This window comes from Oryx dammah, unplaced genomic scaffold (assembly GCF_014754425.2).
Source record: "Oryx dammah isolate SB20612 unplaced genomic scaffold, SCBI_Odam_1.1 HiC_scaffold_26, whole genome shotgun sequence".
Lineage (NCBI taxonomy): Eukaryota > Metazoa > Chordata > Mammalia > Artiodactyla > Bovidae > Oryx > Oryx dammah.
Genome location: NW_024070210.1, coordinates 96,560,711 through 96,704,889, shown reverse-complemented (window position 1 = coordinate 96,704,889; position 144,179 = coordinate 96,560,711). Strand labels below are relative to the sequence as shown.

The 144,179-nt window shown below is 40.2% G+C and overlaps 2 protein-coding genes, 1 long non-coding RNA gene and 1 pseudogene across 3 annotated transcripts; 1 reads left to right on the top strand and 3 right to left on the bottom strand.

Annotated features, from left to right (window-relative positions):
• LOC120852642 overlaps positions 1–4,073 on the bottom strand; it is a 9,048-nt pseudogene extending 4,975 nt beyond the window's left edge.
• Positions 4,074–39,709: 35,636 nt separating this feature from the next.
• LOC120852640 (geranylgeranyl transferase type-1 subunit beta) lies at positions 39,710–92,807 on the bottom strand. Its single transcript, XM_040225977.1, has 9 exons — positions 92,648–92,807; positions 81,702–81,820; positions 68,789–68,856; positions 64,719–64,870; positions 63,226–63,358; positions 54,579–54,624; positions 48,981–49,165; positions 43,692–43,800; positions 39,710–40,955 (listed from the first exon to the last, which is right to left on the bottom strand). Exons 1-9 carry the CDS (start codon positions 92,785–92,787, stop codon positions 40,774–40,776), a joined length of 1,134 nt encoding a protein of 377 aa, XP_040081911.1. The 5' UTR covers positions 92,788–92,807; the 3' UTR covers positions 39,710–40,773.
• A 2,501-nt stretch (positions 92,808–95,308) lies between these two features.
• On the bottom strand, positions 95,309–127,173 carry LOC120852638 (coiled-coil domain-containing protein 112). Its single transcript, XM_040225976.1, has 10 exons — positions 126,944–127,173; positions 117,434–117,555; positions 113,485–113,606; positions 107,289–107,378; positions 105,039–105,114; positions 104,248–104,638; positions 99,907–100,317; positions 98,378–98,473; positions 97,092–97,210; positions 95,309–96,865 (listed from the first exon to the last, which is right to left on the bottom strand). The coding sequence occupies exons 1-10, from the start codon at positions 127,055–127,057 to the stop codon at positions 96,835–96,837; spliced, it is 1,572 nt and encodes a 523-aa protein (XP_040081910.1). The 5' UTR covers positions 127,058–127,173; the 3' UTR covers positions 95,309–96,834.
• LOC120852639 lies at positions 97,679–104,354 on the top strand. The gene is made up of 4 exons (XR_005718602.1): positions 97,679–97,809; positions 98,147–98,265; positions 100,834–100,895; positions 104,269–104,354. It is a non-coding gene; the product is annotated as an uncharacterized LOC120852639 (long non-coding RNA).
• Positions 127,174–144,179: the final 17,006 nt, after the last annotated feature.

Here is a 144,179-nt window from a genome sequence, read left to right as displayed (position 1 = left end):
CAATGGAAAACTGTATGGAGGTTCCTTAAAAAACTAAAAATAGACCTACCATATGACCCACTCCTGGGCACATATCCAGAGAAAAACGTGATCTGAGAGGATACCTGCACGCAGCATTGTTTAACAAGAGCCAGGACATGGAAGCAGCCGGAGTGCTCACAGGCTGACAGGGGAATGGCCAAGAAAGGTGTGGGACCTGTCTCAACGGAGTATTACCCAGTCGTTAAAAAGAATAAAATAATGCCATTTGCAGCAACATGAATGGACCTAGAGACTGTCACACTGAGTGGAGTAAGTCAGACAGAGAAGGAGAAATATCGTATAACAGCCCTTATTTGTGGACTCTAAGAAGATCCCATAGAAGTGAACTTACAAAACAGAAAGAGACTCACAGACTCAGAGAAGGAACTTGTGGCTTCTGGGTGAGGCAGGCCAGCGGGCTGTACAGGGGAAGGATGGGGGGAAGGGATAGTTAAGGAGTTTGGGATGGACATCTACATATTGCTGCTGCTGCTGCTAAGTCGCTTCAGTCGTGTCCAACTCTGTGTGACCCCATAGATGGCAGCCCACCAGGCTCCCCCGTCCCTGGGATTCTCCAGGCAAGAGCACTGGAGTAGGTTGCCATTTCCTGTTCCAATGCATGAAAGTGAAAGGTGAAAGTGAAGTTGCTCAGTTGTGTCCAACTCTTAGCAACCCCATGGACTGCAGCCTACCAGGCTCCTCCATCCATGGGATTTTCCAGGCAAGAGTACTGGAGTGGGGTGCCATCGCCTTCTCCGCATCTACACACGGCTATATTTAAAATGGATAACCAACGAAGTCCTACTGTACAGCACATGGAACTCTGCTCAATGTCATTGGCAGCCTGGAAGGGAAGGGAGTTTGGGGGAGAATAGCTCAAGTGTATGTATGACAGTCCCTATGCTGTTCAGCTGAAACTAACAACATTGTTAATCGGCTAGGCCCCAACACAAAATAGGAAGTTTGGGGGAAAAAAAAAAACAACGCAAACTTCAGAAAGTGGCTTCCAGAAATGGTACAAATTTCTGTGATAGTGAAATATAAGGTGTCCATTTACATTGATTTTTAAACCTCTTGAGAATAATCATAGGTATCACCCTTACTCATAGAGTATTGTTGGATGAACTGAAAGACCACAGTGGTAGAGATCACTGTGTACTTTAAATATTAAAGTAATCGTCACAGTAGAGTCAGTAAGCTGATCAAGCTCATCATGTGGGTTTTATGTTACCCTGAGATGAAAGGCTCACCTCCCACATTCAAAGAACACAGCAGCAGCCTAATTTAATTTGAAGTAGACACGAAGCAAACTGCTGCCACTGGGAAACGCAGTGGCTTGGAGGTGGGAGTGAAGATCCACCTTTGACTTTGTAAAGTTTTTGGTAAAGTTTGAATATTTTGCAATGACCATATATTAAATGTTTTAAAATTTAAAGCCATCAGAGAAAAGTGAAAAAAATTATGATGATGGTCAACCCACTGGTCCCAACTTTGAAGGAAGGGGAGGAAAGGGGAGGGGCAGGGAGACAAGAGCCTCACCTCTTTCGTTTTAAACTTCACAAACCTGGTGTAATTAGATCCATTTCATATTATTCTTTACATTACCAACTTGAGCTACAAGGTGGAACCTAACTTCTCAGAGGAAAAGAAAGCAAGTCAAACCTCAAAGATCTTTTAGTCCATGGCTAATGCTCAGTAAGGTATTCAGTGTTCAAATCCTGTATAATCACATATATGAGGAGGGTAACTGGGAGGAGCAGAGTTATAAGGAAAGAAGGCAAAGAAGAAGCTTGAGTTGTAATGGTTAAGAGGCTACTCCTGACCCCTCACTCCACCAGATAAAAGGCAGAGACCCTACTGTGAGAGCCCACTTTCCCACCCCAGAGATTTCACGGACACACCTGCCCCTCTGACTCTGGAAGTCAGCTGAGCTCACGCCCCCGCTGCAGCTGCAGGCCCATTACTAAAGAGGGTCCACCTAGTGGAGAGTGAGGCAGAGAAATTCAGTGGATAAAGCCAGAAGGTTCTGAGTTGTGTTTTTTCACTACAGTGAGCATACTGTGAAACACAATGCTAATTGCAAGAGGTTAGTTTTCTTCACCTGACTTTATTATAAGACGTTTTAAGGGTTCATTAATGATTCCCATTAGTGTTCATGAGAAGTTCACCTGCCTGGGATGTCAACTTGCAGATCCCTGGATCCTACCTCAAAACTATTCTCTCCTAATATCAAGTGTTGCCTGCTTACTGAAAGACAGTATTAGCCAAGGAATACAATTCCAGCTAACTCTGAAGAATACCTGAGCACCAGGGGCCTAAACTGACCTCTCAGTCATTCTGCTCCTGATCCCATCTAGGGTGGGCCATTGACTTTGTAACCAACAAAAGGCATCCTCCTGCCCCATTTGGTTCCTGGGCAACCAGGGTCCTGCTGTGTGCTTTAGACAGGCCAGGCTCGCCCCCTGGAAGCCAGCCTCCTCGATCAGCACTTCCTTCTGAACTTCTCTCCCCAGGGTCAATCCTCCAGAGGGTGGCGAGGGTTGTGGTAGGCACTCCAGACCGGGGGTGGGGAAGGGAGGTGCTTGTGGCCAAGGGGAAGCTCTTTGGGGCGACAAAGAGCTTGGAGATGCTGGCCAGAATGTCCCTACGCGTGTGCTGGAGGCCCCTCGAAGTGTAGGATGGAGCCTCCGGACACGAAAGTCGAACCGGTGTCCTCCGTTTCTGCTTCTGGTCCGAGGTGTAAATGGCAGGGATGGCCTGAAACACTGACTCTACTAAAGAAAAGTGAATAAGCATTCTGTTTTGGGTGCGTGTATTCCCTGTTTGCACAACAAGAGAGGGAATTCAGGAGGCCCACAGTTAGCCCGGGACCCTTTGGTCGCGGGAGGTGGGGTGGGGGACGTTAACGTGTTCCCCAGCCGTGGGACTGTCTGGCCTGAAGCACCTGCGTTGCTGGGGTTGGTGAGATATGAGACTCATGTTCCAGGGGCTCACAGCACAGCTGCAGATCATGCTTCTTTTCATGATGACCTTGCGCAGGGCATCCTTTTCTCATCTGTGCCATAACCTTTTCTCGAAACTCCAGCTGCAGAAGACCGTTTCTCGCTTTCTAGGCACAGACGAATCCCGGCGGACCGCGGGACTTCCACATTTCCCAGTTCTTCCCGCCTGTAAACCACATAGGAGCCTCTCCAGGCACTTTCTCAGATGTAGCTCGCAAGGCAGACTCCCGCAAGGCTTTCCGCTTCAGCGAGGCGCCACTCCGCCCGGCTGAGGGCGGGGTCACCAGGCGCCACCGACTGCGCCAGCCTGGGTTTCCAAAGGACTCCGAAAGGAACAGGTGCCTGGCTGAAACCCGGCGCCTTCGCATCTCCCGCTCCCCTCCAAAGGAAGGATGCCTGAAATGTTCCGGGCCTGGGACAACGGCCGAGGACCCGAAAACACCAGGGCTGGGCGAACCGGGGTTCTGCCCCTACTTATCCGCCGTGTAAGGTCGGACTGCGTGAACCCGATCCCACCCTCATAGCCTATCCACCTTCTGGTCCTGCGTTCCCTCCGCGCTCTGCGCCTGGACAGACCAGGTCAACCACACGATGTCAACCACGCTTAGGAGCCCTGGGCGCGTCGAGGAGCGCCCCCTGGCCAAGGCCCGGCCCTCCTCCCCATCTTCGCAGGCTGAGCCCTTGCCCCTCTCGGTCCCCAGAGCCCCCGCCGTCACCCAGCTGGCCAAGTCTTTTTTGGCTCATTTCAGAGATGCCGCGCTATTAATGGGGGTGAAGAGGGTGGGAGGTCAGATGTCTGCTTTGCTTTCAGCGGCGGCTGGGCGTCCTGGCTGAGAACACGGACCTGTGACTCCAGTCCCGCCCTCCCCGGGGGCTGCCAGGGCCCGGGACACCTGCAGCCACAGGCCAAGTAGTGCCCGGAGTCGGGGGCTGGGGTGGGGTTGGGGGCGGAACCCAGGCCGCAGCTCCGCGCGCCCCTGCACTTACCTTGCCTCTGGCTAATAATTCCATGATGTAGCCAAATTCACTAATCTCCCCCGACTCAGACATGGTTAAGATCCTTCGCAAACTCTGGAGGAAGGAGGCAGGTGCACCGAATTTGTCCTTTTTCTCTCTTTTCTCTGTTTTTAGCCTGAGTTTTGCCAAGCGCCCCACCAGGATGCTGTTAACGAGGAAAAATGAGAACGCGAGGGGGAAAAGCAAAATGCAGAGTTGGGTGGGAGGAAGGCCATGGAGGGCTCCTGGGCAGCCACGACTCTTAGCTCAGGACAGGGCGATGTAACGGAACAAACGAGGGCGGCGGCGGCGACCGTGAAATCCACACCAGGCGGAGCCCGGCTCGGAGGCCCCGCCTCCTCGGGGGTCGCGGCCCGCGCCTCCCGCCAGGGGGTCAGACGGCCGCGGAGACAAACACCGACACAAAAGCGTGTCTGCTCCCGGCGTGGCGCCGACCCAGCCCCGACACCCACTGGCTGGTTAAAGCTGTCCTTTATCTGATGCCTGAGACGGTGGCCGTCCGGAGCTCTTCCTGCAAGGCCCGGGAAAAATCCCCATCCCACTGTCTGGAGGTGTGAGGGCAGAGAGAATGAATGCAGAGCAGCCACAACAAAGGATCTGGCTGACAGCGCCGGAAAAAAAAGAATAAGTGAGGGCCCAGGAAATGGCAACGCCGCATCTCAAGTCAGCCTTCCTGAAATCCGATAGGTAACAAAGACCAAGCCAGCGCTCCTGAGATGAGAACAAACACCAGGGATTGTATTTTAAACACACAAAGTGTGTAAGGTCGATTATATCTCTATATCCTCTTGATACTCAACTTTCTTTTAATTAAAAAAAAAAAAAAGACGATTCTGGCCATCAAGGTGTGCTTCCTGGATAAAAATTCTCACCCTTTAGCTACTACTAACTCACTTTCCAATTATTTTCATTTCATGGAGTTAAACATTAAGTGCTGTGCTTCTCACATTTTATACTTCTCTTTTAAAATAGCAGCTCCCCTAGCAGGCTGCAGCTGAAACTGGCCTCTTAGGCTTCTCTCTGCTTCACTCAAACCTGACAATCTTTGCTTCTCTTGAGAAGAAAACTTGGCTGAACAAAGTCAGGTCTACTCTATTCCTGCACTATATGCAGACTCTTTATCTTTCTTGAAAAGGAGAAAAGTGATAAGAGCATGAACTTTTCTCTTTAAAAAAAAAAAACACCTTTCTTCTCTGGCCCAGAAATCCAAAAGTATATAATGATTTCTCTTTTCCCTACATACTTCTCCATAAAGCTCTAACAACGTTGCCCCTTTCTTCCACCAGAACGTTGCTCCTTCTTCAGTGAGTTACTTCCCTCTCCGCCTTTTTGTTGGTGGTGTTACTGTCCTCTCTGAGTTGCTGCTGATCCCCTCTTACAGCAAGCAGCAAAAGTTAATGTGCTGGGGGTTCACAGTGAGGGCTCAGTAGAAACTGAGAAACAAGCATATGTCTTGCAGATAAGCTTCTTGTCCTTCTCAGGTTCTGTAGAACCTTGGTATGTCCTTTGCTTCCATAAGAAAAGCTAGGTACAGAATTCAAGTAAGATCTGTAGCATTCATGGAGAAGGCAATGGCACCCCACTCCAGTACTCTTGCCTGGAAAATCCCATGGATGGAGGAGCCTGGTAGGCTGCAGTCCATGGGGTTGCTAAGAGTCGGACATGACTGAGCAACTCCACTTTCACGCATTGGAGAAGGAAATGGCAACCCACTCCAGTGTTCTTGCCTGGAGAATCCCAGGGACGGTGAGCCTGGTGGGCTGCCATCTATGGGACCTCACAGAGTCGGACACGACTGAAGCGACTTAGCAGCAGCAGCAGCAGCAGCAGCTATAGCATTCATGAATGGATTCCTCCAATACTTGATGCTAAGTTGCTTCAGTCATGTCGGACTCTTTGCGACCCTATGGATGGTAGCCTGCCAGGCTCCTCTGTCCATGGGATTTTCCAAACAAGAATACTGGAGTGGGTTGCCATTTCCTTCTACACCGATATTTGACAGATTGCCAGAAAGAGGTATTGCTTTAAAAGAGAAAGTGTTTTCACACCCAGAAATAATAAAAATCACAAACAACTAGTCTTGTGTCTGCATGGCACACAGGAAGGAGGAAGGAAGAGACAAAAAGAAGTCTGACGCCTCCCTTTAGAAAGCTTTCTCCAAAACCCCATCCAAAGACCTCCGCTTACATCTCCCTTGTGAGGACTGGGACATATGTCTTTATCCCTAGCCACAAGGAAGGCTGAGAAGGTGATTCTTTTACTCTGGGAACATTGCCACTCTAAACAAAATCCAGGGTTCATTAGTGAGGAAGAACAGATACTGAGTAGGAAACTGTCAGTTTTGCCTACCCCTGGGGTAAATCCACTCAGTTTCCCGAGTTTCAACTTTCTCTTTTGTAAAATGACTGATGTTGAACTAAACGGTCTCTAACCTACCTCTTCATGGTCTTAGTGCTAATAATATCTCCCATTTAAGGATCCCTTTGCCACCTGGCAGCACTAGCTGCTCCTCTTTTCCCCGAAAAAAACTGCTATTATAAAAGATCTGTCCAGCCAATCACTTGCTACTAGGAAATACTTCAGGCACAATATGCTTAACAGTTGCCTGAATTCCTCCTGCAAGACCAAGATGGGGCTGGGGGCAAGGGTCTTAGAATCAGCTGCTGTAGAGGCAGGGGAGTGAAACTGCCCATGAGAGTCTAGATAGGTGTCCACAAGGTGAACACTGAGCATTTATGTATTCAGAGGCCTGGTGGTATTTACCACTCTTTATTTAGTCAGTGTGTGAACAGCACTATGGAGCATTAAGAACTTTTCAAAGACGTGCTGTGTGCTTAGTCTCTCAGTCGTGTCTGACTCTGTGTGACCCCATGGACTGTAGCCCACCAGGCTCCTCTGTCTTTGGGGATTCTTCAGGCAAGAATACTGGAGTGGGTTGCCATGCCCTCCTCCAGGGGATCTTCCCAACCCAGGGACTGAACCCAGGTCTCCTGCACTGCAGGCGGATTCGTTACCATCTGAGCCACCAGGGAAGCCCTTTCAAAGATGAGGGGCATACAAAATGAAAACAGCATTAACACTTCCCGATGTTCTCTGTACAGACTTCTAAGACACAGGGTCAGGCACCCAACAAAACTTGCTTTATTATTTCTCTTACTTCTAAGAAGACAGTAAGATTAGTATACAAAGTAATACCTAACTTCATTCCCCAGAGAAACCAAAATTAAGAAAAAACAATTCACATTTCTCGAAAATAATAAAGGTAACAAGGCAGGTGCTGCTTCACCTAAAAGGAAGTTATTTAATACAGGGATTACATGATGTGTGAATTTTTCACACTGAGAAGTCTAGCAATATCCAAGAGTCCCTCGCTGTGGGAAATCTAATTGCCAGTTTCCATCTAATGGACGTAACTTTTCACTATAACGGCTTGACTGCCATGTGGATTACTGAAATAACTGTAACCTATAGAGAGCCACGGGCTTCCCAGGTGGCACTAGTAGTAAAGAACCTGCCTGCCAATTCAGGAGACATAAGAGACACCAGTTTCGTCCTTAGGTTGGGAAGATGCCCTGGAGCCGGGCTTGGTAACCCACTCCAGTATTCTTGCCTGGATAACCCTGAAGCAACTTAGCACGTGTAGAGAGCCACAACTTTTAGCTTCGTTTTCACCCAAGACACCCTAGTTTCTCTTCCTTGTAGTACACAACATAATACAATAGTTTTAACAAATACCCATTCCAATTTTTTTATGGCTGTGGACACAAATAAATAATTGTACAAGTTTAGAAGTTGAAATCTATGATGATGAATGTTTAGTAGTTTAAGACTTAGAGACTGGAATTAGGGATATAAAAATACCTTGGCTTTAATAAACTTGCGTATTTACTTCAGCAGTCTTTGAGTACAAACATATTATAAAATATAGCTTTCTGACACAAATGCATCGAGCACCTATACCCAGAAAGGTCATTTAAAAAACAATTTTTAACAGCTTTATGGAGGTATAGTTTACACACCATAAAACCCACCAATTATAAGGGTATAATTTAGTAACTTTTATTAAATTATGGAGTTATTCAGGTATCTCATAATCTATTTCCAAAACATAGGAATAGCTCTCCCATTTATTGAGATTTTCTCTAATTTCTCTAGCTGTGCTCTATAGCTGTTAGTGTTCAGATATATTGCACTGCTTTTGTTAAATGCATTGCAAAGTATCTTATTATTGTGAAAAATTGATTTCTTAATTTCATTTGGGGTTGTTTATTGTTTGTACATAGAAATGCAACTAATAATTGCATGGTAGACTGTATTTTGCAATATTGTAAAATTCATTAATTCATAATTAGAAAAAGTTTTACTTTTTCCTTTCCAATTTTTATACCTTGATTTTTCTTGCCTTATCACTCTAGTTAGAACCTCTATTATAATACTGAATAAAAGTGGCAAGAGTCGACATCCCTGCCAATTCCTAATGGTAGGGGAGAAGCACTCTATCTTAACCATAAATATTGGTTTAGCTACATTCCATAAATTTTAGTACACTGTGGGTTTGTTTTACTCATTTAGAAACAATCTTGGATTTCCCTGGTGGTCAGTGGTTAAGAATTTGCTTGCCAAGGCAGGGGACATGGGTTTCATCCCTGGTCTGGAAGATCCCACATGCCGTGGGGCACTAAGCCTGTGTGCCACAACCGCTGAAGCCCCCTCGCCCTAGAGCCCTGCTCCCCAAGAAGAGGGAGCACCCCGCTGAGAGGCCTGGGCACCGCAGCAAAGGGTCGCCCGTCACCAAGACTAGAGAAAGCCTGTGCACAGCAAAGAACACCCAGCACAAGCAAAAGTAAAAATATATACATGTTTTTAGAGAAATGTTTTTTAATTTCCCCATTTCACAGGCTATTTAGAAATATATTGCTTAATTTCCAAATTATTCCAAATTTCTAAATAATTTAGATTTCTCATTATTTCTTTGTTGATTTCTCATCTAATTTGAACAAAAATCATTTTAAAAAATGATTTCAGTGTTTCTTTAAATACAGTAAGGCTGTGGAGAAATTGGAAACCTCGTTCATAGCTGGTGGAAGTACAAAATGATGCAGTAAGAAACAGTTCAGTGGTCCCTCGAAAAGTTAAACATAAAATTACCAGCAATTCCACCTCTCAGAAGAACTGAAAGCAGGACTCAGGAGATACTTGCTTGCACACAAGTATTCACTGCTGCATTTTTCACAGTAACCAAAAGATATAAACAAGCCAAATGTTGATCAACATATGACTGGATAAACCAAATATAGTATAATAGATACATATAATGGAACCTAACAGAAGCAGAAGATATTAAGAAGAGGTGGCAAGAATACACAGAAGAACTGTACAAAAAAGATCTTCACGACCCAGATAATCACGATTATGTTATCACTCATCTAGAGCCAGACATCCTGGAATGTGAAGTCAAGTGGGCCTTAGAAAGCATCACTATGAACAAAGCTAGTGGAGGTGATGGAATTCCAGTAGAGCTATTTCAAATCCTGAAACATGATGCTGTGAAAGTGCTGCACTCAATATGCCAGCAAATTGGGAAAACTCAGCAGTGGCCACAGGACTGGAAAAGGTCAGTTTTCATTCCAATCCCAAAGAAAGGCAATGCCAAAGAATGCTCAAACTACTGCACAATTGCACTCATCTCACACGCTAGTAAAGTAATGCTCAGAATTCTCCAAGCCAGGCTTCAGTAATACGTGAACCGTGAACTCACTGATGTTCAAGCTGGTTTTAGAAAAGGCAGAGGAACCAGAGATCAAATTGCCAACATCTGCTGGATCATAGAAAAAGCAAGAGAGTTCCAGAAAAACATCTATTTCTGCTTTATTGACTATGCCAAAGCCTTTGACTATGTGGATCACAACAAACTGTGGAAAATTCTGAAAGAGATGGGAATACCAGACCACCTGATCTGCCTCTTGAGAAATCTGTATGCAGGCCAGGAAGCAACAGTTAGAACTGGACATGGAACAACAGACTTATTCCAAATAGGAAAAGGACTACGTCAAGGCTGTATATTGTCACCCTGCTTATTTAATGTATATGCAGAGTACATCATGAGAAACGCTGGGCTGGAAGAAACACAAGCTGGAATCAAGATTGCTGGGAGAAATATCAATAACCTCAGATATGCAGATGACACCACCCTTATGGCAGAAAGTGAAGAGGAACTAAAAAGCCTCTTGATGAAAGTGAAAGAGGAGAGTGAAAAGTTGGCTTAAAGCTCAACATTCAGAAAACGAAGATCATGGCCTCTGGTCCCATCACTTCATGGGAAATAGATGGGGAAACAGTGGAAACAGTGTCAGACTTTATTTTTTTGGCTCCAAAATCACTGCAGATGGTGACTGCAGCCATGAAATTAAAAGACGCTTACTCCTTGGAAGAAAAGTTATGACCAACCTAGATAGCATATTCAAAAGCAGAGACATTACTTTGCTAAGGTCCATCTAGTCAAGGCCATGGCTTTTCCTGAGGTCATGTATGGATGTGAGAGTTGGACTGTGAAGAAGGCTGAGTGCCGAAGAATTGATGCTTTTGAACTGTGGTGTTGGAGAAGACTCTTGAGAGTCCCTTGGACTGCAAGGAGATCCAACCAGTCCATTCTGAAGGAGATCAGCCCTGGGATTTCTTTGGAAGGAATGATGCTAAAGCTGAAGCTCCAGTACTTTGGCCACCTCATGCGAAGAGTTGACTCATTGGAAAAGACTCTGATGCTGGAAGGGATTGGGGGCAGGAGGAGAAGGGGATGACCGAGGATGAGATGGCTGGATGGCATCATGGACTCGATGGACACGAATCTGAGTGAACTCCGGGAGACGGTGATGGACAGGGAGGCCTGGCGTGCTGCGATTCATGGGGTCACAAAGAGTCGGACACGACTGAGCGACTGAACTGAACTGAAGTGATAACATGGAAGGAACTTCTGATATATGTTTACAATATGGATGGACCTTAAAGACATTAGGCTAAGTGAAATAAGCTCGACACAGAAGGACAAATACTGTGTAATTTCAGTTATATAAAATGTCTACAATAAACAAATTCATAGGAACAGAAAGTAGATTACATGGGCTGGAGGGCATGGGGAATGGAGAATTATCATTTAATGGGTCCAGAGACTATGCTGGGGATGGTGAAAATTGGGGTACAGATAATGGTGATGGTTGTACAACAGTATGAATACAAATAATGCCAATGAATTACACACTTAGAATAGTTTTGAAAAATTAGGCACTTGGCCCTTGGGTTGCAGTTTACTGTTTCCTAAAATATTATGTTTGGGGAAATAGTCCATGTATGCTTAAAAGGCAAGTGCATTCTGCTGTTGGGTAGAGAATTCCATGTCTCAGATCTTTGTTCTTCCTCTGTTCCTCCTTTACTGTATTCTTTTGTGTTTAATATTTTTTTAATAAACCTATTTCATTCTTCTGTTGATTTTTAACAATTCCTACTTCTTAACAGTTACTTTGAGAGTTATGATATAAACATTACCTGTCACAATCTACTTTAGGTTAATAGTGACTTAATACCAGTAAAATATAGCAGCTTAAGAAGGTAGTTCCCATTCTCCCCCCTCAATTGCCATATATATTATGTATGTGTAACACCTATGTATGTTATAAACCCAAGAATATATTCTTATAATTAGCAACTTTACACAATCTAACATTGCAGTCTAAGACTGCAAAAGAAATTGAGTTTAAAAACATATGCACACAGTTTATTTACTCACGATTTATCATTTCTGGTACTCATCATTTTCTGCTATATGTAGTCATTTCCTTTCATTCTGTAAAACTCCTTTAGTATATGTGCAAGACAGTGTGATAGCAATGAATTTCTTCAATCATTTAATCTGTAAATCCAAAATAATCACAATAAAAGTACTCTCAGGATTTTCCAGGAATTTGCCAAGTTAATTATAAAATTAATTCAAAAGAGAAACACACAAGATTTTAGTCAAGACAATTTATAAAAGAGCAATGCTGTAGCAAATACAAAAATGAAGCCACAATAATTAGAACAACTGGTATAAGAATAGTAAGTAGATCAATAAGACAGAATAGATTAAAACTTGATTAAATCTAGATTAAAACTTGTGATTAGATTTTACATGATTTATATTTATTTTCTAAGTAATGCAGGTGATACTTCAAATCAGTGATGAAAGGGTGGAGAGCAAGGTGATGGAATAGGAGGATGCAGAACTCACCTGCCCCTGTGGACACATCAAAAATACAATTACATGTGGAACAATTCACACTGAAACTAACTGGAGACTGGCAAGAAGACCGCCATACAACCAAGGCGGTACGAAAGATACATGCAACAGAAACAGGTGGGAAAGGGAGGGAAACAGTCAGGTTGGGACCTGCGGTCCTGGGAGAGTGTCAGAGGCAAACAGGGATTGCATGGGTGAAGATTCACCCTGGAAGTGAGTCATTCAGGCAGAAACCGGCACCCTAGCCCTGCGGTCCAACATGGGGAGGACAAGCCCCCGTGCTGGTGGGGCTAACAGGAGGCCTGCAGAAAGCCGGGACTCCACTCATGAGGAGGACATGCCACCAGCCTGCTCCCAAAGCAAGGCAGAGACGGTGGATCGAGACGGCACACCGCTGCCCCCAGCCTGCCCCAGCCTGAGACAGGTGAGAGCTTCAGCGGCTTGCATCACAACCAGCTCTACACCGGGCTGGGGGCTGCCAAGGCTCAAGGAGAAGGCTCAGCAGAGAGACCACATGTGACTCAGGCCTGATGTGACATCCGAGCAGGGCAGGGGCAGCCGTCACTGGTTCTTCCATAGGAGGCATGTCGGAAAGCAGCCTGGGTCTCTGACCCCAGCCAGACTGCTACAGGCCATGCCCCAACTCACGCCAAGGGCCCACACCAGCCCTCCTTGTCCAGCACTGCCTCCCCATAGGGTGAGCGGAATGGTGCCGGGATGGGCGGGAGAACACACTAACGGGGATGGAACCAGCTCAGCCCTAATCCTCAAGGCTTCCGCTCCAGTAACCTGGGACCCAAGCCGGCCCCTGACTGGGTGATGATGGCCACGGGAAAGACAGGAAGACCTAGGTCACACCGGGCTCCAGCCCGAGCCCCTCCAACTCAAGCGCACCTCCTACCAAGCCGATAGCTGCCAGCACACCCTGGGGGAGACGTGACTCAGGACCACAGCAGATTCAGCTCTCTTGCCAAAGCCACTGGTCACTCACTGAATGAGGATGTTCCACATAAGGACACTTCTTCAAGACCACAATGGGTAAGTGTCTCACATAATTTCAGAGAGACAAAGTCAAACAGAATGAGAAGACAGAGGAATCTGTCCCAATTGAAAGAGAAAAAGGAAATGAAATGAACAATTTACCAGGCAAAGAATTCAAAGAATTAGTAATATCAATGTTAACTGAGGTACATTTTTCGTGAAAGAAAAATATCTCTTTAGTAGAAGCCATTGATCTCATTCTAGAGGGCTCCATTCTTATGACCCAATCACCTCCCAAGGAGATCAGTCCTGGGTGTTCATTGGAGGGACCGATGTTGAAGCTGAAACTCCAATACTTTGGCCATCTGATGCAAAGAGCTGACTCATTTGAAAAGACCCTGATGCTGGGAAAGATTGAAGGCGGGAGGAGAAGGGGACCACAGAAGATGAGATGGTTGGATGGCATCACCGACTCAATGGACATGGGTTTGGGTGGACTCCGGGAGTTGGTGATGGACAGGGAGGCCTGGCGTGCTGCGGTTCGTGGGGTCGCGAAGAGTTGGACACGACTGAGCGACTGAACTGAACTGAATCACCTCCCAAATATCTTACCTTCTAATACCATCACAATAGAGGTTGGGATTTCCACACAAATGCTCTGGAGGGAACACTCACATTCGGTCTAAGGCTGAAGGCTGTCTGTCTGTCTTGTTTCTGGTCACACTGTTGAGCTCTGTTATTATTTCTAATAGTTTGCTAGTTGGGTCTCCTGGAATTAAAAAAAAAAAAAAACACTATATTATCTGAATACACATAGCTCACTTTTCCTATTCTTTGCCAATAGAGAATTTTTTACCCATTTTGTTACACTTTTCATTATAATGTTGGCTAGCATAAATGATAAGTCATTCTGGACTTATTTCCGATTTTAATGGAAACCTTCCAAATAGTCTATCTTTGTAGTTGAGGATTTGGGGGGTTAAGGATTTGAGGTTAATAATATCCTTTATTGGGGTAAGAAAGTTTTTTCTATTCCTACTATGCTAAAAAGAATTTTTTATTAGATATACATGTTGAAATTAATCAAATTCTTTCATGAGGCATCTGTTTACATGACTGTAGGATTTCCATTTTTAATCTAGTAATAGAGTGAATTATGTTAATTTTTTTCCAGTATTGAATCTCTTCTGGGATAAGTCCTGCTTGGTTATGATATATAAATCTATTAATACATTACTGAGGTACCAACATGTTCTTCAGCATTTTTGCTTCAATGTCCATATTTGTCTCATTTGATCACTTTCTGGGGGCCTAGGATTCTTCCTGTTCCTTGTATGCGCCCTGAGTCAGTAGCACATTTGAAGTCATTTCCATTTTTAGCTTAGTAGCTTTTCTCTGTTAACATTATTCCATCTGCTTTGCATATGCTTCAGGATTCCTTATAATAATTTCTGGCCTGCCCAGTGTATCAATTCCTGTTTCCTAGGACTGCTATGATTTTTTTAAAAAGCAAAACAGATCTGTCGTTTCCAGGAACCTGAAATGGAAGGAATAGAGGTCTTTGCATGGCTCTATTTTCCATCTTCCTCAAAATCCAAGGTTGATGCCATTTTAGCCAATCTTGCTGGAATCTAATAATTTCTAGTGTTCTCTGATCAGTTTAACTATCACCAGAAGCTAAACACATCTACCTACTAACATTTTCTTCTCTTTCAAATGTGGTTTTTGGTTAAATTCCATAAAATGTTAGCTGTTAGGAATAAAGGTAGTCATACATTAGCCAAAGTTGTCTGTTACAGAGGTAAGTCACAATTTGCCTTCCCTAGATGACTTTTCAACGCTCAGCTGGGACAAATTCTTAGACTTCCTTAGAATGAACCAGCTTGATCAGCTACCAATCTTTTTTCCCTTCTGCATCAGAATAAGGATTTTTTTTTTTTCCCAAATGAAATGCTAGTTACCTCAGCAACATTAAGAAGAGCTTTCTTTTTAAGTCCCCTTTCCCTTGAGGTGAAAAGGATATTGTATTTTCTACCAGTTTCTTTTCTTCAGAAGTCTATCACAGATAATCTTTGGCCCAAATTGGGTAGCAAACTGCTTTGGGGTTGTTTGTTGAAGGACAGAGGATCAATTCTTGTCTCAGACTTTCCCAGACTACAAAGTTGGAACTGTGTGCACATATCCTAAATTCATCCTCAGTCTCGGAGGACACAGTTGTTTCTCAAGCAAGTAAGACTGGGCCCAGAAGGAAGCCTGGAATGGTCAGTTCCAGCTATCTTAGGAGCCTGAGGTCCCATCAGGCAAGCTGCTGAGCATAGAGACTTGAATGCCTGCATTCCATGTCCATTCACTGAGTCCCAATAAGTATACCAACAACATTCATTCATTCATTCATTCATCAAATATGACTGACCACCTACTGTGTGACCAGCAGTGTTCTGGTAGTGCAGATTCAGCAGTGAACAAGATAAGCAAGACTCTTAAAATATAAATGCCCTTTCAATACCATGCTGTGCTTTAAAAACTTCAATTTTGTATTAGACTTTTTGATGCTGAAGGTAATATGATCTGGCAGGGAGGGCAGAACTTTTTTTTCCTGCAAGGTACACTGTGAAATGATACACCATTTCTTTCCTAGGAAATGGGATATGCAAAGAGATCACTGGTTTGTTTGTCATTAGATATGGTAGAACTATATTAGATAACCAAGCTTCTTGCAACTAAGGTCCTGAAAACTAACCCCACATCCTGTCCTCAACCCGTTCACACTGGGACATAATTCTTTGGGGGATGGATGACACCTTCTATAAGTATGGGGGAGGTAGGGTTAAGAGAGGAAGCTGCCTCTGATCAATACAGCTGCGGCATCATCATAAATAATTTAACCACATACTCCGTTTTTGGTTTCTTTGCCCTTCTCCTCTCATCATGCCTGCTTGTGTTACTGCCACATAAGTTTGTTCTTTGCGAGGCTGAAGAATCTTCCCACAGGACCTCAGTCATTCTCTGGGGGCAAAGGTCCACTTTGTATTATTTCTTCTGCCTCACAGGTTAGCATCAGTGTTTTTAACCATCCTGAAGAATCTTGAGTCCATTGATGCTTTGAGATGTTACAAGCCAGGGATAAAGGAAATTACTTAGTGCTGTAATAAATGGGCTGGCTCTAGACATTCTCCTCTAATTCCTTGTTTATTGTAGAGGGTTGTTGCTTTTGTGAGAATCGTGGGAGGGAAGACAGGGGAGGAAGAAGAAGGGGTTATTTTCAGGATTCAGATCTGGTATCGGTTTTAGCAGCAGTGAGTGAGGAGATGGGGTTGTATTCAGAGGAAGAAATTAGTGTAAGATTATCACGGAGCAGAGTTCATTGGCTTTGGTAAAAGCGATACGTGCGTCTATTGTTTTCTTTTGCGACAAAACATATTTTTATTTTTTTTATTTTTCTTTCTTTCTTTCTTTTATTTTATTTTTTAATTTATTTTTTATTTTACTTTACAATTCTGTATTGGTTTTGCCATACATTGACATGAATCCACCACGGGTGTACATGCGTTCCCAATGTTTTTTTCTTCTTGTGCCCCTGTAACATATTTTAAAAATCTTCTTGTGCCACTGTTCCTCAACAAAGAACACAGACCATATCTCCATTAATTTGAAGTTAAAAATGTCAACATCAATGTCGGCCACCAATTTACTGGTTAATCCCAGTACTGATATTTGATAGGGCTTCAAGTAGTGGTGTTCTATTATAGAGGGGAGAAATACCTGGGGAGAGATTTACAGAGTAGAAAAACATGGTACGAAAGAGACTCTAAACATCACACTATAAAAACAACATTGAGCAGTAGGAAGGACAAGCTTTTGGTCAAGAAGCAGGCACATTTTCACTTACAATTAGCCAGCCAAGGCAGAGGTGAGCTATGGAGTATGTTCAAAATTTTAAAAATAGCACCTTTGTCTGAATAAGATTAAGGGCACACGGGAAAACGCATGAAACTTCTATTTATTAACCTACTTGCTGCTCTTTGGTAACTCCCGCATTTACTCCCTTCTCAGGGAGCACTCGGAGAAGGAGATGGCAACCCACTCCAGTGTTCTTGCCTGGAGAATCCCAGGGACGGGGGAGCCTGGTGGGCTGCCGTCTATGGGGTCACACAGAGTCAGACACGACTCAAGTGACCTTGCAGCAGAGAACACTCTCCTTCCGAGTTTGGCTATCCTCGCCGCCTCACCTCTCCTCACTGACTCTACTTCATCTGCTTCTTAATCTGAATCCAGAATTGAAATGCAGGGACCTGTGTCTTCTGTGATGTGAAATAGATACGCTCTCTTTTAAGGACTCAAGTAACTTTTGCGTCCCCTCTCCTAACGCTCGCAGGTCGTCGGCCGCTCGCGAAGCTCCCAGGAGCGCCAAGGTTCCTCCCTGATCGCTGCCGCCTCCTGTACTCTGGCAGAGAAAAGTGAGGACGTCCAGTTTGGCTGGTTTGGCCAGTGTCAGAAGGTAATTACAATTAGTAACAAACTGAGAGTAAACCACAGTACCCCAACCTCAGGCTCTGACTCCGAACTCTCTCTTCATTTACCGAGCCGTGCACAATTTTGAATTCTATCAGGGGAAACATTATTATGACATTTCCCGTTACAAAGGGTTCTACTATGATCTTCTTTATAACATATTTCTGGAACACAGTGACACTAAAAGTATTTCCTTAGAGACGCAGCAATACAGCTACATTAATATAAATTTTAAAATATATACATGTGCTGCAAATGTTATCCATTTCAGAGTTCCCCCAGCTTGCTAGAGGGAAGTGTTGTATTTCACAAAGCTATTTCATATCATATTTACTGTTAAATAGGAAAATTGTTAATATTTACCTTCTAGTACTTATCTAGTACAATATTTATCTTCTTTGCCATACAGCAAAACATGTATTGTGAATCATTACATACAAGGGTACTAGAAGATAAATATTAACAATTTTCCTATTTAAGAGTGAACAATATAATATGCAATGGCTTTGTGAAATACAACACTTCCCCTGGCAAGCTGAGGGAACTCTAAAAAAATAGATAACATTTGCAGCATATCAGTTAGAACTGGACATGGAAAAACAGACTGGTTCCAAATAGGAAAAGGAGTACGTCAAGGCTGTATATTGTCACCCTGCTTATTTAACTTATATGCAAAGTACATCATGAGAAACACTGGGCTGGAGGAAGCACAAGCTGGAATCAAGATTGCAGGGAGAAATATCAATAACCTCAGATATGCAGATGACACCACCCTTATGGCAGAAAGTGAAGAGGAGCTAAAAAGCCTCTTGATGAAAGTGAAAGAGGAGAGTGAAAAAGTTGGCTTAAAGCTCAACATTCAGAAAATGAAGATCATAGCATCCGGTCCCATCACTTCATGGGAAATAGATGGGGAAACAGTAGAAATAGTGTCAGACTTTATTTTCTTGGGCTCCAAAATCACTGCAGATGGTGACTGCAGCCATGCAATTAAAAGACACTTACTCCTTAGAAGGAAAGTTATGACCAACCTAGATAGCATATTCAAAAGCAGGGACATTACTTTGCCAACAAGGTCTGTCTAGTCAGGCTATGGTTTTTCCAGTGGTCATGTATAGATGTGAGAGTTAGACTGTGAAGAAAGCTGAGCGCCGAAGAATTGATGCAATTGAACTGTGCTGTTGGAGAAGACTCTTGAGAGTCCCTTGGACTGCAAGGAGATCCAACCAGTCCATTCTAAAGGAGATCAGCCCTGAGTGTTCATTGGAAGGACTGATGCTAAAGCTAAAACTCCAATACTTTGGCCACCTCCTGCGAAGAGTTGACTCATTGGAAAAGACTCTGATGCTGGGAGGGATTGGGGGCAGGAGGAGAAGGGGATGACAGAGGATGAGATGGCTGGATGGCATCATGGACTCAATGGACATGAGTCTGAGTGAACTCGGGAGATGGTGATGGACAGGGAGGCCTGGCGTGCTGCGATTCATGGGGTCGCAAAGAGTCGGACACGACTGAGTAACTGAACTGAACTGAATGTGTACCTAGTTGAAATATTTGCATCTCATTCCAGAAGGAGTTTTGTTTCTTTTTTCAATATATCAAATTTGGTTTACTTGTATGAAAAGAAATTTAACTGTAAAAGTACTGATTGAGTAACAAACTCCATAATTAATAATTACCCCATTATTTTGTTAACACTGAGATAGAAATGACTATCATATATAAAGTATCCAACACCTAATAAGCCCACAAGTATATATTCAATGAATGAATATCTACTTTATCTCTGGAGAAACTGAGGTCAAAAGAAAGGTTTTTAGCTATAATTATGTATAACTCAGGAAATTCTCTGAAAATATGATTCAAATATTCTTTTCCTATATTTCCTTAAAAGATAAAGAAAGTTCTAATAATGGACATTTCCTCTTTGAAAGGGAAATCTGGGAGTAATGTTTTGCAGATAAAAAGCCTCAGATTAAAATTTCGGAATAAAAATAAGAAAATTATTTGATCTAACATACCACTTCTGTGTTTCTTTTAATTATAAAAGTCTGAAAAAATAGTTTAAATACTATGAATTTACAGAGTCTCATCAATTATAACTTGAAATCATTGATAAGAAAAAGCTGGAAATCTTAGTAAAGTTATAAGTTTTTAAAAAATTGCATACACCATCTTGTTCGTATTTTCCAAATGACTGTTGCAAGTGGGAAATAAAACCAGAGATATAGCCATATATTTACCTGCTATCAGCCCCACAGTTCTAATCTGAAAAGCTGTATTTTATGGCTGTTTTGCTGTTTAGTTGCTGAGTCATGTCTGACTCTTCTGCGATCCCATGGACTGTAGCCCGCCAGGCTCCTCTTCCATGGGATTTTCCAGGCAAGAATACTGGAGTGGGCTGCTGTTCTCCAGGGGATCTTCCCAACCCAGGAATGGCACCTGCGTCTGCTGCTTGGCAGACTTACCACTGTGCCACCTGCGAAGCCCGCATTTTGGGGCACTTAAGTCTCAAATTTATTTTTTCCTCCTTCTTTGTTATAGAACCTTGATCAATATGCCCAGCATAGAGAAATAAAAACAAAACCCCAGTGGTCTTTGCAGCTAGAGGTAGTCAATGAGATGTCACCGGAAGTTGTTAGGTGCGGCTTCCAGGGAAGCCCTCTGCCCTCTCCTTTCTTCTCTCCTAACTGAAACACAGTTCTGATGCCTGGCACTCCAACCTCCACCTCGGACTCCCAAGGACACCCTGAGGATAGAAGTCATGTATTAGGACGACTAGAGAAGAAAAACAGATGAGTCCAGTTCACTAGGAATCTTGGGGCTTCTGTTCTAGCCTTAGACAACCTACCCCACCACCCCCACCCCCGTTTTCTTTTACTGAAGAGAAAATTAAACTCTAACTTGTTTAAACTATGTTTTTTGGAGGAAGAAATGGCAACCCACCTCAGTACTCTTGCCTGGAAAATTCCATGGACGGAGGAGCCTGGTGGGTTACAGTCCATGGGGTCACAAAGAGTCAGACAGGACTGAGCAACTTCACTTTCTTTCTTTTCTTTTTGAGTTTTCTGTTACATGCAACAAAATATAGTCCCAATTGATAGAACCACATTATAGCTATTTGGCCTTTAGTTGTTCATTTAACTTTTCTGTATCTCAGTTTACTCATCTGTAAAAATGGGCACAATAACAGTACTGGCTCAGAGAATTGTTATAAGGATTAAATGAACTAATACATGTACAGTGATTAGAAGTGTGACCAGAGCAGGCTGGATGCTCAGTGAATCCCGTCTGTCACTATTCTGCACTTGTACCATCCATAATAGCATACTTGGAGTTGAAATGTGAAAGGAGTGTGTGAAGGGCAAACTCACGAATTTGTTTCTTGCTGCATCCTTCGGAGTCAGAGACCTGTGCAAAGGGCCTAACAGAACCCTGATAATACAATGATGCATGCTTCTCAATTAAAATCACTTTAGAGATTCGCAAACACCTTCAGAGAACCACGTTCCTCTAGGCCTTACCAGAGCGCTGAGATGAAGGTGAATGCTGAGGCTCGTTTGTGTTGGCAGGTTGCGAGCTGACGGGCCCAGTGGCTGGAGCCCAAGTTCGCCGTTCCAGTGAGAGCCAGCTGGCTGGTTCCATTCCATGGCCTTAGACTGTGCAGTGTACTTAACCCTGGCTAATTGCCCTCTGAACAGGATTCCAAGCTTCAGTCGTGTGGGAGAAGACACGTGGGCGTGTGACTCAGCCATGCTGGAGAAACTGTCTGCCTTCTCCACCTGCAAGCAGGTGCACGTGGGTTGTAACAGGCTTGGTTTTAAGTGATTTCTGGAATCTTTTTCAGAAATCTGACTTTTTTCCCATCTGGCTTATTTAGAAGGCTTCTGAGCCTTAAGGTTTTAACTTTAGAGTGCCTCTCAGATTAGCTTCACTCCAATTTTAATATAAAAATGATGACAGTTGATATGTACTGAGGCACTCACTCTGAGTCAGCACCATTCCAAGTGCTCACTCATATCATTGCATTTGATCCCCACAAAACTCTGCAAGGCAGTCATTACCATATCAGCCACAAACAGTGGGGTGACTTGGCCAGCATCCCTGGGAGAAGCAGCGGCAGAGCGAGGAGAGAGCCCACGCTCTTAGCCTGCACATAGTATCTGTCTTTGTCATGAACTCTCTATGTCTGCCTCGACTCTTCAAGCCTCAGGTGGGCGGAGGTGTGATTCTTTGACCTAGTGCCTTTAATTGTAGTTGTATTTTTATGACTTGTTATTCCACTCTTCCTTTACTCACAAAGGATGATAAAATCTTTCAGGCAAGGTCAAATACCAGGACCGTACTGTTTTTTGTGCTGGGGGCTTGTTGTCTTTGGTTGGTCCTTTATCTGAGTTCACTATCAAAAGCTCACAGGAACTTCTGGTCTGTGGCTCCAAGGCCACTTCTCTGGGGACACTTTTTCTGAAGAGTCCATTCCTGCTAGTGCTATCCAATTGAGGAGAATGATGTCTTGTAACACGTGCAAGAATATGGCCTATTTCCTTGATACTAACTGGCATTATCAATGTATTAACAGCGTTCTGGCAGAGGCAGGGGGAGATAGAAGTAAAAGCTTTTAAAAAGCAGAAAGCTATACAAATGTATTTTACTTCTGTGATCTTCCTCCTCAAACCCATTGTTGTTGTTGTTTAGTCGCTGAGTCGTGTCCGACTCTTTTGCGACCCCACAGACTGTACCCCACCGGGCTCCTCTGTCCATGGGGATTCTCCAGGCAAGAATACTGGAGTGGGTTGCCATTTCCTTCTCCAAAGGATCCTCCCAACCTGAGGATTAAACTCGTGTCTCCTGCACTGGCAGGAAGATTGTTAACCACTGAGCCACCAGAGAAGCTCCCCCAAACCCATAACCCCATCTAACAATAAGAAAAACATCAGACAAATCCCAACTGAATACATTGTACAAAATACTTGACCAGTACTCAGAACTGTCCAGGTTATGAAGAAAAGTCTGAAAAACTGTTACAGTCAAGAGAAGACATGATAACTAAATGTAATGTGGTATCTTGAATGGGATCCTGAGACAACAAAAGAATACCAAGCAAAACCTAAGGAAAATCCGAATAGAGTTAATAATAGAAAGAACGCATTAATATACCCTGCTAATGTAAGGTGTTAATAATATGGAAAACTGCGTGAGGAGTGTTTGGGGACTCTCTGGATCATCTTTGCATTTTTCTGTAAATCTAAAACGTCTAAAAATGAAAAGCTTTGTTAACTTGGAGCAAACATGGGCAATATCGTCAAGTCCTAGCACACATGTGAGAATCTGCTGAGCTGGCTGACATACTGTTCTTTCATTTACAGAACTCAACACCTCTGTGGTCTGAAGAGCTGTGGGCAATTTATAAAGAGAGACACCTTAGCTTTCATTATTTGGAGCTATCCGTGAAGCACAGTTTATGAACCCCGTGTTATGCAATCATGAGATCTTGCACAGGCATGGCTTGCTAAAGGTCACCGGGATGGGAGCCGATCTGGGTGTGGAGCCCTGACTGCTAACCTCTCCTGGTACCCCTGCAGGCTAGGCGGGGAGATTGACGTCAACTAGCACCCACCAGTACTGGCCTTAAGCTGAATGAGGTGCTCCCTGCTCAAAGGCTGCATGGTGCAGGTGGGGAAAGAGAAATATATCAACAGTTATTTTCAACACAAGAGCTAAGTGCCAAGGCAGAGAAGCGAAGACCATGGAGGGAGTTGAGAGGAAAGGCTCCCCCAGGAAGGAGGTGGGTATTTAGTCCTAGAGAACAAAATCTCAGCCTGAAGTGCAGGTGAGGCCTGCCTGAGGAAAATGTGTTTCTCGGTTCGTTAGGGGTCCTGCTGTGTCTGGCCTCTCAGCCCTCTTCAGGCTTCCTCTTAGGGTCACATGGAGGCAGGGGTGGGACTGCAGCACTGAAGCCCGCTTTCTGGAAAGGCAGTGACCTTACAGTCAGTGACCCAGACCCCCTGAGAGCATGGAAGGGCTCCGACAGACACGAATAGCAAAACAGCAAAAGAAGCTACTGTCCAATTTGCTTGGCCTCCTCCTGTGTCTCTGAAGTATAAATGGAAAAGGGAAGTCGTGCAGGATTTTCTGGACTGTGAGGTATGTTGGCCCTCCTAGGAGAGTGTCGACAGCCTGAATTTTCTGTTTGCGCCTTTAGTGATTAGCTAGTCAGGACCACATAGACTAATGCAATTTTCTTACACCCTTTGCCAGCAGGGCACAGGCCTTCGTAGGCTGTGAACCTCTCCTTGGGCCGTTTCCTCCCTGTGGGAGATGCAAAGAGTCGTGGTAACTCTGTGCTCCTCTTGGCCATGGTCTGAGGTACTGTACAAAGCCCATTTTTGCAAATACGAGAGATATTTGTCTTTGTAATGTGAGTTCTGAATTAAAGAAGCAGTTCCCTAAATGGGAGGTCTCAAATCAGTTGTCTCTGCTAGTTTTATTCTATGTATTTTTGAAATTATTTGCTCCTTTTCCTCGTTCTCTGAACATGGCAAGCAGCCAGCAAGTGGGCCCTCTTCCATCCCTCCTTGGAGCCTTCTGCCACCACCAGCCCCTCTTGCGTGTCCTAGAAGTTCCTGCTCTCAAAGACAATGCCGCATCTTACCCCGAGAGAGTTAACACCCTTCCCTTTATGCTCATTTCCCTAAACCCAGAAGAGGAAAGAGACTATTTGCTGGCGTTGGCGCTGGCGCTGGCGCTGGCGCTGGTGTGGTCTCACGGGCTGTACTTCTTCAGTAGATTACCCCAATAATTGTTCAGCCTTTGGGGGAAATTGGTCTTTTATAACATCTTCCTTTTATGAGTCTTCCTAACAGTAAAATTTCTTTCACACCTAGAGCTGGATTTTAAAAATGGTGCATTTAAAAGGCTGGTTAAGGATGTATATGGGGATACATACATAAGTTTACAATACCCAGGGGGAAAAAAGGATACAATCTGAGAATGTGATTTTTAAAGTGAGTGAAGACCAGCTAGGAATCAGGATTTTTTTTTAGCATCTTTAAAGAAAAGATAGTAATCAGTATTTAGAGTTACACTGTTGAAAAATAAGCACTGAATGGTGGTTTACTAAACAGTAGTCATATCAGAAGTTGTGTTCATCTATAACTTATTTGATATGATTTAATTTCTCTTGTAACAACTTTGTTACAGTTAAAATATATTAAATCATAAAAAGAGCATAATTGTACATCTGGCTTGAAGGATAAGAAATGGGGTACGTGCTAGCCTGCATTTCATGAAAACCAGCCACAAATCAGAGGAATACAAACAGAATTATATTGAAATGACTTATAAATATTATATACATTACTGTTTTAGGGAAATAGCTTTCTTGTAAAAATGGCCAACAAGATTCACCGATTGATTTATCCAGTGAGCATGACTGTCACACCTACCACTATCCAAGGATGAATAAACAAAGCTGCTGACACACTGAGCATTCACAGTCTGCTTGAATAAACAGGTAATTACTGTCCAACCTGGGAAGTTCTTCAGCAGAGGCACATAATCAGAACTAGGGAGCAACAGGGCAGAAGCAAAAGTCTGAAACAGGCCAGTATCTTGCTCTACCCAATTTAGCTGGGCGGGTGAAACCTGACTTTTAAGTTGACGGTTGAAGAGAGAGGAAGAGTTCAGAAGGGCAGATAAAGGGCGTTCTAGGCTGAGAGGCAGTCTATGCAAAGGAAAGAACAGAGAGAGCAGAGTGCCCTCTGGTATGAGGGGAGAGAAAGGAAGGACCAAAGGCAGTACTGCAAAGCGAGGCAGGGCTTAGCTCACCAGGGCCTTATCCCGCTTGCTAAGGAGGTACATGGTTACCCCAGGGACTCCACCCCTTAGACTTTAATGTTCACAAGACTTACTGGGGAGCTCGCTGAAACACACGCTGATTGGATGGGTCTGAGTGTCAGCTTTTCCAACAAGCACCAGGTGATGCTGCCGCTGCAGTATTTCTCAGGCCTCACTTGGGTAGCAAATAATCACCAATTCCAGTAGCTGGAATGGATTCCCTGTGTGCTAAGATATGCTACTGTTAATCCTTTGAGAACAAGGATCTAGGGTAGGACGTGGGCCAACAGCCTGGTGGGTTACAGTCCACAGGGTTGAAGAGAGTCGCACACGACTGAGCAACCAGCACACGGCAATAGAGCCTCTAGGATGTTGGATGCCACCCAAAAGCTGCCTCCTGGGCTGACTGAGTGCCTTACAAACAAAATCTCTTATGTGTTCTATTCTGTGAGGAAGGTGGAGAAACCCAGCCGGCACAAACAAGCAGGTCTCGCTGTAAGAACCGCAATCTGGTTTTCTACTGAGAAACCACAGTGTTGCAACAAATAACCCGTTACCCTCAGCGGCTGATACTGGTTGCTGGCATGGCCCCAGGGCCTTCTCTCCTCAAGCATTAAGTGTCAGGAGATTGAAATTTTGCTTCCAGTTCACCTCTGCAGCAGACAGGTCATCCAGCCTGTGGTGGTGTCTGCAACAGCCCCACTTTACTGAGCTCAAAGTTGCCGCTATGCAGAGGAGGCAAAGGAGCCGAGGAAATGAAAAATTCAAGATCTTGTTCTACGACCTCCCAGTTACTATTGTTTAATTATTTTTATAAGTGATTTTAAGTCATCCCTTAGTCCTTTCTAAAAATATAACATAGATGATAAAACTGACCATTTTTTCTTACAAAATATCAATATTTCAATATAGTAAACATCGAGCCAGCCACCACTTCCTCAATATTCTCAGGAATGAAATAGAAATATGGAAAATGAATATACCAGGCTCTGTCAAATAAAAGAAAACTCGGGTTTCTGCTGAGTAGATTGGTCTTGAGGTCACCATCGTATATAAGCATGTGGGTATAAACATTCACATGGATGTGGCTGTATCTGCAGGTCCATTTCTAGCAGTTGGACACGTGTTGCCTCTGCAGACGGTTGCTGCAGGATGGGGGTCAGCGTGTCACCGTGGTCTTGCTTAAAATCTTTTTGATATGATCGCTTACCTTTGAAAAAAGAGTAGAGAAGACAGAGGTCACCATGGTTGAAAAGCATGATGACATTTGCCACACCCTTTAGTCTGCTGGTTTGGGCAGTAACAATCATCTTGTCTTAAAGCTCTTCTTGTTCTATGTGTTTCAGGGGCAAAAAATGAAAGTCGTCAGGTCTCCTGAAGCTAAGTTACCCAGGCCTGAGTAATTTATTAAGGAAATAAATCTTTGAAATAAATTCCCTGTTAAGTCAGAATTTTTTCCAACTGTGTCCTTGGTTGACAGCTTCTGCCTTCTCTTCAGACAACAGTGAAACAAAATCAAAATGAGACGTAAGGTTGCAAAATAAAAATGAACTGGAAGGAAAGGCATGTTTTCTTTTTTAAACACAGGCTAACTTCATCATTAATGCCCTTCCTACCACTTGTCTCCCCCACATATACTATCACAAAACTCTGGGGCAAAGCACATTCCAGGCAGATGCTACACTGTTAAAATTTAATGGATAATTTCCATTATGGTATTATCTATTTATAAGCAGAGAAGAAGCTACTTCCATAGACACTATGAGTATTAAACATGCAACAGTTATAACAACCCAGTTTGCAATCTCTGACTTAAATGATATCTCCTTTTAGTGAATTGGAGTGAGCTCTCTGAAGCCATTTAGACACTAAAGTAAAGTTGGTACATGCCTGCTGTAGAAATAAAAGCTGGGATAATTCAGTCTGGAGCACTAAGTTCTGTAATCTGTGTTTCCTCTCCTTATAGGAGGTAGCACAACGTTTGAAAAAAAGTTAGCCGGGCAGTACTTCCTAAAACTCATTTGTCTACTTACATATTAATAGGTCCTCCACTTAGAAATTCTTCCTGCATTTTTTGGTTTCATCTGTGAGTGACTGAGCGAAAGTATTTTAATATAATAGCTAACACTGAGCCAAACCTCACTTCCTCAGTCTTTTCGATAAAATATCTTCCATCTCCAGTGTTAGACATTAGCCTCTTACAGCTAGGTCTGACATAGAAAATCAAGAGCTACGAGTATCCTTTACCTGTATTTTCCCCTCTTCCAAGTCCTCTGGCTTCTCAATACTGATGAACTTTCGGGTATGGGTGTGTGGGGCGGGGCAGCAGAGGTACACACACGCATTCTGACTGCCTCCTAAAGACCCCTGCTTGGAGCTTTTAAGATACATACATTTATCAGTCTGAAGTCACCTTAACATCATCTACAATCCAGGTTAAAATGACCTTTGAATCAGTTAATATAAACTCCTAAACTTGGTTTCTCATCAGAATTATCTGTGGTATTTAAACATTCCTGTCTACCATAACCTTCTGAATGAAAAAGCTTTGGAGGTGAGCCTCACTCTGGTTCTTTAAAAGTGCAGCTCTGAATTTATCAATCCAAATTCTCAGTGAATCTCTAAAATATGAGAAAAAAATTTTGTAGAACATAAACCATATCACCATGAACAAAATTAATAACTTTAGTATCACTAAATACCTAGTTCATATCAAATTTTCCTAGTCCTCTTAAAAATGTCTTTTGAAAAGTTTGTTCAAATCAGGACCCAAACTCTAGGCACATGTGTTGTCTCTCATTTCTTTTAATGGTCCACCTTATCACTTCCCCTCCATTTCTTCATGCCACTGGCTTCCTGAAGAACCCAGATTCGTCTTTAGGATGTGGTACCTCTGACACGGCTGCCTGCTTCCTCATGGTGCCATTTTACTTTCCCCATTTCACTGGTGAGATCTAGGTGTCAGATCTAGCAGACTGAGTAGATCCAGCCTCGTCTTTGGCAAGGATGCTTTACTGCTAGTACAGAGTACCTCACAGGGCATCAGTCAGGAGGCTCTACTGTCTGGACCTATGTCCAAGGTCATAGTGGTGGCTGTGCAGCACTGGATCTGCAAGTGGCTGAGAGGAGCTACCCCTCGTCCAAGGTAAGGTGCAGCGGCTGCACTTTGCTGGAGCAGCCGTGAACAGATATCCCACGTCCAAGGTAAGAGAAACCCCAGTAAGGCAGTAGGCGCTGAGAGAGGGCATCAGAGGGCAGACAGACTGAAACCACAATCACAGAAAACTAGTCAATCTAATCACACTAGGACCACAGCCTTGTCTAACTCAATGAAACTAAGCCATGCTATGTGGGGCTACGCAAGACAGATGGGTGATAGTGGAGAGTTCTGACAGAATGTGGTCCACTGGAGAAGGGAATGACAAACCACTTCAGTATTCTTGCCTTGAGAACCCCATGAACAGTATGAAAAGGCAAAAAGATAGGACACTGAAAGATGAACTCCCCAGGTCAGTAGGTGCCCAATATGCTACTGGAGACCAGTGGAGAAATAACTCCAGAAAGAATGAAGAGATGGAGCCGAAGCAAAAACAATACCCAGCTGTGGATGTGACTGGTGACAGAAGCAAGATCCGATGCTGTAAAGAGCAATATTGCATAGGAACCTGGAATGTCAGGTCCATGAATCAAGGCAAATTGGAAGTGGTCAAACAGGAGATGGCAAAAGTGAATGTCGACATTCTAGGAATCAGCAAACTAAAATGGACTAGAATGGGTGAATTTAACTCAGATGATCATCATATCTACTACTGTGGGCAAGACTCCCTTAGAAGAAATGGAGTAGCTATCATGGTCAACAAGAATCTGAAATGCAGTACTTGGATGCAATCGCAAAAACGAGAATGATCTCTGTTCGTTTCCAAGGCAAACCATTGAATATCACAGTAATCCAAGTCTATCCCCCAACCAGTAAGGCTGAAGAAGCTGAAGTTGAACCACTCTATGAAGACCTACAAGACCTTCTAGAACTAACACCCAAAAAAGATGTCCTTGTCATCATAGGGGCTAAGCTAAGTCGCTTCAGTCATGTCTGACTGTGTGTGACTCCATAGACAGCAGGCCACTAGGCTCCTCTGTCCCTGGGATTCTCCAAACAAGAATACTGGAGTGGGTTGCCATTTCCTTCTCCAATTATAGGGGACTGGAATGCAAAAGTAGGAAGTCAAGAAACACCTGGAGTAACAGGCAAATTTGGCCTTGGAGTACAGAAAGAAGCAGAGCAAAGGCTAATAGAGTTTTGCCAAGAGAAGGCACTGGTCATAGCAAACACCCTCTTCCAACAACAAAAGAGAAGACTCTACACATGGACATCACCAGATGGTCAACACCAAAATCAGATTGATTACGTTCTTTGCAGCCAAAGATGGAGAAGCTCTATACAGTCAGCAAAAACAAGACTGGGAGCTGACTGTGGCTCAGACCATGAACTCCTTATTGCCAAATTCAGACTTAAATTGAAGAAAGTAGGGAAAACCACCAGACCATTCAGGTATGACCTAAATCAAATCGCTTACAATTATACAGTGGAAGTGACAAATAGATTTATGGGACTAGATCTGATAGAGTGCTTGATGAACTATGGATGGAGGTTCATGACACTGTACAGGAGACAGGGATCAAGATCATCGCCAAGGAAAAAAAATGCAAAAAAGCAAAATGGTTGTCAGAGGAGGCCTTACAAATAGCTGTGAAAAGAAGAGAAGTGAAAACAAAGGAGAAAAGGAAAGATATAAGCATCTGAATGCAGAGTTCCAAAGAATAGCAAGGAGAGATAAGAAAGCCTTCCTCAGTGATCAATGCAAAGAAATAGAGGAAAACAACAGAATGGGAAAGACTAGAGATCTCTTCAAGAAAATTAGAGATACCAAGAGAACATTTCATGCAAAGATGGGCTTGATAAAGGACAGAAATGGTATGGACCTAATAGAAGCAGACGATATTAAGAAGAGGTAGCAAGAATACACAGAACTATACAAAAAAGATCTTCACGACCCAGATAATCATGATGGTGTGATCACTCACCTAGAGCCACACATCCTGGAATGTGAAGTCAAGTGGGCCTTAGGAAGCATCACTATGAACAAAGCTAGTAGAGGTGATGGAATTCCAATGGAGCTATTTCAAATCCTGAAAGATGATGCTGTGAAAGTGCTGCCCTCAATATGCCAGCAAATTTGGAAAACTCAGCAGTGGCCACAGGACTGGAAAAGGTCAGTTTTCATCCCAATCCCAAAGAAAGGCAATGCCAAAGAATGCTCAAACTACCGCACAATTGCACTCATCTCACAAGCCTGGCTCCAAGCCAGGCTTCAGCAATATGTGAACCGTGAACTTGCAGATGTTCAAGCTGGTTTTAGAAAAGGCAGAGGAACCAGAGATCAAATTGCCAACGTCTGCTGGATCATGGAAAAAGCAAGAGAGTTCCAGAAAAACATCTATTTCTGATTTACTGACTATGCCAAAACCTTTACTGTGTGGATCACAATAAACTGTGGAAAATTCTGAAAGAGATGGGAATACCAGACCACCTGACCTGCCTCTTGAGAAATCTGTATGAAAGTCAGGAAGCAACAGTTACAACTGGACATGGAACAACAGAGTGGTTCCAAATCAACAAAGGAGTACGTCAAGGCTGTATATTGTCACCCTGCTTATTTAACGTATATACAGAGTACATCATGTGAAATGCTGGGCTGGATGAAGCACAAGCTGGAATCAAGACTGCTGGGAGAAATATCAATAACCTCAGATATGCAGATGACACCACCCTTATGGCAGAAAGTGAAGAGGAACTAAAGAGCCTCTTGATGAAAGTGAAAGAGGAGAATGAGAAAGTTGGCTTAAAGCTCAACATTCAGAAAATGAAAATCATGGCATCTGGTCCCATCACTTCATGGCGAATAGATGGAGAAACAACGGAAACAGTGGCTGACTTTATTTTGGGGGGCTCCAAAATCACTGCAGATGTTGACTGCAAGCCATGAAATTAAGAAAGTTATTGCTTGGAAGAAAAGTTATGACCAACCTAAACAGCATATTAAAAAGCAGAGACATTACTTTGCCAACAAAGGTCCATCTAGTCAAGGCTATGGTTTTTCCAGTGGTCATGTATGGATGTGGGAGTTGGACTATAAAGAAAGCTGAGCGCTGAAGAATTGATGCTTTTGAACTGTGGTGTTGGAGAAGACTAGTGAGAGTCCCTTGGACTGCAAGAAGATCCAACCAGTCCATCCTAGAGGAGATCAGTCCTGGGCGTTCATTGGAAGGACTGATGTTGAAACTGAAACTCCAATACTTTGGCCACCTGATGTGAAGAGCTGACTCATTTGAAAAGACCCTGATGCTGGGAAAGATTGAAGGCAGGAGGAGAAGGGGATGACAGAGGATGAGATGAGTTTGAGTAAACTCCAGGAGTTGGTGATGGACAGAGAGGCCTGGTGTGCTGTGGTCCATGGGGTCGTGAAGAGTTGGACACGACTGAGCAACTGACCTGAACTGTCTGATTATCCTTTTAGAGATGGTGGGACTGACCAGTGGACTCAAGTGCGGGAAGTCTGAGCCTTCCATTTTATAGTTTCCCATCAATTTATCTCCTAATGGCTTCAGTATCCACTGATGATTTTTGCCTAGAATCCATGAGAATTTGTAAAATAGTTCTTTTCGACCACCACCCCCCCCTTCTCCCATCATTCCTTTTAAATTGAGACTTTTTCTGAAAAGAGGAACTTTCCCATATCAATTAGGATTTGTTTACTCTGAAAATGCAGTTTGTTCAAGAACAGGCAATAGGAATGCTGACTTTAGAAATGGAGTCATGCTCTAAAATCATAGTATTTGTTTTCCTCTTTGACATTTTGCTGTCCAAACTGACCGTAATCTAAAAGCAAGTTTAGCCCCGCACGGCCAGCCTGTGGTCCTCTGATCAGTTCCTGCCTTTCAGCTGAGCTCATCCCTCTGGGATGGGGAGCTGACTGGTTCCATTCCAGCTTCATGCAGCTCTGACGTTGCAAAGTTCTTTATCTTTCTCATGTAGTGACTCCTTTATCAATTCCATTATTCAGAAAATTTTGTTTTACATGTTTAAAGATTTGAGTGGTGCAGTTCCTGGTGGAGCCAGACTGTGACAAACGAGGGGTATACACAAGGATTAACCCCCAATCCCCGCCTGCTCTCTGAAGCCAGCTCAAATAAACAAAGTATTCGGTAACACGCAAATCAGCTTCAAGGAAGTCCTCTAGGCCTCACCTTCTTCCTGATGGCCACTCCCTAAGCCCCCACCAAACTCATTCTGGAGTCGGCAATGAATCTAAACCTTTTTCTGCAGAATGGCTCTGAAGTATTTGAATGTGATATGCACGGCCCATTTCTTCTTGTCCCCTGGAAAGCATAATCTTCTCACTTGTAACCATTTGGCTGTGTGGTCCTGTGAAACTCACAGAACAGAGCGTGGTGGCGTCATCACCTCCTTACTTTCAGCAGCCCTGCTTCTACCGAAGGGATGCTTCAGTAGGCAGGGGCTAACTGAGCAACCTGGTGGTGTTTCGGCCTTTGCATTTCCTGTTCCACCAGAGACACTCATTTACCTTGAGAGGTTTAGCATATCACAGCAAGGAGAAAGGGAAGCAATAAGCCACCTTAGAGTCTGCAGCAAAATAAAAATCATAAAGCCAGCCTCTGTCACTTGAGAATTTTCTAAATCAAACTCCAGTTAACATATCAAGGCGACGGTAGAGAGAAGTTGGGAAACAAGTCCCTGCTACACACACAGATGAGAAATTGTGTCACTCTCAGCCCTGGGGAAGTGCAGAGGATGAGAGAGATGGAGTGAAGGCGTGTGGACGGCCTACTAGCAAGGTCTAGACAGGGGGGCAGGAAGATAACAGAGGCTGGCGCTCTGTCAGTGCTGCCCTTAGATCTGGGCAAGGAGGCCCCATTGCAGCACTCCCTGTAGGAGACTGACGGGCCCCTTCTGGAGCATTCCATCAGGTACCAGGGATCATGGAACTCCAACGGGAGCCCACTTCCAGGACCTGCACATGGCGCTCGCGGGACTGTGCGGCTAGTGTGTGTGCACCCTGGGGCCCAAGGTGTGATGACGGAGCAGCTGCCTGGAGAAGCTGGAGGCAATAGCAATTTTGTCACAAGCCTAAGGGAGCCAGCCCTTCAAGGTGTGGGAGGGCGCTTATGTTGGGGAGAGGGCTGGCCATGGGCTGTGATCCCTGAGGAGGCCAGGATTTCTAGATTTCAGCCTGTTTCCTTTGAGATGCTTGATAGGGTGGCATTGGTGGGTAAGGAGTCTGGACAGACGACGTAGGCAAAGATGACCTGGCTCAGACTGTGTTGAGAAACCTTGTGCTGGGATGGAAGAGGTGCAGGGGGACAGAGAAAGACCAAGTTTGGGGATGTGTGTGTATGCAAGAGTCACCCCTACACTCCCTCCAAGAACAAAAGAAAGTGGATGCGTATTCTGCTGATATTTCTAACCATGGAAGGGAGCCAGGGCTGGCAAGCCAGGGGATGCCTTTTCCCTTTGTCTGTTCTGCTTCAAACGAGCAACAGTCATTGCCAAATCATGGCCTGGAGTGGAAAGTGAAATTAATCATGCACTTAAGCTATTCACAATTATTCTGCACCACTTGCTGTCCAACCCCTAACCTGTCATTATGATGCATTTGTTAGTTTGAAAACTGAAAGTTGCTCAGTTGTGTCCGACTCTTTGTGACTCCATGGACTGTCCCATGGAATTCTCCAGGCCAGAATATTGGACTGCATAGCCTTTCCCTTCTCCAGAGGATCTTCCCAACCCAAGGATCAAACCGAGGTCTCCCACATTGCAGGCAGATTCTTTACCAGCTGAGCCACAATGGAATGTAATTCCCTAGCATGAATTCCAACTCTTAAAATATGTACACATATAGTTTATGTGCTGGGCCTGTGACCTGAAGTCCCAGGAGAAAGTTTTTGCTTACCTCTACATCCAGGGTGGCTCAGGAACCCTGACGTGGGAGGGGAGGTTACTAGATATATGAAATGAAGACCATGTTTCAGGAATAAAGACCCAGGAGTTTCTGCATAGGCCAGAGATGGGATGGTGTGTGTAGGGGACTTGTGGGTACAGAGAAGAGTCTCATTAAAATCAGCGAGACTGGTGGTGGCCTGGGATTAGGGCAAAGAGGCCACAGCCCTGGGACTGTGTAATCAGAAGCAAAGGGCACAAACCCACCCAGAAAGGCCATACTAGGCCAGGGGCAGACACCCAGTAGGCACCACATCAGGGCAGCAACCTGCAAGAGTCCCCCCCATTCCCCCGACGAACTGCCAGGGAGCACATACACAGAGACAACAAGGAGCAGAAGGGAACAAAACAAAACAAAACAAAACACTGATATCAGAGGAGTGAGATCTCTTGGCTGACAAATTTAAATGCTCCTGCTCCTTAACCTCCTCTACCCTTTCATAGCCAAAGACGTGCGCAAATGAAGCCTGGGTCCATTTGAGAAAATTTGCATCTTCTTAGCACCGCTGAGCCTTCATTACATTTCAACCCTACTACCACAGACTAAGATCATACTAACCTTTTTAGGGTGGGAGCAAAGATCACATTGTTGAATCACACTCGTTACCTAAAACTTTTTACAATTCAAATTTGCAAATAATTATGGGGTTCTTACCTTTTCCTCCTCCCAAGGTACTTTTTCTAAATCAGTGATTGGTTCTCAAATTTTGATGTGCACCAGAGCCACCTGGAGGGCTTTTAAGAGTTTTACAATTTTCTCCATACAGGTTTTGGACATTTTAAGTATAGATAGGTGGTTTCTGTTCGTTTCTTTTGCAATCATTAAGAGGAATCTTCTCTTTAAGCACACCTTCTAACTAGTTTAGGTTTATATGTAAAGCTTTTTTATTCTTTTTAGTAGACATTTTTATTGAACTATAATTACAATACAGAAAAGTGTGCAAATCTTGAGTGTCCAGCTTGATATTCATAAAGTGAACGCACCTGTGTAACCAGCACCCAGATCATAAAGCAGAACATCACCAGCACCACAGGCTCTGCCCTGTGCTCTTCCAGGCCCTGTGGGGCAACAGAAACCAGAGGGAAACTAATGTGTCAATTATGACTCCACTCAGAGAGAGCTCAAAAACTGATGGTGATTTAAGTCATGACAGTGCTTACATTTGAGAAGTGAGGCAGTGACTAAACAAGGGCACTGATTCCTGTCACCGTTCATGATTAATTCTGCCCATTTTGAGCTTCATCTAAATGGCATCAGAGCATGTACTCCTCTATGCCTGTTGAAAGCTACTGATATTTACGTATTAGTTGTGTGCAACTGCTACTTTACTAAGTTCTCATAGCTTTTCAACAAATCCCTTTAGGTTTTCCAAATATAAAATCAAATTTGCAAATAGTTTCCCTCTACCTTTTCAGTTCACATTTCTTTCATCTAATATCATAGCCTAAAACCCCCAACACAAAATTAAGTAGTAGAGGAGGAAGTAGGCCTTGTTCCTGACTTTAGTTGGAAAGCCTTTCATATCAACATTAACATGCTGGCTTCTGGGGAGAAGTACAACGTAAAATGAATTACTCAACAGTTTCTGCTTATTGAGTATACTTAACATAAATGAATGCTCAATTTTGTCAAATATCTTTTCTGCAAAGATGGAATTATCATTATTTTTCTCCTTAACTCTTTAACATAATATACTAATATTATTCTTGCATTCCTATAATAAATCCAAATTAATCATGACTTAATAGTGCTTTTGAATTATTTGCTAATGTATCAGTGCAATACATGCACTGATATGTTCCTGTAAGAGCGGTTGATAATTTTCTCTTTGGTATAATCTTTGTTAGGTTTAAAAAAACAACTCCATCATGTTCACTTTACAAAATGAATTTAGAAGTCTTTTTTGGTTTGTATTTTCTTACCCTTTGGGGTTCAAGAGTCTCTTAATAGCCCCTGGAATTGTTTAAACAATATTAGGATTATTTCATGACAGTCTGGTAGAAATACCCTTGAAACGATCTGGGCCTGATATTGTTTTGGTAAAAAGCCCATTTGTTTTCAAATTTCTGTATCAAGTAGGGTAATCTCGGCAATTGGCATTTTTCTAAGAAGATATTATTTTCTAATTTATCACATAAAATTGCATAGTCTTTTAATTTTGAAAAATTTCCTGGTCTATGGTTATTTCTCTTGCTACTGACACTTTTCCTTCTTTTGTTAGAAAGTCTGGCTGTTTGTCTTATAGTGTCTTCTTCCTTCCCTGTTTCTATTAATCCCTTCCTTCTACTTCCTTTGGGTTTGCTCTTTCCTCCAGTTTTTAAGACCTGAGTAGGTAATTTTAGCTTTTCCCATCTTTACTGGTCTTGTTCTGAAACTATACATTTCCTGCTGTAATGGGTTCCAGTCTCGTGGTCATGTGCTGGTGTGCTTCCTCTGTCTGAGGGGACGCTGGACTCTCCTTCTCCTGTTCCTTGAGACAGCTTTGAATAGGACTTGACGGTAATCCTTCTCAGGTTTTGTTTTTGGCAAAGTGAGTTTTCCTGTACTTTCACGGGGAAGCGGTGCCCTAGGATGCCTTTTCTTTGTTCTCTGGCCCTGTAAGTTCCCGTTTCACTTTCACAGTGATCATCTATGTCCATGTATCGGGTCTATGTATGCTGACCTTTCTTCCTATATACCTGGCCTCTCTGTTTGTCCTGTGGTACCTATCCAGTCCACTTTGGAGTCTAACTCGAGCGGGGCTTTGTCTCATCAGGTTTAAGATGCAAACAGGACAGGGCCCAGGCTGCTCCTGCACAACGATCAGACCACACTATACTGATCTAACACTTACGTGCGTGTGGGGACCTGTACGACCCCTTCCAGTTCCAGCTTTTGCTCTAAGACTGGCCCACTGCACTTTCTAGTGAGAAAACTGTGGGCAGTGTTATAGCTCTGTTCTCAAGGCTGACAGAAACCAGCTGCCTGCCTTTCACTTCCTCCCACACAGATGCTGAAACTACGCTGGTCAGTGGGTTGTCCAACACTGCATTTTGAAGTTCATGGGGACGCCCTGTCATCTGGCTTTGTAGGATGGGGTCTGTGGTGATCCTAGTTACTCGGGTCGAATGGGAAGACTCAGAAACTACCCTGTTGCCATCATCTTCCTAGAGTTTAAATTCCGTGGGATCTCTATTGTAGAAAAGAGAGGTTTTAAAAATAATTTGAAGGTGGTTATAACAGAAATTATAACTAGGAGTTTACTGTATTCAGGTGGTATGCTAAATACTTAATATGTATTATCTCATCTGACCTTCTGGAGAAGGAAATGGCAACCCACTCCAGTATTCTTGCCTAGAGCATCCCCTGGACAGAGGAGGCTGGCGGGCTACAGTGCATGAGGGTCACAGAGTCGGACACGACCGAAGCGACTCAGAAACCCTTGTCAGATCCTCTCACCTCCCTTTATCACAAGGGAGGTTAGGGTCCAGTATGACACTGGTGAGCTGGCAGGTGTGGGACTTAAACCCCACTCATGCGACTCCAGAGCGCCTCTTTTCAAGAACGCGCTCAAATACCATCAGACCCAACAAGCCACAGTTCCAAATCATGTACCCCTGTTGGAAAAAAGTTCTATTTAGTTTAAATATTTATAAATGATTATTTAAAGATCTAATTAAAATGTACACATATTATAGGTCAAGTCTAAAAGCACCTGTAGATGATAAATAGGTTGAATTGTGTTGTAACGACCTGATCAACCTTGTTTTCATGCATATGTCCAAAACAAGGGTTCTCCTACCACAGTTTAAAAAGTACCACACTGGAGGTGAGGAAAGAGCATAGGGAAGAGATTGACCGAGACTTCATAATCCCCCTTCTCGTTCTATTACCGCTGCTAAAGATCAAGTATGCATATGAAACAGTGCTTATAATTTATTTTATTCATACCTTTCTGTAAGTAACTATTTAGAAAAAGTTCGGAATAGCTTCTCCACAATTCACAATGGCCTGGTGGTTTTTTTGGTCAATATGCTGCTGTGGAATTCAACATTCACTGGCCAATAGTTTCTTAAGAATGCCTCTCAAAAGCATGCTGTTTAGAATCACGCGGAAACATATAATGTTATGTTATTAAATTACACAAGGAGTTAGAAAATATTTAGCAGTTTATGAAATACTTTGACCTTGGAATTCTATGTCATACAAATACAGATAATAACTTTTTTAATGCTTCCAACCACTAATGGCAATTCAGGGGGAAAAAAAATTGGGGCTTTTTATATAGTTCTAAAGCCATTACATATATGTCATTTTAACTCCTGATGTCTAAGAAATGTCTTAGTTTGAGATGCAGGTGTCTAAATTTGTCAGGATTTAAACCAGTGCAAACTGGAATAATTCTTGGAAGGATGACATCTATTGTTAGGTTTATTTTTTTCCCCACCATCAGTTCTCTGATTTTATTTCTATTAAAAAAAAAAAGAGTTGACTTTGGCAAACTGAGGTTTATTATTATTTTTTTTTTCAAACTGAGGTTTAAACTAAGCATGTGAATAATAAATGAGTCACTCTGTCATGTATATACTAGGTTTACCCTAAGGGTACTTTTTTTTTCAACACTAAAAAATAAAAATTTAGATATTACAATATCTAAACAGTGATACTAGTAATTTAATTTTTATCCTGATACTTTACTTGTAAACCTAAAAAATCCAACATTTATTTTCACCAAGATTTTAACTTAAACCTTGTCCCTCTGGTGAAGTGATTTCCTTCTCCATTTCAGAACTACTCTCGTAACTTTGCCACTGAGCGAACGGTAATGGGTGTGATTCACTGATAAACTGATTACTAATAAAGGTTAAGTTTTTATACCACTCCTTTACAATTCAGGTAGGTCACAGAATGAAGAAAACAGCACAATGAAAAGCAAACCCCAGTCCTTAACCTCTAAGGCATACATTACCTTCCCACTTACCTGAAAATATTACAAAAATATGAATGACTGTGTATGGAGCTATACCATTAAATTTAATTGAGAGGTGCTATTTATTTTCACTTAAATGTTTACTTATTTAACTTCAAAAGATAAGAAAATTATCAGTTTGAAATCAGAAAAGCTAAAACACTGGAAGCAACAACAACAAAAAAACCCAAATGGCTAAAAATAACTCAGTTATAAAAATACAGTTTAAAATTTATCTCAGAAAAAGAAACAAAACCACTAAATGTTTTTCCCTCTAGGTAAGACAGCTTTCCCTGGAGAAAGGAGGAAAAAAAAAAAAAAAACGACTAATGATTCGAGATTAAAATCAAACATAACTGTTATTTACCCCAGCAACATCTAAAATAGATGACCCACACAGCACAAAACTTTCCCATTCACAATCACATACAGTTAAATTACTTTCTCCTCAGTTACATAATAGTCTTTTTATAACAATCTCCCTTTAGGAAATTACTGTATTAGTTAAGCCTATTCATTCTTGCTATGAAGTTAATTTCATTTGTATAGGCCACAAAAGTTTAATTGGCACATTTTACGTAAGAATAAGACAAAATAAGTCACTCTTCTTTTAAAAATTATGGGATCATCTGTTTTCAAAGAATAACCCCAGATACTTAATTCATTAAAGCAATGTTCCACCATAAGCAGTCAAGCTTTTTAAATGATCACTAAGTGCTCACCCGAAGATTACCAATGCTATGTGAACTGTAAACTTCTTTTGAAGATTTGTGTCCATTTTATAATATGATACAATTATGTACTGAAGTTTTTTTTTCTTTAAGATAACCTACATACATACAGTTAATTTGCCTCAAAGAACTTAGAAATACAGTATAAACATTTAAGAACCACGATGAAGTCCACTGTGGTTCAAACTTCAACAAAGATTTTCTTGAAACCTAGTACAAAGGTTACTGGCTCAAGAGCATATCCCAAAGTGACATCAGCACAAGATTTGATTGTAAGACTACCTCTTAAAAAAAGAGCACACTTGGTTATCCATGGCTTTAAACCTTGAGCTACAGTTAGGCTACAAACCCTCCCCACCGCCCCCCAGTCTAAAGTTAGTCACGTGGAGATGTGTACATTCTCTGAGCACTGTTTAGAGTCCTTGGTTTTCCAACTCTGATGGAGATCTCGAAGGCGCTCAGAAGTCCGTGTGCTTACGTTCAGGGCAGGATGAACCTTACAAATGCCACTTTCCTCCATTAGTGACAGGCCACAAATTCCAAAATATGCATGCAAAGCGTCTGAAAATAAGACATTTTTTTTTTATCACAACAGGCATTATTATTTGTACAAAATATTCAGCTACTTATCAGCCCATTACTACATTAAAAATAAATTTAGAAAAATACTATAGTTTTGAAATATTTGCTTTCTCAAAGTCTCAAACCTCAAATTTTTAAAAACTAGATGATCAAAAGCAGATGATATTCAAGAAAATATCACTAACAAGGAAAACAGTTCCTAGCTTAAGAAGTGAGTCCACCAACATCTTCTGTGACTGAAGAATAAACAGGAAGAGTACTAGCAAAGACTCCTCACTCTAATGGGTTTTCTCTTTTGCTGACAACAGAATATGGAAACAAAGATGTTTCTATCTTAAAAGGAACTTTTCTTCTTAAAAATGAAAATAAACAAACCTCAGAATCTAAGTAGCACAGCATTCCTTGCTAAGTTTTACCTCTGACAACTCCTAAACCACACAATGCCAACTCTGTGTTAAATGAAAGAAGACTTGAGCAAAATAACTCATTCTGGAATGCTGTACTATATTTAATTTTCCTATTTCAAGTAATGTCAGTCACTCTAAAAATATCCGACCTGATAATAAAAACAAACTCAGACATTCTGTTTGGTTGTAATACTGCTACTGTTCACACCAGAACGATTCTGCACTGACCTCACTACAGTTTCCCATCTTCCGGGGCAGTAACTTTCTTCCATTAAATGACCACTGAAATCACATGGCTGTTGCCTGCATGACAGCCTTATATGGGGCCCTAAAAGTACTCAGAGTGCCGCTGTTATGGGAACACTTACAAAAAATAGATTTTGTACTGGTCAAAATTTTTTTCTATTTTTGAGTTGGTCATTATTTATAGCTTCATGGGCTATTAAGGTTCAAAACAAGTCAAAGTGTATCAAAAGAATTAAAGAGAAAGGTTGACTTACATAAATATCATTTAGTTTTCATAAAAGGAATGACAGATAGTTGTACTTATTCAGTGTTATTTGTGAAAAAGTTATTTCACCAGTTAGGCCCAAGTTAATCTCTTTTTATATTTTTTTCAGAGAATGCTTAAGACTTCTTCTAGCTCGCTTTCCTCTAATTTTCACACCCAAAAAAAATTTTTTGATTTTTCCTATTCTATTTTTCTTGCAGTTATGTTAAATTACAAAAGGCACAAAGCAACATTAAATTTTATTGTCTAGAAATGAGAAAACTTTTCTAGGAAAAAAATGCAACAGAAAACACACTCATAATAATGTAAAATAGGATCTTACACATTCCAGGTAATGTAAAATTTTTATTCCTCAAAAGGATTGTTTATACAAGCTAATGAAATAGAAGTTAAACATTTCAAACCTTAAAAATAAATAATAATCTCATCTGTAAGTGATGATGTATTCAAGCGCTTTAAATGTAGAAATATATATTTTCTTCATAGTAAAACTTAATTCCTTTAATAAATTTTTCCTGTTAATGTATATAAAATCTCTTTGTGTCAAATCTGTCAATAGATTGATTTATTAGAACCAATATGTTCACATAAGAAATGCTTTTCAAGAGTGTCATTTCTCTGTTCTCATTATTTGTTAAAATAGTACCATGTACTGGTTGAAAACAATGGAATCGATACCAAAACAACTGTTTTCTTGAGGAACTTTTAAAACAGATTTACAGCTATGGGTTACAGATGCCAAAAATTTCTAAATATTCTCAGGTGGCACTAGTAGTAAAGAATCCACCTGCCAATGCCGGAGATGCAAGAGACATGGGTTTGATCCCTGGAGTAGGGAATGGCAACCCACTCAAGTATTCTTGCCTGGAAAATCCCACGGACAGAGAAGCCTGGTGGGCTACACAGTCCACAGGGTTGCAAAAAGTTGGACGTGACTGAGCAACTAACACTTTCGAACACTTAGAAATAAAAAGCATTGTACCTTTTGTTTAAAAAAAAAAAAGCATATTTTGCATGAAAAAACAAGTAAATATGGATATAAGGAAATATTCCTGCTTTCTTCAGGTACAAAAGTATGATTCCATGAGCCCTTTATTTGTATTTCAATTCAGGTACATATTCTGACCATAACAGTTCTATGACAAGAGATGAGGTAAAGAGGTTCTAGGCTAACAATAAAAACCATGATATTATTGCAATGTTGTAAAAGCAATCATATTTTGAATCTAGTTTCATATATTTATAGCTAATACTTTGTCATTCTGCTTATCAAAAGCATCAGCATTCTGACTTATTTTTAACAAACTCTTGAACTGAGATTTTGGAGGCTGTAAATAGATCATTTTACTGGAGGTGAAACCTAAGAGGGAGGGGGAAGTAGCTTGGAGAATGACTTCTGCAAAGAATAAGAATTAGTTCTCTTTTGGATTTAAGAGTAATTTACTCTACACATAGCTCAAGTGACAGCTAATACTCCTAAAGATTCTGGATGAACCAAATTATTCTATTTTGAATTGGGACCATTCAGACCACCTGTCTTATTGTCTGCAATAAAATAATACATTGCTAAGTGACATATTTAGGAAAAAAGGCAAACTATATCAGTATCTTGATAATCAAACCCTTCCTTTACACCTATTGTAAATTTAAACAATTTACCTTCTTAAAAACCTTACTTAAAGTAAGTTTATAACTGTGGCTATATTTTCTATCATATACCCTTTCTGACAAACGCTTAAAGATCTATTTAATAAATAAAACAAAGGTTGCTCTGGATTTACACAAAAAATAAACTACCTGGATGACTATCTGGCCACTTGGCAAATCCCCCAACGAGGCGATCTTGAGTGGATAAGATGTAATTTCTATTTTTCTCAAAGTTAGTATACTGGAAAATTTTCAGAAGCTGAAATGACAGTAACAAATATAAATTTATTGACATAAAACCTTCATATCAACCTGTGGCTCAATTTTCAGATATATATAATTTAAAAATGCTTTTCTCTAGTTAAGGCTCTCAAAGCAAGCCTAAGGGACTTGAACATTTAAAATTATCAACCACATTAACTTTTTAAAAATCATCTACTCTCATTTTCGTGACCCATTCACTATTTCTTTCTTTTGAAACAGATCCAAATGACTTCTCTGCAACATATTCAAAACACAACTTGCCGATGTGTTCAACTTCACCAGTTATTTTTACAAGGGCAATTTTATTTACCCATATTCTAACTCTTATAATAGATTTCTGAACTGTTAGTTATTAACTATAGTAATGATAAGTAAAAATATTTCAAAAAAAGGACAATAAAAATTATTAACCACATGCTAAAGACATTTTGAGAATAGTAAAAAGTTAAAGCTCTTTAATTAAGACAGACAAAAGGTGAGACAAATACAATTTTAGCATAAAAGATTAAGTAGCTTAAAGATTCAGGACATGTATTGTTCTTTTTCCCAAGATCCTATTAAATAGAAAAAACAAAGGATAAATCAAATTGTGAAGAGAACAGGGTCAGGGGATAGTGAGCACGTAAGAAAGCTCACAAAGTGAGCTAAGTGTCACAAAGCAGCTGAAGGTGTGCTAATAATATTAACCAGAGAGCCACAGAAAGTATTAAAGAGTAACAAAGCAGCATCATGTCTCAAAAAGCAAAATAAAACCAATTAGAAAGTTATGGTACTAATAAGAAGCAAATTTATTCATTCATTTTTATTTAATTAATAGAATATAAGCAGAGGCTCTTTAGACTCCTGATACTAGAAACGCTTTCTAGTATCAAGTGGCACATGGGTCATTACATAGAGAGAAGAAACTATAACTGTACTTGGTTAAACAATAAAGAATATTTACATGATTCTAGTAACTGGTTATTAGTTTTCAAATTTTAAAATCAACCTACAGGCAAAGCATAAAATATCTGATCACTGTTACTGAGCGAAATACGAATGTTACCTAACTTGACATTATACAAAAAAGGTAAACTGACAGATTTAGAAGGAAGAGGAAGAGAAAAGGTTTAGAACTTAAAAAAACCAAAAACCAAAAAACCCAGTAACAATTTGCTGGAAAAAAGGGAGACCAAATCATTTTTCACAGCTGGGAATCAACGATAATGTCTAAATGTGTTAAGTCAAGCAATCAGCATGTTTAAAGTTATTTAAAGATATCTATAAGAATTAAAATTTTTAAAAGTTGCCTCTAGAAAGTTGTCAAAGGCCACCAAAATCATACAAAAAGACTCAAGAACGAACTTGAAGGGGCTCATACTGGTTAGAGATGGGACAATCCGAGCATTAACAAGAACAATGTAATGGACTAAAACAGATAGAACATATTAAAATCTATGAGTTCACAATGGCGCTCAAAGTGTAAAAAAGAAAAAAAGCCTAAAATCAAATTATTTTATTGGAAAACTGTAGAGGATGCTAGAGAACCAATTTAATGGATGGAATGAACGTTATTAAAATTAAAATAAATAATCATCTGTCTTTCTCTGTACAACCACATCTTCAGTTAAAGTGAAGTTCTTTACAAAAGGATACTAGTTAGTAAATTTACAGGGAATGATAGAGTATCTCCAATTAACAACCCCCAATGACATAACGGATCTAAGAAATGATGCTCAATGGCTGCTAAAACCATTCTGTAAGAAGATGAAGCTTTTACACACCAGCAACAAACAATCCAAAAGGAAACTAAGAAAGCAATTCTACTTATAATGGCTTCTAAAAGAAGCCACTAAATACTTGAGAATACATTTATCCAAGGAGGTAAAAACTTTGTATGCAAAATACTATAAAACACTGGTGAATGAGATTAAAGATCTAAATAAATGGAAAAGCATCCCCTCATTATGGATAGGAAGACACTGTTAAGATGTTAACACTACCCAAAGCAATCTGTAGATTCAATGCAATCTCCATACAAATGTGAACAGCCTTTTTCCTAAGAAATGGGAAAGCCAATCCTAAAATTTGTGTGAAATTACAAAAACCACCTTTAAAAAGAAAAATGTTCAGGACTCATACTTCTTGATAACGAAACTTACAATGCTACAGTAATTAAAATAGTAAGGACCAATGCAATAGGATGGAGTGCACAGAAATAAACTCTCACATACAGTATCGGATGACTTTCAACAAAGGTGCCAAGACCACTTAATGGGTAAAGAACTGTCTTTACAATAAACAGTACTAGGAAAGCTGGATATCCACATGTAAAAAGATGAAGCTGAAGTCCTTGATTTACACCATTACAAGAATTAATTCGAAGTGGATCAAAGACCTAAACGTAGGAGTTAATACTAAAACTTGTTGTAATAAAACATTGGGGAAAATCTTCTTAACATTGGATTTGGCAATGATTTCATGGAATAACAACCAAAAGCCCTGGCAACAAAAGAAAAAATAGATAAATCAGACATTTCTCCAAAGATATACAGATGGTCAGTAAGCACATCAAAAGATGCTCGATATCACTCATTATTCAGTTCAGCTCAGTCGCTCAGTCGTGTCTGACTCTTTGCGACCCCATGGACTGCAGCTTGCCAGGCTTCCCTGTCCTTCACCATCTCCCAGAACTTGCTCAAATTCATGTCCATACCCATCAGGATGGCTATTATAAAAAACGGAAGAAACAAGCACTGGTGAAGATGTGGAGAACCGGAGCCCTTATACGTCACCAGGGGGAATGCAACATGGTGCAGCCATTGTGAAAACCTGTTGGCACCTCAAAAGGTCAAACACATAACTACCATATAATCCAACAATTCCACTCCTAGTCAATTACCTGGAAAAAATGAAAGGAGGAGCTTGAACAGATATTTTACACCAATGCTCATAACCACCTTATTCACAATAGCCAAAAGGTGGAACCAATCCAAGTGTCCACCAGCAGACGAACAGATAAATATAATGTGGTATATACCTACAGTGCAATATTACTCAACCATAAAAAGGAATAAAATTGTGATATATATGACAATACTGATGGATCTTGAGAAATATAAGCTAGACACAGGACACATATTACCTAATTCTACTTATATGATGTACCTAGAATAAGCAAATTCATAGAGACAGAAAGCAGAAAAGACGTTACCAGGGGCTGGGGGAATGGAAGAAAGGGGAGCTATTGTTTAATAAGCAGAGTTTATATTTAGGGTGATGAAAATGTTTGGGGTATAGATAATGGTAATGATTACACAACACTGATCTGTACACTTACAAACAGTTAAACTGATAAATATTACATTACATATATTTTACCACCATAAAAAAAAGTGAAGAAAAACAGGTTGATGGGGAACTTTATAATGGATAAATCAGCTCTAACAACTCTGGAGCCCTTAGATCAAAAAGGAGAGACAACCAGAGACTGATTATATTATATTCCTCTTGATGTGATGCAATAGGAAATATACATCATTCTGAATTGATATTTAATGATAATAAGGAGTTATGGCTGAATTTTTAGAAGACAGAATATTACATCTCCATTCTTTGAAAAGCTATCTTTATTTAATGATTGTACTGAAGAATTTCCAGATAAAGTAAAAAAGGGTTACCTAGGAATTGCTTTAAAATAATACAGTGAGGAGGAAAGTGCATAGCTGTATGAATGAATGAAGGCTGGCTTTGAGATGAGAACTGCTGAAATTGGCTACTGTACATATTAAGTGTTCATTATACAACAGATGGTGAAACAGTGGAAACAGTGTCAGACTTTATTTTTTGGGCTACAAAATCACTGCAGATGGTGACTGCAGCCATGAAATTAAAAGACGCTTACTCCTTGGAAGAAAAGTTATGACCAACCTAGATAGTATAGTCAAAAGCAGAGACATTACTTTGCCGATTAAGGTCCATCTAGACAAGGCTATGGTTTTTCCAGTGGTCATGTATGGATGTGAGAGTTGGACTGTGAAGAAGGCTGAGCACCAAAGAATTGCTGCTTTTGAACTGTGGTGTTGGAGAAGACTCTTGAGAGTCTCTTGGACTGCAAGGAGATCCAACCAGTCCATTCTGAAGGAGATCAGCCCTGGGATTTCTTTGGAAGGAATGATGCTAAAGCTGAAACTCCAGTACTTTGGCCACCTCATGAGAAGAGTTGACTCATTGGAAAAGACCCTGATGCTGGGAGGGATTGGGGGCAGGAGGAGAAGGGGACAACAGGATGAGATGGCTGGATGGCATCACGGACTCGATGGACATGAGTCTGAGTGAACTCTGGGAGATGGTGATGGACAGGGAGGCCTGGCGTGCTGTGATTCATGGGGTCGCAAAGAGTCGGACAAGACTGAGCAACTGAACTGAACTGAACTGATACACCATTTTCTCTTTTCACTATGTCTGAAATTTTCCATAATTAAAAAAATTAAAATGGTGTACCAGATAAATGGTACTAGAAGTGAGGAGACTAGAAAAAACATTCTATTTTATTTACTTCAACCACATGTATAAATTTTAAGAGAAAAAAATTAACATGCTATACAGATGATGAATATACTTTTGTTAGATTCCAGAATATCAGGCCTAGGTGATACTTGCAATTTTAGGATATAGAAAACTTGTGGGTACTCAATGGCTAATAATCTTATGGATTTACACGTATCAAAAGACAGCAGAGATGGGGAAAATGTATGATCATATTAATGAATACATTTCAGAAGGCTTATATAAATGAATAAAAAAAAGAAAACTTTAAATGGTTTTTAAAGGAATTACCCATGGTTTGTCTTTTAAGGTATTTTCCCATAAATCCATTACTGGTATGTTCACACGGATCTTCCATCTAGATGGACTACTGGTAAGTTTCAGTTACAAGCTTTTTATAACACTACACCTAGTTTCTTACATAGGCTCTGGACACTAGAATTCTGTAAGAATAAAAAATTTTAAGTAGTAGAACAGTAACTGAATTCTGTGGAAAAACCATACAGAGACCAGCTTTGCCAGAGCAACAGGAAAAACTTTTTGGCTTTAACCTAATAATATTTAATGAACATTAAAAAGACCAAACCCTTTAAGCACAGTTTTTATTAACAAACAGTAAAAGTTTCTCATTTTTATTATTTCTCTTACCTTTAGAGTTGCTCCAACCCAAAAAGAGTAACAGGTATCAACAGGCTTATTAGGCCTTCCATGATAACCGTTCTGTTGTCTCATTATACACCACCTTTTTATCCGGTTCAATTCTTTTTCTGAAAAAACTTCTTCTAGTTTACCCATCAGGCACAGTGATGCAATGCCACAAAAAGTTGATCCTCCTGTTAATTAAAACCACACAGTACTTTAAACTTATTAGATGTCTAGGGAAGTAATATGAAATGATTGAAGAAAAAAAATGGTTAAGTAATTCTAGAAAGCAGTGAAAGAAAGGTAAAATTAAAAGAAATATAATTTTACTTTTATATTACTATTTTATTTACTTATATTTCACTATTTAAAATAACCACTAGGCACTGAGGTCTTCAATATGAACTTGATGAAACAGAAAAAATTTTTAAATAATTTAAAAGTATAAGAATCATTTTTTTAATGAAAAATGTAAGATTTAGAAAGTAGTTCAAAATTTTATGGTTAATGGGAGAGCTGAAACTAAAGTCTAGGACTACTACTTCCTGTCTACCACTCTTAAACACCTGAGTCTGATTTTAATTCCCTTAAAAATGACAGTGTACTGTTTATGAACTAAGGTCCCATCTGCCTAAGCTACAGACTAATTTTTACATATAACATAAACTAGAGGCTTATATGCAGTCAGCTTCAGAAATTTAAGGAAGAAAAAGTCAAAGTGAAAGTTGCTCAGTCATGTTCGATTCTTTGCAACCCCATGGACTATACATACAGTCCATGAAATTCTCCAGGCCAGAATACTGGAGTGGGTAGCCTTTCCCTTCTCCAGGGGATCTTCCCAACCCAGGGATCAAACCCAGGTCTCCCTCATTGCAGGCAGATTCTTTACAGCTGAGCCACAGGGGAAGCCCTTAAACTTTATCTTAAGGGAAGCCTTAAGTTATCTTCAGGAAGAAAAGTTCCTTAAACAAAGGAATAGAAGAGGGAAAGGAAAGAGTGTGTGTGTGTTGGGGGTGGAGAAGAAAACTGTATCTGGAAGTAGAGGTACAACACGTATCCATGCTCACTATGCTAGACTGAAAAGCGGCCCACCCCACCGCACCTTCCACCGCTGCCCAGTGATCGCCAGGTCCTGGTCCCTGGAACACAGGCATGTTTCCTTATATGGCAAAATGCACTATGAAAGCGTGATGGAAGTTAAGGACTGGAGATGGGGAGATTATCCTGGCTGGGAGACACCCTAAATGCAACCACAGTGTCCTTGTAAGACAGGGACAGAGAGAGACTAAACTACAATCAAAAAGGAGGCAACGGAAGCAGAGACTCAAGCGATGTGACGGCAAACCAAAGAACGTGAGCAGTCCCCAGAGGCTGAAAGAGGCAAAGGGACAGACCTCCTGGCACCTCTAGAAAGAACCCGCCCTGCTGACATCTTCATCTGAAGCCCTGTAAGATGCAGTTCAGACTTCTGGCCTCTGGAGCTATGAGAACAAATTTGCATTGTCTTACACCCCTAAGTTTATTAAAATGTTATAGCATCAAAGGAAACACTATAGTCACAAAGGAAACTACTTTTCTCAGGAAATGAAAAGTCAGTATTTCTCCACATAGGAACAAACGAACAAATTCCACCACTTTCCACTGGCACTATCTGATGTCAACTCCAAACAATCTGAAAATACTCCATATTTCCAATTTATTACAACTTCATCTACAGATTTTTATTAATTCTAGCTCTTTAAATAGATTGTTCCTAATATGTGTCATTTTGCAATTCTCTTTTTGGTGCTACAAATCTTGGTTATATTCTCTGGCAAAGGAAAAGTGAGCATTTGCACTAGGAAATATAAGACAGCTATCACACTAAAATGGTCACTGTCAAAAAATAAAAACAAACAAATAAATAAATAAAGGGTCACTGTAAGAACTATTTAGTCTTCAGATTTTTTTCCAATGGAAAAAAAAAGAGCAAATCTATGTTAGCAATAAGTGTATTAAAAGAAAAGTAAAACAAATATATCATAACCTTTTAGATTAATTTCTATTCAGCAACTATCAATCTTATTCCTCTTTCAATGACCTACTAGTTTCAATTTCTCTTTTATGAAGCTGCCCATGACTTCAAGTATTACACATCATTAAATATAAACCCTCTAACAGAAAGTACATAATTTTTAAAACTAACTACACCAAGAAATAAAGAAGTATTTAATTGTTGCTGCTGCTGCTGCTAAGTCGCTTCAGTCGTATCCGACGCTGTGTGACCCCACAGACGGTAGCCCACCAGGCTCCCCCGTCCCTGGGATTCTCCAGGCAAGAACATTGGAGTGGGTTGCCATTTCCTTCTCCAATGCATGAAAGTGAAAAGTGAAAGTGAAGTCGCTTAGTCGTGTCCGACTCCTAGCGACCCCATGGACTGCTGCCCACCAGGCCCCTCCGTCCATGGGATTTTCCAGGCAAGAGTACTGGAGTGGGTTGCCACTGCTTCTCCATTATTGCTACTTTCCAAAATAATTGTTGGAATTTTTTAAAGCAAGCCAGAACAATTCAAAATAAAAATACTCTTTACTTTGCCCAAACAACCAGATTTTGAAAATAACAACTTCTGAAGTAAGTTTGGACTCTGAAGAGCCAAACAGTTATTACAAAGTCTATGCTTTAAGCTAAAACTCACTTATCAACATTTTTTCCTAAGAGGTTCCTATCTAAACAATTCTAAAAAATCAGTTCTAAAAACCCGGATTAAAAGTAGCATGGTAGAAGAGTGTAAGAGGCAGACATGAAAACAGCAAAAGACAGGAAACATTCTGACAGTAAGTATATACTAAAGAGCAGGTTCGAGAACTCAACTATAATATGTTCTTAAGGCTAAATACTAATAGGATTAGGTCAATGATTCCTACAAGCTTCAAAAAATTTCGAGAACATCCCTTCATTATATTAAATTACAATTTAAGAACTGCTTCTCATAATAATGATCGAAATTCTAACCTTTGTTCATTATGCCTGAATGGAAGAAGGTTATGTAAATGAATAACCTTCTTTATCGAAGGCAGTAAGAGAATACTAAGGCACATACAAATAAGAGAAAGATTTCCAGACAGAGACTGGGATACGTATATACGGTTGGTTTCCAATTCTAAAAATGAGCTGTGTTTGTCACTGGTTTGCAATTTTAAATAGGGGGCTTACCCAAAAATATCGTCTGAGCCAATACCTGGAGGATGTGACGTGAAGACTGGGGTGGCAGCAGCAAGCGCGTCACGGTCATCTCTGCTTAGTAAGTGGGATACACTTACGGCTGCACGGGGAGGGGTCTGGCACCTGGGAAACGCCTGAGGAGACGGGGTCTGAGCTCACTCTTGTGAAGGGTGTTAGTGGGCACCCTGGCTGAGGAGATGCTTAGCAGTGCAGGAGACTTGTGGAACAGACACCAGAAAATGAGATTACGTTCTCTGGGATGTGAAGCAGAGAGGGCCGCTCAAATCTGATACTCTCTGATGGAAAGAAAGGAGAACAAACACGACGACTTCACAGAGTGCCCGAACTGCAGTGCTCCTTTTTAGAAAGACGTCTCTCTTGCCAGTGTAGATAGGGATAAGACAAGGAAGGGAGGCTACACCAAAGCCTTCCAGAACAGTACTTCTCAGCCTGTCTAACCTCACAGCACAGAAGAACATTAAAACATCTGATATTTGTAGGACACTCAGTGGTGACCTGAGGAGCTCTAGACACCCAGATCTTGGCTGCCCCAAAAGCTGAGTGAGCAAGGAGCAAGCGAGCAATAGCTCGGCAGGCCTATAACCCTTCTGCAGCGTATCCTGTACCTTGGCACCCTGAGAAGGAAGCCCTCCCCTCCACAGCTTTAGTCCTGAAACCTACCAACCCAAAAAGAGAGGTAAAAGATGTAAGCTTTTAGGCATGAACCACAGTCCATCAATGATGGTCTTGTTGGGTGAGAGCCTACTTGAGTCAAATGGACTCAAAATCACTACTTGTGTGACTCAGCAAGACTTTTTTTTTTCCCATCAGAGAGTATCATGTTTGAGCAGCCCTCTCTGCTTCACATTCCAGAGAACGCAATACCATTTTCTGGTGTCTGTTCCACAAGTCTCCTGCACTGCTAAGTATCTCCTCAGCCAGCGTGCTACTAACATCCTTTAGTAGAGAGCTCAGATCCGGTCTCCTCAGACATGTTTTTGCCAGATTTCCTCTCTGTGCGACTGTAAGTATATTTCTCCTTACCAAGGGGTGATGACCAGTGACACGACTGCTATTGCTATCCCGGTCTCATAGAGACTCAGGCACACACAAGAATTAAGATGTCCTCATCACAGGATGGCTTCAGAGGAAAGTCCCAGACAGTGTTCTATATGCCCCTCAGTGACGCGTGCTCTACAAACACCACTGAGGAGGGCGTCAGCACGTGAGAGAGGAGGAGCGACCCGAGAGGCTGGGCCCTAGGGGAAGCACAAGCATTACGTTTAAAAAACTTTCATACCTGTTCTGTGGTTTACAAACCAGTTGCCCTCTTATCTCTAACAAAGAAAGAAGAACGCCTCTGAGCGACTCAGTGAGGAGCCTAAGCTGCACAGCTAGTGTTAGGGCTGAGACCTGAATACAGATGTGCTCTGTCCACTCCATCGTGCCAGCAGAGGGACGGACACGCCAAGGGAGCACAAAAACACAGCTGTGAGAAAGAGGAAATACGGAGTTCATTCAGAAAGCCTCCCTGATCTGAGCTCTTTTTTTTTTTTTTTTTTAAAGGAGCATGGAAGTATATTTTCTTCCACATGAAAATTTTCCACTTGAAGAGTTCAGGCTATTGATATGCTGACAGACTGACTACTGCTCACTCTTCTGGTTCTGCCAAAACTGAGGGAAAATGTGAGAGAGACTTGTATTTGTGTGTGTAGTGACCATATGCCATACACAAAAATGTTTTATCCCTATGACTTAGGACAATTACATTAAAGACGGTAAAAAAATTTTTTTTTCACAAATTCACTGATTCATGTTCAATATTCTGTATCTAACTTTTTAGTGAAAGTGAAGTCGCTCAGTCGTGCCCGACTCTTTGCGACCCCGTGGACAGTAGCCTGCACCAAGCTCCTCCATCCATGTGGTTCAGGGCAAAAGTACTGGAGGGGGTTGCCATTTCCTTTTCCAGGGAATCTTCCCAACCCAGGGATCGAACCCAGGTCTCTCACATTGTAGACAGACGCTTTACCGTCTGAGCCACCAGGGAAGTCCTTTAGTATTACACTAAATAACAGGAAGCTTTTTAGTATTACACAAAAAAGAAAACTTGCTGTTTTCTCATAATTTCTTAAATCCTCCCAAGATGCTTTCATGCAGCTAATAGTTGAAAAGATTACTAGAAAATACTGTTTGAACATTCTGGTCTGAATAATCTTTGAATGATTACTGACCTAGAAGAGGCTCAAACTGGCACAACAGTGTCAACAGGGAGAAGTAGCAAAGAAGATAATCAGGCTGCATCAAGAGTTGAGACAAACTTCTAAGGTCCTACATGTTGAAGATATCATGATGTTATTTAAAGACAAAAGAAACCACACATCCACTTATTTTAAGATGCCTTACCATGAGATTCAAGGCCTGCTCCCTGTGCCAACCCATTGTCATAGGACTGAAAAAGAGAAACATATTCAGTTAATACTGAAATAATAATAAATATGCTGTCATGATGCTAATTTTTCTTCTTGATCTAATTTTCTCTCTTTTATCTTTCAAAATATGTATTCTTTCCCACAATAAAATACATCTAGGCATTTTCAAATACCTGATCTTGTCTTATTCACCAAGCTGAATCAGTAAATGTATACACTAGGCACATTCTGAGAACAGACTGTTCAAAGATGGCACTTACATATTTAATCTTTACTCAGTAAAAAGCCTCAACCTTTATTCCTCTCCCACTTGCAAGAGGTATGAGTTTAAGGAAAACATAAGGATTTCATACTCATATATATAACATTATAAATACAAAACAAATCTGTTTTGAGGCTTTTGGTTAGCTGAGGATAATGGTGTCCTACCTAAAATTTGAATCTCCCCACATATCCCACAAAATCAAAACAGGATAAGAATAATACAACTAAGCAATTATCCTTCAATTAAAAATAAATAAATATTTTTTTAAAAGAATAATACAACTACATACAACTGAAACTCTATCAAAGCTAGAAGACATGCTAAAGCTTCAAATTACCTGTCTACAGAAAAAGAAACATCAAATCTCACACTCCTGATACACTTTTGCAGAGAGCAAGGGCAATTCACGAAAAATCGTGAGGAAGAGAGAGGAGGGGGGCTGTCTAAGATTACCTAAAATTACTGGCTCAAAAGGAAAGGCCTCCTTAAGTGTGAAATTATAGGAAGTCCTTGTTTTGCATTCTTCCAATATACACAAATTCCAATAACACAGTATGCCTCACATTTCAGTAATGGTATAGTATTCAGTAACAGTATAGTAACTATGAGCAATTACAAAAGTACAAACTCGCTGCTAGCTCCTCAGCCCACAAATGACTACATAAATAACAGATGTGTATCATGAGCTAAGAACAGTCACATCACCTTTTTCACAGTCTGTTTGTTACTGGTCACTGCATGTTATTCAGCATAGCAACGTATGGGGTTGTGCTGTTTCTTTGTATTTTACTGAATAACCAATGTGATGTTTGCAAAAAGTCAAAACCAAGGAAGAGACTGGCCACCAAAGATAGAAGTGCAGTAAAGAAATGAAAAGCAGTAGCACTGAAAGTGAAACAGATCAAGCAGAGTAATAGAAGAAATAGTTATCATGATAGTGCTGGCTGTTTGAGACTAGATATGAAGTCAGAAAAACTAGGTGAAGGTGAAATATCTACGTGAATGAACAAAGTGGCTATCATGAAAAGGAAGAAGATGTTCTAGAGAAGTGATGTTGGCAAAAACTTCACATGAAAGGAATTCTCAGGTATTTCACAATGACAATGCAAAGGACGAAATGCTGGAAGTTGACACAATCTTAGAAAAGAGAATAATCATTTACCAAGACAGAAAAGATGCCTGCTCCATACTGTAAGTTATATAATGACAAGACAAAGAAGGCTATTCAAACTACTCCTTATGAATTTTCTAAACTTTTCCAATATTGCTAATGTTTTAAATTACAGTGTACTAACAAATATTGGTTTACCATTAAAATTTCTCTATACATTTATAACTGACAGTAACATTAATAGTTTTAAATGTTCTGGCAAAAAATTTATAAAGGTCACAGAACAAGTGTCATTTTTCCCACTGGTGATTAAGATCACTTTCCATGGTTTCAGCCAGCACAACCATCAGTATAGTCTGGGGCTACCAGTCAAAGCGAGGATGCCCGTACTAGAGGAGTTCTGGTAGTGTTGAGCACTCACCCCAGGAAAGGGGCAGAGGAGGGCATGCAGGCCAAGGTGGCAGCGTTCTGAGGATGTAACTCTGGTGAAGACAGAAGAAGAAAGAGGAGAAAGAAGGGCCCTTTGAAGATCAGATAATAAAGCAAAACTCTAAGGAGCAAACTTTAAAAACCCAGGAAACAGAAAAGAACTCTCTCTTAGCAGAAAATCATAGAACTCACTACCCTTCCCTAATCACTATACAAACAAAAACACACTCTAAATTTAAAAAATCATACTTTGTTCCTCTGCACTGAAAAGATGGCACTCTTACTTAACTAGGAATTCTTGAAAGAAAAACAAATCCACTAATGACTAAACAGAAAAAGACAAATCTACACAAAGGAACTCTGAGTCTCTGAGATGGAAACAAGGCAATCGGAATGAAAATAGCTCTGTACAGGAAAATCTGCCTTCACCTCCAAAGTATGGTGAAAAGCAAAAGAAAACTACAGTGAAGCACCCCAAACTCAACTGTATACCCTCAAATAGCACTTGGGAAATGAAAAGAGATTTAAAGTGAAGAAATGAAAAGGATAAACAGTAGGAAGAAATAAAGAAAATTAAATGATTTCAGGAAAAGACATTAAGGGGCATGTAAGAAAGGCTGAAAACAACCAAGAGAATAAAAATGAGATAAAGAAGTAAAAGGAGTTGAAGAGAAAGTGGTTGAAATGAAAGCTGAGCAAAGAAAGAAAATTACACAAAATTGCAATATCTAAAGAAAAAGGAAAAACAATGGACTACAAGTAGGGGTCAGCAATCTGGAGCCTGCAGGCTAAACCTGGCCTGAGGCTGGTTTTCTGTAGCCCTGAAGTTAAGAAAACAGTCAATCTCAATCCTAATAAAATAACGCAAATTTGGAAACACACCAAGGTATCATTTTTCACCCACCAGATTGGTAAAAATAAAAATACTGCAACAACATTCTATTGGTGAGTCTGTGTAGACAGAGGCACTCTCACACACTGGTGGGAATATACACTGGTTCATAATTTTGGAGTGAAAATGAAAATTTATGTATGCATTTACTTTTTGATCAAGCAATTCCACTTCTAGGAATTTATTTTGAAAATACATTCCCAACAATGCATAAGCATACATGCAGAAAGGATTAGTTTCAACACTGTTCGCCTTAGACATACCCTATATATAGAATAGCTGAAAAAAACTATGATGTGCACATAATGGAATACTACAAAACTGCAAAAAAAGAAAAAGAATGAGGAAATTTTTTTTGACTTGATACAGGGTGGTTTTTCACTTTCAAGCAAGAAAAGCAAAATGCAAAAAAGTACTCTTTTGAGTGAGAGAGGAGGATGAACCAGAAACTAATGAGAACATTTACCTACAGAGTGAATGGCAACATGGCACCAAACATGGGAGTTAGGTGGAGGAAGGAGGCCGAAGATAAGGGAAGCCCTTGTGAGTTACACAGTTTTGAACCTAAATTCTGACTTTCAAAAGCAAGTTAATATATCACATATTAAGGAAATAAAATCAACAAAGTTGGGCAGGGGTGGGGGGGAGCAGTTATCCTAAAGTAGAATCCAAACAAACAATTCTATTTCAAATAAATGACAGACATACTAAAGGTTGGGGGTAAGGTGGTGGTGGTGGGAATTTAAAAAAAAAAAAAAAAAAAAAGTGTTTTTTAACATTCTGACAGTATACCTGTGGGCTCTAAGCAAAAAGAACCAAAGCATTCTGGATAAAAGGAGTCAGGTTTGTCACTGTCCAAGAAGGAAGTTACAAATGAAAAGAGGAAGATTAAAATGAACTGAATGGAGTTAAAAAAACAAAGATCATGGTGTCTGGTCCATCACTTCATGGCAAATAGAAGGAGGAAAAGTAAAAGCTGTGACAGATTTTCTTTTCTTGGGCCCACAAGAATCACTGAGGATGGTTACTGCAGCCACAAAATTAAAACATGCTTGCTCCTTGGAAGAAAAGCTAACGACAAACCTAGATAAGTATGTAAAAAAGCAGAGACATCACTTTGCCTACAAAGGTCTGTATAATCAAAGCTATGCTTTTTCCAGGAGTCATGTAAGGATGTGAGAGTTGGACCATAAACAAGGCTGAATGCCAAGGAATTAATGCTTTTGAACTGTGGCGCTGGAGAAGACTCTTAAGAGTCCGTTAGAATGCAAGGAGATCAAACCAGTCAATCCTAAAGGAAATCAACCCTGAATATTTGTTGGAAAGACTCATGTTGAAGCTGAAGCTCCATTATTTTGGCCACCTGATGAGAAAAGTGGACTTATTGGAAAAGATTCTGATGCTGGGAAATACTGAAGGCAAAAGAAGAGGGCAGCAGAGAATGAGATGGTTAGACAGCATCACTGGCTCAATGGATATGAATCTGAGCAAACTCTGGGTGATCCTGGAGGACAGAGGAACCTGGCGTGTACAGCCCATGGGGTCGCAAAGAGTCAGCAACTGGACAAATGGTGCTGGATTCAAATTAGCATGAACTCGGGCTTCCCTGGTGGCTCAGACGGTCAAGAATCTACCTGCAATGCAGGGCACCTGGGTTCAAGTCCTGGGTGGGGAAAATCTCCTGGAGAAGGGAATGGTTACCCACTCCTGTTTTCTTGCCTGGAGAATTCCATGGACAGATGAGCCTGGCAGGCTACAGCCTATGGGATCAGAGAGTCAGACATGACTAAGTGACTTTCATCGTTTTATTAGCATAAATTCGTGGTTTTTGATAAATAGATATAAACGTGTGGATGTGTGTAAGGGGGATATCTGTGTATACATATATACATTTCCTACCTCTGAGAGAGTGGCTAGAAGCAATGACAACCTAGTACCAATGAGCACATTTTGTGTCCAAATCCTGGTTTCTAAACACCACCCTTTAAAAAGAAGAACCAGAACTTCTTGAAGAAATTACCAATTTTAGAAATGAAGCTGGGAAATTAAACTATGAACCCGGAATATTTTGTGCCAGAGAACAAGGATGTGCTCAAAAATGAACGGGACATGTCAAAAGGGCATAACAGCCTGCATGAAGGGGTTTTTGCTGGCTGAATCTGGGACAGCATCAAAATAAATGATCAGTTCAGTTCAGTCGCTCAGTCGTGTCCAACTCTTTGCGACCCCATGAACCACAGCACGCCAGGCCTCTCTGCCGGGAGCCAGCATGGGAAATCCCACCGGCGACAAAGGTCATGAGGAAGGGGGCCTGACAAACGCAAAGGCGGGATCAGGCCTCAGGGGTCCCCCTGGATTTTCTCGAGCATCTACCCCCAAAATCAGAGTCTGCCTGCTTTACTGTGTTATGCTTCTAACATTAACAGGGGGCTGTCCCCCCATCACCTTTTTCTGGAAAAAGTTAATTTAGAGCTTTTAGATAGTAAGTCTCCTGGGCATAATAAGAGTGTTTCAGTCCAAAAACCCCTCTGATGGCTTTCTAGCCTGCCTAACAGGTTTGTCCGGACTCGGACAGCTGCGCATGTGATTGTTTGTGGCCTCCCGACCTTGAGAGGCACAGGAAGCTTAAAACATCCTAGGAATGTAGGGGCTTCCGAGGAGTCAAAATCATTAGAATAGGACTGATTAAGGGTTTCATTGTTGAGCCAATACTTGCTGCCAAGTTTTCATATCTATATTTGTAGATATAGTTGGTATGAGTGAGTGAACTCCGGGAGTTGGTGATGGACAGGGAGGCCTGGCATGCTGCGATTCATGGGGTCGCAAAGAGTAGGACACGACTTAGCAACTGAATAGTTGGTATGTAGAAAAAAACAGGTAGTAGCCCTGGTATTAGCAACATTAGATCTTTGAGTTAAGTACTTTCTTTGTTATAACCCACTGCACCTTTGTTCTACAGGAATGTAACTTTATTTAGTACTTTGAGGGTGATGCAGATTAAAGAAAAAACACTTCAAGGGAAAATGAGTTTTCTAGTTGATAGACATTTATCTAGGAAGAGAGCCATAAAAATGTTAACAGGCCCCCTGGCCAGAAGATGATGTAAAACCACATGAGACCTTTTGTATATGGGAAGGTATGCAAAAAGAAAGCCTGGCCTCAATAAGGGTCAGGACTGCTGCCCCTGCATAACTCTGCATATTCCATTATTTCTTTATGTACAACTTGAGGTATATAAGCTGCTTTTGAAAATAAAGTTGTGGGTCTGGCACCAATGCTTGGCTCCCCCATGTCGTTCTTTTCTCCCTTTTTAGGCTGAATTCCCATCTGGAGCACAGAGGCTCTCCGTGTCTACTTATTTGCCCTGGCTTCTAAGACCCATGCGAGAGGAAGCCCAAGGCGGGGCACCCTCCGCTATTCAAGCAGGCGCCGGTGGCCTACGTAGACGGCGCAAGCCCCTTGTCTCGGAGCTTTATTGGTCTCCTGTGTAAACCAAGTTATTCAGCCTCTTTTCTCCACTAATTTTCCTACTACACTATTCTTTCCTAATCTCTCTTTATACCTCTAAATAAACAAATCTCTCCTCGCCGACTCCGTCCTGCTTAGAATTCCCTGGATCCACTGGGGCTGGACCCCTGCACCTCCCTGTCCATGACCAACTCCCGGAGTCCACCCAAACCCAAGTCCATTGAGTCAGTGATGCCATCCAACCATCTCATCCTCTGTCGTCCCCTTCTCCTCCTGCCCTCAGTCTTTCCCAGCATCAGGGTCTTTTTAAATGAGTGACAGTTACGGACAATAACCCATTTAATCAAAGAAGAACCTAGAGTTCCTGTTGAAATTAAATAAATAGATAAAGGTGAAAGGAAAGCTTTTTTTAACAGCAGAATTTTAACTGATAATTACAGAATGAATGGTAGAGCTGGAAAATCACCAATGCATGCTAACACCAGAGGATAAAAGTTTGATGAGGGACAGGAAATTTACATAGTCTCCAAGTATCTCACCATGAGATACTAAATATAATCACAAAGGGAAAAAATGTTAACTTTACAGAGAAACATCTGGCATCACCACCTTAACCAAGTGATCAAAGTTAACATCACCAATAATAAGGTGTATCAACAAGTTGCACCTCCAAAGACAATGCACTAAGAAGAACGTGGTATTATTTCTGCAATAATCATGCCACAATGCCTATCACTGTTAGGGAAATAGGGGAAAGTCTTGTTCAGGCTTCAGAAGCAGGAGAGCAGCCTTCTGACCTGCTCTGACCTGCGTGGACACTGCCTGGATTCCATGCCTGCGGGCAAGCAAGTCAGGCAGCACTTCAGATTAGAAAGAGAATCGTCTTGAAATTCTTGAGCCCCTGATGGTCTGGGCAAACCCTGCTCCCTCTCTGGAGGGTTTAATGAAATTCTATAACTCATAAGGTGAAACAAATCTTTCCACATTGTAGAAAGATTAAAGTAAAACCATACCGGCATTTTTGCAGACAAACTGATACAAACTGATAATGATATCCTCTTGTGGCCTAGGATTATGAGCAGAAGCCCCTGAAGTCTCACTGGTGGGTGGACGCACCTCCCTTGGACTCTTCTCAATTGGGCCTCCAGACTGCTGTTAACAAGGGACTCCCTAGCGCTGTTCAAGTCTGGATGTAGCTCAGCCCAATTTGGTGATGTATACACTGTTACTTCTACTTTTTTTATTTCTTTTCAAATTATCTTTCTTCTATAAAAAACAGAAATTGTTCATGTATGTAACAATGGCTTCTTTGGCTAATGAATCCTTTGAATTGAAAACAAAAGTAAAACTTTTGGCAAAACGATCACCCATCTTTGTCTGTAACATCAAACTCCTTTTGTCTTAAAACTTCTTTAAAGGTTTGTTCTTTCTGCCTCCCGAGGCTTTTAAAAATTTGTGCTATTGTATATTCTGCAAATTCTGATTTATATATTTAATTAAAAATAACTCTATTCCTCTAAGAACTTACATTTCTGCTCTGAAATATGGACTAGTAAAACTGAGCTAACAGCCTAAAATATTTTAATCTATAAAATAAAAATTTCATATTAAGTAAAATAAACCTGGGAAGCAGCACTTCTATTACTGTGATTTTATATGAAAGACTAAAAAGTAGAGCAAATGATATTTCTGGCTGAGACTACGGTTTCCTTACTATTGTTGATAAAAAAAAGAAAGACTAACTATATTGTGTGAAAGAATAACATTTCTACTTGATACTCTCCTTAAACCTTAGATTAAAAAAAAGAAAAAAAAACCCACACAGAAAACTATTTAGAAACCAAAAGTGATCCAAAAACCTATTGTCAGCCCAATCTTGCTTTTAAAATGGCTTAAGGAACATCTCACACCCAATATATAGGAATAATCTCACCAAGGGCACCACAATTCTCCTTTAAGTTGGCTGTGACTTCTCAAGGACCCCTACTGGGACAGGCTATCAACATTTACTTTGAGATTTTACTTTTTTTTGCTTCCAAGGCTGACCAATTTCTTTCCACTAAAGATATTGTTTCTTTGGATGCAATCAGATTATATTTAAAATTTAATGGCTAAAGAGTCAATCTGTCCTTGAAGATTATTTTTACATGGCTATTCTGATATATGATGTACCTAGAAAGCAATCTTATTACCTTATTTCCGAATTACTGCTATTAATAGAAGAGACGAGGCATGCCTCAGCTCTCATCAGTCGTGTCCGACTTTTTGCGACCCCATGGACTGCAGCACATCAGGCTTCCCTGTCCATCATCAATTTCTGATGCGTGTTCAAACTCATGTCCATCCAGTCAGTGATGCCATCCAACCACCTCATCCTCTGCTGGCCCATTCTCCTCCCAGCTCTCCTATATCAGCAATAATAACTAAAGGTGAGAGTCACTATCAACATAACTCACCATACTTCTTCTAATATAGTTGATAGCCTTCTTCATATCCATGCCAGACCAGTTGTTGAGCATATAGCAGATACAGGAAGCACAGTATACAAATCGCATGTCATTTTCACTGCCTTCAGGTACTGCACAAAAACTGAAAGGAAGAACAGTATGATTTACTGTACTGTAATTTACTTTACAGGGGGCTGTTTAGAAACAGCCACTTCATGTTTTCACTCACAGAAAAACCTATCACTAATAATGGATTTAAAAATCATATACTACCTGTATTATTCAGTAAAGAATAGGACTATTAACTTGAATGATGTGAAACTATCCCTGAATCATCACTCTGCTCCAAAGTTCTGGTGTCGGGGTGGCTTAACCCATGATCATTGCAGCTACTCCTCTCCAGATGCCACCACTCCAGAGCAAGTTCATCTGCTCTCAGCCGGGGAAAGCTGTGGCACAGTGGTCTGAGAATTCATGAGGGAAACAGGAGCAGGTGAAACCTGGGAACTGTTGGTTCTGCCTATGTAAAATTTCTTCTCAATGTATATATAGATAACCAATATGATAACTGATCATATTGTTTTAATTTTTACCTATAATTAGTTTTAGAGAAGTATATAAGAGTATTTCATGTCTATTCCTTTATTTATAAACAAGGGTAAGATAGCAGTAACCAAAGACTACAGTGAAACACTGAGAAATTAGTGACATGTACTTGCTGAGTTAAGTATTTAGTTTTATAGTATTTCTAATCAATGCCTATTTATCTCACATGTTTCCATTAATTTTCCCCTCATTAAGAGCAGTGTTTTTAAAATAATGACAGGAAAACAGAGACAACAGTAGACGGAACACAGATATAATATGGCGGGATTTAAGTTCCCTCTTTAGACAGAATCACTACTGCTTTTTTACTTCCAAGATTTAAAAAAATGCTTCACCTTAAAACTCTTTTTTGTTAGACCCATGACTCCAATCATCAAATATTAATGAACTCACTAACTTCTTTTTCTAACCTTTAAAAATATTATAGAAACTACCTACACTAGAATATAATATTCAACATTCATCCCTTTTTCCCCCCATAACTACCTTAAGGAATAAAAGTTTAGACTAAATAAACTTTTAAAACATTGAGACTAAATGTATGTCTGCTTCAAAATGTTAATTTTTTACCTGGACGGTAAATTAAAGTAGATCCTAATCCTGAAACTATTAAACCACTTATTTATGGATCACTTCCTGTCTTCTTAAAAAAAATGAAATAAAAATGGAGTTCTATTATTGTGATTGCTTTTATTTTCACTCACATAAGAAATACTTCATTGCTCAGGCATGTAAGCCATATTGTACAGTGAACTTTTAGGTGGCTGGAGTAAGAGTTTATGACAAATTCTACAGGTTTACTATGGTACTATATTCATTTTTAGTTTCAAAAGATTTTTCTTTAAAAAAAAACAACAGGAGAGAGAGAGAGGCAAGTAACAAAAAATGACGTGTACCTTCCATCTTCCAGCTGAAGGGCTCTCAAGCCTGCTAAGCAAGCGTCTTTATTTACCCGGCTTAGGTCATCTCCAAGAATAACGAGGCATGAAAGGCCAGTGTAGGTCATTGCTATGTGGCCACTGTCGTAAGGATGAGCAGTTGCAGGACTCTAGACCCAAAATTAATGTGATGTTAATTAGAAACTGAGATGAAACCGTACCATTATACAATTTGACAAGAAGTTTCAGTAAACAGTAAAATCAAATGTTGTTTTTAATGACTTGTACAGATATCTGGTAGAGAAAAATAAAACTCAATTTCATGTATGTCTCAACATATGTATTACTGCAAACTATCCAGGCACGTAATTTTAAAATTTATCCTCAAGCTTTATGGAAGTAGATCTGATATTCAAGTAAGCCAAATTATTTAAACTTTCTATTTGATCAACCAGATCAATTATAATTTAAGCCTTATAAAGTCAGAAAAGCACGTAGAAATAATTATTTTATGCCATACAAATTCAAATTAAATACCACAGTACTAATTACCAATTCAAAATAATACAAAACAATATAGTTGAAAAATCTTTTCCTATTTTCATATAGTTGAATTATTTTACTTTCTAATAACATTAACACTTAGAATAGAAAATAACAAAAAAATACAAAGGCTTAAGATAATAACATTGAAAAATTCTCTGAATAAAATAATCTAACTTTTAAAGTTTAGATCCCAAATGAGTATTGACTGTAAAGTGTTTTGTGAAGACTGTTAGACTAGTAATTGCCCAGGCAGAGCTGGGGAGTCAAACTAGGAAACTCGTATTACCAAAGTACTTACTGAATTAGTTTCACTGATTTGACGGTTCCAAGAAAAGTTATCAAAAATCTCTTAAGGTTTATAAAATATGTGACTCCTTGTAGGAAACCCTGTAGACTCCAGTTGGCACAGACATAGATAAAATTAACTTAAAAACTTTTTAAAATAAAAGTAAAAATGAAAAGCCAAGTAACTTAAGACTGCACAATAGACAAAGCACTTAAAGTTTTATAATTATTTTCAAACAACCAATCCTATTAACTAGTTATTTTAAAAAGCTAACTTCACTTAAAAAAATATAAAATTTCACATTGTACTAATTTATCTCTCTGTTAAGAAAGTTTTGATTTTGACAGACTAAGAGCACATTTTAAATTCATCTTTCTCATAGGTTTTAGTTGGGCTCATCAATAACTGCTTCAAATACCTGAATAACTGCTCAAAATACTACAAAGTTAAAATGAATCTTATACAAAGATTTTGGTTAAAATAGACTCCATTGCTTTCTACAATAAACGTTAACCTCCACATTACTGAAAGGCATCAAATCCTGGCTCTATTACTCACTGGCTTGCCTCATTCTGAAAAATGGAGATATTAGTATCCACTTCACAGAATTACTGTGAAGATTAAATAAAGTTACTGCCTATACAGATGCTAGTTATCTTACTGATGGTGATGCAAGTGCAAGGCAAATATCAAAAGGGCCGCTACTTCTTTGGAGTCATGACCCAAGAGTCTTAGAACCACTTCATCAGAACACTTACCTGCATCAGAACACTTAACTGACCTTCTGCAGTTCTTTACAGAATAAGTTTGTAAGGTGTTCAAATTTCCTCTAAATCTGAACTCACCCCACCTATCCAGTCTTACATATACAATTCCTTATATGGTCTCACAAATATGACAAGCAAATCTTCATTATGTTATCTCTTTCATTCTGAGTTCCTCCTTAGAACTTAAGCTCTAATATGCCTGGATATTCTATTCCACATTTATAACTGACTTCTTAGAATTCGTTTTTGGTTGTTGTTGTTGTTGTTCAGCTGCCAAGTCGTGTCTGACTCTCTGAAACCCCACAAACTGCAAGATGCCAGGCTTCCCTGTCCTTCACCATCTCCTGGAGTTTGCTCAAACTCATGCCCACGAGTCAGTGATGCCATCTCATCCTGTCGCCCCCTTCTCCTCTTGCCCTCAATCTTTCCCAGCATCAGGGTCTTTTCCAATGAACTGGCTTTTCTCATCAGTTGGCCAAAGTATTGGAACTTACTTAAATTAAATATCTGCTACGTTAAAAGCACTACGGCGAATCCAAACATAAATCAAACGTGTACCTTAATCATGAAGGTAGAAGAGAGGTCTATTTGAATAAGTACAGTACAAAACAGGATGGAAATATAGTAATACATGGATAAAGATTTTTTTCTGCAGGATGAAAGACTTGGTTAGGTACAGATGAAGAGGGGGCTTTAGGTAGGAGGAAAAGTAAAAGTAAAGCAGAGAAGGAAAAATCCTGGCTATGCAGTATGTCTTAAGGATAGTACATAGTTTCAAAGAGAATACGGGTTTTGTAGGAAGAAAAACTGAGAAAACGGGGTTGAGAGGATCCATCAGTGTTTCTCAACACGTATTCTAGGGCCACCAGCGGCCTGAGCATTTTTCAGGTAAGTCAATGGCCTACAGGTGGTTTTAGAAGAAAAACTGATGATGTTATTTTATTTATATACTATATTAGAAAATCTTATTGCTCCCTCAGGTTCTCTTGGTTTCACCCCTCTCCTGGATTCTCAGCCACCACCCTAACAGACAACTCCTTGTGGGTCCGTATGATTCCACCAGAGCCTCTAGCTCCTTCTATCATTCAACATTCAGATTAATGCAACACAGAATAGAGTGGGACCCAGCTTCCCCCCAAAATGCCTAGATCTTGATGAATTAGGGCCATAAATGGGTTTTAGGAGACCCTGTGAACCAAAGGCAAAAAAGGTTTCTTTTTAAACTTTATTCTTGTTATTTTAAATATGCTTTGGGAGACGGGTGAGGGGAAAAAGGTCCTTAAAGTAATGTTATCAAAGAACTGTTTTACTCCAACAAGTGTAGGTATACATCTGTATAGGGTATAGTGCTGTGTAACGGTCATTATCATCAGGGTCATGACTTATAGATATCCTGTCCATTATGACTAAATGCAGAGCTATCTCTATTTAGCACTGGCTTAAGTTGCAAAGTATTTTATGCATCAGATAAAAAGAACAATTTTTACGGATCTTTTTTTCCAGATTCTCTAATAAAAGCAATGGGCATACGTGATTGGAGATACTTTAGCAAAGTCATATGACTCACATAGACATGCTTGTCTACAGCTTAAGGCAAAGGAAGAAAGCTGAAGTGGTGCCTCTGTCAAATCATGTCACCTCCTCCAAAATCACTATTTATTCCAAATTTTTGAAGCAGAGTATGGAAAAACTGGTAGCATACCATTTACCTTCAGTTTGGAACCAGATACAAATCTTGATGTACTCAGTGTGGCCAGATATTGGCTTGTAACCATTATATAACCAGGCTGATCCCATCTAGGAAAAAGTTTCTATTTTGTGAGGTCTTCCACAAAATGGTGAAGCTTTTCTCTGCTTTCTATTGTAGAAAAATACTTTGTACATAGAAGAAATACCTACAAAGGCTTGTTTGGGGTCTACCTCTTTGAAGAAGAAAAAAAGCTTCTGTCAGGACTCACAGATTTTTTGCACCTGCATGTACTAGTACCAAAGTCCTGCCTGAAACCTTGGAGACAGCCTGCCTTTGTCATGAAGGTCATCATAATTCATCACTACTTGGGCCTCGAACCAGTGCCTTAGCAAGAATGTTTTCGTTCATTCCTAAGAAATGTGAACCAAATATAAAGTCCTACTATAACACATGGAAGGTTTCTTAGAGAACAAATGTACTCGAGTACTTTATTTCCATTTTCTCCAGGAAATCACCAATAATTTGTACACACACACACACACACACACACGCAGGTGCAACTGCAACAAAAACATAATTTTTGTAACAACAGGAATTCCTGTGGGTTTATATACTGTGCATTATTTCAGGAAGTAAGGTGGGTATAGCTTTCCCTTAAAGAGTTAACAGTTCATAAAACACATTTATTTAGCTACATTAAAACTTGGAAACCTGGTTCTTCCTATATACTTTCTTAGTTTTCTTACTAAAATCTCTACACTCCCCACTCCTCTTTCCTCCTAATCCAAACAGAACTAACCTTTGATGGATTGAATGGAATACCCAGGTAGGAAGAGCCTCGGAAACCACAGCGATTTAGATTTGATCCTAGAAAATAAAAACATGTACTTTTAAAGTGTACCTTATTTTCACACAGATTCTAATGCAGTTCAATTATACAATCTCTCAGAAAAAGCATATTTTAGTACCAAAGCTTTGTCACCATCTCCATTTTCATGCTACCTAATGCTCAATGTCTGCTCTAGGAGCTTTACATGGATTTCTTCATTTAATTTCCAAACCAGTCCAAACCAAAATATGACTTCCTACCAGATACTTTAAATTTCAGCCTATGTCACTCAGTCAAAAATGTTTTCCTACCTTTTCTAAATGACGATTTTTCATGTGATCAACATATTCAACCTCTCATGCTAAAGAACTGAAAGCAGATGTGCTGATTATAAGTGACACGTTCAAATAGCTGGTTAGCAATACAAACAGTCCCGTCCAGTGTCTTTTAACTCACAGCTTCTTTATAGGGGAGAAAGGTTTAGGTACAAATTGTTCTACAGTTGCAGAAAGTGAATGTACTTTACAGTTTAGTATTAGACAGTCCTTCATTCTAAGTACAATACTTTGCACAAAAGACCACTGAAGTTAGAACCTGGTATCTGCTTATTCATAGCATGTTTAATCACACAGATATTTTTCCTACCTAAACTTTTTCATTTTTCAAGATATCAATGGAATATAACTGGGAACCTAAGAAAGAAAATAGCTACACCCATGAAAAGGAATTCTTGTGCACTACTGATGGGAATGTAAACTGTTGGAGCCACTCAAAAAATTAAGACTAGAACCACCATGTGATCCAGCAATTTCACTTTTGGGTATATATATTTTTAAAAAATGGCATCATTATATCAAACAGATTATCTGTAGTCCCATGTTCAATGCATTATTCACAATACCCCGGACATGGACATGGAAACAACGTAAGTGTCCAACTATGGAGGAATGGACAGAAAACACGTGAGGCATCTATAGACAAACATGTATGTCACACACACGGGAGTATGACTCAGCCATCAAAAGATGGAAATTATGGTTCTTGCAACAATATGGATGAGCCTAAAGGGCATTCAGTTCAGTTCAGTTCAGTCGCTCAGTCGCGTCTGGCTCTTTGCAACCCCATGGACCGCAGCATGCCAGGCTTCTCTGCCCATCACCAACTCCCGGAGTTTATTCAAACTCATGCCCAGTGATGCCATCCAACCATCTCATCCTCCATCGTCCCCTTCTCCTCCCGCCTTCAATCTTTCCCAGCATCACAGTCTTTTCAAAGGAGTCAGCTCTTCACATCAGGTGGCCAAAGTATTGGAGTTTCAGCTTTAGCATCAGTCTTTTCAATGAATATTCAGGACTGATTTCCGTTAGGATGGACTGGTTGGATCTCCTTGCAGTCCAAGGGACTCTCAAGAGTCTTCTCCAACACCACAGTTCAAAAGCATTCAGTGCGCAGCTTTCTTTATGGTCCAACTCTCACATCCATACATGACCACTGGAAAAACCATAGCCTTGACTAGACGGACCTTGTTGGCAAAGTAATGCCTTGAGAACCCCATGGACAGCATGAAAAGGGCATCACACTAACTGAAATAAACCAGACAGAGAAAGACATACAGCACATGTTACTGACATTTAGTAATCCAAACAAGCTGAACTCAGAAAGAGGACAACAGTAGTTGTCAGGGCTGGCAGGGAAGATGCTGGCCAAAGGGTACAAACTTTGAACTGTAAGGTGAATAGGATCTGGGGATCTCATGTATGTACAGCATGGTGACTGTACTGAACAATACTATACTGTATCCTCACAAGTTAATATGACCTTAAATAGCAGAACTTAAGTTTTATCCTTGCAAGTTAATAAGACCTTAAATAGCAGAACTTAAATTTTATCACCACACACACAAAAAGGTAATTCTGGGAGAGGAATGGAGCTGTTAACCAACCTTATTGTGGTAATCATTTCACAGTATATATGTACATCAAATAATCATGCCGTACACCTTAAACTTACATATATGTCAGTAATATCTCTGGAATGTTGGAAAGAAATTCAAAAATATAAATAAAAAAAATGGTCATACCCACATTAAAAAGATGAGTGTGGTTTTAAGAACTATTAGAAAATCAGCATGATAGAAATAGAAGGTAGGAATGTAGTACCAACGGACTGTATATGCATTGCTATTAAAAAAAAAATCAAGGCGACACACTATTTACAATAGCTAGAACATGGAAGCAACCTAGATATCCATCATCAGATGAATGGATAAAGAAGTTGTGGTACATATACACAATGGATTACTCAGCCATAAAAAGGAACACATCTGAGTCAGTTCTAATGAGGTGGCTGAATCTGGAGTCTATCATACAGAGTGAAGTAAGTCAGAAAGAGAAAAACAAATATTTTGTATTAATATATATATATGGAGTCTAGAAAGATGGTACTGATGAACCTATTTACCGAGCAACAGTGGAGATGCAGACATAGAGAAGAGACTTATGGACATGGGCTGGGGGGAGGAGGAGAGGGCAGGACGAATGGACAGAGTAACACGGAAACACAGACACTACCACGTGTAGCGTAGATAACCAACGGGAAAGTGCTGTATGACTCAGGGAACTCAAACCGGGGCTCTGTGACACTGGCGGGAAAGGGTGGGGAGGTGGGAGGAAGGTTCCAGAGCCACGGGACATATGCCTGCTGACGGCTGACTCATGTTGATGTACGGCAGACCAACACAACATTGTGAAGCGATTTTCCTTCAATTAAAAATAAGTAAGTTTAAAAAAAATAAGTAAGTTTGGGGAAACAAATCAAGCTGATGTAAAAACTGGTTCTGAGCTGAGGAACTAGCTTCACATCCCTTCTGACTGGTGCACGACTAATCGTGATCAGTCTCAGGCACTGGACACTGTAACAGGGCTTCCCCTGCGGCTCAGCTGCTAAAGGACCCACCTACAGAGCAGCAGACCTGGTTCCATTCCTGGGTCGGGAAGATCCGCTGGAGAAGGGATAGGCTACCCACTCCAGTATTCTGGCCTGGAGAATCCCATGGGCTACACAGTCCACGGGGTCGAAAAGAGTCAAACATGACTGAGCGACTCTACCTTTCACACTATTCAGTTTTATATCTCCTGAAATACTTAGAATAGTAGCTTATACATTAATTCTCTAAGTAATTTAGGAAACTTCTTCCCTAAATTTAGTCCCATTACTTCATGGGAAATAGATGTGGAAACAGTAGAAACAGTGTCAGACTTTATTTTGGGGGGCTCCAAAATCACTGCAGATGGTGACTGCAGCCATGAAATTAAAAGACGCTTACTCCTTAGAAGGAAAGTTATGACCAAACTAGATAGCATATTCAAAAGCAGAGACATTACTTTGCCAACAAAGGTCCCTCTAGTCAAGGCTATGGTTTTTCCAGTGGTCATGTATGGATGTGAGAGCTGGAAGAAAGCTGAAAGTGAAGAAAGCTGAGCGCTTAAGAACTGATGCTTTTGAACTGTGGTGTTGGAGAAGACTCTTGAGAGTCCCTTGGACTGCAAGGAGATCCAACCAGTCCATTCTAAAGGAGATCAGTCCTGGGTGTTCTTTGGAAGGAATGACGCTAAAGCTGAAAACTCCAGTACTTTGGCCACCTCATGCGAAGAGTTGACTCACTGGGAAAGACTCTGATGCTAGGAGGGGTTGGGGGCAGGAGGAGAAGGGGACGACAGAGGATGAGATGGCTGGATGGCATCACTGACTCGATGGATGTGAGTATGAGTGAACTCCGGGAGTTGGTAACGGACAAGGAGGCCTGGCGTGCTGCGATTCATGGGGTCGCAAAGAGTCGGACACGACTGAGCGACTGAACTGAACTCAACTTGCCTAAATTTAAAACTCTGCACCAAGAATCTTCCCCCATTAACAACAAAAAAAATTACTTAAAAATGAATACTATCTAATGGTGATAATGATTTTGATGAACATGGTTCTATTACTTTTGCTAAAAACTTTTAAATTGGTAGGGCTTCCCTTGTGGCTCAGCTGGTAAAGAATCTGCCTGCAATGCAGGAGACCTGGGTTCGATCCCTGGGTTGAGAAGATCCCCCGGAGAAGGGAAAGGCTACCCACTCCAGTATTGTGGCCTGGAGAATTCTGTGGACAGTCCATGTGGTCACAAAGAGTCGGACACGACTGAGCAACTTTCACTTTAAACTGCTAAGACTTGCTAATACATCATGAGTCATAAAAAGGCTCGTACCCTTTGACTTGGTAACGATGCACATGAATATCCACTCCAGTAACTTCAAATATGAGATGATCATATGCACAGAAACACTCAGGATAGTATTTTGATGATAGAAATTTTGAAGTGACACAGAAGTCCAATGGGTTAAATATATAACATATTGTATCTACTCAAAGAAAAGCAATGTATCTACTCTATTAAAAGCAATGATTTGGGGAAACTGCACAGTAACAGAGAAATATATATATATATATAATCAAGTTAAGAGAAAAGCGGGATACAAAAATATATGTGTATTCTGTTTATAATTAGGAAGTGTACTTATCATTAAAGCTTCAAAGGGAATAAATGTAATATTTTGTGGGACATGAATAAAGCTGAATTTTGTCTTTGTCATTGTTGTCATCACAAATTACCACAAACTTAGCAACTTAAAACAACACTCATTTATTGTCCCACAGTTCTGTAAGGTCAGAAGGCCAAGGTAGGTCTCCCCAGGCTAAAATATCTGTTTTCTGTTGTAGGGCTACACTCCTTATTGGAGGTTCTGGTGAACAATCTGCCTCTGAGTTCATTTAAGGTTGTTCGGCAGAACCGAGCTCCGTGCAGCTGTAAGACTAAGGTCTCTGTTCCCTTGCCAGGTCAGCTCAGGCACGCCCTTACCTCCCAGAGGGCGCCCTTGCCATTTCCTGCATCTGGGCCCTGGTATCTCAGGATACAGCAATGGGGCCCAAACCCTTCTGGTGCTTAGACTCTCTCTAGCTTCCCCTTCTGCAGCATCTCTCTTTCGTCCTCCTTCCCCGCGTTTTTCTCTTTTGTCTTCTGTAATAAGGGCTCATGTGCTTATACTGTGACTGTATGCATAACTACAGACAACCTCCATATTTTAAGATTAGCTGATCAGTAACCTTAACTCCATCTGCAGCATCTGTAGTACCCAGACTAGTGCTGGACTGAATAACCAGGGAGCAGAATTATGGGGGAGAGGAGGTGACATCTTCAGAATTCTGCCTAATACTCTTTCCATACTCCAAACTGGATGTAACATTGTATTTTTTTAATTAAAATAAATTAGCCCTTCCTTACCAAGCTGAGAGTGCCTTTATCCTTTTAGTGTCATTTGTTTTAATCCATCTTGAATTGGGTGAGGGGTAACATTAAATGATATATTTTCCTAGGTCCTATATTTTATCTGAACCCTAAAAAGTTTTACTATTATTACTTAAACTTTTGCAATCAGCTTTTCCTTTTTCCCCTTTGGATTGCCTTTTTAAAAGTTATCCTTTCAAGCTACTGATCTGCTGACAGTTCTCTATGAAAATCAAATCCTATTTCTACTTTTGATGAAAGAAAGCTCTGATTCCATGTCTCAGGTCTGAGTTTATACTTCCCTTAAGAAACCTTCTGGAGCCCCCACTAAGTCAGCTTCATATCAAGGCTGATATATAGTAGGGGCTTAATAAAGGAAAGTTTCTTTAGAATAAAAATATCTTTTCTTCCATTTTCAAACGGGAGTACACATTATCATCTTAAAAGTTCGTCAGGCCATTCTCTCTGGTTCCTGTCAACATTTGTCGGCTACTGCGAATTCTTTTATAATGCTAGGAAGCTTACCTATTCATGATAACTATTCAAGTGTAAATATGCAATTTATTCCAAATTTACAACTGAATGCATATTCAGGATAAAGTTTAAACTTCTTTGGAGGGTTTTAGATAGCGCCCTCCAGTGTTCCTATTCAGTACTAGCAAATAAAATGTGGTTTGGCTGATGAACATTATCAAGTCTAGTTTGGAAAAATGTAGATGCTTTTGGGTCGTAACCTCGGCCCACATCAAAACCCTCAGAGTAGGGCCTGAACTAATACATATAAGAAAGAAAAATAATCCCTGCCTTATTACACAGTCAAAATTGAGAACCACTGATTTGGTGAATACATCCATAAAGTCAAACAAGTTTACCTCGTTATATGGAAGTAGCTTAAACAGCTAGGCATCATAAAAACCCAGATTACTTAAATAATTAAACTGGGTCAACAGAAAGAAAAAGGAGCAGCAGCAAAAATGGGCATATGAATGGCTATAATATACCTATGGGTATTTATGTGTGAGTATGTAGGCGTCTAGTCTCCAAGTCATGTCCAACTCTTTTGCAACCCCATGGATTGTAGCCCACCAGGCTCCTCTGTCCCTGGGATTCTCCATGTGAGACTACTGGAGTGGGTTGTCATTTCTTCCTTCAGGGAATCTTCCTGAGCCTGGGATCAAACTCATGTCTCCTGCGTTGGGGTAGGTAGGTTCTTTACCACTCAGTCACCAAGGAAGGCCAAGTATGTAGAGAGATGTATTAAAGAATAAAACATGTTAAGCTATCAACCATAAAGAAAAACAATCCCTTTATCTGCATGCTTGCACATCAAAGATAAGTATTAAGCTACAAAGCTGACTTCTGCTTGATGACTGGGTCATATTTGACTTACAACTTAGGATTTGACTACTAAACTCAAAGAAACTCCAGCCATGCCAAGCATCATAAAGACAATGTATTTAGATATTCTCTAAAAAGCAAAGAAACTCACAGAATGTAAAACTTTAATGAGAGTTTAAAAACATTTATTTTAGTCAGCAGAGTTACTTTGCTTTTCTTAAGAAAATGCATTTGCCTTCTTTTAAGAGAAAATTTTATTGAGACAAAATAAAAATACATAAAATATATTTAAATGCTTCCAATAAAATATAACTCGAGCTAAAATATCACATTACTAGTGGTGGTGTGCTGCTTATATAATCCAAAACTTGTTTTGGTTATGTTCTTAACATTCTAATTTTCATTTTCAAAGTTATGTTATTGCACTATGCAAAAAGCATTCAAGCGAATGTGGTGATTTTTTTTTTTAATGTAAAAGTAGACATTTACATTTTATGGCTATAGAAATAACTTCTCACAGGTCTCAAGAAACACAAGGTTTCCTAGTAAAAGAACATCTTATATGACTCCTGTTCCAGGATGTCAAGAAAGATCCCCACAAGGTAAATAACATACTACATACCTTAAAAAACATTTTTGTATCTATTTCCTAAATTCCACAGATTAGTTTTAGAATAGGACCTAGGCCAGTTAAAGAGAAGGCAGGTGGGGGATTTTCTTTCATAGAGATTTGAAATTTAATAGCATTTCATCCAACAAAACAGTAAGTTGAGAATTTGGAACTGCAGGTGGGCTGTGAAAAGACTTGTAGCATAGCATACCAGATAAGTGACTTAACGGCCGCTGGGGACGTAAACCAACCCAGGACCGGGACACTATCTTTACATAAAATTCTTGATCTACGTTGCCTCCCAAACAAGTGTTCTATAATTTCTAAAAGTTTTAATGCTCAGTTTAGCCACATGAAACTATACTTACATTTCCAGCATGTTGTTTAAAATAAAAAAAGGAAGCAAACTCACTGAAAGTCTACTAAAAAATTGAAATCAATGACCATTTTACATTTTAATATTAAACCACTTTATCTACATTTCCAAACAATTCCAATTTTTATGAGCTCTATTAAGGAAGAGATATCAGATTTATTTTCCTTTAGACACATAAGACAGCCTCAGAGTTCTCATGAAAAAATCCGTATCTCACAGAAAAATACACATGATAAAAAGAGCACTCGGTGCATGCGATCAGTATAGGGAAAACTGAAAATGAGAAACAGGAAGCTGCATTCTAACTCTGCTTTTAACATTAACTAGTTATATTACTGTGGGCAAATGATTACTCTCTCTGGACACGCTCTCTGGATCTTAACAGCTACTTGTAAACTGATGGACTATAATATTCCTTGTTTTGTTCTAGCTCCAAAATTGTCTGGTTCTGCCCCTGGTCAGAGAGGGTAATGAAGTACCCAGGCTGATCCCTGGTGTTTCCTAAATACTTCCTGACACTGATGAGAAGGGCCCCAACCCTCCAATGGTCTGACCGCACTTATTACTAGGATACCACGGGGATCTTTACAATCCTAGGGGATAACTGTGATTAAATATTTACAATGTACTTAATTACCACACTGGACAGTTTCCACAAGGGACTATATACTTTCCCAGTATAGCAGCATGGGGACCTGGAGTCAGAAGCCAGGGATTCCAGTCTGACTCTGTCACTGACATCTCTGAGTGACTTCAGGCAGGCCTCTCACTCACTCTTCCTTTCAATGTCTGCCCGACTTCTGGGAAAGGCAGACTGAGGGAAGAACAATGTGATGATGTATTTGAAAACTACAAAATATTAAATAATGCACTGAATTGTTCTTGCCAGTAGCAAAATGTCAATATTTGTGTATAATCATATAAATTGGCTTAGTTTTTATTTGCGTTGTGTTTTGAAGAGAGGCTGAGATAAAGATTTTTTAACTTAAATTTTTAAAATACAGAATACTTATTGTCAGCATTCAAACAACGCAGAAATACAGAATAAAACTAAAGTACCTTATCCAGCCATCCCCTACCTCTGTTCTCATCTACTTCCCCCTCTACAAAGGCTGTCTATGCATGCTTGTGGAGCTTTTCCTATACACTGATGTTAATAGATTGTTAAAACAAAACACCCCTGTACACGTTGGTATTTACCATTTAACTGCATCTGATGAACAGTTTCATGTAAGCACACATACAGATCTACCTCAATCACCTTACCACGGGGCAGTACTCTTTACTGGCCTACAGCTTATTTAACTGTTTCACTTTGGGTGGATACTTCCTGTTTCTGACCTATTGCTGTAACAAACAATGCCAACACATCCCTCTACAGAGTTCTGTGCACATGTACTAGGTTCCTGAGGTTAGCAACAACTTAACCACTAACCTGGCGGCTTTAAACAACAGAAATGTATTCTCTCGTAGCTGTAGAGCCCAGGAGTTCAAAATCAAGTTGTTAGCAGGTTGGCTCCTTCCAAGGACTCTGAGGGAAAGCCCAGTGTATACCCACTCTGAGTTTCTGGTGGGCATTCCTGATGCTCTTTACCACGCGGACCCACCCCTGAGCTCTGCGTCTGTCTTCACATGGCCTGTCCTCCGTGAAGTACCTCCCTTCCGTTCTCTCTGAAGGACACCAGTCACTCTTCTTGAGATCCTTACCCCAATTATGCTTGCCAAGACCCTCCTTCCAAATGTAGTCACCCTCTGAGGTTCTGGGTGCATATGCCTTTGGGGGACCATGATTTAACTAGATACAACACACACAAGGATAGGTGAGGGCAAAAAGTCACACTCCTAAAATGCCCTTCCAAAGGTTACAACAATTTTCACTTCCACCAATAGAGTATTAAAGTGCTCTTTTCCCCACATTCTTACCAACTTTTCAAAACTTTTTGGTAAACTGATGTGTTAGGTAAAAAATAATGTTAATATTCTTGTTTCTACTGCATCTCCCTAATTTCTAATATCAGTCGATCCTCTTTTCATGTATTTAATGACTATATGTACTTCTTTTGTGGAGTATCTATTCACAAATTTTGCCATTTTCTAAATGGCAATGTGCCATCTTTTCCTCAATCTTTTAACAACTTCTTACAGTTTTGATATTAATATTTTGTCTAGTATATACAGTGGCCCAATTTCCTCCAAGTCTGTTATTTATCCAGCTTTATCTTTCCCTATGTCACATTTAAAAATATTTATTTAATCAAATCTGCCAAATTTTTCTTTTATGGTCTCTGGGTTCTGTTTAACACTTTTAAGATTTTTAAGTCCCCTAGGATTTTATGTGATATCAGAAAGTAGGACAAATATAGAGTTAGGAGTTACAGAAAGCATTCTATTCAGCTTGCAAATGCCCTACAAATGTGAAAATATTTGAGGAGCCAGAGGATGCTGTAGGCTACATGTGAAAATACAGAAAAGAAAAAAAATAGGAAAAGGTATAAGTAATTTACAGTCCAACAACTGCTGATACACAAAGAGGCAGTACACATGAAAAGAGGAAAAAATCTAAGACAGGTTCATTCACTGCCCTCCAGAAGCCTACAATTCAGACACAAGCAAAAATAGTTTAAGCAACAGTTCAGCAGCAATGACTGAAAAAGTAAAAAATTAGCAATAGGCTTCAATCTATGAAGTACATGGAGTTGAAAGTACAATGGGAAAGAGAATTCTGAATGATCTCAAAAGAGATGGTAAATACACCCAAATTCAAAAAATTTTTAACTTTCATCAAAGTATAATAAACAGCTTAATGAACTTCTTCAAAGTAAACTTACCTGTAGAACCAGCTTTCTGCTCAGGAAAAAGTACATGACCAGCACCCAAGAAGCCCGTCCTGCTTCCTTCTTGGCACTCCCCAAAGGCTCACATTGGCTTTACTGACATTTTTACTTTGTATTAAGAGAATAATATACTATATATTTATCACAAAATATGTGTGTGACATTCATCCAAATTTTTGTATGTAGGTCTAAATTGTCCTTTCCCATTACTGTACAGTGACCCAGTGTGTGCATTCCAGTACATCACTGATCTACAACACCAATGTTGGGTAGTTTGCAGATTCCTACTCTGGGCTCCTGTGAAAAACACTGCTATGAATGACCATTCTAGTACATATCTTTTGGAGAATACACTTTTTCATTTCTGGCTGGGTATATACTAGGGAGTAGAATTACGGTCACAGAATGTACATTTGTTTGGTGTTAGTATATACTGCCAAACAGTAGCTATAAAATAGTAGTTACAGTTGTGCAACATTCTCATCAACATTTGTTATTTTCCACCTCTCTCATTTTGGTCCCTCTAGTGAGTGCACAGCTAACACAATTATCAGGGATAACGTGACAGTTTCAGATGACAATTGGCAAGGCTCTTGCAACAGAAGATCAAATAATGACAAAAGCAAGAAGCCTTCAAAACGAATATGGTATTAATTAGCTCAATCATGAACCCAGCAAACTGTCCTTAAAGGCAGATAAAAATACAAAAGAAAGTAGGAAGCACAATGAAAAAAATGACTAGTGTTCTGATAATTGTAACCTATAGCACGGGTTTCCTACATTTCTAGAGGGACCATAGCTATTTTATTCCAAGGAAATGAGTATCATAAGTAATGTCTAAAAGTAATATATTTTAGCAAAAACTTCTTATAGAATAGCTTTGCTATATACCACAGTGTATAATTTCCTATCTGTGCTATGTGAAATATACTTAGGAAACAACAATTTATAATTAGGACATGCATTGTTAGTAAACAGAAATTACACATAATCTGTAACAAAACTACATCTGTTTAATATTAATATCTAACTTTTTAAAAAATTCCAGACTTTCACTCAGACTAGTGAAAAAAAAAATTCTGACTGAAAAGGAAATACAAATTACTTCCATTTTGCAGGTGACTAGAACTTAACCTTACCTCAGCCACAAGCTCCTAGAGAAGAGAACCATATCTCATAATTTTCAACAGTCTTTCTGTTCAAGTTTAGCAGAGTATTCTTAGCAGAACATTCAATAAATACTACTCAGCAACATGTTGGAATCTATAACTACTCATCAGTATATCACATATGCTGTTTCAAGTCTTTGGTGAAAAATGATTAATTTTATATTAGAATTCTGAAAGATCCAAAACTGCCTAACCATTTTTTAACAAGAATTCATTAACAGGCAAAGACTTTTTAAAATTATAAACAAATACTACAAACTTCAAGAATAATAAAATAGAAAGCTCACACTATGTCCAATGGTATCTGCTAATAGATCAAAGCTCTTTCTTTCTAAATAAAGCTTTGGTTTATTATTTCCCCAACGCTTACCTGGGTGAGATTACTCCAACGAATGAACCATATCATTAAATTATAAATGCTGACTCATAAAAGAAAGGTAAGCAGTGATCACACATAAAAGTACATGACTTTCTGGGAGTTTATTTGGGCTTGATCTAATTCAACTCAATGTTAGAATTTCTAACATTTATAAGTTAAATCAATATTTGGTATTTTAAACTTAATGGAGTTAACAACAGAGTTTATAAAACTTATGTGTATTTAACTGATCAGTAATTTATGAATTCTGAGAATTTATTTAATTGATCAAAATATATAAAGTTTTAAGAACCATAAAAATGACTGAAGTATAACCAAGAGTTCTAAGAAACCATTAAAGAAACACTAATGGAACATAAGCGGGAAAAATGGTTAAGAGGCCGGAATGAAACTTTTTGATGGCAAGGAGTTTTTCAGTGAAGAGACAAAAAGAATGGCTGAGAATGAAAACCAGAGTGAATGCTACAAAACTGATCAAACATAAACGTGGATACAAGTCGTCAAGCAGCAGCTGTCAGGGTGGACGTGCACAGCAGCATGGCGCACAACTGCGAATCCCCGCTCAACCTCAGAGCAGTCTCCCAAGGCACGATGCCTACCTTGGCCAGCACCTTGCTCAAACAGAAAGGGAGTGTCGCATTACAAGGAAAACGCAGACGAATAAAATACTGGGTTGGCCGAAAAGTTTGTTCGTGTTTTTCTGTAAGATGTTACGAAAAACCCGAACGAACTTTTCAGCCAACCCAATATGATAATGGTTTGTGAATGCACGAAGATTTCCGAGTCCAACACACGTGTTACGCTAGGTGCAGCTAGTCACACTAAAAATAAAATGCTAAAAACTCACTCACTGTCTTCTGTGGGAAGGACCTGCAGGGAGTAAATCCACTCTATTATATCATCCTTGTTCACCACATCTAAGGAGTCCAACATATCCAGCCCAGAGAGTGCGAAAAATGCAATAGTCAACCTAAAAAGAAAAAAATATAAAATTCCATCTTATCAAACCAATGAAGTCTTTCTGTTTCAGAAAAATAATAAACTCATTCTAACTTTACAATAATTTAAACAATAGCCCCAACTTGTGAAAACAGAAAAACCCAATTTAGCCTTATAATTTAGTAATATCAATCAAATCTTTGTTTTAATTTCTAATAAAGGGACGTTTAAGGCCTAAGAACTCATCTTACTCATCTGAAGTATACATGAATTTACTGAAGCCAGGTTATGAGCAACCTAAACGCTAAAAGTAGAATTGAGAAAGAATTCCATGCACCTAGTCAGTATATATAAGGCCAAAAGCATGGAAAATATATACAAATCTCAATTTTCACTGATTTGCCAAGAGCAATTTATCAGTTCAGTCGCTCAGTCATGTCTGACTCTTTGTGACCCCATGGACTGCAGCACGCCAGGCTTCCCTATCCATCACTCCAGAGCTTACTCAAACTCATGTCCATTGAGTCAGTGATGCCATCCAACCGTCTCATCCTCTGTCATCCCCTTCCTCTCCTGCCTTCAATCTTTCCCAGCATCAGGGTCTTTGCCAAGGAGTCAGTTTTTTGCATCAGGTGGCCAAAGTATTGGAGTTTCAGCCTCAGCATCAGTCCTTCCAATGAATATTCAAGACTGATTTCTTTTATGATTGACTGGTTTGATCTCCTTGAAATCCAAGGGACTCTCAAGTGTCTTCTCCAACACCACAGTTCAAAAGCATCAGTTCTTCAGTGCTCAGCTTTCTTTATAGCCCTGCTCTCACATCTATACACGACTACTGGAAAAACCATAGCTTTGACTGCTGCTGCTGCTGCTGCTGCTAAGTCATTTCAGTCGTGTCCGACTCTGTGATCCCATAGACGGCAGCCCACCAGGCTCCCCCGTCCCTGAGATTCTCCAGGCAAGAACACTGGAGTGGGTTGCCATTTCCTTCTCCAATGCACGAAAGTGAAAAGTCAAAGTGAAGTCGCTCAGTCGTGTCCGACTCTTAGCAACCCCATGGACTGCAGCCTATCAGGCTCCTCTGTCTACGGGATTTTCCAGACAAGAGTACTGGAGTGGGGTGCCACTGCCTTCTCCTAGATGGACCTTTGTTGGCAAAGTAATGTCTCTGCTTTTGAATATGCTGTCTAGGTTGGTCATAACTTTCCTTCCAAGGAGTAAGTATCGTTTAATTTCATGGCTGCAGTCACCATCTGCAGTTATGCTTATACCTGGTGCTTAATTTTTAAGGATGTTAGAATAAATCTATCATTATTCAAATTTGTTTATAAATAATGTGACTCCCTGGGAAAAAAGGGGGAACAAGGAACACTAAAAATACAAATGCATTTTAACTGCCATTTCCTAGAAATGAACAGTCTTTGATGAAACGCAACACTCTAAAGCAAAATCCTTCCCCTCCAAGACTGTGCACTAAGTCAGAAAGCTAAGCCTGTGTTCTTATATAAAAACTGGTCCCCGCAGTGGTTGCTTATTACATGAAGAGTTTGTTACATATATAGTTCCTTTCCTGTTGAGATGCATTCTATGGTGTTGTCTGATTGAACATGGTTATCTCAGTTCCACATTCTAATAATTCCTATGACTAATACTGACAAACTAGTACTTCAAATTATCTGGTCTAAAGTCTTCTCGCAGAACCATTAAATGCATTCTATAACCTTTTAAAAAGAGATCCCAAGAGAAAATTAAGACTTAATGCACTAAGGTAATCACTATATATAATTAACTTCTCTTCTCTGCATTTAGAATAGTATTACCAACTTTAGGAGAAATGGAAAAATAGTCACTCATTTTTTTAAAGGGTATAATTCTCTCTCTAATCCCTGGTTGAAAAGGCTGGCATCCATTAGATAACAGGAGGAGAAATCAGAGAGCAATTTAATTCCAACCAAAGCTTAAAGGCAAAAATTAAAACTAGTGAGATACTGGTATACTCAAGAAGACATCCTGGGAGATTTATGTTATCGAGAGATTGGCAAGTGGAAAGTGGAAGTCGCTCAGTTGTGTCTGACTCTTTGCGAACCCGTGGACTATACAGTCCATGGAATTCTTCAGGCCAGAATACTGAAGTGGGTAGTTTATCCCTTTTCCAGGGGATCTTCCCAACCCAGACTTGAACCCAGGTCTCCCTCAATGCAAGTGGGTTCTTTACCAGCTAAGCCACACGGGAAGCCCATTGAGAGATTATTATTATGTATTAGGCACTGACCTGGAGAAGGAAATGGCAACCCCTCTAGTGTTCTTCCTGGAGAATCCCAGGGACAGAGGAGCCTGGTGGGCTGCCGTCTATGGGGTCGCACAGAGTCGGACACAACTAAACCAACTTACCAGCAGCAGCAGGCACTGACCTAGAAAATTTCTCATTTACTATCTCAGTTTAATTCCAACAAGTCACTGAAATTCAGTTGAATTAGAGAGGTGATTTATCTGAGTAAGCTCAGGAATAAATGAAGGGGAGTGGCACCCCTTTATGTGGGAAGCAGTAGTTGAGAGCTCAGATCTGCAGTCAAACGAGCTAGCTTCAAATCCACGGTTGGCCAATTTCCATCCACCTGTAATCTGATTAAGTTACCTAACCCTTTCTAAGTCTTTTCTAAGTCAGCTTCCTTACCTGTAAATCATTATACTTCACACAGTTACTGTGCTTACCTGCTCACAAGCAAGCACTAAATAAACTGAAGCTATTACTATTGGTATTTCCTGATTTGAAGGGACAGCATTAACATTCACCGTCTTAACACTACAGGCCTTTACACCGGTTGGCAATCTCCACCATCCCCCCACCCCCAAACACTCTTTTCTAAAATAAAATGCTTTAGACATGGGGAAATTTCTACCTAACAGTACCCATGTTTGAAAGTCACTTCTCTTGATGGAAATTATGTTACATGAGATAAGGTCTGCCTTGTGCATGGTATGCAGTCAAATAATTTACAGAATTAACTAACAAATAACCCTCCTGGAGAGCTATCACTGGGTTCAGTTTTGCTGAAATCTATACAGTGAATGACTATAGTCAGGTAAAATAAGGCATCTATTAAAGCGTTACTATGTGCTCAGTCACTTCAGTCGTGTCCAACTCTGTGACCCCACGGACTAGACAGCCTTCCAGGCTCCTCTGTCCATGGGATTCTCCAGGCAAGAATACTGGAGCGGGTTGCCGCACTCTCCTCCAGGGGATCTTCCAGACCCAGGGACTGATCCTGCCTAGCCCACACTGCTGGCGGAATCATTACGCAAAATGAAGAGAGATACAAGTGAGAGACAACATGAAGACGCTGAGAAAACAATGATCTTCCCATTACTAAAATATGTCACAGAAAAACATAAACAAGGGGCTGTAAACATAAGTAGGTATTATTTTTTTAATTAAAAGCAAAAGTCATCCAGTCCATCTCTTTAGTTTTCTAGCTCAAGATAATAAAATCCAAAGAACTCAAGTAACTTACTTCAGATTTCAATGCTAGATAACCAAGGGAAAGTACTGAAGGGGCTGAGTCAAAGGGGTATTTCTCAAGCATGGCGCAATTAGAATCGGCTTAAAGATAAACAATACACCACCAGCAAAACCTGGAGGCCAAGACCTCACTACGCAGCAAAGAGATCAGAAATTCTAGATGGAAGGCAGGGTCTGGAACCTGGGGTTTGGGGGAGTGGGGATGGGAAGTAGTGAGCTTCTCAGATGATTCTAGTGGGCAGCAAGGCTTATAATGAAGCACAGTGATGGTCCACTGGGGCAATACTGCTCCCAAGTGGCCCTTCTGAAGACAGTTTTGGTTTTCACCATTAGAGAAGGGTGCTCCTTGCTATATGGCTGGTAAAAGTGAGGTATGCTGCTATGATGCACAAGACAGCACCAATCAAAAAGAAGTATCTGGACCAGAATGTCCAAAGTGCTGAGGTCTAGAAACTGCTCTTAAGTCTTACTGTTACCTGCATGCAACTGTTAACTGAAGAATCTTTTTAAAAATTATACTTGAACTATCGTATGGAAATCAGTCATCTGATGCTAAATTATTATAAAACCTTGTATGCTTATTAAAGGCTTCTTAAAGTCCAGCATTTTCAACCCATAGCACTTTAGACTAAGGTTTATAGGATTAACAGCACTATAGTGGAAAGACTGTTTATCAAATTTAGCATCCAGCAGTGGCTGGCAGAATAGAACCAAGAAGAAGCCTTTGGAGCAAACATCCAGCCTTCCTCTAAGATAAGATAATAAGAAAATATTCTTTTTTGGACCACACTAGAGTTCTCAAGTAGTCCTAAAACTCTGAGAGCAAGAAAATTAAATAATTCCTAAGGAATAAAAAGGAATTCTGGGCTGGAGGCCTCTGGGAGAAATAACGTGAGGTTTTATGGTGCCTGGGGTAGAGACTGTCAGGCAACCTGTCTTGGTGCAGGCATCTAGAGGGGTGACTGTGCCAGTACATGCTTCTAAGACGAGGCCAGCGAAGTGATTTTTACTTTATTACTCCTTCAGAGTGCATCTGTCTTTTTTCTTCCTTTCTTCTTTCCCCCAGAATTGAACTCTGAGTCTGTAGCCTGAAAAACCAAATTAAGCCATGTCTTGCTGCCCGTTCTCCTACTCTGAACATTACATATAAAAAGTTTATCTTACATGAATGAAGAAGTAACATCTCCACCCCACTCCCCCTGAGCCCAATCAAATTCCTTCACCAGCAGATCAATTTGCAGGTAAGACATAAACTAAATGATGCTTCCAAAAGGCCTCAAATTTTTAGACTTAAGAAGAACTGGTTTCAGGCTTAGAAAACAGCACAAAAGAAATAAGAATTAAAGAGAACCAAAAGAAAAAAGGAAAAACATTCTGTGCGGGGGGGGGGGGGGGGCGGGGGGCGCGAATCTAGCCATACTATAGTATGACTCTTGAATACAAACTTGAACTGCATGGGTCCACTTATAGGCTGATTTTTTTCCAGTAAATACGTACTACAGTGTACTACACACAATCTGAAGTTGTGAACCTATGATAAGGAGAGCCTGACCTCTGATATTCCACTGCACACCCTGGGCCCCGAGCCCCAAGTTGCTCAAGGATCAGCTGTGATATGATTTTCCTCTGCTACTATCTGAGTGTTGTACCATCAGGTCTGCTGCTGCTGCTGCTAAGCGCTTCAGTCGTGTCCGACTCTGTGCAACCCCACAGACGGAAGCCCACCAGGCTCCCCCGTCCCTGGGATTCTCCAGGCAAGAACACTGGAGTGGGTTGCCATTTCCTTCTCCAATGCATGAAAGTGAAAAGTCAAAGTGAAGTCACGTCCGACTCTGAGACCCCACTGACTGCAGCCCAGCAGGCTCCTCCGTCCATGGGACTTCCCAGGCGAGAGTACTGGAGTGGGTTGCCATTGCCTTCTCACCATCAGGTCAGAGCAAGTGAATGATCATTTGGGGTATACCAACACTGACTTATGGGAGTTAGGGATCAGGGCTTCCCTAATAACTCAGCTGGTAAAGAATCTGCCTGCAATGCAGGAGACCCTCGTTCTATTCCTGGGTCAGGAAGATCTGCTGGAGAAGGGATAGGCTACCCACTCCAGTATTCTTGGGCTTTCCTTGTGGCTCAGCTGGTAAAGAATCCACCTGCAATGTGGAAGATCTGGATTCGATCCCTGGTTGGGTAAGATCTCCTGGAGGAGGGAAAGGCTACCCACTCCAGTGTTCTGGCCTGGAGAATCTCATGGACTATATATAGCCCACAGGTTTGCAGAGCTGGACATGACTCAGCGACTTTCACTTTCTTTTCATGGGAGTTGACTAGATTCTCAAATTTTGGGTCACTTGCTCTGCTACTTTTTAGGACAAATGTCTTTACTGACAGCTACCACCATCTTCAGCAATAGACGGCATTCCTGCCTAGATCTAAGGTGGGGCTATGGCCAAACCAGGGCTTTCCTGGTGGCTCAGTGGTAAAGAATCTGCCTGCCAATGCAGGAGACTCAGGTCCGATCCCTGGGTCGGGGAAGATCCCTTGGGGAAGGAAATGGCAACCCATTCCAGTGTTCTTGCCTGGGAAACCCCATGGACAGAGGTGCCTGGCAGGCAGGAGTCCATGGGGTTGCAAAAGAGTCAGACACAAGTTAGTGAGGACGACGACCTGGCCAAAATCATGCTGCCAAAGAGTTCTAAAATTATAAACAAGTAGTTACATCAAGAAACAGAAGCACAGCTGCTGATAAAATTAACAGTGGAAATGGAGAGTCTGGTAGTATACATTAGAAAGAATCATCAGGTTAAAATACATAGTACATAGAAGCACCAATAAATAATTTGGAATGAATGGTGGAAAGATTCGTGATTTCCAGAACTTTAAGCCTATTCTTCATTCATAATATCTTGAAACAGCTGACTCAGCCTATAAATATTTTCAAGAACAGTCACACATTTTTGGAATTATTTAACATGCAAAATAAAATTTATCCTGCAAACTAATTTTTAATAAGAAACGTTTACTGAATATCTACTACAGACTAGAAGTGAAATTCGTGTCTGACTCTTTCTGACTCCATGGACTATATATACAGTCCATGAAATTCTCCAGGCCAGAAAACTGGAATGGATAGCCGTTCCCTTCTCCAGGGGGATATTCCTAACCTAGGGATCGAACACAGGTCTCCCGCATTGCAGGCAGATTCTTTACCACTACAGACTAGATGTCATGACAAAAATAAATAAGACAAACATCCTAAACTTAAGCAGGAGAAATTTGCAGGGAAAATTACTAAGCAGCTATATCCTCTGCCTCTTGTTCTGTAGTTGGCAGTTTCAACCCTAGAATTCTGGGATTCCTCCTTCCTTCTTCATCTTCTCCTTTCTATTCCTATTTCTGCTATCCCAGGACCTGGCTCCTGGATGACTGCAACAGCTTCAGTCACTACTGATGACTCTGGTTCTGGTCGTGTCCCACTTAATATAATGACCTATCTAAAGTCTAGTGATCACTCTGAAATGCTTATTTAACCAGGAAGACCCACTGCTTGGCAACTTCCCATCACTCACATGATATTTAGTTCCCAGTTTCTTGACATGGCAAAGTCCACGCCTACCCTTCCATACTAAATTCCGACCATATCTGCCTAACATTTTGAACCACTGTGAAGAGAACTGACTGACGACACTCTGCTCAACACTCGCGTATCCATCTTTATTGCCTTTATCGACCTTTTGCCTATTATCCACCCACTTACATGAAAACTCAACACATTGTTTAATATTTAGCTCCAGGGTTACCTTTTCCCAAGAAGCCTTAGACTAGGCTCTTCTCTGAGTCTCTCTTTGGGTGGAACTACACAGGTGCTTCCAGAATGCCCTGTGACAATCACAACCTTTGTGCAAACAAACTCACAGTGGGGCAGCAGGGGTCGGCAGCCTCAGCCTCACCTGGGAGCCTGTCGCAACCGCAGCATCTCAGACCCCGCCCAGACCTACACCCTGAGAATCTGCGTTTTGACAAGACGCCCAGGTGAGTCGCGTGCACATTAGAGTTGGGGTGCGCTGCTGTGATCATCCGTTTGTACTTTTGTTTCTCCTATTAGGCAAACTGTCTCGAATTTTAGTGGGCATGAGAGCCACCTGGGATGCTTACTATGCTGCTAGACTCCCAAGCCCATAAGAAAGTCCGATGCAGCAGATCTGGGGAGGGGCCTCAGGTATATGTATTTCTATAAGCACCCCGTTATCACTGACTGAGAGACACACTGTCAGACTGTGATAGACTTCAGATAAGGGAGGAAACCAAAGAACAGAGAAGTTGCTAGCTGGTAGGTGGCTAAGTGGTGACCTCAGAGGATACACAGGGGATATGGAGGACACCAGAATAGAAAGACTTTGTAAATGTCTTGGAAACAAAACAAATTGTCTAAACCCTTCTAGAAGAGCTGGATCATTAAAAATAACAGAATATGGTCAATATTTGCTTCTCAATTTAAAAAAGCCTACTCTAATGCCCACTGCCCAAACACAAATGGCAACAATGTCACATAACCAAAAAGCTCTCTAAACCATTCATGGAAAGAAACCTGCTCAATGATAAAGTTCACAATCCAAGGTCTATATTCACCTGAGTTAACTAGTAACTACCACTTTTCAGAAGATAAAAACCTTGAGTGAACCTTTTAATTTTCATAAAGCCACTATTAGAAAAATAAAATAAAAATAAAATTATTCTATTGGTCAGGCTAAAAGAGAGAGAGAAATGATTTTGCCAAAATGATGTGTCAGAAAATAAGAGTCTAAATGTCTAGTTCAACAGTAGCCTTCCTAGGGGTCAGCTGCTTCATATCTATCAGTAAAAAGAAATGAACACAGGAACACCTGAATCACTACTTTCCGGGGGTCCCCAACCGCTAGGATCTAATGCCTGATGATGTGAGTTGAAGCTGATATCATAATAGGAATAAACTGCACAATAAATGTAATGTGCTCAAATCCTGCACTGAAACCCTCCCCACTCCTCTCCGTCCATGGAAAATCACCTTCCATGAATCTGGTCCCCGATGCCAAATAGGTTGGGTACTGCTGCTTTACACCATATCCTCATACCCAGACACATGGCAGCCCCTCAATAAATGCTTGTGGAATTTAACTACAATATCAGCTAACAGTTATGACTTAGTTAACATGCTGTTTTATCTTAAGTAAAAATTTTGTGACTGGTCACCTTCTTTCACAAGCATCTTAAAGTCAATTATGAATCACATACACCACGAAAGGATTTAATGTTGAACTAAGGAAAGTAAAAAGTTTAAATCAAGAAATACTGAAAAACTTCTAAGAAATCACTAGAAAAACCAGTATGTGCAGAGTATCTTAAACGTCGTTATTAACTGAGCCATTAAAAAAATCCAAAGTGATTAGGTAACAAACATGAAGCATAAAAAGAATATAATTACTATTTCTTTACTAGCACAATATATTACATATCTGTTATCTAATATACAATGCCTGGTATAAATTCTAAGGTTATATGGTTATTAAATCAATTGTTAATTGTTCAATCAGAGAATTTTTGCTGCTTTACTTATGCTATGAGCAAGATTGGAGTTTACTGCCAACATACATTAGTCTATATGGTTTTGTCCTTGCTGAATTTTAAAGAGATCAAACACAGTGGCATTTTGAAAAAGCAACACAGACCTGTGGTAGCTACGAACAAAGTTCAACTGTTCAACAGTCAAAACAGAATGATATTTTTAATTCAAATGCCTTAAATTCACATAAAATTAATCATCATAAACCATAAATGTGATTTACCAGTATATTTCTAAACAACCCATACCATCACAATCAACTGACTGAGTTTTGGAAATGCTAATTTAATCCAGGTCAAGACATAGGCTCTACCAAACAATGCACATGGATGGAGAAAGGAATATAAATGATACTTCACTCCTTCTTTAGCAAAAATCTGCTCATCTTTCAGGGCTAATCTCAGAATGATTACTCAACAAAATTATGTACTTATTGTCTGCCTTTATGCCAGATTAGTCAAGGATCTAGTGCAATGCTGTCCAGCAGGACTTTGTGAGATGACGGAAATGTTGAAACACAAACAAAAGCCACAGGCCAGTGTGGTGACTGAGCACTTGAAGTGTGGTAGCTACTGCAAACAGAGGAAGTGATTTTAAAATTTTATTTAACTTTAATTCAAATTTAAATATCCAAATGTGGCTACCAAATTGGATGAAGCAGTCCAGGTGTTATAGAAGTAAACAAGAAAGACAAAAACTGTGCCTTCCTGACGTCTACAATCCTGTGTGAAAGATATTACACAAATCAATCAATATATAATTTCAGGTGGTGACTGGAAGTAGTCTCTTTTGGAAAGGGTGATTAGGGAAAGTCGAAGGAAATCTGGCTTAGGAACCTATTGAAAGCCCTATTGAAACTGTTTGCGCGTCTTGTTCAGCTGTGCTCCAGCACCTATATAATATTTCTTGACCGTGTATGCAGAAGTAATCTATAAAACTTCCCAAACTGACTCAGTCATGAAATGGTGAAACCGTTTAACCCCAAGCTCAGTTAAGAAAATACGGAAAGAGATCAGGGCAAAACCAATCTGCCGTCTCTTCCAAGCCAGTCCAAAGCATCTTTGGAATCTCACTTTGAAATACAGCAATGCAGAGCAAAGATCGCCTCCTCCTCTCGTTCTTCTCATCCCGACTTCTACTCTGAATGGCTAATTCAGTTTCTTAGCCTCTGCCAGATCACAGTCCTCAGACAACCCCAATTCACAATGCTACTGCAAATAAAACTTTAACAGGCTGCTCCAACACTTTACCTTTTACGCCAATCCTTAGACTTAGAATTCCTGCAAAGTTCTTATCTACGGAAACCTTAGAGGCTCTCTGCCGCTCCTATACATTGAATGCCTTACAGACATTCAATGAAGAGTTAATGACCTTACGGAGGCAAGGGAAACACTGGAGATTATTAGTTAAAATACGGTAACAAATGCTCTTTTTATACTCAGAGGTGAGGCCAAGTGACTCACAGGCTCGGGGAAGCAGCTCAGAGTTGATACGAAAATATGGTTGGTAAGTGAGAAAGGGCGGAACCTGAAGATTCCAAAAGCCCGCGACTTCCAGCTCGTCCCAGCCCTCTCGCCTTAGCTCGCGGGAGCAATGGAGACCGTACCACGGCCCGGGAGGCGAGGCAGTGCCCAGTGGGCGGCGGCGCAGCCCCCTGCGGGCGCCCACTAAGACATCAAGCTCCGCAGCGCCTTTCGGGGGGCCGGGCCCCGTGTCGGCCCCGCTGACTGTGAGCTACCAATTACCTGCTGGTCTCGAGAGAAGAGTAGCGCTCAGGCAAAACCTGAAGGCAGCGCTGGAAGAACCGCACGTGCCGGTCTCGCAGGAAATCCAGCCGCTCTCCCTCTCCGCTCCCCGCCGGCCGCTCATCCTCCGTGGCCGCCATACTGCTACGGAAACGACGTCCGCGGCGACCCGGAAGCAGTTGGCGCGCGGTTCGAAGGAAACCGAGAGGCGACACCTGGGGGGAGTGCGTGGGGGCGGGGGCGTCCGTGGGGAGGGGGCGTGCGTCCGTCCGCCCCCGCCCCGGTTGGCGATTGAAACTGCATGCTGTCGACCGAAGGCCTTACGCGGCAATTTCTCCTTCATATTTCCCCTTTGGTGGGGCACGATCTTCCCCTTTTGTACTCTAAGCCCAAACCTTTGGAAACACCTCTTAAACCGTGTAAAATTCCGCCGACAAATCCTTCCAGAACTTTTATCTTCGTTCGATTTTTGGGAAGAAGTGCAAGGTCAATAGCTTCAAGGTCGTTTTGAAAAAATTAGGGCCCTAAACAACATTAAGATGGTATATACGAAAACTGAAATAAGTCAGTATAGAGTTGCCAACAGATTCATTTTTGGAGGGCCACAGTTTTAAGCTGAATGGAGAAAATCTACAAAACTAATACAGAGATAACTAAATGCTCGTTAAATCATTATGAGCTACACAAGAGATGTTTCTAGTCTTCTAGAATACCAGGAATTGCATGTGCGTGCGCGCGGGCGCACACACACATCACTGTTAATTCCCATATGAGGGTTTGTATCAGACACACACACACACATCACTGTTGATTCGCATACAAGGGTTTGTATCGCACACATACCACTGCTGATTTGCATACGAGGGTTTGTATCATTTCCTTTTAGGAGACTAGAGATTTTACACTTTAAGTCAGTGTCATCCAGCATCAATAATGCATCAATTTGCAACAGCAAATAAACGCTAGGTGTTCTCCAAATATGCATATGCTAGAAAGTGAAATAGCATAAGCTTCTTTTTAATTTTCTTCAAAAAGAGGGATTTCAGTTGCTTCAGCCATACATTCTTCCCTTTAAAAAGTTTATGAAGTAGTCTTAGGGGAAAATATCCACGCAAGGATCCGGTCTGAACTCGGTTTTTACAGTCAGCTAATACAAGTTTGGGCATAATTTTGTTAGTCTTCTTAGAAAATGTATTTCTTAAAAAGCATACCATGTGGGCTGGAGTTTTCACCAACCCAAAGCACCCTGCATAATGTTAGGTACTGCTGCTGCTGCTGCTAAGTCGCGTCAGTCGTGTCCGATTCTGTGCGACCCCATAGACAGCAGCCCACCAGGCTCCCCCGTCCCTGGGATTCTCCAGGCAAGAACACTGGAGTGGGTTGCCATTTCCTTCTCCAATGCATGAAAGTGAAAACTGAAAGTGAAGTTGCTCAGTCGTGTCTGACTCTTAGCGACCTCATGGACTGCAACCCACCAGACTCCTCCGTCCATGGGATTTTCCAGGCAAGAGTCTGGAGTGGGGTGCCATTGCCTTCTCCGATGTTAGGTGAAGTGAAGTCGCTCAGTCGTGTCCGACTCTTTGTGACCCCATGGACTGTAGCCTACCAGGCTTCTCCATCCACGGGATTTTCCAGGCAAGAATACTGGAGTGGGTTACCATTTCCTTCTCCAGGGGATCTTCCCGACCCAGGGATCAAACCCAGGTCTCCCACATTGGAGGCAGGCACTTTAACCTCTGAGCCACCAGGGAAGCCCGATGTTAGGTACTAGTAACTAATTATTCCAGGTATTCCTACGTGTCTTTAACACATACTACATTAACAAACTGCCAGGTATGGGCAGAAGGCTGTCCTTGGTGCTTCTGTACAAACATGGAGGCCAAGAGTCACTGTCCATAGGTATGTCCAGTCTAGAGGAGTTTTCATTCCACGATTACAATGAAGATTTTTCTCACTTGCACAGATACACCACCAAATGGCTGAAGCTATTCAAAGCTCAGACAGAAAGACAACCTGGCTCTTAGTGGGAAGCCAAATATTTCATCTGATTCTCAGCTCAAGAACTACTAATATGATCCAAATGGAGAAAATATTTCTATGGTGGACTCACTGAGAGAGAATATACTTCCTAGGTAAGTAATCATCCACCTTCTCATGGGTGATTCTGACCATACAAGAATTCTAACATACATGTGACAGAATCTAACCCTTCACACAGAATGTCACTGCACATTATTAGCTAAAAAATGTAGACCACAAGTCTTCAAAGTATAGGAATGACAGAGTATCTATAAAACCGAATATTATTTAGCTATTAAATGATGTTTGAATTATATAGAAACATAGAAAAATTGTACATGATGTAATGCTAAGTGATAATAGTATAGTATCTAAAATGTACTCTAAGAATAGCTACTTAAAATATGTAGGTATATTTTCAGAAGAAGTTACCTTTAGAGTAGTAGAATTGTGGGTGCTTTATAACATTTTTCCTTTAGTGTTTTTTCCCTCAATTTCTTAATCCAGTATAAGAAATGTTTATTTGACATCTTTTCCATGAGCCTGTAACTGTAAACATTATGTTTCCTCTACATCCTTTATACAAAGGATCCATATGATAAATTCCTTATCTACTTCAGATACAACTACAAGGACAGTTTCTTCAAAATACTATACTTTCTTTTATAAAAAAAAAAAAAATTAAGTAAAAACTGTAAGAATCATCTCACCCAATACAATAGGCTTACCTTAAATGCAGGAAACAGAAAGCTGTATTTGTGTACAACAAAAAAGCAACACGTTAGAAAGCAATGCATAAGAAACCTTTACTTTGCTCTATCTTGTTGTTATTCAATTCTGTTTTTAAATTCTCTTGTCCTGTTATTTGTATTTTATTTCTAAGCTACCTCAAATCATTTAAAAAAGTTAAGGAGAACAAGTGCAACAAATAAAATGGGCATTCCTGAGTAACTGTGTTTTATATTAATTCTCTCTTTTTGAACCAAGAATTGTATAAATAGAATTCAGTTTCCAAAATTTGGAAGCCATCTACTTTGAGTATTAACTGTGAAATAAGAAAAGGTTTTAAACACTACTCCTAGTAAATTTGTATCTAAATCATTTGACCTAAATGATCAAATTATAATTAACATACTCTGAGATGAAAGTTATAAGAAATTTCTTATATTTATCATGTATGTGATGCCCTTCCTGTATGGTGGAAACTACTTCAAGTTAGGAACTAAGATTAAAAAAAATTTTTTTCATAAAATTGTGTCGAATGAAGCTAAATTGTGTTTTCATTTATAAAAGTTTGGAAATTTTAAAACTGACTCTTTTGACCAAATGTTATTAGTCTACCAGTTTAAAAATTTTAAATACCACTAAGAAATATCATAGTCCTTTAAAGTCAGCTTACTTCCGATGCTGTTAAAAACAAAACTTTGGTATCTTGAGGCAAACAAAGCACCAAAGAAAACTGCATCAGCCGAGAAGATGAGAAAGGACGCAGGTTTATAAACGTGTGGGCCCAGGAAGGCTGAACGGAGACGTGAAACAGCTGAAGGAGACCAGTAAGACTGTTTATCAACAATGCAAATAACAGAATATATAGGAGGTGAGAAGTGTATTTTTAAAATAAATATTTTCCTTATAAAACAAAGCATGCTTCAAACAAATACAAAATATTTGTTACACAAAAATGTAGTAACTGACAAATTACCAATTTGTTAAACTTAGAAAAAGTTCTAACTTATTTCATAACTCAAAAGAAAAAACTTAAAATTTTTGTTACTCATGTTAATTTAGTTCCAAGTTATAAATGGTACAAAATCTTGGTTTAAAAATGTCACTCTATGATTGTCTCAATTTATTTTGCCATGCCATGACAAAAAAAAAAAAATCTTTCAAATGTTTTAAGTATTTAAATAAAATACTGTTTCTAACATAAACTTATTCAAAGAACTTTTACATCAGTAAGCCAACATATATTAATTACCCTCTTAGTATAAACAAGAAATACTAATGACAATGCATTGTAGAACTTAATACCTGCCAATTCACATGCAACACAATAATCAATCTGAAGAGGCTAATAAAATTTTAAGGACATGGTCATTCTCTCCTCCTATAACTCCGTATGCTAACATTCTCATCAACTGAATGCCAATTTCATGATCCCATATTTTCTAAACTCCTTGTCTCCAGGTTGGAATAGCCCTAAGGAGAAGAAAAGAGAGTATAAATATATAGGGTATTTTTTTAAAGTCTTGATTAAATGTTAACTTTTAAAAAAGTATATAGATTTGTTTTATCTATATACTTTTTAAAAAGTTTATAGTAAACTTTATTATAAAATATATATAAATTACATAAAATATATACAGTTCATATACAGTTTACTAGGTTATTGTAGAGTGAACACCCATTCGAACTCCTTCTTTACCTATGTGGGATATGTAGAAGTGGCCCAGAGCCTGTTGGTCCTATCTTTTTGGTCCGTTCTTCCCAACCTTTGGTAGGTTTGTAAAGTCTAGAGGGATCTCTACTAACATTGTTTTCAACCTGTAATCAGAAGGAAAATGAGTGCCAGTTAATTTATATGAACTATTCAGTTTGTACTTGTAAGATCCTTAGTAACAGAAAGTAGGTTTAAGAAAAATACTTGATATTCCCTAGACAGATATAACCCTGTTAATAACCTCTTCAGTAATCTTCTAATTGTGCACATACAGCTAAAATAAAATTTGGATTACATCAATTTACTAATAAAATGTTAATTTATTTTTTCTAGTTACTTTATTTTACTTCCGCTGTTATTTTTTTGTATTTCTCTCATGAGGGAAGTCAGAGAAGGCAATGGCACCCTACTCCAGTACTCTTGCCTGGAAAATCCCATGGACAGAGGAGCATGGTGGGCTCCAAGTCAGACACGACTAAGCAACTTCACTTTTCACTTTCATGCATTGGAGAAGGAAATGGCAACCCACTCCAGTGTTCTTGCCTGGAGAATCCCAAGGACAGGGGAGCCTGGTGGGCTGCTGTCTATGGGGTTGCTCAGAGTCAGACACGACTGATGCAACTTAGCAGCAGCAGCAGCAGCATGAGGGAAATATAACTCAGCAAACTATGACGGACAATAAATTTAAGATAAATAACCACCAGTAAGTAGTCCTTTGTTTCATCTGTGAGAGTCACTAGTATCTTTATCACCAATGAAATTAAACAATGCTCATCGTTGCTATAGATCTAAAATACAGGCTCATATAGGAAGAATGGGGGCTTCTTCTCTGGTGACAATAAAGTAGCCACCTGCGATGCATAAGACCTGGGTTCGATCTCTGGGTTGGGAAGATCCCCTGGAGAAGGGAAAGGCTACCTACTCCAGTATTCTGGCCTGGAGAATTCCATGAACAAAGGAGCCTTGTGGGCCACAGCCCATGGGGTCGCAAAGAGTTATACATAAATGAGCAATTAACACTTTCACTTTTTTTCACATAGGAAGAATGAAGAAAAGAACAAAGAGCAGGAAGAGAGAAGGAATTCAGGGTAAAAGAAAACGAGGTGCTTATAATGTGAAATGGTAGAATTAAAACAGTTGCTTTGTAATTGGTAAATAAGTAAGTATGAAATAAAGGAGATGGAGATAAAAGAGAACTGGATTTTATGTTTGTATCCTTACAAATAAAAGAATTATAACAATGAAAATAAATTAATCTCAGTGTAGAGTACCTTTTCTTTTAATTTTGCCAGTTTTCTTTGTTTTTCTGCCTTCTCATCTTCCTTTAATTGTCTATTCAGAATTTTCAATTCAAGTTTATGTAAATCCTAAAAGACATATACCAACAAAAAAGATAACATTAAGAAGTAAAATTAACTAGAATTTGTTTCAAAGTTTAGTTGCTTGCATGTAAAATTAAATTACCTTATACAGCAATATACCTTTAATATCAACTTTTTCCAAAAAGAGAAAACCTAAGGGCTTTATTTTCTCTGAATATCAATGTAACACATGCACATCCTTTCTGAATCACCTTCTTTCAACTGTTTGTTTTATTTTATGGGTCAATCTAAAACTTCTTTCTTTTACTGGGTAAAATTTTCAGTTATCAATACAGAGATGTCTGGTTTTAGATCTCCTGCATTATACTTTCTGTATAATACAAGGTTTTCTTTTTTTCTAAGTCTTTTATTATGTGACTTGCTTGCGTTTTTGGGGAATGGATCTTTGGTTGTTTAGGGAGATTTTTATATATGAGCCAAAAGAAATACCATTAGTAATGTGTTATGCCTATTATTTATTATTATTTTTCTTTGTACTTCCCTTATGTTTTGCTTTATGAATGTTGCCCATATTTGCATGTATATTTTGATGCAATTCCTAAGTTATCTCTCATTTGTACTCTTTTTCATTTTAAAGTACCCTTCCTTGTCTTTAATATATTTGGACTGAATTCTGCCCTATCTGATGAGACTGCAACTTCTTTCTTTGATTAGGAGTTTTCTTGTATACATTTGTTTAAAATCACTATAATCCTACCTCTCAGCAATAACCTTGATTCCTTTAAGTATATACTGAGTATAATGTGCTAGACCCTCAGGGTAAAGCATGAACAAAAAGGACAAAACCTCTGCCTTCATGGAGCTTACACTATGGTAGGAAGCTGGACATTGACCAAGTAAGCAAATCGCCTACGGGGAAAACCCAGCCAGTCTGGCAGAGCAGACAAGACCTTTGTGGCCTGGACTGTGGCTGCCTTTCCAGTCTCGCCTCCTGCTGGCTTCTGTCTCCCCTTGATACTGGCTTCCGTCTCCCCCTAAGAATACTGGAGTGTTTAGTTTCCCCCATAAACTACTGTTACGCTCCTCCAAGCTGCCCATTCATGCTGTTCCCTCTGCTAGGAAGGAGCTCCCCTTTCCTTCCCTTTCTTCTCTTTCAAGACTCAAGTGTTGCCTTCTGTCTCACACAGCTGTGGTGAGCCTCCCTCCGTGCACTCCACCTCCCCAAACTGTCTGTCGGTACCTCAAGCGCCACACTGTTTACCATATCACAGCGAAGTCCCCTATTTGCACACCAGTCATTCCCACTAGACTATAACCTACTAGAAAGCAGGGAGCACAGCCTACTTATTTTGGAGTACTAATGCTAGGTCCAGGCCAGATACCTAAGAAGCATTCAATTAATTTTTGCTGAATTGAGCCTGGAAGTCATACGTCCATGTGTATCACTGAAAAATTATTCAGGAAATGTATTTACTCACTCTTTCTTGAAACCTGGAAATTTCATCAGCAGCAGTTTTCCTTTTTTCTGCCTTTTCTGTCTTTTCCCGTACCTCCTTTTCAAGTCTCAAAAATTCCTCCTGTTCTTTCTTCTGTTGGGTGTAAGTCTCCAGCAGCAATTTTAGTTTACACTGGCGCTGACGCTCTCTCTGCTGCTTTTTCTCTTTCTCTTCCTCCTCTTTTAACTGGGAAGCATTTTTCATTGACATTTCTATACTTCTCTGTTTTTTCCAAGCTTCAATGGCCAATTTTTGCTTCTTTCTTTGTTCTTCTTTTTGTTTTTGATTATCTTCCTGTTTACTATGAGAAAGTACTTGTATGCTACCTTTTTCCTTTAATTTGAAAATTTCCTCCTTTTTTTGCTGCTTTTTGGTTTTCCAATGCTGAATAGACTATGCGGTTAAAAAACAACAATAGCAAGAAAAAAATTTTTTTAATAACCAAAAACATTTTATTTTTTATTTTATTTTTATTTGGCTGCACCGTGAAGCATGTGGCATCTTAGTTCCCCAACCAGTGACCAAACCTGGGCCTCAACAGTGAAAGCACCAAGTCTTCACCACTGGATTGCCAGGGAATTCCCACCAAAAGCATTTTAAGATACAACCTCAAATCCGTATCTCTTTCTACATAGTGACTGCAGTATGCTTGTTGCTTAGGTTTGAAAAGTGGTTTTTTAAACCAATGCAATTTTTTTCTACTTCTCTTTGTAAAAAATTTAATGTATCTTTTAAAACACTAAATAATGGCCTTTCCATTGGCCTTTCTCTTCCTCTTTGAATCACCAGGTACACAAGGACTGCACCTCATGAAGTCTCCTCCTCCCCTTTACCTCCTTCCTTGATGTTCAGAGGGAAACAGTCCTTTCCTCTGATCATTTCACTTCTGTTTCCAAATTCTCTTTCTAGGCTTATAATCCCTTCTGAGTGACCCATCTCTGGTCAAATTCAGAAAAGGAGTTAAAAGTGAGGTAGGTGAGGATATGTGGTCTGAAGCCAGGTATCTGGGACCAAATCCTGGCTTTGCCATTTACTGGATGTAACCTTGGATGAGTCGTTACATGTCTCTGTCCTCATTTTGCTCATCTGTAAGTGGCAGGCAGCATTTCTCAAACAGGGTTGTTCTGAAGTTTAAATGAGTCAGTGCCTGGCACATAGTGCTTCAAAAGTGTAAAAAAAAAAGGAGGGGGGAATAGCTTCATATCTTTATATGTGGGTATGTAAAGATTATTTAAAATTCTAGCGGCCTTTTCTATGCCATAAAGGAAACGGAATTACTTTTCCTGAAATTCCTCATGATATATCATCCACTTTCATGAAATACATGCTTATGCTGCGTGTACTATACGCAAGACAATGTGAATAGGAACCACAGGTGATTAAACAATACCAACTGCCATCTAGGCCAGTGCCACTCAAAGTCCCAGTCCACAACAATATCAGGAATTCATGCCGGAAGGCAAATCAATGTACTGCTTCTTTCAACGAGGGAGTTTTCTATGAAAAAACAGTCACTTGAACTAAATAGCATGCTTGCTGCTGCTGCTGCTAAGTCGCGTCAGTCGTGTTCGATTCTGTGCGACCCCATAGACAGCAGCCCACCAGGCTCCCCCGTCCCTGGGATTCTCCAGGCAAGAATACTGGAGTGGGTTGCCATTTCCTTCTCCAATGCATGAAAGTGAAGAGTGAAAGTGAAGTCACTCAGTCGTGTCCAACTCTTCTCGACCCCATGGATTGCAGCCCACCAGGCTCCTGCGTCCATGGGATTTTCTAGGCAAGAGTACTAGAGTGGGGTGCCACTGCCTTCTCCAAAATAGCATGCTTACTGGGTAGCTGATTCTTGTATAATCATAATAACTCATTGAAGACCAGAAATAGTTTGCAAACTAACATCCAGTCCATGGACCAAGTTTGACCAGCACTGCTCTAGGTGAGATAAGACATGCGCATGAATACTAGAACATATTTTAGAACATGCCATCGCATATCACACAAGACATATAAACAAGTGCTAGTGAAATTCTGAGGGGTGAGTAGGCAAAAGGAAGCAGCATATGGTCTGGGCAGATGTAGGTGAGTTAGCAGTGGAGGGTGGAAGAAAGAAGGAGGTTCCAGAAAGTGAGAACAAGATCAGCAAGAGGACATGGACCAGAAAGATCATGGAGCGTCTGAAAAGAAGTATGTTCATTTAGGCAAAACATAGGATATGTTAAAGGAAGTGGGAGATAAGAATGGTAAATTTTCTACTCAACCTTCTCAACTCAACAGATTTAAAATGCATTTCTGGACTTGGCTGGCCACCCAGTGGTGAAGACTCCATGCTTTCACCGCAGGGGGCATGGGTTTGATCCCTGCTCAGGGAATTTAATATCCTGCATGCCGCAGGGTACGGCCAAAAAAACCCCAAAATACAAAACTGCATTCCTGATGCTATACTCCCAAACTTCCCACTTCTCCTCGAATATGTCCTGCTTTAGTAAATGACATCTCCTCTTTCACACTCTTTCCTATATCACCCCGACATTCAATCAGTCATCAGTCATCAGGAAACAGAGTGGCTGGGAACAAGAAGAGAAAGCCAGAATCTAGGTGGTTTACCTTTATTACAAGAAGCACAGTTAAGCAACACTGTTCCTTTACCCTAGACAGGTGGTTCTGAAACTTGAGCTTGTTAACAGAATAACCTAGAGGCTTTATTTAAACTCAGATTTTGGGGCCCCACTCCCTGAGTTCAGACTAGGTCTGGGGTTGGACCCTGCTAAATTCTAACAAGTTCCCAGGTGATGTTGACTTTGCTAGTCCTCAGACCACTTTGCTGGCCCCTGGAAAAAAATCCCAAATAATTCTTGTGTGTGAAGTCACTCAGTAGTGTCCATCTCTTTGTGACCCCATGGACTGTAGCCTACCAGGTTCCTCCATCCATGGGATTTTCCAGACAAGAATACTGGACTGGGTAGCCACTTCCTTCCCGACCCAGGGACTGAACCCGGGTCTCACATTGCAGGCAGACACTTTACCGTCTGAGCCGCCAGGGAAGTCCAAATAATTATTAGATTGTTATTTTTTTTTTAATGACTTATGATTCAAAATGTGTTCTTAAAGTCTTAAGTGTCGACCTTATGAACATTCAACTTATTTTGGAGAGAAATAATAGCAACAACAAACCACCAGCTATTTCCTCTAATACTTTACATGTAGAATCAAGTATTTCTTTAATGCTCCTTTTTGGCTATGTTGTCTGCTGAACCGTCATACCTTTCTTGTCAAACCAAATTGAATTAAAATTTATTGCGCTCAAGTCTACAAAAAAAAAAAAACAACTTAGGACTATCTAAGCCTATGGTTCTTGACCAGGGGCAATTTCTACCCTCCAGAGGACATCTGGTAATGTCTGGAGATATTTTGATCACCGTATTTAAGGTGGTGCTGCCGGCATCTCCTGGGTGGAGGTCAAGGATGCTGCTAACCACCGTACAGTGCACAGGACAGCTCTCACAGTACAGAACTATCCAGTCCAGACAGTCACCAATGCCAGTGTCGAGGAACCCTAATCTAAACCAGAGCCACAGTAGTATGTTTGTGAAAATGGGACCTTTTAGGTATTTGCTACAATTAAGAGTTACTCTGTACTCTGGGGTTGCCAAAACTTTGAGTCTTTTAAAATAAGTGGTGCAACTAAAGTTCCAAAACTATTTAGAAACTTTTGAGTCAAAGAATTTTTTTTCCCTACTGCCCTCTTTATTTTCTGTTGAAAATAATGTGGACTTCACCAGTATGATGACTTTTATCAAAAGCCTGGTTAAATCTGAATTTCCCATTTCCAGTTGACAGAGAATGCTGACCGCTGTCAGATGTTTTCTGACTCACTGTATTATTTCTTAGAGTAGATTATGCTGGATGTTGAGTATGTCAACTATTAAGTGAAGTGAAGTCACTCAGTCGTGTCCGACTCTTTGTGATCCCGTGGACTGTAGCCCACCAGGCTCCTCCCTCCATGGGATTCTCCAGGCAAGAGTACTGGAGTGGGGTGCCATTTCCTTCTCCAGGGGATCTTCCCAATCCAGGGATCGAACCCAGGTCTCCCACATTCCAGGCAGGCGCTTTAACCTCTGGCCACCAGGGAAGTCCCAACTATGTCAACTATAGTTCCACTAAAATGACTTAACTTCTCAATGCCTCAGTTTCACCTGCTATGAGACAGGGGAAAACCGTTAACATATCTCATAGGGTTGCACTGAAGTTAATAATATATGTTGAAGAGTGTAGCACAGTCCTAGAACACAGAAATATACAGTAAATAATAGCTATTATAATTCTTATTACCTCTTTTTTTCTTTCCTCTAGGGCCAGAAATTTTTGATACCATTTCTCATGCTGTTGAACTTCATCCTGCGTTCTTCCGGGAAGGTGCTCCAGAACTTCTCCCATGAACGCTGGCTTCCCTTTATGCTTGGTTCTCATCTTCACAAAGTTCTGGTGATCATAATCATCCCAGCCCCCTTGGCGCCCTCCTGTCTGCTGAAGGAACGTTTCAAACTCTACCACTTCTTCTGGAAGAGCACTTGGTGTGACTTTGTCCACAGGAAGTTTGCTCGATGCTGCTCTGAAAGCCTTCTCTGTTTCTGAATTACCCAAAGCCCATGTGTCAATTTTTCTTGATATGGCACTCAACTCATTATTAGTTGTTTTCTCTTCTTTAATAAGCTCTTCATATCTAAAATTTTAAAAATAAAAGTTTGAAAAATAAGATACAAACCAATCCATGTTAGCCCTTTGTTTTCCTTCAAATTTTATTATTCCCAGCTCTTTTGGTATCTTCTCCACTTCACATTATTAACATTTATAAATCTAAGCCTTCAAAGAGTTTCCTCAGAGGAAAAAACAATCTTTCAAACTCTTATTTTAGAGTTTATAGACTTCAAATATAAATAAAAATTCACTTTAAACATGAAAAGCAGTCTAAAACCTAGTGCAAAAGAGAGGTATTATATTGCTTTTGTGTAAGACTAGTATTAAATTTGTAACAATAAAATAGTTTACATACAATTACTTAGTAAAGAGTTATTGAAAAATAAAGGTAAATAATTTTAAATTAAAATGTGTTTAAAACATACATCAACCTCTGCTCTTCCTTAAAAGTGTTAATTGCATTTTCAATTTCCTCCATCATTTCTCTGAGCTTTTCAACAACTGTAAAAAAAAAAAAGGGAAAAATTATGTCATATTTTATTATGACTAGGAATTAAAAATTAGGAAGAAAATTAGAACGTTCTCTTAATTACAAAACATTTCTCAGCCTAAAGGATAAGAAAAAAATGTACTTTTGAAAAGTAAATTTTTATGATTGAGATTTTTTTATCTCACATTTTTTTCCTAAGCATACATACCTTAAATATTATTTTTTTTCCAAAAAACTTCTATATCACATATGTTTTCTGTGACTTGCACTTTTTGTTTAACAGTATGTTGTAATTAACTTTCCATATCAACATACATATGGTACTTCATTCTTTGTATGGCTACACAGCATTTCATTGTCTAATGCTACCCTAAATCATTAATTCTCCAACTGATGAACCTTTCAATAGATGCAATGCTGTAGTATATTTTTGGATGCTCAAATAAGTGTTTTTATTTTATTTTTTAATTTTCATTTTATATTAGACTATCATTGATTAACACTATTGTGCTGGTTTCAAGTGTACAACAAAGTGACTCAGTTGCAAATATACATGTATATATTCTTTTTCAAATTCTTTTCATATTCAAGCAGAATTCCCTGTGCTATCCAGTAGGTCCCTGTTGCCTATTTATTTTGCAGTACATACATGTCAATGCCCAACTCCCAATCTATCCCTCCCCCTTCAAGTAAGTATTTTTAGAGGATAACTGATTGCTATAAAAAGTATGCCCACTTTACAGTATGTAAAATACTGTCACATTGTCCTTCAAAGAGGCTCGAGCTATTTACAGGTCCTGAGAGTGCTCCTTCTCATGTAATTCCAGCCATTTCCAAAATAATCAAAAATTTATTATCATTGACTTAACTGACATTTTTATAATAATTACTAAGCCTGAGCACTTTTCCATATGTGTTTTGTGTTATAAAAACTTATAATCTTTGCCCATCCTCTTGATCTGTTACCTTTGTTGTTCAAATTTGTAGACACTCTTTACACATTATGGATATTAGCTTTTTAAAGTTACATATATATTGCTAATATTATCCTAATTTGTATTTCAACTTTTCTGATAGGTTTGCGGTATTTTTGAATAGTCAGTTATGTCCACTTTTTTCTTTATGATTTCTGACTTTTGTCATTATTATAAATTATAATATAATCATAAAAAGAGTAATCCATGTTCTTTTCTAGTATTTTTAATGGTTTCGGATATTTGCTATTTTTAGTGATTATGCTATAAGCAGTGCATAAGCACTCTACGTGCTTCATTCCCACAACTCTGAGTTAGACTGTATGATTATCTCCATTTCAGAGCTCAGTAAGTGAAATTTCAAACAGATTGAGTAACTTGCCTAAAGCCACTTACCTGACAGTTCAAGGATTTGACCCAGCATGTGCCTGATTCTTAAAGCGACACATCTTGAGCACTTTACTGCTTTGAGCACTTTACTGTACTGCTTTGATCTCTCAGGAATGAATGTTGGTATAAGGAAAGAGGCAAAGACACTATTTTGTCTTTCACAAAAGACTAAAAGTTGCCCAAATACTACTTAGCCATTCCGTCAGGTATTTGAAATGCCTCTGAAAGGCAGTAATTTCAATTAGCAAATGATGGGAACAGTAGGCAAAGAATCAAGAATCTTTTCCTCTTTATCAGCTGAACCTGAATCTTCGCATACCACAGATTCCTCATCTGAAGCTGCTGCTGCTGCTAAGTCCCTCAGTCGTGTCTAACTCTGTGCAACCCCAGGGACTCTAGCCCACCAGGCTCCTCTGTCCATGGGATACTCCAGGCAAGAATACTGGAGTGGGTTGCCATACCTCCCCCAAGGGATCTCCTCGATTCAGGGATCAATCCTGTATCTATTCTGTCTCCTGTGCTGGCAGGCGGGTTCTTTACCACTAGTGCCACCTGGGAAGCCCTATTCATCCTATACATGACATTAATAGTTGTTCTACTTCATAATTTATAAGCATTTGATAGCATTTTAAAGACTAAAAAATATATAAACAGCAGATATTACAGTTTCCCAATGTTTCCTTATAAATCTCTAACAAAAAGTAGGATTTAGCTCCTCCATTAATGCCAAATAGAAAAACTTATTTTTTAAAAATGTATTTTTCTAATGAACAATAGAAAAAACTAATACATAAAAAAATTGAAAATGTAAATTTACTTACAATCAGGTGTAGGCTTCGCATCTTTTAATTGATGCTGAAGTTTCTTTACATTGTTGTATATTTTGGCCAATTGTTGCTGGATTTTTGCTCCTGTAAGGAAGGACATCACCAGATGGTCAACACCGAAATCAGATTGATTATATTATTTGCAGCCAAAGATGGAAAAGCTCTATACAGTCAGCAAAAACAAGACTGGGAGCTGACTGTGGCTCAGATCATGAACTCCTTATTGCCAAATTCAGACTTAAATTGAAGAAAGTAGGGAAAACCACTAGACCATTCAAGTATGACCTATATCAAATCCCTTATGATTATACAGTGGAAGTGAGAAACAGATTTAAGGGACTAGATCTGATAGACAGAGTGCCTGATGAATTATGAACGGAGGTTCATGACATTGTACAGGAGACAGGGATGAAGACCATCCCCATGGAAAAGAAATGGAAAAAAGCAAAATGGCTGTCTGGGGAGGCCTTACAAATAGCTGTGAAAAGAAGAGAAGCGAAAAGCAAAGGAGAAAAGGAAAGATATAAGCATCTGAATGCAGAGTTCCAAAGAATAGCAAGGAGAGATAAGAAAGCCTTCCTCCGCAATCAGTGCAAAGAAATAGAGGCAAACAACAGAATGGGAAAGACTAGAGATCTCTTCAAGAAAATTAGAGATACCAAGGGAACATTTCATGCAAAGATGGGCTTGACAAAGGACAGAAATGTTATGGACCTAACAGAAGCAGAAGATATTAAGAAGAGATGGCAAGAACACACAGAAGAACTGTACAAAAAAGATCTTCATGACCCAGATAATCACGATGGTGTGATCACTCACCTAGAGGCAGACATCCTGGAACGTGAAGTCAAGTGGGCCTTAGGAAGCATCACTATGAACAAAGCTAGTAGAGGTGATGGAATTCCAGTAGAGCTGTTTCAAATCCTGAAAGATGATGCTGTGAAAGTGCTGCACTCAATATGCCAGTAAATTTGGAAAACTCAGCAGTGGCCACAGGACTGGAAAAGGCCAGTTTTCATTCCAATCCCAAAGAAAGGCAATGCCAAAGAATGCTCAAACTACTGCACAATTGCACTCATCTCACACGCTAGTAAAGTAATGCTCAAAATTCTCCAAGCCAGGCTTTAGCAATACGTGAACCATGAACTCCCTGATGTTCAAGCTGGTTTTAGAAAAGGCAGAGGAATCAGAGATCAAATTGCCAACATCCGCTGGATCATGGAAAAACAAGAGAGTTCCAGAAAGACATCTATTTCTGCTTTATTGACTATGCCAAAGCTTTTGACTGTGTGGATCACAATAGACTGTGGAAAATTCTGAAAGAGATGGGAATACCAGACCGCCTGACCTGCTTCTTGAGAAACCTGTATGCAGGTCAGGAAGCAACAGTTAGAACTGGACATGGAACAACAGACTGGTTCCAAACAGGAAAAGGAGTACATCAAGGCTGTATATTTTCACCTTGCTTATTTAACTTATATACAGAGTATATCATGAGAAATCCTGGGCTGGAAGAAGCACAAGCTGGAATCAAGACTGCCAGGAGAAATAAGATGACACCACCCTTATGGCAGAAAGTGAAGAGGAACTAAAAAGCCTCTTGATTAAAGTGAAAGAGGAGAGTGAAAAAGTTGGCTTACAGCTCGACTTTCAGAAAACTAAGATCATGGCATCTGGTCCCATCACTTCATGGGAAATAGATGGGTAAACAGTGGAAATAGTGTCAGACTTTATTTTTTGGGGCTCCAAAATCACTGCAGATGGTGACTGCAGCCATGAAATTAAAAGACACTTACTCCTTGGAAGAAAAGTTATGACCAACCTAGATAGCATATTCAAAAGCAGAGACATTACTTTGCCAACTAAGGTCCATCTAGTCAAGGCTATGGTTTTTCCAGTGGTCATGTATGGATGTGAGAGTTGGACTGTGAAGAAAGCTGAGCGCCAAAGAATTGATGCTTTTGAACTGTGGTGTTGGAGAAAACTCTTGAGAGTCCCTTGGACTGCAAGGAGATCTAACCAGTCCATTCTGAAGGAGATCAGCCCTGGGTGTTCATTGGAAGGACTGATGCTGAAGCTGAAACTCCAGTACTTTGGCCACCTCATGCAAAGAGTTGACTCATTGGAAAAGACCCTGATGCTGGGAGGGATTGGGGGCAGGAGGAGAAGGGGACGACAGAGGATGAGATGGCTGGATGGCATCACGGACTTGATGGACGTGAGTCTGAGTGAACTCCGGGAGTTGGTGATGGACAGGGAGGCCTGGCGTGCTGCGATTCATGGGGTCTCAAAGAATCGGACACGACTGAGCGACTGAACTGAACTGAACTGACTGAAGGAAGAAGGATGTACTTTAAAATAAGTCTATGACAAATGTGGTTACCAATTCAGGATTCTTCACACAAGACTGATCACCCTCACCTAGTAAATTACTGAAGAGCAATTAAAGAACAAAATATGGTTTATGAGTGTTAAAATAGCCTGAGCCAACTCTTGCTCTAAATAAAGCATCTAATTTCGTCTAATATTTTAAGGCACAATAGGTTAAGTCTTATTATAACCTGTGCAGGGAAATGTCCTTAGAAATATTTTTTTAACTCTGGAGACTGAGTTATTGGACACTCCAATACATGGATCAGTAGCATAATTTTAGTCATGTTTTATTCTTTAACAGTTTTTTCCTTTTTGCTATAATTTATGGACATAGAGTTGATCTCAATTACTGTTAGAATATTAAAACTGTATTGCCAATACTAATGCTATGAATACTGACAAACTGCCCAGTGAGAATTAACTTTATCTAACTACACCATCTAAGATGGGCTGGTGACACCCACTGGTGTCACAGTCATGGCCTTGAGGAGACATCTCAGGGCCATTTAGTGGTGTCTATGCTATAGGTTTCCCTGTAGCTCAGATGGTAAAGAGTCGGCCTGCAATGCAGGAGACCTGGGTTCAATCCCTGGGTCAGGAAGATCCTCTGGAGAAAGGGATGGCAACCCACTCTAGTATTCTTGCCTGGAAAATCCCACAGACAGAGGAGCCTGGTGGGCTACAGTTTATGGAGTCAGACACGTCTGAGAGACGCTGCTACTGCTATGCTACAGGTCGCCAAGTGCAGCCAAAGGACTGGTCTAAAGTAAGGTGCTAGGCCCACAATAAACGCCTGCAGAACAAAGCGTCTCAGAGCCATTTTCAGATGCTCTGTGTCATCAGCAGGAAGACTAGATTATTTTCTTCTTTCATATTTCCCTTCTGAAGTAGTAACCTTACTGTAATATTTACTTAAATTACTAGGATAAAGTCAAATATTCATATTCATATACATATTCATATACTAATATTTGATCATCATCTTTGGGTATTTTGCTTGTACCTCCCCCTTATTTTTTTTGGCAACTCTTCCACAAATGAACATGAAACACCAAAAGCCTCTGTTCAAACGTCCTCAAAAACAGTTATTTTTTTAAAAAAGTTTATCTTTAGGCTGGAAGCCAGGGCTAATATTCAAAACAAACCAAAATATGCATATATGGCTTTGGATTTTTCCTTTTTTTATTAAAATTCCAGAGTTCTATAAAAGTAGAAACTTTACCCAATGTATTTTATAAGGTCTTACTCATTTTTGGAATTTTAGGTCACGAAACTTCCCTTGTAATCAGGAAAGTGTTTTCTGTTGTTTTACATTTGCCATAGTTTGAACAGCTACAATGATACCACTATAAGGAAAATGATCTTTTATTAATTCATTTGGAACTGACATTCTGCACTAAATAGGCAAAGCATTCAAGTACAACATTACATAAATACAGGCTAAAATGTGACATAATATTTGAGGTAAAGTATAGCTATTTAATGCTTCTGAGCTGAAACATGTGAAAGAGAAATTTCTATATCCTTATATTAATGCAATGCATTCCTTCTTCTCCAAGATAAGATAAACACAAAGTATGAATAAAGAGAAGCAAAATTGTAGACAAAGGGAAATTAGAAAATAAAAATAAAGTGCCTTAAAAGGGAGAAAATCAAGTGACTTAAAATGCACAGAATGGAGATACTCTACTTAACGGCATGATGCAGAGACAGAAAGATCAGCCTTCTTGTCTGTAAAAGAACTGAGGGATATTAAGAAACATCAATATTAAACAAGGGATGCTCAGATTCTTCTATGAATCAAAGAGGAGAACTGGAAATCCGGCATTTATGTTAGCTTTCATCATTCCAACAGAAGAGAGAGAATGATTCTTGCCACTGTCTGACAAAAGATGACTTTTTAAAATAGTGCAATCTTATATTCTGAAAGGAAAAACTTACTAAAAATTTCTTTTAATTAACTACAAAGGTGTCTCATGAGCAGTATAATCTCTATGTGATAAGTCTTAATATTTTATAAAGCTTGGTTGGTTGGTAACCTTTGCTGTGCTGTGCTGTGCTAAGTTGATTCACTTGTGTGTGACTCTTTGCGACCCTATGGACCGTAACCTGCCAGGCTCCTCTACCCATGGGATTCTCCAAGCAAGAATACTGGAGTGGGTTGTCATACCCTCCTCCAGGGGAATCTTTCTGACCCAGGGATCAAACCCACATCTCTTATGTCTCCTGTATTGGCAGGTAGGTTCTTTACCACTAGCACCACCTGGGAAGCCCCTGAAAACCATTACTTTTCCTTTAATCAAAGTTAAGACGTGTTTTTACTATAAAATAAGGACTTTGCAGTTTAAAAAATCTACTCTACAAGGAAACAAGGTATTCTTGTAAAATTCTTAAGGCCAACATTTAGTACAGTTAATAATTATTAATATTCATAACAAGCAGTAGAACATATTCACTGTACAATCTCTAACACTTTCTTATATATTAGGTTGGCCGAAAGGTTCATTTGGGTTTTTCCATAACAACTTATGGAAAAACCCGAATGAAGCTTTTAGCCTACCCAATACTATTTCACCAGATGTACAGACAGCTCTCCTATGGCAGAAACAGCAGGTTTTATTAATATATCACAGACAAGTAAACTCAGGTTTAAGCAACTATGTGACTCGAGCACTTTAACGGTCATACAGGTTCTGAATCTGTTGATGCTTACTGAGTCTGGGATTCAGTCAATAGGATCCTGGTGATGAGCTAAGATCAGACACCCAGTAATCAGTTTTCCTTTATTTTTTAAATCTGTTGCCCATAAGCAAAGCTTTATTTAAAAACTGACACCAAAATATGAGAGCGTTGTTGCAAACCTTGCAAAAAATTAAACATAATTACATTATCTTGGTAGATTAACTGGAATCACTGAACTGAAAAGGCTTCCTGTGAAAGGACACAGATTCAGGAAACTGTGGATCATTAGTATTGCTTTCTTCTAAATGAACATCCTTCTGAGTCTGGCCTTTCCTCCTATTGGCTGGCACAACAGTTGAACAACCTACACCAAACACCACTGTGTAAGCCTGGCTGTAAGTAATCTTGTAGCTGCTGCTGCTGCTGCTAAGTCGCTTCAGTCGTGTCCGACTCTGTGCGACCCCATAGACAGAAGCCCACCAGGCTTCCCCATCCCCAGGATTCTCCAGGCAAGAACACTGGAGTGGGTTGCCATTTCCTTCTCCAATGCATGAAAGTAAAAAGTGAAAGGGAAGTCACTCAGTCGTGCCTGACTCTTAGCGACCCCATGGACTGCAGCCTACCAGGCTCCTCCATCCATAGGATTTGCCAGGCAAGAGTACTGGAGTGGGCTGCCATTGCCTTCTCCGAATCTTGTAGCTACCTGGACATTTTACATACATAAAGTAAGAATTTGGACTTTGAACCAGCTGTGTCTTTTTATGTTTCTTCTGTTCCTCTTCCAAGGAAGGCTACAGTACACTTCCAGCTAAAGGCATGTTGATCCTTTTGCAAGCCCAGCCCATGCAGATCTTTAAGGCACCCTTCCTTTACTTTAAAATAATGTAGTATCATTAACTGATTTGACAACCAGAAGACAAAACTCTCTTTTTCCTATTAAGACAGGTATAAATATCCAGACTAAATAGTGACCCCCCCCCAAAATAAATACATATCCTTAAAAGATAAACTCATTACACCAATTAGAATGTATCTTGATAGAGACTGTAACAGTCAACGCACAAGGACAAAGCACAGGGCAAAACTGTGACTTTATATCTCTCAATGGGTTTTGTTCATCATGAACTCAACTTACTTTCTGTTTTCCTGCTGTTAATCAGTTTATTTTCCAATTCTTCCAGCATACTATGTTCAACTCTGAAGTCACTTTTTTGGTTGTAGAAATGACTGTGTTTGTCTTTTTCTAGATTAATAACCCTTTAGAGAAAGAAACAAATAGTATAAATATGATTTAAGTACATTTTTAATTGTTTAAAATATGAATATACTTACAATCTGTACTTTGTATTAATTCATCAAAGGATTCAAAATAAAATTACTTGGATCAATAAGGCTATGGAATCAAAACAGTAGTCATTCGGTCATGTCCGACTCTGTGACCCCACAGACTGTAGCCTGCCAGGCTCCCCTCTGTCCATGGAATTCTCCAGGCAAGAATACTGGAGTGGGTTGCCATTCCCTTCTCCAGGGAATCTTCCCAAACCAGGGATCAAACCTGGGTCTCTGGCATTGCAGGCAGATTCTTTACCATCTGAGCCACCAGGAAAGCAAAATGCACTATAGAAATGCAAGTTATTAATGCTAGTAAAACTAAAACTTCAAAAGGCAAACAATCTATGAAGGCAGGGATTTTAGTGTTTTTATGGGATATGGTCCACATTTACTTCAAAGCTTCTTCATCTCATCCTTGCTCCTTGGCTTTAATCCATCTACCAGTAAGACTTCTAATGTTAGCTTGAACCCTGGGTTAAAACAAAACAATTTACCATCAAGAAACTTTTTCGGTTGGACAAAGAAATTTATTTTCTCAACATCTATTTTCTTTCTCCCACAAGGTGGAAATTAATATAAATACGTCTCCACTAATCCTGAATTTAATGAGTGGTGGAGCATCTCTGGTCACTGATTTCCTTTCCTCTATCCTGAGGGGCAACTATATAAGGCAGAGTCTCACAATCTTTTTCACTTGCCACACCAAGAAAAGAATTTAATATGTAAGGCACCCTGAGGTAAATAGATGAGAATGCCACAGGCCCTACCTGGCTGCCCCCAGGTTGAGGGAGTCAGAGCTTCAATCTATGTTGGGAGGAAGGAAGGGGGAGAACAGAAATATCAAAAAGCCTTTAGTCTGCAGGTCAGTCTAACAGGCTGAGGGCAGCTCCTGCAGCCCTGCACTGAGCACCAGCCCGTCTCGACTCTGGCTGGGGTGAGGAAAGGCACTACAAGCAGACAGAAATGCCCATCATGGACACAGGCTATGCTACGACAGTCAGTCATGCTTTGTTACTCCTGGATTCGAAATACTGACCCATTGCTATTGCTAAGTCACTTCAGTCGTGTCCGACTCTGTGCAACCCCATAGACGGCAGCCCACCAAGATCCCCCATCCCTGGGATTCTCCAGGCAAGAACACTGGAGTGGGCTGCCATTTCCTTCTCCAATACATGAAAGCAAAAGGTGAAAGTGAAGTCACTCAGTCATGTCCGACTTAGCGACCCCATGGACTGCAGCCTACCAGGCTCCTCCCTCCATGGGATTTTCCAGGCAAGAGTACTGGAGTGGGGTGCCATTGCCTTCTCCAATATTGACCCATATAGATATTCAAAATGTATAATGGAGACAAATTGCCAAACAAAAAGAGATGCTCAACCTCCCTCGTAACATGAGAAAGGAAAACTGAAAGTATACCATGGTAACATGGTGTATCTATCAGACTGGTGGGAAAAAACACACAAGTTTAATATATTCTGATGATAAAACTGTGGGGAAATGGGTCCTCTCATATATTGTTGGTGAAATCATAAATGGCCTATCAAGGACAATTTAGAAATTAATCATTATTCATTACAATCATGAATAATCAGAAATTATTCATTACAATCACAAATTCATGTACCTTTGAGCCAGCACTTCTACTTGTAGGAATTTTTCCTAAAGATACACTCATAGATGTGCAAAATGATATGAACCTCCATGGATGCTCCAATTAATTAAGCATTTATTTACTATAACAACGTTTTCTGCAATCTAATGTCTATCACTGCTGCTGCCGCTAAGTCACTTCAGTCGTGTCCGACTCTGTGTGACCCTATAGACGGCAGCCCACCAGGCTCCCCCGTCCCTGGGATTCTCCAGGGGGCAGATTAAATAAGTGGTGGTATATGCATACAGTAGAATACAATGCAGTACCATGTTCTATGTACCGATAAGGAAAGATCTCCAAGATACACTCCTTTTTAACAAAAGTTCTATATGTAAATGTTAAGACATACTAGAGACTGATAAACTGATTCCCCTCATATCGTCATATGATATATACCTCAGACCACTCTAACTCAACAATTACCTGTCTTTTTCATCTCCTTCATCTACCTTTTCTTATCTTTCCTCTTCCTTTTTTGCTTAAGTACTCTAAAGAAAATCCACTACATTATGTACTTCCACTCCAACATACTTCAGTGTGCATTTCTAGAGATTATGAGTATTTGATTTGTATAATTATAATACCATTATCATGCCTGAACAAAATCAATAATTTCTTGGTATCTAGGATATACTCTTAAGTTAAAAATACAAAACAAGATGCACAACAATGTATATAGTATACTACCATTTATTTAAAAAAAAAGGAACCATCTGAATATGCATTTTTATGTCCTTAAAAAAGCATATAAAATACCTGTGGAAGGATACATAAGAAACTAAAAATGGTTGTTTGGGGAAAAGGGAAATGGGTGATATGGGTCACAGGTGAAACAAAGACCTTCCACTGTGGATCCTTTGATTTGAATTAATTTTTCAATTATGTGAATATATAACCTATTCTGAAAATAAAAATATTACAAATGGTGTTCTCTATATTCAATGAGAAGGTTGGATTCAATTTCAATGGATTTTTCTAATACTCTTTCAATGTGTTTTTCCAAAACCTTATAACAGATGAAGAAAGCCTAATCAGAGTTATAAAACCTATACACAGATAAGGTACCTATCTATACTGGCATAATCTAACTGGCTTGCTATATTTATGTACATTAATCATCTGGCAGATTATCTTATCTAGAAAGAAACATAAACCAGAAATCTTAACCTAGAGTCCAATTCTATCTAAGATAATGCATTTTATAAATTAAAAAAAAACCTGTAGTTTATTAAATTCTGAGTATTAAAAATGAGAATTAAACCAATACAGTCAGAATTCAGTCTCACAAGGCTGCACTATGGTATAACTTGTTAAAATTCAAACAGTATATTATTTATTGGCAGAATTTCTAAACAGACAACTGCCACTAATTCTGGTCCAGAGATCATTTCTTACAAAAGCCTCCTTTTCTCTTGGTTCTTCAGCAAATTGATACTGCATAAATTCAGAGCAGTGTTTTATAAAGCTTCCAACTATAGGAGAGGGTTAGCTGCTCTGAGCTCTAGTTCTTTTACCTTTACTCATTATATTTGTTAAATCATATGGTGCTACTAACAATGTTGAACATTCAGTAAATATCACTGGTTATTTAAAAAATACATAAACACTAAAACTTAAATGCCACCTTCTCAATTTTTCTAGTCATAATGTACAGGGTGGATCTGAAAGAGGTAGGGACAAAGGAATGGAGACCAATTAAAAGGCTAATTTTTTAAAAAAAAAACTCAAGAGTACAGTAGGACTCTTCATTAAAATTATTCACTCAAAAATATTTACCAAGTGCTTACTTTGCTAAGTCAAAATGTATTCAATCTGTTATTTGATATATGTGATCTAAAGAAATCTTTTATTCTCCTTGATATACACTGATTCAAAACAGTGAAATTAAGATTTAAAGAACTCTACTTAAAATTAACTTTATATTAAATAGTTTACTATCATTTGTATATTTCACATTTCTCACTGGTCCCTTGTTTTACATTTGAAAGACTAGTGACTAGTCTTTGGTATGGGATTAGATAGAGTGGGGGAGAATTAACTTTATATTGTTCATAATAAAATGATGAGTAATGTTCCTTGAAGATACTGTTCTTATACTTACTGGTTTTTAAATTTTTCAGCTGTACGTATGAATTCTGCTTTCCTAGTTCGATTAACTTTCTGCTTCCAGTTTTGAAGCTGAAAAGGACGAATTCCACCTGAAGTACCAAGGCAGCCATCATTCTGAAGAGAAAACAAAAACAAATTTATCCTCAATAATAAAAATAGTGGGAGATGAACATGGAATTTTTTTCAGAGTGTGTGCTGTCCTTAGTTGCTCAGTGGTGTCTGACTCTGCGACCCCATGGACTGTAGCCCACCAGGCTCCTCTGCTCACGAGGATTCTCCAGGCAAGAATACTGCAGTGGGCTGCCATGCCTCCTCCAGGGCATCTTCCCAACAGAGGGATTGAACCCAGGGCTCCTGTATTGCAGGTGGATTCTTTACTGTCTGAGCCACCAGGGAAGCCCTTTTTTCAGAGATAAAACATCAATAATGGGGTTTCTCAGGGGATGATTTTGGGGCCAATCTTATTTAATTTTTAAAAATACAGCTTGTGGAAGAAGGAATATGTGTTTTAAAATGCTAAATTAGTGAGAAATGTAAAGTCTTCAGGGAGTTTTAGAAAAATCTCTTTCATCCATTCATTCATTTACCAATATGCATTGAACACTTATGATGTGACAGGTGCTGGCCTAGACACTAGGGAAACAAAGATGGTCCATGGTAACATGTGTGCGCTGCATGTTAAGTTGCTTCAGTTGTGTCCAACTCTTTGTGACCCTAGGGACCACAGCCCGCCACGCTCCTCTGTGCATGGGATGCTCCAGGTAAGACTATTGGAGTGGGTTGCCATGCCCTTCTCCAGGGGATCTTCTGAACCCAGAAGACTGAGGAATGGAGCCCACATTTCTTATGTCTCCTGCATTGGTAGGCGAGTTCTTCACCACTAGTGCCACTGGAGAAGCCCCCATGATAATAGGGCCTCCGCCTTAAAATCTAGAGAGGGAAACAGACTTAAGAAGAAAAGAGTAAATAAGCGATACATTAAAAAAAAAAAAAAACCAACACTGTAAGGGCTATTAAGGAAATAAAGAGTGCTGAGATGAAGATAAAGGGGACAAGGGATTGTTTTTTTGTTTTTTCTTTTCAGTTAGAATGGCCACAGAGGTCTATTTGAGGGGATGATGTTTAAGGAAGAATGGAGCCGGCCAGGCCAAAAGCTGCAGGGAAAGGTGTGCCAGGCAGAAGGACCAGCATGTCCAAAAGCCCTCCATCATGAAAAAAGCTTGGCTGGTTCAAGCAGAGCAAAGACAACTGTGACATAAGATGAGTTAAGTACAGAGCTTTGTAGGAGTTGAAGGTATAGAGTCAGGCAAGTGGCATATCACACCAGCATTTTAAGTCACTAACAGGAGTCTGAATTTTACTGAAGGGTTTAGGGTAGGAGAATGCCATGATACATTTAATTTTTAAAGAAAATCTTTCTATTTTTTAAAGAACAAATTCAGGGAGGTGGAGGAAGAGGCGAGGCAAGGCTGGAAGCAGGAGAATCAATGAGACAGGTGAAGCAGCAACAAAGACAAGGAATGATGGTATTCAGGTCTACCAGGGTGATGGTAGAGATGGAGAGTAAGAAGCCTAAATGTATCTTGGAGGTATAACCAAGAGGAACTGCTGACAGCCTGAGAGATTAAAAAAAAAAAAAATAAAGGAACCAAGCCATCAAATTTCAAGGAACGAGCAAACAAGAATAAAGTAATGATTTTAGGTTAATACTTCTAAAATTGAGATTTACTTCACATACCATAGAATATGCATTTAAAGTTTACAATTCAGTGTTTTTTACTATATTCACAAAGTCATGCAATCATCAACACTATCTGCTGCTGCTGCTAAGTCGCATCAGTCGTGTCCGACTCTGTGTGACCCCATAGACGGCAGCCCACCAGGCTCCTCTGTCCCTGGGATTCTCCAGGCAAGAACACTGGAGTGGGGTGCCACTGCCTTCTCCGCAACACTATCTAGTATCTGAATATTTCTATTATACCCAAAAGAAAGCTCGCACTCATTAAGCAGTCACTTCCCATACCCTTTTCCCACCCAATTCCTGGTAATCATTAATCTATGTTCTGATTCTATGGATTTGCCTATTCTGAACAATTAACATAAACAGGATCATACAATATACAACCTTCTGTGCCTGGCTTCTTTCACTGAGTATGATATTTTAAAGATTCATTCATGTTGTAACATGAATCTACTTCATTTCTTTTCATGCTTAAGTAATAGTCCACATGACTCTAACATATTTTGCTTATCTACTCATCAGCCTATGGACAATTGGGTAACTTTCACTATTTGGTCACCATAAATAATGTTACTAAGAACATTTATGTACAAGTTTTAGTATGAATTCAATTTTCTTGGGTATTTCTAGCAGTGGAATTTCTGAACTACAGTTACTTCTTTACTTTTCCATTTGTGTTATTTTTTATTGTTACAGTGGAAGCATTCCTGTAAGTCCTTTATCAGATAAATGACCTGCAAATATTTTCCCCAACTTGGAGTTCTTTTCACTTTCCTGATGATATCCTTTGAAGCACAGAAGTTTTGAACTTTTGAAGAGCTATCCACCTGTTTTCCACAGTGGCTGCATCATTATATAATTTTACATTGCCATCAGCATGCTATGGGAGTTCCAGTTTCTTCACATCCTCACCAACATTTGTTATTGTCTGTCTCTTTTACTAAAATCATCCTACTGGATGTGAAGTAGTAACTCACAGTGGTTTTGATTAGTCCATAATGACTAATGATGCTGAGCATCTTTTCATGTACTTATTGGCTATTTCTTTGAAGGAATACCTACTTATATCTTTTCCAATTTTAAAAACTGGGGTGTCTTTTTGAGTTTTAAGAGTTTTATATTTTTAGATATGTCCTTATCAAAATATGATTTGCAAATGTTTCTCTCCCATTCAGTAGGTGATCTTTTCATTTTGTTGATATTCCCTTTACTGTGCAGAATCTTTTCAGTTTGATGTAGCCTCCTTCATTTTTAGATAATTATTTCGCCAGACACAGAATTCTTGGTCAACAGTCCTTTTCTTTCAGCATTTTGGCTATGTCTGTTATGCCATGGGGCTTCCCAGGAGGGGCTAGTGGTAAAGAATCCACCTGCCAATGCAGGAGACATAGAGATGCGTTTGCTTCCTAGGTTTGGAAGATCCCCGGGAAGAGGGCACAGCAACCCACTCCAGTATTCCTGCCTGGAGAATCCCATGGACAAAGGAGCCTGGTAGCCTACAGTCCATGGCATTGCAAAAAGTCGGGCACAACTGAAGCAATTTAGCATGCACACATATTATCCCACACTTTTGAAGTCCAAGGTTTCTGTTGAGAAGTCAGTTGTTAATCTTATTGAGAATGCCTAATGTGTGTTGAATTGATTTCTCTGTTGGTGCTTTGAACATTTTCTTTTTGTCCCTTTTTTACAGTTTGATTATGACATGTCTAGGTATGGATCTTGAAGTTCACTAAATTTCAGTAATGTATAGATCAATACTACAGCCATCATTTCTTCAAAAATTCTTTCCCCGCTTTTCCCTCTCTCCTGGGACTCTCACTAGCTGTGACATCTGATGGTGTCTCACGGGTCTTTAATGCTCTGTTCACATTTCTTCATTTTTTCTTTCTTTAGATTCCTCATTCTGGAAAATCTAAATTGACCTACCTTCTTCTGCCAGCCCAAACGTAGTGTTGAGTCTCTCTAGTGAATTTTTCATTTGCATTTTTGTACTTTTTAACTCCAAAATTTCTATTCCATTCTTTTGCTATAACTTCTCTCTTTATCAGTTTGGTTCAGTTCAGTAGCTCAGTCGTGTATGGCTCTTTGCCATCCCATGGACTGCAGCACACCAGGTTCCCTGTCCATCACCAACTCCCAGAGTTTACTCAAACTCATGTCCATTGAGTTGGTGATGTCATCTAACCATCTCATCCTCTGTTGTCCCCTTCTCCTCCCACCTTCAATCTTTCCCAGCATCAGAGTCTTTTCAAATGAGTCAGTTCTTTGCATCAGGTAGCCAAAGTATTGGAGTTTCTGCTTCAGCATCAGTCCTTCTAATGAATATTCAGGACTGAGTTCCTTTGGGATGGGCTGGTTGGATCTCCTTGCTGTCCAAGGGACTCTTAAGAGTCTTTTTCAGCACCACAGTTCAAAAGCATCAGTTCTTCAGTGCTCAGCTTTCTTTATAGTCCAACTCTCACATCCATACATGACTACTAGAAAAACAATAGCTTTGACTAGCAGACCTTTGTGGACAAAGTAATGTCTCTACTTTTTAATATGCTGTCTAGGTTGGTCATAGCTTTTCTTCCAAGGAGTAAGGGTCTTTTAATTTCATGGCTGCAGTCACCATCTGCAGTGATTTTGGAGCCCCCCAAAATAAAAAAGTCTCTCACTATTTCCCCATCTATTTGCCATGAAGTGATGGGACCAGATGCCATAATCTTCGTTTTCTGAATGCTGAATTTTAAGCCAACTTTTCACTCTCCTCTTTTACTTTCTTCAAAAGGCTCTTTAGTTCTTCTTCACTTTCTGTCATAAGGGTGGTGTCATCTGCATATCTGAGGTTATTGATATTTCTCCCAGCAATCTTGATTCCAGCTTGTGCTTCTTCCAGTCCAGCGTTTCTCATGATGTACTCTGCACAGAAGTTAAATAAGCAGGGTGACAATATACAGCCTTGATGTACTCCTTTTCCTATTTGGAACCAGTCTGTTGTTCCATGTCCAGTTCTAATTGTTGCTTCCTGACCTGCATACAAATTTCTCAGGAGGCAGGTCAGGAGTCTGGTATTCTCATCTCTTTAAGAATTTTCCACATTGTGTTGTGATTCACACAAAGGCTTTGGCATAGTCAATAAAGCAGAAATAGATGTTTTTCTGGAACTCTCTTGCTTTTTGATGATCCAGCAGATGTTGGCAATTTGATCTCTGGTTCCTCTGCCTTTTCTAAAACCAGCTTGAACATCTGGAAGTTCATGGTTTACATACTGTTGAAGCCTGGCTTGGAGAATTTTGAGCATTACTTTGCTATCGTGTGAGATGAGTACAATTGTGCAGTAGCTTGAGCATTCTTTGGCATTGCCTTTCTTTGGGACTGGATTAAAAGCTCACCTTTTCCAGTCTCTTTTTATAGATATTTTCTATTTGGTGAGACACCATTCTCATACTTTTATTTCTTTAGAAATGGTTTTCTTTAGCTTTTTGAACATGTTTAAATCAATAATTTAAAATCTTTGTCTATTATCTCCAACATTTGGTCATCTTAAGGGACAGTTTCTTTTTACTATTCTTTTTTTTTAAATTCTTCTGTGTGTGGACCATATTTTCTTATTTCTTTGCATATCTCATAATTCGTCAGCAACTCAACACTTACACTTTGCTGAGGCAGTCTGTGTACAAGCTGGAACATGGCATCAGTGCTGGGGCAAGCAGTTTACAACTCTACTTTAGCCTTCACTTCCTGTTGCACAGTTTCAAGGTAGCCAAAGATGAGAGCTCAGGCCTTCTTAGGCTTTCTCTGGCTGCATTCATTTCCTATCACTACTATAAGAAACTTACCAAAAAAATCAGTTCACCACAAACTTAAGAGACTTAAACAACACAAATCTATGCTTTTACTGTTTCTGAGGTCAAGTCTAAAATTAAGGTGTTGAAAAGATTGCATTCTTTTTGAAAATCCAGAGAATTTACTCCCTTACCTTTTTTCAGCTTTTAGTGGCCACCTTCCTTCCTTGGCTCAGGGCCGCTTCCTCATATCGCATCGCCCTCTTGCTTTCACTATGACATCTCCTCTTGGTTCTAACCTCCTGCTTCCTTCTTACAAGGACTCTTGTGAATACATTGGAAAGTAAAGTGAAGTTGCTCAGTCATGTCCAACTCTTTGCGACCTCATGGACTGTAGCCTACCAGGCTCCTCTGTCCATGGGATTTTCCAGGCAATAGTACTGGAGTGGATTCCCATTTCCTTCTCCAGGAATACACTGGCCCACCCAGATACTCCCGCATAAACTCCCTGCCTCAAGAGCCTCAACTTATTCACATTTGCAAAATTCCTTTTATCACATGAAGTCACATGTTCACAGGTGCTGGGGGTTAGGACGTGACTATCCTTGAAGTAACACAGTGATACAGTGACGATGCACACTGACTTACAATCCACTGTGTCTGAGGCAGATGGAAATGACTGACTGACATGGAGTAGAGAAGAGGAGGACTGTCCAAGCAGCTGTCTGGAGCAGGCTTGCTTGTAAAAATATATTAATAACAAAGGATTCCCCCTCCCCTATTTGTGTTTATTGTGTATTATTTGTGTTTGTTGTATTAACATTAAGGGAAATGTCAAAAGAAGACCAAAAAAAGGTGTATGTGGGGGGGGGGGAATTCTTCACTCTGCCTCACCTGGATATACACACAGCCCTATTCATTTGTGTGATCTTCTAGAGGAAATCCATTTTGAGTAATTATGTAAAGTCAGAAAAGTAATGTGGTTATTACTGAAGGACCACTCCAGTCAGCCGAATGCCATTAAATACAGGTCATCACAGACAGGGCACTAGAGACAAAGAGAGGACACAGCCTTACTCTGGAGCAAAACTGGGACATACACTCATGAGATGCAGCCAGAGATACTTCAAAAAAGTCAAAATTAAATGTGCTAAAAAGATCAAGAGGGAGATGGCATCTAAGAGGAGAATCAAGAAATTTGTAGTCTTTGGTCTTGAAAAGCAATGGCTGAGAGGAATTATGAACAAATAATATACAAACATTAAAATACATACATAGGGTACATTATTACTTTTCCTAATGATGAATGAGAAGATTTCACACTCTCTGGAGGCTATAAAATATAAAATAGTTCTAAAACTTCAAAGATAATTGTTCCAAAATAATTTAAGGGAACTGTTATAGACTGAATTACCACTCCCCTAATTCACATGTGGAGGCCCTAGATTTGGAGGTGGTGCCTTTAAGGAAGTAATTAAGGTTAAATAAGCTCATAAGGATAGGGTCCTAATCCATCAGGACTGGTGTCCTTTTAAGAAGAGGAACACCAGAGAACTCTCTGCATGTACACAAAGGGCCATGTGAGGACACAGCAAGACGGCAACTGTTTACAAGCCAAAAACCAACCCCGACAGCTCCCTCATCTTGCACAAGATCTCGGCTGGATCTTTGCAGCCTCCCAGACTGTAAAAATATATATATATATTTCTGTAATCTAAATCACTCAGTCTGTGGTATTTTGTCATGGAAGCCCAGGCAGGCTAATCTAGGAACCTTAGTATTTTGGCAGATACCTCTAATATCATGAGGCTGTCACGAGGAAAATGATCTCTTCTCAGAAAAATGTTAGCTGTTTCACTGTCAGGGTCATAGGTTCACAAATTCCTATGACAAGTATTCAAGTCCAGGGCTGGGCTACAGAATCTGAGTCTATAATGTGCATGTGTTTGTATACATATATATATGTATGTGTGTGTGTGTGTGTGTGTATATGTGATATGTTGGGGGGGGTACAAAGAAGGATAACACATAAACTCCTCAAAAGTCACAATCTTCTAGAGATTCTAATTCTTTTTTAAAACCCAAACACCCTTGAGAAATTCTACCTCGCTACTGCCACAATAGCCAACCATGAGGCTCTGCCTTCTCTAAATTGGTGAGAGCATATAAAATTGGGTGTCTCAACCTCAGCCCTACTGATATTTTGAACCAGGGGACTTTTTGTTGTGGGGGACTGTCCCTCAGCCTGTGCCAGCTAGATGCCAGTAGCACACACAGCCCTCTCCACAGTCCACCTGCAGTTGTGACAACCCAAACTGTCTCCAGACACTGCTAAATGTGAGGGGCTGAAGGGACAGTTGAAACAGCTCCATAGGTGATTCTGATCCAACACTGAGGAAGGGAAACCTCTGAGAATCACTGTAGTGGGCAGAAGTGTGCGTCAGTAACAATATTAAGAAACTTGTGAGAAATGCAAACCAGGATGATGTGGAATTTCTGGAAATACATAAAGATACTGTATCTCCTTAGAGGAAGAAAATGATGGAAGCTGTCCTCAGCTCATAACAGCGTTCTTTCAGGTTTGGACTAATCCACAAACATTTATGGAGTGTCTACTACGTTTCTGGACTAAAGCAGCACAGTTTTTGGTGCTGGGGATGTAACAGTGAATAAAAATTCCAAAAGTTTCTTCCCTCATAGAAGGCAGGGTTTACATTCCTAGATGGAGAGGAGAAAGACAACACACAAAAAATGAATATAAAATATGTAGTATATTATAGGGTAATCAGTGTTATGCTGCTGCTGCTAAGTCGATTCAGTCGGATACAGAAAAAACCTAAAAAGAGAACGGTGTGCTAGGTAACGGGATTCAGTTTGGGGAGGTCAAAGAAAGGATCATTGAGCTGATTGCATTTGAAGAAAGATATCTGAAGGTGGAGATGGTGCTGGCCATGAGACCAGGAAGGAAGAGCATTCCAAGCAGAGGGAACAGCAATTGCAAAGCTCCTGGGGTAGGAGTGTGGTCACCTGTCTGAAGGACCACAGAAAGCCAGTATGGCTGCAGCAGACCCAGAGCAGGGTACTGGAGATGAGGTGACCGGGAGATCTCGGGGGCAGCTCAGAAGACCTGTAGAGTCTAAGGTGTGGAACATGGTGAAAACGTTTGCTTTCACTCTGAGGGATCTGGGCAGACAAGTGTCATTCCTGAATGGTCTGGTTGTTGTGAATATGTCAGGAAGGCAAGAGTGGGTGAATAGAAACCAACTAAGAAAGTGTTTCTGCTAAGGGAGAAATGATGGTGTGGACATGGGTAGTAGTGCTTGAAGTGGGATTCTTGACTTATTCTGAAGGTAGGGCAGACAGGAATTGCCTGTGCTTTGGGTGTGGGCTGTGAGAGAATGCGGAGGAGTCGAGATCTTTGACAAGAGCTGCTGGCTCCAACGATTCTCTTCTGGGAATCCCCTAATCCTTACTGCAGAGAAAGGGGTTCCAAGGAGATCTCTGGAAACACATCTGCCTCGGAGACCATCCCAGTTTGATTTCTCCTTGGGTTCCCAGCGCTGACACAATAATAGAGCAGCCATCAGTCGCTGGGCACTGACTCTCTCTCTAACCAAGCACTGTACCAGGGGCTTCCCAGACAAGGTGCAGGGTTCAGGAAGGTGCGTATGATCAGATCCAACCTTTAGAGAAGAAACGGAGTCACGAGAGGTTAAGTGTGTTCCTATCACAGAGGCAGAGCCAGGGTTTCCACCCAGACTTTCTTCCACTCCCAAACCACCAGGGAGGGGGCTCCGTAACAGCAATTAAAAATGCAGGAGCGAACAAAGCACAAGGCTGGCAAGCGCCAGGCCCCGAGCGAAGGGAGGCTAACGGCCGCGGCTCCCGCCTCCCGGCCGCGCTGCAGAGGACACCTGTTCAGCCGGGGACCCGTCCCGCGCCTCAGGCGCCCGCAGCCCCCTCAGGCCCACCTCTGCCTCCTCCATTTATTTACCTGTTGCGGCACCGCGGCTCCCACGCCGGTTCCCGGGGCCGCGCCCGCCCCCGCCACAGCCCCGGCTACGGCGGTGGCCGCCGCCGCCACCACGACCGTCGTCAGGGCGGCCATCTTTTCACGCCGCGCCGCGCGCTCCAGCGGCGGCCACCCGGGTCTGGAGTGGCGGGCTTCGGTCGTGCGGAGCCCCGGGCTCTGCCGGGGCGGCGGGGCTCCTCCACCGGGATGCAGAGCGCGACGGAGATGCGGGGCGGAGCCGGGCCGAGGGGCGAGGCGGGGCGGGTTCGGAACCAGGGCGGGGCCGGAGCGCGGGACTGAGGCTGGGGCGGGGCGGGGCCGGAGCGCAGGGCAGGGGCGGGGCCGGAGCGTGGGGCGGGGGCGGGGCCGGAGCGAGGCGGGGCCGGGTCGGAGCGCGGGGCGGGGCCGAAACCGGGGCGGGGCGGGGACTGGTGCGGGGCGGGGGCGAGGAGGGGTCGAAACCAGGGCGGGGCGCGGGGGCCGGCGGCCGGGGGCCTGGGACCCGGGGGAGGGGGCCGGGGGGCGGGGGAAAGGGACCGGGTCGCGGGGTGGGCTGTGCCGTGCTGTGTGGCGCGGCAGTATTGATATATCACCGTCCATTATCTACTCTTACTTTGCAAAAATATTTCTCCTCGCCCCCGGTTCCCTAACTGCCAGGAAAATTCAGTCTTTCACTGTCATACTTAAATTTATTCATGTCATATATATAATATATATAGGTATCTATATATTCATAGATATAGGTACTTGGGCTTCCCTGGTAGCTCAGACGGTAAAGCGTCTGCTTGCAATGTGGGAGACCTGGGTTCAATCCCTGGGTCCGGAAGATTACCCTGGAGAAGCAAATTGCAACCCACTCCAGTACTCTTGCCTGGAAAATTCCATGGATGGAGGAGCCTGGTAGACTGCAGTCCACGGGATCGCAGAGTCGGACACGACTGAGCAACTTCACAAAAAAACAAAGATAGATACTTTACATAATAGAACTTTTTTCTGGGTTTCCATTAAGTTCTGGTGAAACAGTATAAAATGAAAAAACATGATTGATGAGCCTGAACAATAAATGATATTTCACATTTTCAAACAAACAAAACAGAGCATGCCCCACACCATCAGATATCAGAAGCAGGAATGGCCCACTCCGAGGACTTGGCCAAAGAGAAGAGAAATTCCAAAGAAACAGTGTTGGGAAGGTGGGGGAAAAGGCAGAGATGACTTCTCCAGTCAAGGCATGTGCAACCAGTCACAATTCAGCTAGTTTGTGCTACCTTGCATTTTCTTCCTTAAAAGGAATGGATTCATCTATTCATCAAATCTTTCATTCAGTCAATATCCAGCTGCCAGCCCTGGAAAATTAACTGTGGAATCAGGTGAACAAACAAGCTTCCTTCTTTCCAAACTTCTAGTAGTGACTTCAAACAGTTCAGTTCAGTCGCTCAGTCGTGTCCCACTCTTTGCGACCCCATGAATCACAGCATGCCAGGCCTCCCTGTCCATCACCAACTCCCGGAGTTCACTCAGATTCACGTCCATCGAGTCCGTGATGCCATCCAGCCATCTCATCCTCTGTCCTCCCCTTCTCCTCCTGCCCCCACTCCCTTCTATCATCAGAGTCTTTTCTAATAAGTCAACTCTTTGCATGAGGTAGCCAAAGTACTGGAGCTTCAGCTTTAGCATCATTCCTTCCAAAGAAATCCCAGGGTTGATCTCCTTCAGAATGGACTGGTTGGATCTCTTTGCAGTCCAAGGGACTCTCAAGAGTCTTCTCCAACACCACAGTTCAAAAGCATCAATTCTTTGGCGCTCAGCCTTCTTCACAGTCCAACTCTCACATCCATACGTGACCACAGGAAAAACCATAGCCTTGACTAGACGGACCTTAGTTGGCAAAGTAATGTCTCTGCTTTTGAATATACTATCTAGGTTGGTCATAACTTTTCTTCCAAGGAGTAAGTGTCTTTTAATTTCATGGCTGCAGTCACCATCTGCAGTGATTTTGGAGCCCCCCAAAATAAAGCCTGACACTGTTTCTACTGTTTCCCCATCTATTTGCCATGAAGTGATGGGACCAGATGCCATGATCTTTGTTTTCTGAATGTTGAGCTTTAAGCCAACTTTTTCACTCTCCTCTTTCACTTTCATCAAGAGGCTTTTTAGCTCCTCTTCAATTTCTGACATTTCTCCCGGCAATCTTGATTCCAGCTTGTGTTTCTTCCCGTCCAGCGTTTCTCATGATGTACTCTGCATATAAGTTAAATAAACAGGGTGACAATATACAGCCTTGACGTACTCCTTTTCCTATTTGGAACCAGTCTGTTGTTCCATGTCCAGTTCTAACTGTTGCTTCCTGACCTGCATACAGGTTTCTCAAGAGGCAGGTCAGGTGGTCTGGTATTCCCATCTCTTTCAGAATTTTCCACAGTTTATTGTGATCCACACAGTCAAAGGCTTTGGCATAGTCAATAAAGCAGAAATAGATGTTTTTCTGGAACTCTCTTGCTTTTTCCATGATCCAGCAGATGTTGGCAATTTGATTTCTGGTTCCTCTGCCTTTTCTAAAACCAGCTTGAACATCAGGGAGTTCATGGTTCACGTATTGCTGAAGCCTGGCTTGGAGAATTTTGAGCATTACTTTCCTAGCATGTGAGATGAGTGCAATTGTACGGTAGTTTGAGCATTCTTTGGCATTGCCTTTCTTTGGGATTGGAGTGAAAACTGACCTTTTCCAGTCCTGTGGCCACTGCTGAGTTTTCCAAATTTGCTGGCATATTGAGTGCAGCACTTTCACAGGATTTGAAACAGCTCCACTGGAATGCCATCACCTCCACTAGCTTTGTTCGTAGTGATGCTTTCTAAGGCCCACTTGACTTCACATTCCAAGATGGTGAACACACAAGGTTCCTTCTTGCCAAACTTCTAGCAGTGACTTCAAACAAGTAAATGGCATATTTACTGAACATTTACTTTGGGCCAGCACTGTTCTAAATAATCTAGAGAAGTAGGTACTATTATCATTTTCATCTCACAGATATAGTTAAGTAACACAAGATCATACAGGTGGGAACTAGAATACAAGCTTGGGTGGCCTGACTCCAGAGATCATCTGGGTAGAAATGTTAAACAGGCAGATGGATAAATGCTGCTGGAGCCCTGGACAAAGACTGGAGCTGAAGATACGAATTTGATCTTCATCTCCATGTAGAAAATATCTTAAAAGACCTAACGAGACTGCTCAGGAAGAGTACAAACTGGAGTCTGGAAAGTGAGGCCTAGAACTCTCCGACATATAACATGGAAGGTGCGAGAGGTCTGTAAGAAGGGGGGAGGTCCGCAATCCTATGGAAGGAAGTGTTTCAAGAAGGAGAGGATGATCAACTGTGCTCTGCTGCCCAGAGGCTGAGTGACATGAAAACAGAGCTGATGGTTAGATTTGACAATGGGGAGGCCACTGGATACTCTTAAGGGAATGTGGCAACAATATGCAAAATATCTGCTTTAAGATTTTTCTTGTTTTGTTAGGATGAAAAATTCCCCCCCCCAAAACAATTAAGAATCTCATAACCTTCATTATCTCCTCCACCATCTCAGCCACGCTTTGATCCTAGTTCCTCAGTTCCTCCCTACTCAGAATGGGTTAATCTGTTCCATGCCTCTCTCCTAGCATCTCTGGTTACCTGAAGTATTATTCCTTGGCTTGTGGAAACATTACTCCAGTCGTCGCCTGAATGGTTGCGTGGCCTTCTCTCCTGTGTGTCTATGTCTCTGTGTCCAAATTTCCCTCTTCTTATAAGGGCACCAGTCATTGGATTAGGGTTCTTTCTAATCCCATATGACCTGATGTTAACTTTATTACATCTGCAAAGACCTGGTTTCTAAATAAGGTCACATTCAGAGATACTGGGCATTAGGACTTCAGCATATCTCTTTAGAGGACACAATTCCACTCATAGCACATATATAATAATCTACACCTTACTCTTTTTAACTTAATATATCTTGTAACTCCATAAAGAAAGCTGAGTGCCAAAAAATTGATGCATTTGAACTGTGATATTGGAGAAGACTCTTGAGAATCTCTTGGACTGGACAAGACCCTGATGCTGGGAAAGATTGAAGGCAGAAGGAAAAGGGGACGACAGAGGATGAGATGGTTGGATGGCATCACCGACTCGATGGACATGAGTTTGAGTAAGCTCCGGGAGTTGGTGATGGACAGGGAGGCCTGGCGTGCTGCAGTCCATGGGGTCACAAAGAGTCGGACATGACTGAGCGACTGAACTGACTGAACTGATTCTGTAACCCCTTGAAGTAAGTTCACAGAAATATTCCTTATTTTTAAAAAATGAATGCATAATACTCTTATTCTAGAAAAGACTGAAGGCAAAAGGAGAAGGGGGTGGCAGATGAAGAGATGGTTAGATAGCATCGCCAACTCAATGGACATGAATTTGAGCATGAATTTGAGAGTCGGACATGACTTAGTGGCTGAACGACAACCACAATGCTCGTATTTCACTCAGCTAGTCACCTATCTGGCTTCCCTGGTGGCTCAGACAGTAAAGAATCTTCAGTGCAGGAGACCTGGGTTTGATCCTTGGGTTGGGAAGATCCCCTGGAGAAGCCAATGGCAACTCACTTCAGTATTGTTGCCTGGAGAATCCCATGGACAGAGGAGACTGACGGGGTACAGTCCATGGGGTTGCAAAGAGTTGGACACACCTGAGGAACTACACTTTCACTTTCAGTCATTTATTGACACACTGAGGATAGAGTACTTCCAATCTTTTGCAGTTACAGTGTTGGGGAAGAAATTTTTTTCCTCTGCCTTTCTAGGTTCTTCTTGTAGTCTAATAATTAAATTGACATGAGACAGATTAACAGAAAATGGTCAAATTTTAACTTCACACATATGGGAGTTCATGGAAATATGAGACTCAAAGAAATGACTAAAGCAGGCAGCCTTTATATTGTTTAGAAAAGAAACAATAGATTTCTTTGTGAAGAGCTGACAAAGATACTTAGGCTTGGATACTAATGAGTGAAGAAACAAAGCAGAGCCGTCTCTGTCTTGAATTTTCTATCCCTGGACATAAAGATGTCCCATGCCCTGGTATTCAGAGGCTGCCTTTTGGATGGGAGATTTATTTCCTGATTTCAGGGGGAAGAGGGCAGGGTCAGAATGTCCTTCCTGCACTGGCTGTTTCTCAACTTGAATTCAAAACAATCAATATGTCAAAGTAGCATACTTTGGGTTGGCCTGCCCTGAACTCCATCACAAGTAATGATCATTAGTATTTCATATCTGGGAAAGTGTACCTTCAGTGGAATTGCTGAGTCAAATGATAAATGCAAAGGCAATGTAGTTAGATATTGCTAAATTCCCTTCCATAGAAAGTTGTACCATTTTGCACTCCCACTAGCTTTGCTTGAGAGTGCCTGCTTCCTTATTATTTGCCATCACAGTTCTTCAAATTTTTGTATTTTAGACAATCTCAATAGGTGAGAAATAGTATGTGTAAGTAATTTTAATATGCCTTTCTCTTGGTATGAATGAAGCTCTTTTTTGTAAGTTGAAGGACATCGGCTTTTTCTTTAAATTCTGTTCATATCTTTCCTCAATGGTATTTGGTCTTTCTCTTTCCAGTTTTTAAGAGCTCTTTATCACTTAAGTGATTGTGATTTTTTTTGATATAAATTACAAATATTTTCTTCTGGATTTTAATTTGATTAGTGACTTTTGCTTTTTTCCCCCTTTGCTTTGAAAAGTTTATTTTTATGGAGTCAAGTCTGTCAGTGTTTTAGTATTTTCTTTGGTGCTTCTGGATTGGTAATCATAGTTGGAAAGGTTTTTCTCACTTCCAGTTTATAAAGAAATGAATCTGTTTTCTTTTGCAGTTTTATTTTTTACATTTAGATGTCTGGATTATTTGGATTTCATTCTGGTATCCAGGATGAAATATGGATTCAATTTTACTTTTCCCAAATGGCTATCTAGTTATGCCAAAAACATTTATTAAAAACAGTATATTTTCACCAGTGACTTGAGGTATCACTTTTCCCATATAATTGTTCTATGTTGAATTTTTTATTCTAGTCTGTCATTCTGTATATCTAGTTATGTATCAATGAACGCACCTTTTTAAATTTATAGGGCAATGATAAAATGTTTTAGTAACATACAGGGCTAGTTCCTCTCATTGTTCTTCTTTATGGGATTTTTCTGCCTTTTCCTGACCCCCAAAGAACTTTAGAATCAAGAGTCTACTTTAAGAGAAGAATCTCAATATTCTTAATGGAATTACATTAAATGTTTTCTTAACTTGGGAAGAATTTACATATGTATGATGTAGACTTGCCCTACCCGTGAACAAAGGCCTTTCATTTGTTCAAGCCCACTTTTGCACCTGTGAAGAATGAGTATTTTAAGCTTATTCCTAGGTTTTAATAATTTTCTATTGCAACTACAGGTGTGATTTACCCTCCCTTGATATCCTCTAGTGTTATTCCTTGGATATATAAACACTATTGATTTTTCTTTGTTAGTTTTTTATATTGCTACTTTAATCAATTCTGTTAATTTTGGTTGTACAATTAAGAATGATTTCTTAATTTTATATTTTTACATTAGGGTTTCCCTTTATACAATTACAGTATCTGCAAATAGAGATAATGTCATCTGTTTCTTTCCAGTTCTCACACTTACTCCAGACAGGAAGACAGAAGAAGGCTGTCAGTTTGGGTTCCCCTTCCCAGGCGGGGCTAGTGATAAAGAACCTGCCTGCCAAAACAGGAAACATAAGAGACCTGGGTTCGATCCCTGGGTCAGGAAGATCCCCTGGAGGAGGGCATGTCTACCCACTCCCGTATTGTTGCCTGGAGAATCCCATGGAGAGAGGAGCATGGTGGGCTACAGTCCACGGGGTCACACAGAGTCGGACACAACTGAAGCAACTAGCATGAAGTCGGATTCTGAAACAAGGACTTAGAAGAGGCAAATGTTTTGTCTTAATAATTATGTAGAGATCACTATTGCATGATGAAACAGTTATGATCCATTCCAAAGTCACAGAATAATATGCTGAAAATGTGTGGAACTGCTCCAGACAGTTAAGCAAAATCACATATACTCTTATGCCTGGGTACCAGATTTATTCTTTTATATAAGGCTTAACTAATAACAAAATATTTGTATTATCTTCTTAAACACTAACAAATGGATAATTGTATGGTGAGCTATAGAATTCATCAGTATAAACTGACAGGGCTATAATAAGGTTGTCTCATATTGTCTTCAGAAATTAGAATCCAAGCTAACCGATGTTACCTATGTAGTGTTAGTCGCTCAGTTGTGTCCGACTCTGTGACCCCATGGACTGTAGCCCACCAGGCTCCTCTGTCCACGGGATTTCCCAGGCAAGGATACTCGTGTGGGTTGCCATTCAAGATTCCTTCTCCAGGGGATCTTCCCAACCCAGGGATTGAACCCGGGTCTTCTGCACTGTGGGCAGATTCTTTACCACTGAGCCATCAGGCAAGCCCTATTACCTGTGTGAAAGATGATAACTTCTCAACAATTTTCATTTCATTTGCAAATAAAAACAGCTGACTGACTATCCCCATGAAAAATGTTCAATTGTTTACACAGCTATATTTCTAGAAACTGAAAATAAAAAGTGATTTAAAGAGTTCCCAGTCTTTCAGCTCTTTTTTTATAGTTCCTTGGTAATGTTAGAGTTCCTTAACCATATACTCTTCAACAGGCTGTCAGCTCCCTAGGCATGGGCCAAAATTATTTACTGTTGAACAATACAACAACAGCCAAAGCAACAACAGTGGGTCTTTACATCAAATGAAACTGTTATGACAATTTGAGAGTAGGTCTAGATAAAAGGGGAAAATGTGAATATTTACTTTAAAAATAATAATCCTCACTTTTGATGACCTATTGGTGCCAAACACTCTTATCAACACACATAACTACTCTTTGCTATAAATAAATGAAGTTTGAGAATCTTAGTCAATAAACTTTCTAAGATCATATAGCTATTATATACTATACTATACTATATAATATGGCAGAGCCAAGCATCAAGCCTGGATCTGACTTGGATCTAACTTAATAGTTAAAACTTATTTTCCTAAAGCAAAAACAAAAGCAAACAAAAAAACCTCTAAGTCTCTTTTCTTCTTTTGAAAAATATTTTCCCCCCCCCCGGGAGACAAGTAAAAATAAAGAAGATAATCACTCGTGTTTGAATGGATGTTGGTAATTTTTTTTCAGATGGTCCTAGGTTTACATCTTTCAAATCAGCCTTAGGAAATGAAAAATCTTTAGTATGGTTGACAGTTTTATGACTACACCCCTTAATCCCAATAGAGCACTTTTCCATGAAAATTCAAACCCATCTGATGAACATGAACCTACCATTAAAAATTAATTTCAGAAGATGTCACAGGGTCATTCTTCTACAGTTGGATAGAAAATTAAACTCATGTATCATACATATACATTCCCTTGGATTTATACCAAAAAATGTCAGGAACTCCTGGCTCATAGGAACATAATAAATTTTCAATGACCCTATTTACTCTTACTTGAGAATTTTAAATCAAAAACATTTCTTTATATAAATGCAAAAGTTAAGAAATTGTACATCATGAAAATGATACAGAAAATATTACTGAATGGTTGGGACTTCTGTAATGTTAGAGGTTTATTTACAATTACATATATTAATTTGAGCAGCTATATACTGGCTACCTCTGGGCTTCTTTTTATGTGAGAAAAAGAACTCTTTTTTAAACCAGTGCTTTTTGAATTTTTGTTACACATAGACTGAGATAATCTTAACATTTTAATACTAGCTGGTGCTTATGCTGCTTCAGCTATGTCTGACTCTTTGCAACTCCATGGACCATAGCCCACCAGGCTCCTCTGGCTATGGAATCTTCCTGGCAAGAATACTGGAGTGAGTTGCCATGCCCTCCTCCAGGGGATCTTCTTGACCCGGGGACTGAACCGATGTCTTCTGTGTCTCCTGCACTGCAGGTGAATTCTTTACAGCTGAGCCACAGGGGAAGCCCCGGATGGTGCTTCTGCATGCATGCTGGATCGGTGGTGTCGGACTCCTTGCGACCCCATGGACTGTCAGGCTACTCTGTCCATGGGAGTCTTCAGGCAAGAATACTGGAGTGGGTTGACATTCCCTTCTACAGTGCTTATAACATATAACAGAAAGGAAATGTCTAGTGATAGGCATAATTTGGAGCACAAAGACACTATATGACTTGCTCACATTGGAAGGAAAATCAATAAGTGTTAGGGCCATTATCAGTGAAAGACTACAGATATCAAACCAGGTTTCCAAGGACAGGAAAATACAAGGAAGTGGACAGCCCACCTTGACTTGGGCAGCACTGAAAGATTGCTCAGAGGGTGATACAGATCTGTCTGCAGGAAGTACTTGGTGGAAACCTTAGTGGAATCAAGAGAGAAAGAAAGAAAGAAAAAAAGGAAAGGTTTTGGTTTTGAACAAATATGTACAGCCAAGTGTGTGCTTGACTTGGCTATTGGTCAGTATAAATGAATAAGATTTGCTTCGTCTGTCTGTCAATATTTCTGGAAAGGCTAGTCCTTAGCTTGGGAGGCAGGGGTGCTCAATTGCTTGGCAGAGCTTGGGACTGTAGCTATCAGATACCTACTGCAGAATTGTTTTCCTTCTTTAAGGCTGTCAGGCCATGGGGAGACTATACGAAGAAGGGCACAGACAGGAGCTTTCAATATGGAGTAGATTAGATGATAGATTGATAAGATAATTCCAATTGACATATCCTGAAATGTATTCATTGGAAGCACAGATTATACTTTTTTTTTAAACACTCATGAAGTGGGTCATTTTTGTCACAAAAACGACCATATATTTCGGCCACCAAAACCTCAATAAATGTCAAAAAGCAGAAACAATGCAGATATAATCCTCTGATCACACACCCACATACACAAAACTGAAAAGACATAAAGACTATTACGTAAGTATTTAAGACTCCCAAGTCAAAGAAAATATGAAAACTAAAACTGCAATCTAATTCAAATACATTGGTAACACTACAAACCAACATCCTTGGAATACAGTTAAATCCATCCTGAGAAGAAAATAAGCAATTTCAGTAGTTATATTAGTAAATAAGGAAGAATAAAAATAAATGAACTAACCATTCAACTGGAGAAGATGGGGAAAAATCAATAATCAGAACAGGAAAAAAGGAGAAATGAATTAGGAAATAAAGAAAATATAAAATAAAAAACAGGGAAATGACAATTCTAATGAATAAATTTAACCAGTTAAGACAGATAAATCACTAGCTAACATGATCAAGAATTAAAATCAAGAAAGCCCCACTAAACATACATAAGAAAAATGAAAGAAAAAAAAAGAATCACAGGAGGCAACTTTGCTCACAATTGTCTGCAAATAAATTTGAAAATCCAGATGGATTTTCAATGGATCATTTCTCTAAGAAAATACAACTTACTAAAGTTGGAAAATTAAAAATCTAAATTAAATATTAAAAACCTAAAAAAAAAGGAAAAAATATTAAAATGGTAGGCTCCCAAAGAGCACCAGGCCCAGAGGACTTCATAGACTAATATTATGAAACTTAACAGAACAAACAGCCTCTGATGCATTTTAAATTGTTACAGAGCAGAGATAAAGAGTGGAGAACTTCCAAATTCTAATAGCAGCATATGTTTGTTACCAAAAACTGACAGCAATAGCACAAAAAAGAAATTAGTTATGAATATTGACGCAGAAAATGTTTACCAAGTTTCAGCAAACAGAATCCAGTAACATATTGGAAGAATTAAAAGAAAACTACTTTGTCCCCACCCAGTATCATAAGAGCGTTTCAGTATAATTTCCCATGTTACGCAGTGGTTGGGTACCACCCGCTGGCTCACTCAGTATCTATTTCAGCTTCTTTTGGTGTGCCATCTATACTGCAGAGACAGAAAAGCTCAGAATCCTCATTTCCCAAGCTCCCTTGTAGTTAGGGTTTGCAATGTAAAATCTATTTTGCTAATCAGATGCATTTGTGTGAAATTCCATTTCAGAACTCAACTGAGTAGGGGAAGACACATTGGTGAGGCACATTTTTCCAGGACACATCACGGCAGACGCAGTAAAACCCTGCAGCTGCCAATTCTAGCATCAGTTTCCTTATTCAGAGGTATGAGAGAGAAGAAGGTATGTTCCTGGAAGTAAGAATTCTGGTAGCAACTTCTTGTTCCCAGACCACATGAAGTCAGTGTGCTCTTGGAGCTAAGAGTGCAGGCGTGACCTCCTACTATGGCAGGGGGACCAGGTCTCCTGGTGGGTCAGGTCTACAGTGTGGATTTGGGTGCTATTCCCAGAGGAGCTTGCACCTCCAGCTCTCCACTGATTCAGAAGCAGTTTATTCCCTGTATTAAATCCCTTTCAATCCCTTTCACTTTTCTGCAAGTGAATTCTGGCTGATAAAATAGGTTAAAAGGGAGAAAAAGTATACAATTTTCTTCAAATATGCTGGAAAGGCATTTGATGAATTTCAACATCCATAATTAATTTTTTAAATCTTCACAACATAGGAAAGATAAATATTTCTTAAAAGCCAGTGTCTATGTTTAATGAGGAAACACTAGAAGTATTCCCATTAAAATCAACAACAAGACAATTATGTCTACAGTCACCACTATTATTTAGCATAACTCTAGAGGCTTAACCAATGCAATTAGACAAGAGAAATATATAAGAGGTAAAAACACTGGAAGAGTGGTACATTATTATTATTAATAGATAACTGTATACCTGCAAAACCCAATAAACTCAGTTAAAAATCTGTTGTAAACAATATGAGAACTTATGAGATGGATGGATACCAGATTAGTGTGCAAAAATGAATTGCCTTCATTTATACAAACAACCAGTCAGAAGACATCATGGATATGAAAGTTAAAAAAAAAAGCAAAAAAAGAAAGAAAAGACATGAACACCAAAACTGCAATAGCCAAAAAGGAAAATATCTAAAGTTACACTGAAACACAGGGCCTAACAAAGATGACATAGAGAGAACTTACACGAAAGGATAACTTTCTTACCCATGTATGTCTGAAAGTGCTTTTATTTTGCTCGTACCTGAAGGAGAGAGCCTGGCTCAGCAGCGCACTCTAGAGGAAGAAAGAAATTCTCCCTCAGAAACACTGAAGATATCGTTCTCTTTTCTATTCTACCCAGTATTGCCACTGAGAAGTCCAGGAACAATCTGATTCTTTTTCCATCTATAGCTAATCTCGTCGTTTAATTTGGAAGCTCTTTAGAAAAGAAAAAACAAAAGCAAATCATCTTGCTATTTACTGTCAGAAATCTGAGCAGAACTCAAAGCCTGCCAAATCCAGGAGAGCATGTTCTCTCCTGGATTTGTTCTCTAGAGTGTTCTCTCCATTACATATGACCCCAGGATGCCTATTTAATGTAGAAAATCGAACATCAAAAGTGTAAGCAAAATTAATCTTCAACCTGTTCAGTTCATATTCTTTAATGATTTCTTAGCAGTGAAATTTGAGAACCTCATCTTTGCTTCTCATTCCCAAACAGAAAACTGCATTTTCGTTTTTATCCACCAGATGGCACCTGAGAGACAATAATCAACAGTAGAGAGATTATGATTCTTAACAAAAAAATATTTTCATCTTTTATGCATGAAAATTAGAGTGTTCTTCTTAGGATCTATCACCATTTAGGGTATGAAGGCACATACCAGTTAAAACCCAGGCAGGAAAATAAAAACATTTACTCTCATATTCAGATTCTCAAATACAGTCAACTGACATTCAGTCTCTCAAATAGATTTCACTTTCCCAAATTTTATACTAAATCTAAGAAGTCTTTTTAGTGAAAATTGTTAGAATAGTTTTTAATACTACTAATTTCTATATGATATAAACAGTTAAAAAAAACTCAAACCAAAAGATTAGACACTTGTAACTTTGATGTTCACAAGTTAATGTTTACCAATAATTTCATTCACCTTTGATAGTCTCTTGTTCCCTATTGTGTGTGACCAGACTCCTTAAATGACCTACAAATCCTGCATTTTGTGGCCCTGTCCATCTTCCTGTTTCCCTCTTCTTCTAAACAGAAAATTAGAACATATTTGGACACATATACTAAATGAGGACTAACTTTAGACAGAGTTACCAAATACAAGAGCAAATAAATGTCTTTTTTTAAACAACTATTTTTGTCCACTGGCCAAGTGGTATGTGGATAACAAAACCACTGGTCATTTATGAAGAAAATCTTAGGTGACATTACACTTATATTTTTTTCAGTAGGGATTTTTTTTTATCACCTTCATTCACTCACTCAGGAATCAAGCACAGATACAACACTGAAACCTTTCATAGGTTTCTCTTCTTTCCTGGGGAAATTACTGGGGTTTGTCAGGTAGGACACTGCAGTGCAATTACCACCTCTTAGCTGGGTGCAAGGGTAGCTCTTCCAGTCAGGAAAGAGCTTGGATGGGGGACTTTCCCAAGCCCTGCCACAGCATGGCACAGGGATCATGAATGGAATCATTCCATGAGGCATCCCATAAGTATTAATCACATATTCAGCAGCTGTTTTATTGAATAACATTAAGTGCCAGTTACACTGACTTAAGCTGGGGCTGCAATGCCAAATGAGACATGTCCTTGCCGCTAAAATGCTTATGATCCTTTAGGGAAGACAGATGTTCAAGGAAAACCAACAAGTGAAGTCCAGCGTGGCCCACATAAATAAGATGTACAGCATATTACGGGAATACCCAACCCAGTGTAAATTAAATTTGGGATCAGAGGTCCTCAAGACAGTTTTCTTAAAGAGGAGACACCCAAGCTTAGTTTTCAAGGACAAAAAAAGGGCAAACAACTTTTTAGAAGACAAAATAATCTGAGAGAGGGCACAGAGAAATGAGACCCAATGGCTCATTTAGGGAACTAGAAGACAGTTAACTAGAAGCTAGTTAATCCCTCCATTGCCACTCTCACAACCCAACCCCACCGAGTGAATAATTCCTTTTTTTTTTTTTTTTTTTGCACATGAGAAAAAAAATAGAGATAATAGAAAAGTTTCAAAATGAGTGACAGTTATAGGAAACACAGGTTTACAGATCAGCACAAGCTGCTATTACCAGTTTTCTAGAGAAAATAATTGACTCTAGCGAGACTATATTGCATCTGCAAGAGATGCTCTTGTAGTCTGGGTTGCAAGAAGCCTACAGGAAAAGCTGATGAGCTGCCACTTTCTAAGGAGAAGCCACGTCAGGAAAGCAACAATGAGGGGACGTGTAGTGAGGGAGGCTGGAATGCGCCTGTGGTTGGTAACACGTAGAGTTAAGCTCCAGCTCATGGGATGTGTTCAGTAAGACCAGATAAGCTACTGCATCGCAAGGCAGCCAATCAGGGGAAGGGAAAGGGAAGCAATTGATCTGTTAGCTCTTTCCCACTCCTCATCTTCCCACTGGTCATGAGTCTGCCCCATGGAGCATTAACTACCCTGGCAAGGCATGACTCAATCTCCCCGGGCGCGGAGGGGAAGCTGAGGTCATACTGATTCACTGAAGCCGGCATTTGTCATGTTATTTGGCTACTCATTACCTTTGGGCTCATTTTGTATTTGGAGAATGTACTAATTTAAGAGTCTGCTCTCCAGAGAAGTCATAAACTCTTTTGGCACCTTAGATTTGAGGATGTAGGGTCCAGATTCTGCCAATCAGACCCACCTGACTGAGAACTCCATGGGGGAGGTGAGCACGGTATCTTAGACTCACTCCATCATGACAGGCAGACGGAGAAGCAGCGCCTTCTAGAGGCCATGGCCAGAGGTCCCGGCAGGAGCCTTTCGTTTCTAGCACGGGGTGGGAAACGGGCTGTCTGGACCCTGGGAGACAGGGACAGCGGGGTGTCCTCTAGAGCCATCCTCCTATGTAACCTGCACGTCGCTCCCGGTCTCAGAGCATCCATGGTTGATTCTCTTGTCCTCACTGAGATTCTGAGAACTACTTAAAACCTTTAATAAAACTTTTTTTTTTTTTTTGCTTAAACTAACTAGAGTGTGTGGTTTTTTTTTAACTCAGGAACCTTGAAAGATTGATGTAGCCTAAAAACAAATTTGGAGTTGTCTTTGAATCATGACATACTTCTAATCTTAGATCTGCTCATTTATGTGAGACATGTCACATTAATTTCAATTCCATATCCTATAATCGAAGAGTCTTAGGCATAGAAGGATCCTTTCAGAGACATTTAATCACTTACCGTTGGCTTTGAGCAGATCTTCATATCATACCCACACTCATTTGAGGGAACCAAGTTTCTCCTGAAACAAACAAGCTAAAGGTAATTTTTACTAGTTCAAATGTTTTTGTGTCAGCCATCCAATGAGCAGGGCTGAGAGGCCACTCTTGGGAAATTTTATTTATCTGAGAGACAGGTGAAAGGCCTACAGGCTGTAACCTAATTTAGTCAAACACTTCTGGTAGAAAAAAAAGCAGTGACCTATAAATCAGTAATTTTACTGTAATATCTAGAGAAACCAGGTCACTATTTCCAGCCCTAAGTTTGTCCCCTGGTCTCTTAGCATTTAACTATGTCATGAATTTCCTTTTGATAAGGTTTATTAACAAACTTAAAAGAAGAATCAAAAATTTAAGCCAAAACCCACAGTGAAGATCCACAGTGAAAAACAGAAGCACTGGGACAAAATATCTTTGACCAGCATTGTTAAAACAAGCCTGTCAAATGCCAGGAGTTTATCCAGGGGACTTGAGGAGTTCACTTTAGGGAAATAGTCAAAATGGCCCATAACACTGTCTTGATTCAAATTCAAGTTCACTAGATATTTCTCAACTCAGAGAGGTCCCAGTGAAGCAGTTGAGGGTTTATGGACTCTTGCTTACGTACGTGCATGCTAAGTTGCTTCAGTCATGGACAACTCTGTGGGACCCTATGGACTGTAGCCCACCAGGCTCCTCTATCCATGGGATTTTCCAGGCAAGAACACTGGAGTGGGTTGCCGTGCCCTCCTCCAGGATGGACACTTGAGTCAGACCTAAATTCAAACCTAGATTCTCTCATTGACCCACTAGCTGTGCAAACCTTGGGCAAGTTACTTAACTGTTTCCGGTCATTTTCTTTGCATGTCTGGGTGGGTTGTTTGTGAGGTTGAAATAAAGTGATTGTTTAAATAAGGTTGTAGAGCCATCTGCACCCTGGCAGAGCCCAGAAAGAGCCCCAGAGCCCCAGAGCCCCAGGCCCTGTTTTCCTGCACATGCTCTCTCAGAGGAGCACTCTGTGGACAAAGCAAAATGCGTGGTTCCAGGAAAGACTGGCCTTTCTAAGCCACTAAATAGATGAAAAGCTTTTTTTTGTTTTATAAACTCCATTTAGAAAATGCATTTTGTTACATGATTAGAGCAAATACCCAATATTTAATTTGCTTCAGTAAAATCAGGGGCCAATCCTCTTTCAGTTCATTAAAAATAAAATCCTACTGGAAGACATACTTCTCATCTGTCCCACTTTGAAATTCTCACTCAAATCTGTGTCTATGAGAAATTCAGAATTCTTGCTAGAGTTAATATTCCTTAAGTCTGTTCAGATCAACATTCAATAATTTACATGAAGAATATTAAAGCTTGGTCAAGACTATAACATTTTCGGATCATTTGCTTGACATTTAAAACTTCCAGATTTAAATATGGAATTGAATTTATTTGTTGTTGTTGTTGTTGTTGTTGTTGTTGTTTTGATAGTTGTCTAGTATGTAAGTTCTGTGTTTTGGGGTTTTTTTTTTTTTGGATAATTATCTGTCTCTCTTCACTAGTATATAAGTTCTATTCTAAAATCTTACCTGGTACATAGTAGGAACTTAATAAGTCACTGTTGAGTGAATGAATGGTGAATGAACCAGTAAGCTTTTTGCCACACTTTTTGCCATCTGGGCTAGAAAATAAGATCTGTACTAGGGTAAGCTTCTTTCATCTAAATACACAGAATATTACATGTAGTTTTTCTTTTCATTAAATTATTTTAAACTCTTCCCTGGTTTTGATTTCTCAAGTTTATCTAGAGCTTTTCACATGTATGAACTGTGTACATTTTACCTTGTATGCAGATTTAAACACATTTCAATGACAA

What these genes read in the sequence shown, in the direction of transcription:
- LOC120852640 (XM_040225977.1), bottom strand. Translation starts at nt 92,787, where the DNA reads ATGGCGGCCACGGAGGATGAGCGGCCGGCGGGGAGCGGAGAGGGAGAG. An exon ending in TTCCATTCAATCCATCAAAG is followed by an intron (nt 64,871 to 68,788) that starts GTTAGTTCTGTT and finishes TTTTGGGTCTAG; the next exon opens with AGTCCTGCAACTGCTCATCC. An exon ending in CTTCAGCTGGAAGATGGAAG is followed by an intron (nt 63,359 to 64,718) that starts GTACACGTCATT and finishes TCTTCCTTTCAG; the next exon opens with TTTTTGTGCAGTACCTGAAG.
- LOC120852638 (XM_040225976.1), bottom strand. Translation starts at nt 127,057, where the DNA reads ATGGCCGCCCTGACGACGGTCGTGGTGGCGGCGGCGGCCACCGCCGTA. An exon ending in GAGCCGCGGTGCCGCAACAG is followed by an intron (nt 117,556 to 126,943) that starts GTAAATAAATGG and finishes TTTTCTCTTCAG; the next exon opens with AATGATGGCTGCCTTGGTAC. An exon ending in AAGGAAGAGCAGAGGTTGAT is followed by an intron (nt 104,639 to 105,038) that starts GTATGTTTTAAA and finishes TTAAAATTTTAG; the next exon opens with ATATGAAGAGCTTATTAAAG.